This window comes from Sarcophilus harrisii, chromosome 2, assembly GCF_902635505.1.
Source record: "Sarcophilus harrisii chromosome 2, mSarHar1.11, whole genome shotgun sequence".
In the NCBI taxonomy this organism is placed as follows: domain Eukaryota; kingdom Metazoa; phylum Chordata; class Mammalia; order Dasyuromorphia; family Dasyuridae; genus Sarcophilus; species Sarcophilus harrisii.
This window is the reverse complement of record NC_045427.1, coordinates 233,609,638-233,718,785: the sequence shown is the minus strand read 5'-3', so window position 1 is coordinate 233,718,785 and position 109,148 is coordinate 233,609,638. Positions and strand designations below refer to the sequence as shown.

General features: G+C 34.7%; 2 protein-coding genes across 5 annotated transcripts; both read right to left on the bottom strand.

Annotated features, from left to right (window-relative positions):
• Positions 1-21,172: 21,172 nt before the first annotated feature.
• RAE1 (ribonucleic acid export 1) lies at positions 21,173-47,711 on the bottom strand. 3 transcript variants are annotated; one of them, XM_031951675.1, is made up of 12 exons: positions 47,566-47,711; positions 38,718-38,814; positions 38,128-38,232; positions 35,629-35,721; positions 32,721-32,807; positions 28,629-28,715; positions 28,446-28,517; positions 27,999-28,106; positions 25,585-25,691; positions 25,422-25,497; positions 22,766-22,960; positions 21,173-21,633 (listed from the first exon to the last, which is right to left on the bottom strand). In XM_031951675.1, the coding sequence occupies exons 2-12, from the start codon at positions 38,805-38,807 to the stop codon at positions 21,547-21,549; spliced, it is 1,107 nt and encodes a 368-aa protein (XP_031807535.1). In that variant the 5' UTR covers positions 38,808-38,814; positions 47,566-47,711; the 3' UTR covers positions 21,173-21,546. The 3 variants fall into 3 exon arrangements, with proteins under 3 accessions (XP_031807535.1, XP_031807536.1, XP_031807534.1); XM_031951676.1 differs by having other exon boundaries at positions 47,669-47,705; XM_031951674.1 differs by lacking the exon at positions 47,566-47,711 and adding an exon at positions 45,784-46,016.
• Positions 47,712-61,370: 13,659 nt separating this feature from the next.
• On the bottom strand, positions 61,371-76,788 carry SPO11 (SPO11 initiator of meiotic double stranded breaks). Of its 2 annotated transcripts, XM_003759189.2 has the most exons (13): positions 76,555-76,787; positions 74,719-74,832; positions 72,793-72,881; positions 72,232-72,298; positions 71,827-71,935; positions 71,149-71,235; positions 70,317-70,353; positions 69,986-70,095; positions 67,696-67,795; positions 67,320-67,357; positions 66,269-66,345; positions 62,196-62,307; positions 61,371-61,653 (listed from the first exon to the last, which is right to left on the bottom strand). In XM_003759189.2, exons 1-13 carry the CDS (start codon positions 76,674-76,676, stop codon positions 61,534-61,536), a joined length of 1,182 nt encoding a protein of 393 aa, XP_003759237.1. In that variant the 5' UTR covers positions 76,677-76,787; the 3' UTR covers positions 61,371-61,533. The 2 variants fall into 2 exon arrangements, with proteins under 2 accessions (XP_003759237.1, XP_031807532.1); XM_031951672.1 differs by lacking the exon at positions 62,196-62,307 and having other exon boundaries at positions 61,564-61,653; positions 76,555-76,788.
• Positions 76,789-109,148: the final 32,360 nt, after the last annotated feature.

The window sequence follows — 109,148 nt, the reverse complement described above, 5'->3', positions numbered from 1 at the left end:
CTCTGTCTCTCTCTCTCCTTCCCTCTCTTCCTCCCTCCTTTCCTCCTCCTTCTTTCCTTCCCTCCCCCCCTCTTTTTTTCCCTCCTTCCTTACCCCACTTTCTCTGTCTCTCTGTGTCTCTGTTTCTCTCTCAGATTATGATCACAACTTTTTGGTTTTAGTTGTGAGAAAAAAAAATTATCTCAAGAAAAGTAAATTGAATATCGAATTAGAGCTGGGTTTATCTCCTGATTCTGCTACATTCTACTTATGTGGTCTCAGGTAAATCACTCCCTTAATTTGGACCTAGTTTCTTCATCTATAAAGATAATGAGGGGATGATATTAGATAATCTCTTACGTTTCTTATCCTCTGAAATAATGATATATTGAATGAAATAATCAAAAAAGGCATTTATTAAGCCAGACACTGCTAAGCAAAAAGATACAAAAAAGGCAAAAGACAGTTCCTATTCTCTACTAGCTCAAAGACAGAAAGAAAAGTCCAAATTCAAGATAAAGTTAATATTTAAATGGCATTTTCAATTTAACACATATATGTATATACATACATACACACACATATATGTATATGTGTAGACACACATACATACACACATGTGTGTGTATAAATAATTTGATCCTGACAACAACCCTGTGAAGTAGGGGCTCTCAGTGAACATTTATTAAGTGCCTGCTATATGGCACCTGGATGCTAGGCACACATACATGCAAAAATAATGCCTGTCCTCAAAGAGCTTACATGTTATGGGGGAAATACAACATGTATCCAGAGAAGCCAATTCTATCTAATTTCAAGAGGAAGAGACCATTAAAATAGGGGACATTCAAAAAGAATTCTTGTAGGAAATGGCGCCTGTGTTGAGTCTTGAAGATACTTGATTTTATGAGCCAGGGTCAAGGAGGAAGTTTATTTCAGACATATGATATATTCTACACATGACATTGAGAAAATTCTATACAAAAGACAGTAAGAAAATGGGGAATGAAATGCTGAGTTTGGGAAATATCAATTAAGTCACTTTGGCTACATCATTCAATTGAAGAGAGTAATATGTGGAAAATCAGGAAATATGGGTCAAACCACAGGCTATCCAGCACTTTAAACACCATTCTGGGAAGCCTGACTTTCATCTCAGAGGCAGCCATTCTACAAGCATTCTCATGTTCGGTGGGTATCAATGAAGTTCAAGAACTCATCTTCCATCACAGATGGTTAAGTGTCCCAATCAGGATTCAGATCAGTGTCTCTTCTAACTACAAATCTAGCTCTTTGCTACCTGGTTGGGAGGATCTGGTTAATCCAGAGCCTTTTGGCTCTGGATTGATTAGAAACTTTGGACCAAGTTACCAAGTAGAAACATCGCAATATTTGTTTGTTTTTTAATATTTCATTGTGGCTTTGAGATTTTTTTGTGTGTTTTGTTATATTATTATCACTTATCAGTAGAGGCACCTTTCTTGAGAACTCTCTTTGTAAGGAAGGGGAGCAGATGAGCAAAACTGAAATGGTAACCATATCTGACAGTGTAACCAGCAAACCATAGCCATAGTTGACCATTGAGATGGGATGATGTTTCTCTGTTGAGATGAGAAAGATGTTTCATTATCAATAATTACATTCATCCAAATGCAGGCCCTCATTACATGGTGTTTTCTTTTATGCCATTATGGCCTTTGTAAATATTGTCTTCCTGATTATGCTTTTTCTTTCCTGTGTCAAGTCATGTCAGGTTTACCATATTTCTCACATTTCTCATAATTACCATTTTTTAAAGCACAATAATATTTCATTGTATTAGTATATATTAATTTGTTCAATCATTCCCTAGACAATGGATATCTGACATTTTGTTATGGCAAAAAAAAAAAAAAGGCAAGGTGAGTTTTTAAAATTCAGTGCATACAAAATTAAATGATTTTTGTGGGGAAGCGGGGTTGGAGTCAAGGGCAAGAAGATTAGCTTCCCTGAAAATATCCATGCATTCTTTTGCACACCATGTGGCTAAATATACACAGTTACTATAGAAACACTTCCTAAAGCCATGAAGAAAAAGCCCAAGAAAGGCAAATTTAACAATATTATTTGACAAGTTTTTTCTCATCCTGAAAGACTGGGCTTAGCTTGAATTTCAATCATTCATGCAGAGTGCAGAAGATCTGGGCTCAGGATGAGTCAAAACACTGTCATGTGAAATAACTCCCTGATCATGTCTCTTTGGGAATTGGTTGATTTATTTTCCTTTATAGAAAACAAGGTTATTCACACATTGTGACAGATCTCAGGGTTCAATAAAAGATGAAAATCAATCATTTATTTTTATCATAAGCAATCCTTTATGGGGATATGAGGCCTTGTATATAGTTGGCACTTAATAAATAAATATTGATTGATTGATTGGCTTTGGTTTTAATCATAGGACTTTAGACCTAGAATGGGAAGGCACTTTAGCTGTCACCTAGTCCAGAGGTACTAAATAAGTGGCCCACAATATTCCCAAATGCAGCCTGAACAAGATTAAAATATCACTCCTAACTGCTTATAATGTGTTGAAATATTAATAAAAAAGATATATAAACATGTGTAGTTTTCTATGTCAATATATGGCCTACAGGGATCCTTCTATGTGGCTTAGTTGCCTCCATTTCTATTTAAGCATGACACTTCTGATCTAATCCGATGTCATTATTTTAAAGATAAGAAAAATTAGATCCCACAGAAACTGACTTACTCAGAATCACATAAATAATAAAATGAAGAGTCAGGACTGGGAACTCAAGCCCACAACACCAAGTTCAGTTCTCTTTTTACTGTGACTTGCTGGTTCCCTTATGTCTAAAAGGCTATAAAATCATGCACATACTCTTTGACTTAGCAATATCACTACTAGATCTGTATTCCAAAAGAGATAAAAAAACAAAAAGGAAAAGCACCTATATGTGGAAAAAGTATTTTTCTTTTCTGGGGTCAAAGAACTGGAAATTGAGTGGATGCCCATCAATTGGGGAATGGCTGAATAAATTGCGGTATGTGATTATGACTGGAATACTATTATGCCACATAAGAAATGATGAGCAAGATAATGTCAGAAAAACCTGGAAAGATTTCCATGAACTGATGCAAAGTGAAATGTACTGTGTACAAAGTTAACAGCAATGTTGTAAGATGATCAGTTGTGAATGACATAATTATTCTCAGCAATACAATGATTCAAGACAACTCTGAAGGACTTATATTGAAAAATGCTAATGAGAGAAAGAGCTGATGGTAGCTGAATACAGATTGAAGTATACTTTTTAAACTTTATTTTTCTTGAGGGTTTCTTTTTTGGGGGGTGTCTATATTTTCTTTCACATCATTATTATTATAAAAATGTTTTACATGACTACACATGTATAATGTGTGCATTATGTTATATTGGGAAGGGAAGAAGAGAGAGAATCTGGAACTCAGAGTTTTAAAAAATGAATGTTGAAAATTGTTTTTACATATAACTGGAGAAAAATAAAAAATTACTAAATTTTTAAAAGTGCTATTTCCCTAAATCCTCCTGGTTTTATTTTTTTTCCAACACTTTTTCTTTCATTGAGTTGGAAGAATGGATTTCTCTTACATGAAGACATTAGAAATTAAACCCTTCATTAAGATCCTTTTCAGATGCCTCTCAATGGCTTGGAGGTTCTCAGAGGTTTACCTATGTTCTCAGAGACTTTGTCAAGCAAGTTTGAAGACCTTCCTATGAAGGCCTGGTGATGGACTGTGTGTCTGTCCACCAAGGACCAGCTCAGCCAGTCCTAGACAGGCTCATCACCAGGGAGCTGACAATAAGATGAATTTTTTCCTGTCAAAACTCATGAAAATCATCAGCTAAAGAATGAAGGGGTTATTATGGCTTATACTGGTTGAAAGAAGACACACAGAGTGATGAAATAATGGATTTTTAAGTAATGAAGAATAGACATGGAACAAGAGTCCACTAATAGAACTTTGCCTCAAGGCAAAACACCAGCAGTCCTCCAGTAGGCAGAAACAACAAAGTTTTGCCCCTAATTAGTAAGAATAATTAGTTAAAATGGAAGCTCCTCCTGCTCCTTGCAATGACATCATGCAAGCTGTCCAAAGTCTTTTGTCTGCCTCTTTGGGGCAATATTATGTCAACATTCCATCCCTTCCCTCCTCATCTGAAAATGTACTTCCTCCCTCCTTCTTTCTCCTTTCTTCCTTCCCTCTCTTCTCCTCCTCCTCCTCTTTTCCCTCCTCCTCTTCCTCCTCCTCCTCCTCCTCCTCCTCCTCCTCCTCCTCCTCCTCCTCCTCCTCCTCCTCCTCCTCCTCCTCCTCCTCCTCCTCCTCCTCCTCCTCCTCCTCTTCTTCTTCTTCTTCTTCTTCTTCTTCTTCTTCTTCTTCTTCTTCTTCTTCTCCTCTCTCTGTCTCTCTGTCTCTGTCTCTCTCACACACCCACACACACCCAGCAACTGCTATGTATAAAAACATATGTATTAGAAACTAAGGGAATGTAGGATATGAAATGGTATTCTGGATTTTTCAAGTTTTTAAAAAACAAACATATTAAAAAAGCAGGCAAAAAAAACAATTCCTTTGAAAAATTCTATTCTTTTGAAAACAAAGACACTATTCCACCAGGGTGTGTCAAATACCAACGACCTGGATAAGACTAGAGATGTCATTCTAATCACTTTAACCAGGAAGGCCTCACCACCTTATAAGTGAATGAACCAGAATTTTTTTTTTAATATACTCTATAATGAGGTATACAATTCTATTCCAAGATCAATATCAGGTGCATAGTTCAAACTGTAAACACAATCTGTTCCTTTAACCACTGACTGCAAGCCATAATTAATATAGTATAACTGCTCACATTACGAATCCTCAGTTAACCTTGTGAAATTTCATTAACACTAAATCTGCAAAGTAATCTAGAGTAATACTGACAGTGCATTTAAAAAGGATGCTGTGCTGCATTTTAAAAGTGACATTAATGTGTCAAAGGAGAAATCTGCCATTTAGATCAGTACTGAAAAATAGAAATATACAAAAAATGATGATGATGATGATGATGATGATGATGATGATGATGATATAGCCACACTGGTGCTGTTCCTTCTTTAGGTTTTTTTTTCCCTTTAGGTTTTATTTCTGCCTTTTATTTTTACATGGCATTTCACTTAATGCTCTCTAATCCCTAAAGTGAATTCTTTCTCCTAACAAAGAAAAAAAAATCATCTGCTGTTGACCCTACCTCTCTACCTAAGGTCTATCTAAGGATAGTTTTCTGAGTCCAAGACCATCACCATCAGCTTGCTTACTTTTAATGCATTGCTATCATTTACAGTATCATTACCAGTGTGTGTGTATATGGTTTTCTTGGTTCTGCTTTTTATAGTCTCCATCATTTGAGGCAACTCTTCCCATATTTATCTAAATTATTTAAATCACCATTTCTATTTGGGCAATAATATTTATTTACATTCATTCATTTGCCAGTTTGTTTAACTATTTCCCAATATATGGTCACCATTCCCAGAAAAAATGCTGTTATGAATATTCTATTCTAGACAATTCTTTTTATTATTATGCCCCAAAATATGATTGCTAGGTCAAGGAACATAAACAGATTAGTATTCTTTTTTATGTATTTCCAAATGTAAATACAAATTCTTCTTTGAATACTTGATAGAATGGCAGAGTGAATAAAGAATTGGACTTAGAGTTAGGAAAACCTGATATCTCGGATATTTGCTAGCTATGTCACCCTGGAAAAGATATTTAACCTTTCAATCTCAGTTTCTCATCTGGAAAATGGGGATTATAATAGCATCTAGCTCAAGGATTATTGGGAAGATCAAATGAAATCCTATATTTAAAGTGCTTTGCAAACCTTCAAGTGCTATGTTAAATCCTAGCTATGATGTTGGTGATGATATGTAAGCATTAGCTATGTTGTGTTTATAAGTACATCTGGATCAGTGTTCTCCTTTTCTCCCCTTTCAGAGTTTCCTTATCTCTTATTCTATTTCTTTTCCAGTGATTTGAGTTGTTAAATACTTCTGTTTCTTATTTTGTTTATTTGAATATTTTAAATATTTTTTGTAGGTAATCATCCCTTTATGTTTGCATAGTTTGAGTTTTTGCTTTGTTTTGTTTGTCATACAATTTGGTGAAATAATTTCTGATAATTCTTTTTATTGTATCTCTAAGTAAATTAATGTAGTTTGTGTCTTATTTTGGCCATTTGATTTTCTCTTTTGTCAAATCAAGATACTTAATTGATATGAATTGTGTTAATTAAAGAAAAACAGATATTGATATTTATCACTTTTAAAGTCTTTTCTTCTCACTTCTATTTTTCCTTTGATTTTCATGATTTCTACTTTTATGCTTGAGATGTGTCAATTTGTTGATTTTCTAGCTGTTTTTTTAAATTGCATATTTAGATCATTGATCTTCTTTTTTCTGATGTTTTCAGAGCAGCTACATAGCATACTGAATATGAGTACTGGTTTTAGAATCAAAAAGAATTGAATTCAAATTCTGCCTCAGATAATTGATCAGCTCTGTGACCCAGCAAATCACTTAAGCTCTCTCAGCTTCAGTTTTCTCATCTGTAAAAAGAAGATAATAACAGTACCTAGCTCACAGAATCATTGGGAGGATCAAATGAGATACTATAAAATGCTTTATAAATTTCAGTGCTGTATAAATGCTGGCTACTATAATTATATATATATTTTTTCCTCTGAGGATTGCTTTAGCAATATTCTAAAATCTTTAGTATCAGGTCAGCTTCTTGTCATTCCCTTTTATATAATTATTAATTATTTCTACTATTTATTTTATAATCTATTACTTTATCTTCATGTAGATTCATATCTTTTACTTCTTTTCCTAATAATAGTTATTATTTCTGTTGTCTTGTGATTTAAAATAGGTCTTTTTACACTTATTTATTATTTCTTTGTGCATGAGCAAAAGACTATATTCAATTCCCACCTGTGATACATATTGGCTATTTGTATCTTGAACAAATCATTCAGTCTTGTCTTCACTCAGCATATAATATAACTATCTCTTCTTTCTAATAGTCCATAATATTCTATGATTTCTCTTTTTATTAGATATTTAACTCTGAAAGAGGAACATTAAATGTTTCTGCAATTGATATGTTAACTATATATATATATTTTTTTTTTTTAAACTACTTTTCTTTTTTGAAGTTAGATGCTAAACCTTTTGGTGCATGTATACTGTTTCATAGTCTATGGTGACTTTAAACATAATGTATTTCCCCGTCTTACCCTATTGACCTTGTGAATTTTATTATTGCCTTGTCTGATTTGCAGCTCTTACTTTTTAGAACTTGTCTGCTGCATAATAAATTTTATTCCAATCCTCACTTTCATTATGAAGAACAATTTCAAAGTGTTTTTCTTGAATGCAGCAAATTGTTGGGGTTTTTTTTTTATGAATTCTCTCATTTCCTCATTTTATGAGAGTTTATTTAATCTATTCATATTTAAGGTTTGGGTTGTTACATTTTTATTCTCCATTTAATTATTCTGTAGTTATTGTCCCTTCTTTTTTAAGTTAGCATTTGATTTCTACAATTAACTTTTCTTATACTTATTTGATTCCATGGACTCTCTTACTTCCTTCTATTTCTCTAAGCTCTTTCAAGTTTCTTGAACTTACTTAAATTATTATTTTCTCTTCTCAGTGCAGATAAAAGAGAAAGAAGTTCAGGATCTTTCCCATTCCACCTTCCAAAACCTCAATCCATTTTTAAAATTTAACAACATTCATCTATGAAGCCATTTTTTTTTCAAGAATAGATAGCTTTTTCTGTCTCCTTAATTTTTTCTCCCTTTTTAGCCTTTTTTGAAATTTAGCGTCCCATCCATAAGCTATTCATTTAAAGTGTTCTTTCTTTACTCTCTCTGTAGGTCATTTAAGGTAGAACTTCTACAGAATAAAAGTTTTGATTAATTAATTCACTTTATTATTTATCTGTTAGAGCAATGAAAATTATGTCCACCCTCTCCTTTCTCATCTCTTTCATTTAACGGGGGACTGGCCAATGAATCTATCTTTACAAGCATGCAGGGAGTAGCTGCTGGTGCAATTCACTTTGTGGAAGAAGCTAGGAAGCTTGTTTCTGGGAACACTGTGATGATGGAAGTGCCTTGGAGAAACTTATGGGCATGTGGAGACATTCTATAACTGACTTCAGTCTGCTAACCACATGGTGAGGATGTTTTTTTTTTTTGTTTTTTTTTTTTGATTGACTGGAGATGTATTCAAAAGGTCTAGCCCAGCAGAGCTCCAGCCTCTTCTCCCTTGGATTGACCTTCTTTTAGTTGGACTTCCTGCCAGATGGTATCCAGGGAAAGACAAAGCTTTAAGGGGAGGGGCTTCAGGTTTCTTTCTCTGAACCTGACATGTGGCCCCATGAATATGGGTTTCAGTGCTTTTGCCCCAACATTTGCTCATTCATTTCAGCTGAAGAAAGTTTGAGTTACAGCCTTGAGTTTTGAAAGGTAGGAGAGGGAGCTGCTGGAAAAGAGGCTTGAGCAGATGGAATTAGGGAATGATAGCCCAACTTCTCAGGGGAACATCCTAGAACCCTGAAGGGGGAATCTCTCCTCTAGCCAGCATCTCTCAACAGCATGAGGTCAGAGCATACTCCCTACATTTATTTGTTTGTTTAGTTTTGTTTCTTGTCTGTGGAGCCTCATTCCTTGAGATCTTAGCTTATGAAAGAGCCAAAGTAGTATTATAGATTCTTGAATAACAGAGCCTTATTGTACTTTATTTTCAGGGACCAGACTTGACTAGAGGGACCAGAATTTATTTCTCTCCTCGTTTATGAAAACATCTGTAACTTTTTCCTATCATTTATACCTATTCTTCTTACTTGACTGATTAGCTTCTTAGTATCTACCTTCTCTACCATCCCCATTCCTGAAAAAAAAACACTATTAAAAAAATTATTTTCAATTCACAGAACAAAAACTCATTTCCATAACACAGTACAACAAAAAATACAATTGCATGTGAAACTGCAATCTGCCCCATACATACAATTTGCTATTCCTTCCAAATATACACCAGTTATCATGTAAATTTATTTTTTTGCCTTTTTTCTCTCCCCTAACCTAGAGAGGTAACAAGCCTTTTAAGTCACATATTCTTAATTTAGTAATTCCTGTTATATCTGCTTTATATCACTAGCCTCTTAGATCCTTTTATCTCTATTATTCTTTATTCTCAACATACAACTATGGTTACTGGTCTATTCCAAATTATATTATATAATTTTAACTGCTCCTGGACTTCCACCAGGCAATCTTTTACTCTTCCCTAATTGATTTCCTATCCCAGCCACCATATCAGTTTTTCCAAACTTTCTCTTCTCTCCAAAATATCCCTCATGAGCTCCTCTCCTGATCTCTCAACTAAGGACCTTCAATAATTATCATCTAAATCTAAATCATCTGAAAAAAGAGAGGCCATTTGTTTTGAGGTCCCTCTTTCCCCCTTCTCATCTCATAGCTCCTTAACATCATGTTTAATTAGATGAAGAAGTGACTCTTCTCTTTGTCAAGGGCAACCTCTCTATGTTTTTCCTTGATCCCATCCCTTCTCATTTTCTCTAACAGATTTTCTCCAATATCATCACCTCACTATCTCTAACATTCATTTACTTCCTATCTATTGGATCCTTCCCTCTTGCCCATGCTTGGAACCTTTACTAGATCCTATCATACCTACTAGCTGTCATGCTTGTTGATTGATGTATGTTGTCATAACACTAATTGCTCTAACTGTTGATATAACAAAGGATTATGTTTCTGAAACAGTGATAATATATATCATGGAAGTTCTGAAGAACTAGAGTTTAAACTCCTCCAGATGGCAATGAAGAGACTAGGAATTATGCTGGAAAAGTGGTATTACAGATCTCATTAGATAAATGGAAAACAAGAGAAAAGATATTGGACGAAGAGATAAAGGATGTTTCCATTCAATGTCAAGACAACAAGAGGAAAACCCTTACACAATGCAGGTACTTGCAGGAGATTTATAGGATGACATGCTCAGGGGCTCCACAAGATGAGCAGGTATAAGTAAGTTTCCTCTTTAATTAGAGAGAGTATCCACATCAAGATCTCAGAGATATTGGAATATTGGAAATGGGACAGTTGGGGGAACCTGTGTTTAAATTTGGACTCAGACATTTACTAGCTTTGTGGCTCTGGACAAGTCACTTCACTCTGCCTTAGTTTACTCAACTATAAAATAGGAATCATAATAGCATCTGCCTACCAGGGTGGTTGTGAGGATCAAATGAGATGTTTGACAAATACTTAACCTGGTGCTTTGCATATAATAGCTGCTTAATAAATGTTTTTTTTTCCTCCCTTTCTTCTTTCTTTTTTTTTTATCTCCCATCCTTCTTTCCCTTCCTCCCCCTTTCTTCTTCCCTTTCTTCCTCTATCCATTCTTTCCTACTTTCTTTTCTTTTTCCTCCCTCCCTGCCTCCCTCCCTTCCTTCTTTCCTTCCTTTTTCCTCCCTCTCTCCCTCTTTTCCTCCTTTTCTCCTTTCCTCCTTCCCTCTCTTCCTTCCTTTCAAAAATTAAATGAACTAAAGCTTTAATTATCTGGCTTCTTGGTTTTCTTTCTCTTTAGATTAGCTCTATAGACCCATGATATTGTATGTTAGGAAATGAATCCTAGCTCAAATTTGAAATATTGTTACCTGTAGGGAGCCGAGTTAGCCCTGGCATTTGATTCTCTCTCCAAAAATTCTGCAACAAAGATCTCAGAGGAGCCATGTTTTCCTTATATACTTTTATGCTACTATTATTCTAAAGAGTGAATACAAATGTATAGCTCTCCCAGCAATAACACTACCAAATTAGGATTAAAATGACTAAGAGATAACCCTAAAGTAATAGGAAAAGTTCACCTGGTTTTATTTACAGTTTGTGGTATGTTTTCCTCACAACCACTCTGTGAGCCTCGGAGTATAAATTTATGATCCCAATTTATAGATGAAAAAACTGAGGTTCAGCGAAGGGAAATGATTTGCCTCAAGTCTGACAAGTTTCAGAGCCTAAATTTGAACCCAGATCCCTCCTGACTTCAAGTTCAGTGTTCTGTCCTTATATTACACCGCTTTTCGTTATTATAGAATATTATCGTAACTAATTTTGTGGTTCTGTTGTTTCAATTGTGTCTGACTCTGCATGATCCCATTGGGAGCTTTTTTAGTAAAGATATTGGAGTGTTTTGCTATTTCCTTCTCCAGCTCATTTTACAGATGAGGAAACTGAGACAAGGTTAAGCAACTTTCCGGGTCACACAGCTGGCAACTTTCTGAGGCCTGATGTGAACTCAGGTTTTCCTGACTAGAAATCCAGCGCCACCTAGCTGCCCGGTGACTAATGTTATAAAGTACTTCATCACTTACAAGGGCCAGCTAGGAGCACTGGTCTGCAGTTGGGGGGACCTGTGTTCAAATTTGGACTCAGACATTTACTAGCTTTGTGGCTCTGGACAAGTCACTTCACTCTGCCTTAGTTTACTCAACTATAAAATAAGAATCATAACAGCATCTGCCTACCAGGGTGGTTGTGAGGATCAAATGAGATATTTGTAAAATACTTAACCTGGTGCTTTGCACATATAGCTGCTTAATAAATGTTTTTTTTCCTCCCTTTCTTCTTTCTTTTTTTTATCTCCCATCCTTCTTTCCCTTCCTCCCCCTTTCTTCTTCCCTTTCTTCCTCTATCCATTCTTTCCTACTTTCTTTTCTTTTTCCTCCCTCCCAGCCTCTCTTCCTTCCTTCCTTCTTTCCTTCCTCTTTCCTCCCTCTCTTCCTCCTTTTCTCCCTCCCTCCCTCTCTCCTTCTCTCTCTTCCTTTTTTCCTTCCTTCCTTCCTTCCTTCCTTTTTCCTCCCTCCCTCCCTCTCTCCTTCCCTCTCGTCCTTCCTTCTTTCCTTCCTTCCTCAGCTCTATCACCTTTTTTCAGGTCTCTGTCCAAGAATGGACCACCCATCTTCCCCCTCTCTCCTCACACTCTGGTTTGTCCCTATTGTCTGGCTCGGGAAGCCACCGAGGAAAGAGCTGCGATGGCCAGACCTCAGTGTGAGACACCTCCCTTTAGCACCCCCGTACCCCACAGACTCTGCGAGCGTGGGGATAGACAATCCAACCCACTTTAGCGACCTGAGCACACACACTTCCACAAAGTAAACCTGGAATGTAAGTTTTAAACAGAGAAAACAAAGGCCTGGTCCGTTACATGGCTGTCATATTCCCCACACAATTCTCTAATTTCACTAAAAGGAAAAGCATTTTTATTTCCATGGCGTGTTTTCCCACCAGACTAGAGGAAAGCTTAAATCCTGTGCCCGTTAATATTCCGTTAAGTGCTCAGTGGCCTGGGAAACTAAGAGCCTTCGGGCCAACCTATCACTAGTACCACCTAGTGGCACACTGTGAAATTGCTTGGAGGGGTCGATGGAAAACTGGTCCTTTGATTTAGGTCCGAGTTGTTCCTTTTAGTTCGGATGGCGTGTTTGCCCGGCCTCTTATTTGAAGGTGCAGAAGGAGGTGTACTCCAGTGGAAAAGCAAAGTGAGCCACATGCCCAATTACATTTTGCCCACCAAAGCTTTCAGAATTTCATTCTATCCCATGGTCGGAGCTAAAAGTGATCATCAGGATCATCCAATCCCTTTGATTGCAGAAAAAAATGATCCTGGTGGGCAGGTGACACCAGGATCCGCCCCCTCTCCCCCACCTTGCACGCAGAGGAGGAAATGGAATGTTAAGTGACTTTATGGTCCAGGGTGGAGATTTATAACTAAGATTTATAGAGCAATTTCTACATACAAAGCACTGTGCTAAGAGCTTTATAATTATTAATCTCATTTGATCCTCAAAACAATCCTGGGAAATAGGTGCTATTATCACCCTATTTTACAGATGAGTAAATTTGTCCAAGATCACAATCTACTAAGTGTCCGAAGCTGGATTTGAACTTAAAGGCTACCTGAGCCAGTGACTTTTCCCACTGTGCCATCCAGCTGCTGCCGAACAAGTAGCAGCGCTAGTGCTTGAATCCCAGTTCAGCCACTTACTGATTATGCGACCCCAGTTAAGACACCGGACCTCACTGGGCCTGTTTTCCCATGCAGAGAATGAGAGCATGGGGGAAATCCTCTGATCAGTTTGATGAGTTGCCTCATCGATGAAGGACCCTTCTCCAGCCCTGTACTGGTTGGGTTTGACACTTGTTCTGGCCCACAACCTCAGAGGGTGGGTGGTGAACCCTAATACTTGTGAACACCAGCTCTTCTGGAGGGGTTCCCGAGGCCACTACTCCTCCATATTTTTGCAGAGCATCCTACTTGGAGAGCAAAGCTAGTGAACTACTTGGACAGTACAAGTCCTGTGAGATAAGAAGTAGTTGAGCAGCCTTCAAGGTCATCTTACCTTGGTGGGAAGTCAGACCCAAGTATGGGATTTATCCTATGAATTTTAGATACCTTATATAGAACTCTGTGGGAAAGAGAGACTCATGGGAGAATAAAGGATTGCAGATGTCCTTCTATTGATCCTATATTCAATGCCCTCCCAGGTATAGATGATGGATTATCTGAGTGTTTTATACTTAATGTCTCTTCATATACTTATGTCCCTTCATAGGTTCTTGTGAATGCTGCAATGTGACTATCATGCAAGATTAAGTAGGTTAGATTTCACTCCATCATCGGAGTTCTAGTGTCCTCAAAGGGGGTTGGGGTATGTAGGCTTTCTGCACATGACTTCTACTCCCACCCATGGAGTTTCCTCAATTGTAGAGGGTGACTAACAATCAGAGTCACTTTTACTTTCTTCCAAAGGTTTAATCACAAATATACAAACTCTCTCCTCCCAGCACATAGAAGGTATAATCTTACTCCTCTGTACCACCTCAGTCTCTGGAGAGGGGAAAAGGATTAGCTTGATTGATTGCCATGGAGTACAGTCCCAGTTCCAAACCCCCAACTCCCATCATGTTCCAGTCCCAAGCACATTGACTTCTCCACAATTCTGTGCTGTGATGACTGACTGGCTGCACCATTCTAGCCTGTAATCCTGGCTTCAAGGTCACCATTGCTCAAACACGAGGAAGACAAAACACACAGAACAGAAACACATTTTTAAAAATTCAGGCCCATTTGCCAAAGCCAGGATAAAAAAGAGAGCAGGGGAAAGAAAATCCTTCCCTTCTCACTGGTTCAATCCATGGAGCTCAACTTTTGGGTGAGCTATAATCTTTACCCTTTGGACATGGCAGATGAGTAGCAGCAAGAAAGAGTCTTGGCTTGTCAGATTTAAAGATGAAGGCAACCAATCAAAGGAGGTTACACCCATTCCCATGATACAGAATGCAGAGGGTTTCTTCCATGTTAGGGCATGAAGCAATCTGGACATGCTCCAAAAATCCCTCAAGGCTTCTTCCTTGTGACCTGAACTGGGAGGGTTCAGACAAGCTTAGGTTCCATTTAGCATATTGTGCGTTTGAATGAAATAAATGCTATACCATAGCCAATATCCACATTGTGCATAGAGTGACAGTGTAAGAGTTGGAGGGGAGTTCTGTTGTCCATATTCAGGTATACCTAAATATAAATTATACTTTAGCTCTAATTTCAAAATTTTCTTAGATTAAATTCGGCAATGAACCAAATGGAGGAAAACAATGACTTTTGAGGGTTTGAACCTAATCCATGTGAATCCAAGGTTTGGATTGTTGGGATTTTAGGGATGGGGATCAGGAGAATAAGGAAGGAGTAGGAGATGAGTTCCATATAAAATGAGAGAGTTTGATTAGATGGTCACTAAAGTTCTTTCTAGATCTAATTGCTGATCCATTGAAAGGGACTTCCAAACCAAAAAGCCTCAGATTGCAAATCTAGTATTCATTCCTATATACCACTCTGCTGCTTCTTTTTGTAATGTTTCAAAAAATTGTCATTTTGAAATTTGTGAATCTATTTGGTCTATTTGTTAATAATTTGTAATTATTATATTCAAGACTCTTCTAGGTAATGGGAATACCAATATGAAAAATAATGTAGTTCTAGTGTGAAGTATACATTTGAATTTGGGAGATATGCCAAGTACTCAAATAATTGTGATACAATGAGAATGTGATAGGGCAAAGAAGTGAGCCGGATGAAGTGCTCTAGGAAATTGAGAAGGGTGAGATCACTTTCATATATGGCTCAACAGGAGGGTAAGAGAAGGATCCATGAAGAAAGTAACATTTAAGCTGAGTCTTGAAGATGAGAAGGGATTTCAGTAGATACAGATAAGAAGGAAATATATTCCAGACCTGGGAAAGGGAGATGGGAAATGGTCTAAGCAAATGCATAGAGGAAGAGAAAATCAGACAATATTTAAAAATAGTTAACAATATGGTTGCAAAGATTATTATGAAGGTAAGTGGGGTAATTTAAGGTTGAAAAGACCTAGATTGGGAGACCTTAAATGATAAATTAAAATTTATTTTTTTCTCATAGGCAATAGGAAGTCACTGAAGATTCTTAAACAAAGAAGCAATATTCTTTTCAATGCAAGCAAAACCTATTAAGTACTTTTTTGTGCACAAATTTGTTTTTTAAAATTCATTTTATTTGCAGAAACAGAATAAGCAAAAAGAAAAACATTATAGTGATACAAAATAAAAGAGAATATTGTCATGTGCTCAGCAGAACATCAGGGAGGATTCAAAATATAGGACAACAAATACCAACTTAAGAAAGTATCCCCTAACTTTTATTCTCTTCCACTCTTATTTCCCTATTGGGTAAGATAGATTTCTATAACTGATTGAGTATATACACATACATACACATATATATTTTTCTTCCTTTGAACCAATTCTAGTAAGAGTGAAGTTCAAGCATTGCTCACCATTCTCCACTTTCCTTTTCACTATAAAAGTTCTTTCTTGCAAGCCTCTTTTTGTTCCTCACTCTATCTCTCTTTTCTCTCATTCTCCCAATCCTTTCCCTTTCTCACTACTTTTTCTTTTTCTTTTTTGGAGGTCATCCCAACATAATAAATTCATACTCATGCCCTCTAAGACTCCTTCTAACTTGCTTTAATAACAATAAAGTATTGTGAGTTAAATGTATCATCTTTCCATGTAAGAATGCAAAGTTTAATTTTATTGAGTCTATTATAATTACTATTATTATTTCATGTTTACCTTTTTATGGTTCTGTTGTGTCTCATGTCTAAATATCAAATTTTCTATTTGGCCCTGGTCTTTTTATTAGGAATTTTTGAAAGTTCTCTATTTCATTAATTATCCATTCTTCCCCACCCCCAAAGGATTATATTGTTTTGTTGGATAGGTTATTCTTGATTGTAATCCTAGCTCCTTTGCTTTCCAGAATATATTCCAAGCTTTCCACTGCTTTAAAGTGAAAACTACTACATTTTGTGTGATCCTGACTGTTGCTCCATAATACTTGAATCATTTCTTTCTGAATGCTTACATTTTCTCCTTGACCTGGGAACTCTGGAATTTGGCTATAATATTTCTGAGAGTTTTCATTTGGGGATATCTGTCAGGAGATGATCAGTGAAGTCTTTCAATTTCTATTTTTCATTTGGATTTAAGATATCATAGCAGTTTTTCCTTAATAATTAGTATGTCTAGGCTCTTTTCAGGTAATCCAATAATTCTTAAATTATTCCCCCCTTGACTTGTTTTCAAGGTCATTGTTTTTCTAATAAGATATTTCACAATTTATTTTATTTTTTATTCTTTTGACTTTGTTTTATTGGTTTTTTATGTCTCATGTAAACTTTAGCACCTACTTGCCTGATTATGATTTTTAAGGAATTGTTTTATTCAGAGATCTTTTGTACCTCTTCCTCCATTTGGCCGATTCTGCTTTTTAATAAGTTCTTTTCTTCAGTGAATTTTTGTCCTGATTTTACCATTATACCAATTTTTTTAAAAGTGTCATTTTCTTCAGTATTTTTTGTTCTTTTACCAAGCTGTTCATTCTCTTTTCATAATTTTCTTACTCTCATTTCTTGCCCTATTTTTTTCTCTACCACTCATTTCTTTCTTTAAATCTTCAAGGACTGAGGTAGCCAAAGGGACTTGAGTCCAATTGGCATTTTTTTTGAGGCTTTGCTTATAACTGTTTTCACTTTGATGTCTTCTGAGTTTACTTCTTGGTCTTCATTTTGGGTTCCTGATTGTTAAAATTTTACCAACCCCTCCCTGGGTGAACTAAAGCTGGAGGAGAACCTTGTCATCTGGGCTTAAGGGGCAAGGCTGCAATAAACTTTCATCTTCTTTCACTTGAGGGTCCTAGATTTTTCCCCCTACAATTGTGTATCCCCAAAGGATGGAAGGAAACTGACACCAGGGGCCACCATTGAGGGATGACAGTCCTAAAAGCTCTGTTTTCTTTCTCTTGAATAATGTTCCACATCTTTTCTATTCATAACCAGGGTGATGCAAAATTGTGCAGACACAGATTACTTGGTCCAGTTTAGTCCTGTAAATTTATTCCCCTTAACCATTCCTGGCCACCCTTTAATTAGAAGAAAGGCCTTTATTTATGAGAAGGCCTTATACAGTGGAGGGGAGAGGCAGGTGATTCAGAAACATATTAGATCTCCCTCCCCTGCCCACCCACACCCACCTTATTGGGGCATTTAGACCAGTTTCTTATGGCCTAATACTTACAATGTAAAAATATTTAAAATGAGAAACTACCAGATGGTTCATAGGGGTAAAGCGATCCCACATTCCCAATACACTTTCATATCATTGTGTCTGTCTCCTGCCATTTATTCTTTCCATTCATGAAGTTTCATCTTGCTTCTTGGCCAAGGGGCAAAAATCATAATTATGGTTCTGTAATACATCATCTAGAGTTAAAATACACACACACACAGAGTTTTATTTTAAATTTCAGGCATCTCACAGGGAGTCTGGCAAATACAAACAACCAAAAATTACTTTTTGTTGGTGTTGTTTTCAGTTATTTCAGTCCTGTTCAACTCTTTGTGACCCCATTTGGGGTTTTCTTGGCACATACTGGGGTGGTTTGCCATTCCCATCTCCAGCTCATTTTACAGAGGAGGAAACTAATTACTTAGAAAGGTTTTTATAAATACTAACTGTATTCTGGGTAACTAGGACTGATCATATATTTAGCATGTTCTCAAAAAGAGGGGTCAAATAAGCTACTCTAGTGCTACCTGAACCAGATTAAAATGTAATTGAGGGGCAGACAGGTGATGCAGTGAATAAAGTGTTGGTTCTGGAGTCAGGAGCCTCAGACACTAAAATCTTACTAGCTGTGTGATCCTTAGCAAGTCATTTAACCCCGATTGCCTCACCAAAAAAAAAAAAAAAAGGAAATATTTAACTAAATAAAAATACAATATAACATCATGTTAACACACGACATGCTAAGGCAATATGAGACCAGCAGAGTTTCTTATGTACTATTTAGTGGGCCTGGGACTATTTGACACCATTGTTCTAAAGCAATTTTTAAAAGATATTTAACTAGTATCTGACTTTTATAAGCCTATTAACCAATGAAAAATTTTTGGACAGCAATCTACGTTACAATCCTTTTTTGGAAGCCACATGACTCACCGCTACAATTGTGGCCGTCTAATATCAGGTGTATCCCTGTGCTTGTTCAGTTCAGGGCTCAACTCCTCCATTTCCAGTGTCTGTCCAAGACATACAAAGTATTTAGATTTGAGATCCTGTGTGCCCATTACAATGGGCCCAACCGCATCCTTCCCTCGCTTGTTCTCTCCTGTGCGGGGAGTTAGACTTATTTATGAGGCATTAATGTTCAGGGCTTGAGGCAATCACCCTGTGCAAACAGGAGCATCCGTAGGCTCTCACGCGGGGCGGAAGGGAGCCGCTGGGCGCTGTTGTAAGGGGCCGACGTGCTCGCATTGAGAACTGGGAGGGGGGAGAACTAGTGGGGAGCCGGCGGCGGGGGGACAGGCGTTAGCTGCGATGCTACAGGCGGCGGCGGGGAGAAGCGGAGCACGGACAAGGCGGCCCCCGGGTCTCGTTTACTCTACACAGACTCGCACCAGATTGGACGTGGGAAGGGGCACACCTGGGATGGAGACCCGCGGCAGGAGCCCGACGGAGGGAAGGGATTAGCGGAGAGAGAACGAGTTGAGCTTGAGAAGTACCTACTTCCAGATGCTCGACAGGCATGTGATACTGGGGGTCAAGAGAGAGTAAGGGTAAACAGGTACAACTGAGAACTGCGGAGGGAGAATAATGTAGTCCACAGGAGCTTTTTATCCGGTGTAGAGATTTCTTCCAACTCCACGCGGACCCATTTGGGTTTTCTTGGCAAAGATACTCATCTGCCATCTCCTGTTCCGGCTCATTTTACAGATGAGGAAACGGAGGCAAACAGGGTTAAGTGACTTGTCCGGAGTCACACGGATGCCAGATTTGAACTGGAAAAGACGAATTTTGGCCTGGCACTAGTCACCTACCCGCACAAGCACTTTGTATAAATTTTGATCTAGTCTAAGGATCACAGGCTGACTGATTTTGGGAAACTGAAAAATTATCATAAGGCCTGATTTTGATACCTATTTTCTTCCTTTGGTGGCTTATGGCCCTATCTCTAGGGAACACTTCAGCCTCTGCAGAATTCACGCTGAAGATCACAAAATAAGGAAACCAGGTAGAGGAGAGTAAAAATGGCATCCCAGACACATCTAACCAGAAAAAAAGATGCTCAGCTGGTTGTTGGTGAGTGACGAATCCATGGACATTATCTTTGGTGTGCTTCACTTGCATCCTCTTCCTATTTGAGAGAATTTGAGGAAGGCCTCCAGCTTTTTGAGCTTACTCCCTGGACAAAATTAGAGGACATACAGAATGGGCTGCAATCTGCAACACTGGAGGGAATATCTGTCTTAGAGGGACCTTTTTAACTACCCACATACCAAATATCATGGCAATAAACTATCTTATACACTTATACAGACTGCTTTTATCACATTTACTTCTATGCTATCACAATAGCGTTGAAGTCTAATCTTAGCTACCAGAACCAGAAGAGCAATCTGGCTCACAATCATGAATTCTGCAGTTGTTATGGAGAAAAAAGACAACTTTTAAAGTAAAATAGTATGGCTGAACTAAAGCCAGTAACAATTTATTTACAAGAAATGACAATGAACATTGAGACTAGTACTAAGTATTTCCATAAAACAGCCCTTGTTATGGAATGTTTTATTAACAAATCATTCAGGTAGGTCAACAGGATCAATAGAATTCCCAGGAATAGGGATAATTCATAATGAAAGTTGTTTTTTTAAAACAGGTTTTTTTTTCCCTCATCTATCAGTTTAATTTTTGGAAAACAATTCTCAAACTAAATTGAGTTAGTGAATTACAAGAATTTTACTTAAAACTGTTTAGCTGTGCATCAGCAAATATATCTTACAATATAAAGCTAATAGGCTTTTACATTTAGCAGGTCTTTAAGTCATATACTAGCCCCATGATAAGGAAGTTCCAGGATTTGAAGCTCATTAGGTGCATAATACTTACATCTAAATTTTAAGTTTATTCCATTTCTAACACTTAGGGAATTTGTAATTACATGAAGTGAAAATACAATGAAAAACTGTATAGATATTAGCAGTAAACAGTTAAGAGCACTTCTTTGGCAAGGGACCTGGATTATAACTTGAAGACCATATGTTCCATTACCCACTATAGCTTTGGAAGTTTTATCCACTAAACTAAATATAATTTGGCACAGACATTGCCTGTTAAGGACTTATTAAAAAATTTGCACAGCAGAACTGATTAAGCACTGTGAACATGGAGAAAGGAAAAAAATAAGCAAAATAATTGAATTCAAATTGTCTGCTACCAGTCTATAGAATTTCCATCTCGTCTCCATTTTATGAACAATTACATCATAGGATTCTTTTCCACTATGAGTCAAGAGTTTTGCTTTTCCAAATAGGACATTTCCAAAATGATAAAATAAACAAAGATTAACAGTACATTATAGAAGTTAAATACTTGAGAGGTTTAAGGAAAAAAAAAACAACTTTTTAGGCAATTTTGAAAATAGTTTATTACAAAATATGATACAGTCTTTATAGATTGTGTTTCAATCTCCCATAACTCACACACCTTGACGATTGTAAAATATCTATGCAAATGCCCATATAAATCTAAGCTGTACAGCAGTACTTTTAATCCTCTTAAATTTATAGAGCAGTTTGTCAGGCAGTATTACAGTGGAGTAGAAACAGCAAGTCACTTTGTGGACATCTGGCATTCTTGCAGGTAGCATGATTCAAATGGTTTTCTCCAGTGGATCTGAACAATGCAACAGTTGAGAATCCATCACATTTTAGTGATCAAAACCATACTGGGGTGAGGAAGAACAATCCAGCTCAACTTATGAGTTTTATATTTGTTACTTCTTATTTCTGGGCTTTAACTCTTCTGCTGCATTACGTAGAAAAATGTAATTTTTCTTTTGGGGATTATAAAATTCATGTCCCTAAAAGAGAGGAAAAAAAATTACATTTTGAGAACTCAATTCTTAAACAAGTGAGCATCCACTTTAATTTAGTAAGAATTCAAAAACAGCCCCAGAATATTAAATGAACAGCTCCCTTGCTGCCTTCTTTTCTAGATGGAAGTGTAATAAATACAAAGGACTGATCCAAAATTTCCAGAGTTAGAAAATATTCAAAACACTTTCAATTCCATCTTAATTTTTTTTGATATTATGTAAATAAAGTCAAACAATTACTAGTTTTATTTATCCAAGTAATAATATTACATTCATACCAGAATTTATAAACTAAGTTTTAAAAAACGTACACTGCTTATACCCCAAAGAGATATTAAAGAAGGGGAAGGGACCTGTATATGCCAAGATGTTTGTGGCAGCCCTTTTTGTAGTGGCCAGAAGCTGGAAAATGAATGGATGCCCATCAATTGGAGAATGGTTGGGTAAATTGTGGTATATGAATGTTATGGAATACTATTGTTCTGTATGAAATGACCAGCAGGATGAATACAGAGAGGATTGGTGAGACGTACATGAACCGATACTAAGTGAAATGAGTAGAACCAGGAGATCATTATGTACCTCAACAACGATACTGTATGAGGATGTATTCTGATGGAAATGGACTTCTTCGACAAAGAGAAGCTCTAACTCAGTTTCAATTGATCAAGGATGGACAGAAGCAGCTACACCCAAAGAAAGAACACTGGGAATTGAATTCAAACTGCTTGCATTTTTATTTTTCTTCCTGGGTTATTTATACCTTCTGAATCCAATTCTCCCTGTGCAACAAGAGAACTGTTCGATTCTTGCACACATATATTGTATCTAAGAACCTATTTAACATGTATAAAACTGCTTGCCATCTGGGGGAGGGGGTGGAAGGGAAAAATCAGAACAGAAGTGAGTGCAAGTAATAATGTTGTAAAAAATTACCCTGGCATGGGTTCTGTCAATAAAAAGTTATTCCAAAAAAAAAAAAAAAAAAAAAAGTAACCAAAAAAAATAAAATAAAATAAAATTGCATTTTCTTCAAAAAAAAAAAAAAAAAAAAAAAAAAAAAAAAAATACACTGAAAACAATCTTTCTTAGACAAAACTAGAATATGAATTCTTACCTTTGACCAATCATAGCTAGAAGCATATGCAAATATGTTTCCATTGTGATTGAAACAACAAGCGGAAATTGGCTGATCTAATTGTTCTGAAGTTTTTAGTTTTGTCCTTGCATCTTTGTCCCAAAAACTGAATCTACCATCAGATCCTACAGTTGCAAGGGTTCCATGAACAGGATGAAATGCTATCCCATTTACCTGCAAAAAATTGTACATATCATAAGAAAGAGAAGGTAGAACAATAGTGAATAGAGGTGTTTTGAATATGTTTTTCACATATTCTTAAGCTTAACTTGGAAAGACAAGGGGAAATGTTAAAATAAATATTTTTAAGTGTCTATTAGAAGACCATTATCATTCTAGTATTAGCCATCCTGGGATTAAAGTCAAAAATGAAATCATACCTGCTATGATGGAACTGAAGTATCCACATAAGTAAATAAAGACATGTACAAAATAAACACAAGGTAATTTCACTCCGGAGCAGTTGAGAGGTTCAGGAAAGGCCTCCTAAAAGAGGAGGTACTTGCTCTGAGCTATGGAAGAAGACTGGGATGAAGTATAAGGATGAAGTTTTGCAGGCAAAGGAAATACCTGAGCAAAGCCAAAGAAGAAATGCTGTGCCTAAGGAACAGTTAAGTAGGTCAGTATGCATGGAAGAGTATATGAAGGGAAGGTGAAATGGTGCAATAAACCTAGAAAAGTTAGCTATAGTCAGATTCTGAAAGGTTTTTTAAAATGACTAATAGTGAAGCTAGTGTTGCATCCTGAAGGCAAAAAGGAAATGTTTCTTAAGTAGTGAGCAGCATGATTAAAATTTGTGCCTTAGAAAAATCCATGTGGCAAATCACCTAGAGAAGGGAGAAGCTGGAAGTCAGAAAACTAATGAACAAGCTATTCTATTAGACCAGCTAGATGGTGGCTTAGGATGATGTTCATGGGAGTGGGAAGGAAAATACAGAGGTAAGAAAGAGATATTGTGGAGTAGAAGCAATAAGATTTAGGAACAGACTGGGTGTGACAAGGAAGGAAGATGAAAGAACAGAAAATCAACCGAAATTACAAACTTGGGTGAATGAAAAACTGGTGGTACCTCAATTTAAAAAATGCTTATTAAGTACTTGGTCCTATGTGTAGCCACCATGGATACAATTTAAAAAACAACAAAAAATAGGGCAGTTAAAGTGAAAAGTGGAGTACAGATAATGAACTCTATTCTGAACATGTTGAGTTTCAGATATCTAAAAGACATCCAGTCCTAAATGTCTGAGTATCCAAGTAATAATATTACATTCATACCAGAATTTATAAACTAAGTTTTAAAAAATGTATACCGAAAAACTTAATCTTTCTTAGACAAAATTAGAACATGAATTCTTACCTTTGACCAATCATTGCTAGAAGCATATGTGTTTGTTTTTTTGATAATGAGAAAATGGAGCTAAGTTCTGGGAATCACATACATGGAAAGATTATCTAAGTGGGTTCTGTTTAGGCACTAACAAGAGAAGAGATTCCAAGGCAGAGAAGAGGGTGGATGACCCAACAAAGTAGACTGAGAGCAATCTACTTGATAGAATAGTATCATGAAAATCTAGAGAGGATAAATATTCAAGAAGAGACAATGATAAAGGCTGCAGGGATGTCAGGAAGGGCAGAAATTGGGAAAAAACCAACAGATTTGTCAATTAGGACATCATTAATATTTCTGGAGAGAGCAGTTTCAGGTGAATGCTGAGAAAATGGAGGCTACAGATAACTCTGTGAAAGAGAGCTTGAAGATGATACTATCAAATGAAACTTTTTTAAGAACTGAGGAGACCTAAGTATGTTTTGAGCAGCAAGGAAAGAGCAAGCACATAAAGAGTAGAAAGAGGGTTAGTCTGCCAAAAGAAACAGGACATGAGCTCAACCAAGTGGAGGAGTTGGCTTCAACAAGAAAGACTGACTATCTCTTCCTCAGAAGTAAAGGAAAAGAGAATGACGCTGGCAAGGGTTTTTCAGATGTGGAGTAGAGAAAAAGAAGACTGGGAAGAAGAGAGAGCTCAAGGCAAATAACCTTTCATTTTCTCTATAGGGTATGAAATGAAGTTATTTCCTAACAGGAAAATAGAACGGCATGGGAAGCTTAAGAAAAGAAGGCATGTAATGACTGTTGAGGAGTGGGATACAGAGAAGATTAAAAAGACTGTCTCTTGGTAGTGAAGGCTCAGTTGAAATTAAGACAGTTAATTTACACTTGACCCAGCCAACACGGAGTTGCAATAGATGAATGGCTAAGAGTTATAGAAGCAAATCTACATCTATATGTAAGTTAATTGTGGAAAATAACAATTTCTATTGTCTAAGCATAAATGTAAAGTGTAATCAATATCTATAAAGCAGGCAGGAATGACAAATTACTCAGAGTGGCTTTTACTGACTAAAAAAATTTAAACATACATAAATGGGGAGGAAATCATTCTGTATATAACTATACTCTTATTAATAAAAAGAAAAAATAAACAAAAAATTATTCATTTTAAATACTGAAGAATTCAAGCAGTTGTAGTGTCCTTCAATAACACAGTGATTTTTATCTTATCTTAGGTATATGTGTACAGAAGTTGTAGTTTTTAGTTGTACTTTGAAAAAAATTATAGCCACTTTAAATACTCACTGCATAGATATCTTGAGGAGCTGAAGTATTAGTTCCATTAGAACGATGACATTTAAAGGTGAAGTTATCTTTGGCACTGAAAGAGAGTATTATTTTAATTTAAAAAAAAAAACTTTTTAAGAAACCTCAAAAAATTAATTGAAATTGATGCAATCATACTTACGGATTTGGTGGATTAATATAATGAATAGCAACTCTTCCTTCAATACTTCCCAGAGCAAAACCAGTAGGCTTATTCTGTTTGTCTTTAAAAATGGCAACACAGCGATGCTAAAGATATAAAGAATTAAATAAGATCAATTATTTAACTCTCCCTTAAATAATAAGATAAAAGCTAGTGAAAATTATATTTACTTTTGAATATGCATTACTGACATGGTTTTTATATAATTTACATTTCTCAACATATACCTGTTTTCTCCCAGACAGCCATCTCTTATAATAAAAAAAATTTTTAAAACAAAAAAAAGTTCAGCAAAACCAAATAACAGGATTTCATACTCATAGACCTTCACTTAAAGGAGCAAGATGCCTTGGCATATCTCCTCCCTGGGATCAACCTTGGCTTTCAAGTTTTGATTGGTTTTTCTTTCCATTTACATCACTATAATTATTGTGTATATTGTTCTTACTTTGTTTCAGCTAATCTTAAGTCTCTTCCATCTCCTCTGTACTCAGTTATTCTGAGAACACAGCCTTACCACATTATATTTACATTGTACAACGTTTTTATCCATTCTATTGAAAAATAGAATGTCTGAGAACCTAGGATTACATCCATGAAACAGGAGAACCAGTAGAAAGACTTCTCCTTTATTTCTAATGTTATTATTATCACCACAAAAAAAGTGCTGTGTATTTTGGTGTATATGGGGCCTTTCTTTTTTACTGCTGGCTTCTTTGGGATATTTTTCAAAATGACCTGTTATTTATGTTAACCTATAATAGGTTTATTGTATTTTAATAAATTTATGTCTTTTGACCAATTTTATCTACTAGGTAATCTAATTGGTGCTATATATTTGCATCTATTTCCTAAAAATTATGGATATCAAAACTTTCCTAATTGATATTTGATGCAAATATTTCTTTCTAATTATTCATGTAAATTAAAAAAAAAAACAAACTTTTTTTTCTTTTCTCATCCCCTTTATCTTAACTAGAAGACTAGTTAGTCTTCTTCATGCCTTTACTGTAAAAGGCATCTGATCTCATTCTAACTTTTTATGGACACATATTTAGATCACTTAATCATTTTAAGTTTACGATGGCAAATAGTTCAAGTTCTTCATTTAAATCTAATTTTTGCTGAGCTATTTTCTAGTTTTCTCAGCAGTTCTTATCAAAAAGCCCAAGCAATTTAAATTCTCAGATTTATCAAATGGGATGTTTTTGATTGCTGTGTTTCTTATCTAATTTATTTCCATTACATCAAATAGTGTTGATGGCTTTGCATATAATATGGCTTGATAATGCTATGCACCCCCTTCATTTATACCTTTTCTCATTATTTCCCTTGAGAGTCTAGGTAAGTTTTTTTTTTTTTTTTTTTTTTTTTTTAACTCCAATGTGATAGGTGATACAAGTATCAGTTTCTTGACAGCTGAATTAAATGAGGTTCAGAAAAATGATGTGACTTATTAATGGTCACTCAAACAACAGGACTCAAACTGGAGTTTTTTTCCAAGGACACAAGTGCTTATTTATACTATTGGATATATACTAAAGGAGTAACTTACCCCCTTTTTAATAACAACTTTAGGACTTAAAAGCTAAAAAGGTTGTCAGAGATCAATACAATCCAATTCCCTCATCGTAGGGATGAGGAAATCAATTCCCAGAGAAGCATATTGACCCTATACTATTTCATAAATCCAACTATATAGGCTTATTTTTTCTTTCATTTCTATGGTAGTATCCTTTCATGCGACAAACCAGTTAAGAGGAAACTATGGTCCAAAAAAAGACTTAAAAACTCTGAGAAATAAATATTTCTTCAATACTTTAATGATTCATCACTTTACTATTCTGGGTACTCCTTCCAGAAACATGAATTTCAATCCTAAAGGAGACTTTTTACATGTGAGTATCTCTATATTTAAGCAAACTGGTCCTCATACAAAAGACATATATTACCACGTTCAGAATGGTGGAATCTGTCAGACTTTATGCATTTCTAGCAGAATATTTGAGAACCTAGGACTGCACCCAGGCCATAGGAGATTATTTTTCTTCAAATATCAATCATAAAAATTGGGGAAAAAAAAAAAAGGACAAATAACTATATAAGGATCTAAACCATTTTATTTAATCATTGCAACACTCAGTTATTATCCTCTAATTCAAACAATAAAATCTTGGTTACCTAAAAAAAAAAAATTTTTTTTTCTAATACAGATTTATGTAATCATAATATGCTCAGATTGCATTACAATATTACATTATGTTCCTATATAATTTAAAACACTTAGATAAAATTTCTGTGGCCTTCCTTAGACAGAGATGTTCTCTACTATATTAAGCATAGCATCTTTCATATAAGAGATTGTAAGTATTCAATGATGTTTTGTTGCTTACCTGATGTTTAAGAGGAGATTCTATTCTCCTGAATTCAGAAGGCTGATTCTCTAATTGATAAACTATCAATCCTCTCTCAGCAGTAGCTACAGCTGCCATGGGGTAGACCTAAAGCCAGACATAAGGAAAAGATGAAAATTCATGGTCTAGGATCTGAACACACTCTCTTAAAAGTAATTTCCTTTAAAATGAAAAAGTATGTTTGCTATTCAGTCATAAAATTACAAATTTGGACACCATTATTATTTTTAGTGAGAATTTAATCATTCCATACTGGTAACATATTCTAGTATAACCTGAAGGGTAACATTTGGGAGAAGTTCTTGTACTTAAAATTAATGATCATTTACAGTGGCTCTACTTTACCATGATACAGTCTTCAAATTTATTATTAAATATTATGATTTGGATATTATTTAAGAAATTAGAAAGCATGAAATGGCTTACCACATCAGCACAGTAACATCTTTCAGGAAGCTGCAATGTCATCATAGGACTTGGTGACCGTGTGTCCCAAAACTAGATAAAATGAACAATGAGCCTTTGGTTAATCAGAGCAGATGGACCAATCATATGAATCTTGTTATGTCTATTAAACTGCAGGAACATTATCTCGCCAGTATATTATACCTTTAAAGTTTTATCCCAGCTTCCAGTCATCACACAGCTATAATTTGGTGCTTTGATCCAATGCACAGTTTTCACAGGGGCATCATGCTTTTCATAAAAAACAAAAAAAAATTAGAAGAGATAAGATTGATGTTGAATATAAAATATCCTCAAGATTCAGTGAAAAACTTTTTTAAGTGAACATTCAGTTAATGCTAATATAAAAAACAATGTCACACATTCAGGTTTTAGCAACCTCTTTTCCTATGCCCCACTGCCGCGCCCCCTCTCCCCATGATAATTTTCATGAAAACAGATAAAAGATTTAGAGCTAAAAGGAGGACTAGCTAACCTAAAGCCCTCATTCTACTAAGGAGGAAGCTGAGGCCTAGAAAGATGGATAGTATATAGCAGAACTGAGATCCAAATCCAAGTTTCTTCCTCAAATTCAATGCACTTTAGACTACTCTATGCTGCCACAATGGTGATCTCAAGGTTGTCACTGACTCTCATCTCATCTTTATAGTCTCTCCTTTAGAGATCTCAGCCATGCTGATGGTTTTAATCGCAATATCCTACAACCAGGTATCTGTTATCTGACTTTTCCCCAGAGCTCTAATCCTATAGCATCTTCACTTGGATATTTCAACAAAACCCCTAACTTCATTATCAATCTTCCTTCCTACCAAACTACCTTCAAATTGCTTTTCTATTAATGGCACCAGTGCTTTCCCAGTCACTCTGGGTCCATAATCTCTGAGTAATTTTTGATTCTTGTCATTCCCTCCAGGCTAGTCATTCCCACCAACTAAGCAATCACCACTCATAAGGTAAGCATTGTAGTGTAGCTGAATGAAGGAGAGCCTCCAGTGGATACACACCACCACCATCTGCTTTCAGACCTTGATGGAGACAACTAAGAATTCTGAGCCCAACAGGTTTTTGGGATAGCAATGCCCCCTATTCAGAGTGTCTGTAACTATCTCCTTGGGAAGCAAACCTTATGAAAATACAACCTGGTAACAACTTCTGAAGGAAAAAAATTTTTTTCTATTGAAGACTTAGAAAAGAAAGTTTCTGTCACTAAAGTCCCTGGCACCATTAATATTAAAAAAAGAGTATCATTTCATTAGTGGGATGACATCAAAGAAAAGACCATTTGCTTTGCTGCTGTAACTCAAAGGACCATGGGACTTTTCCATCTGACTTGCAGCTGAAACCTTCCACATGTTATAGTGTGTCCACCATTAAAATGTGAGTGCCCTGACAATAAGGTATTACTTTGCTACTCAAAAACCTTCACTAGCTCCAGCTTACAAAATGAAATATAAATACAAGATCCTGAATCAAGGCCTTCCAAAATGAAGTCCCAATCTACTTTTCTGGCATTTTATCATACTCCTCTCCTCCTCATAAGCTCTGTGTTCTGGACAAATTAGAACTTCCACATTCCCATTCAGGCTTCTTCTGCCTCAGTGCCTTTATTCATGCCATTATTATCATGAGAAGAGAGGGACAGATGAGCTGCTGGAGCAAGAAGGTAGCACTTGTTGCCAATAAAATTTTAAAAAGCACAAATCTTCAATTTTGTTAAATTCAACAAACATTTATTGAGGGTCCATTATTTGGAAGGGATTATGTAGGTGTTGCACATACCATAACAAAAACTAAATAGTTCCTACTCCTACAAAGTTTATAGTCTCTTCTAAAATTTCCTACAGGTGGCATATAAAAGCAAGAAGAGTCCAAGTTTCTGTACTATCTTTAATACTGTAGTTATGAGCCTAATTGTGTCATCAAGCAGGGAAGCACTTTGGACTCTTTGGGCAAAAATTCATTTTCTTTCATAATGTACTGTGATAAAATGTGATGTGACAGAAAGTGGCGTTTTAAAAAATACTTTGAATATCCTCCATTGTTTTCCCTGCTTCAAATCTCTTCCAATCCATTTTCCATAGTTGCTAAAGTGATTTTGCTAAATTCTAAGTCTAACCATACTATCTCTCTTGGTCAAAAAATTAAAATAGCTCCTTATTACCTCTAGAATGAAATATTTGGTATTTATTTGGCATGTAAATGTAATGATACTTATAACCAGTTTAGTATTTAAAGCTCTTTACAATGAACTTTCTCTTTCTTGCATTCTATATGTTATTCTTCCTTACACACTCTATGGTCCAACAACACTAACCTATTTGTTCCTCGCCACACCATGCTCTATCTCTAATCTCTGTGCCTTCACAATGGCAGTTCTCTATTCCTGAAATGTTTTCTCTCCTTACCTCCACTTCACAATCCTTAACTCTCAAGATTCTATTCACCTTCATCCAAAGTCCTTTCCTAGTTCCCCAAGATGCTAGTACCTTCCTCTTATCTTTTTTTTAAATAGCTTTTTATTGACAGAACATATGCTGGGTAAATTTTTACAACATTATCCCTTGCATTCATTTCTATTGCGACTTTTCCCTTCCCTTCCTCCACTCCCTGCCCTAGACAGCAAGCAATCTTATACATATTAAATATGTTATAGTATATCCTAGATACAATATATGTGTGCAAACCAAACAGTTCTCTTGTTGCACAGGAAGAATTGGATTCAGAAGGTAAAAATAACCCGGGAAGAAAAACAAAAATGCAAATAGTTTACACTCATTTCCCAGTGTCCTTTCTCTGGGTGTAGCTGCTTCTGTTCATCATTGATCAATTACCTTCCTCTTATCTTATATTTACTCTCTATGTACCCTGTATAAAACCACGTTTATGTTATGTACATGTAAAGACTTTGAGGGTTACCGTAGTTTTTACTTTTTCTCTGTATATTTAGACCTAACTACTGTTTGACAATAAGCTTAATAAATGCATGTTCATTGACTATGAACATCAAATTTAGCATTTTCATAATGGTGTGCATGTGTGTGTATGTAATGATATGAATACAGCCATCTACATCTATCTAAACATACACAAAAAGAGGAACATACATGACTTGAATAGAAGGTGGACTGGTTAGTGAGAGTGAGAGTCAACAGCTAACCAACTGAGTCCTGCAATGGTTACCCATGAGAAGTGAAAGCACCATAGGAAGGCTTCTGTCATACTGGTTATATCTTCCACAGAGGACTTACAAAGAATGAGAAAGGCCATCTAATATAACCCTCTCATTTTACAAAGAAGGAAATTCAGATCCACAAAAGATAATAAGTAACCTGGCCAAAGTCACACAGTTCTGCTAAGCCGTGTCAAGAAGTGAAACTGTATGTTCCAAACCCACCATTCTCAGGATTACTCTACTTTCCAAAGTATGGATAGACTTACAGTCTGCATAAGCAGAAGCAGCACTGCCAAAAAAAAAAAATCACAGGTAGGTTCAAATGTTTCTAGAACTGAATCTGAATACTGAGAATTAGCAAATTTAGTAGGATTGTATTTTCAAGAATAAAAAAAGGAAGAAGGTCTATCAATAACTTCATATATTTACTAGTAAGGATGAGACAAAAAACTTGCTCTAGACTACAGAACTTATGTAGAGTTCTGCATATAGACAAGTTTAAAAGCAACACCTTGCTTACAATTAAAATTTTCTTACAAAGCCAAGCCACCTAGGATTCAATTCTATTATTATATATACATCATCACTTAAAAAGGATTTAAAGTTAGTAATCTATAGTAAATAAGGCAAGGAACATTCTGTAACAAGTACCTATTATATTCTTAAATAACAGCATAAGCCAAACAGCATTTCAATGAAAACGAATACTACAGAACATTACCAAGATGCTTCATTTGAAAGAGTTTTAAATTTTTATTTAATTCAATTTTATTTTATGCTCAGATGTGCTTTCCTCTCCCTCCTTTCTCCTCCAACTTTAATGGCCTCCTCTCAAAGCAAGAAAAACAAAACCAGTTTTACACACACACACACACACACACACACAAAATGAAGCAAACCAAATTCCTGCATTGGTCATGTCTTATATCTCATTCTCCACCATCCTCCAAAAAAGCCTCAATATGCATTCTAAATACTTCACCTTTAAAGAGCTTTTATTTGATAAAACTACTTAAGGCTTTTGATCTTCCTTTTATTCTATATAGAGACTACATTTATGTTACCTGTGCAATCTGTATAGCCTGGTTGCTGTTGAGGTCCCACATTTTGGCAGTTTTATCACAAGATGCCGTAAATACTTTACTCCCATCCTAAAAAGAAAAAGACAAGGAAGTGATTATTTGTTATAACAAAAATAGTCAACAAAGTTAACAATTAACTTTACTTCAAAAAAAAAAATTCCAAATAAATTATCTATTTCAGAATTAAAATGCTGAAAAGAACATGACTGAAATTAGAGCAACAAAAATTTAGAACTGGAAAGGAAATAAGAGATCTTTAATTAATCCTTAATTAAACCTCATTTTGAAGATGAGGAAACTGAGGCCTAATTAGAATTTAAGACACTTGTTCAAAGTCACACAGTCATAAGGTAACAGAGCTAGGATTTAAACATATCTTCTGAATCAAAAATTAGCACTTTAATTATGTCACGTTTCATTCAATTTAATTATGACTGTCTTTCATTTTGCTTTCTATAAAGCAAATGTAGAAAATATCAATAAAACAGAATAAAATGCCAACTGAATTATAAAATATGAGTAAGTACTAACTTTAATTTAACATACCATTTTTGGTACTATAAATAAATTTATTAAACTTTTCTAACTTTTTTAAAAAACTTTTTAAACTCCCATAAATTAGCTCAGTTAAGTAGAGTACTATATTAGAAATAATAGCTACTTAAGACACCAAAATTTCAACAGAAATTTATCATCTCCATCTCCCCTTTTTAGTCCTGTATCTACAATTCTCCGTGTGTAAAACTTAACAATATCTCTCTCCTCCATATTTCATAAATTTATAAGGTTAATTGTATATATGTCCTTAGAGATTATCACAGGTAAAACAATCTTTCAAAGTGTTCTCTGAACATTATTATTTCTGGTTGCTTAGATCTAACTGCAAATACCATTAATTTTGTTGTCATCATTGAGAATGAGATGGTCAGCTATTCCTTTAAGTCTATAACTTTCAAAGTGAAGAACAACCTTCCATTCCTTGGGCAATCAATTACGGGACTGAGCAAGAGAATGAGTGAGAACCATTTGGAAAGGTGGTGAGGAAGGTTTGTTCTCCTTTCTCCATTAGCTCCCACCATCCATATGACAAATGGAAGGTTGTATGTATAATTTAGAAGAGAAGGGCACTTATCAATCTCATTGGTAAAATGAGGGGGAAGGGGCACCTGATCAATGAGCCTCTGAGACCTTTTCTAACTCCACATTCATGAATTTATGATTTCAACTATATTCCAGAGGATATTATCCAAGGACTTAATGGGCAAATATAGGTGCTTGATAACTTGATCATTTATATAATGCTCATATATTATGTACTAGATCCAAGATATCATAGAAGTTAAATTAATGCTATCTAGAATAAGTAAAATATAGTGTATTGACTTCTATAATTTATAAGATTACATTACCCTATATGTTGCTTTAGTTTATATTTTTCCAGACTATATTTTAGACTATATTTATACCCTAACAATCAACAATTCTCACACCACCTCCATACTAACATATATTGGTATTACTATAGCCAAACTAAAGTACCTTCTGTCCTTTGCATAGATCTAGTATTCTTAGGTATGGTATCCTTTAGCTTTTAAAATTCCACTCATCTCTTGTTATTCAGCTCATATCACATCTAATTAAAAAACCTCTGGGGATTTCCAATCAGAAATTATCTTTCCTTACATTGACTTCTGACAGAATTTTGTACTTTATTTTCTTAGTTTATTGTTTGAGAGGCAGTAAAAGAACTGGTCTGGGATTTAAGAAGAACTGGATTAAATCCTACTTCTAATACATAATGATTTTGTAATCTGGTAAAGTCACAACCTCCAAGAGTCCCATAAAACTCTTAGTTATAACATTGCAGAATAGTTGCTGATGTATATTACTAAAGGGATTTTCCCCAACAGGATGTCCCGATATTAATGAAATTAGAGATCATGTCCCCTGAAAAAGTTATATTCAGCACAAGAATCATTGTATGATATTGGATATCCCTGCTAAATTATACAACTCCACAAGGGCAGAAATCATGTCTTAATTTTCTTTTTATCTTTCAACACTTAATAAAAAAAATTTTTTTTCACACAGAATGTGTAGAATAAAATGGAATAAAGTTAATTATTTACACATATGAAAAAGAAATTTTTAGAATAGGTTATTCTGCTAATTTCCCATTTTACATATGGAAACTGAGACAGGGAGCAACAGTGACTTAGAAAAGGCTATATTGTTTATTAATGCTCTATTTTGGACTGTCATCCAGATTTTCAAAATTTTAGTCCACATGAGTCATATCTATATGATTTTAAAGTATAAAAATAGCATTTTCAAACATGAAAGCATGTTGATTAAATTATGATTTTTTCTGAACAATTGGGCTCATCTTTAAAAATTCAACTGTCATTTTAATATGTATTATATTAAAATACACCTAGAAATTAAGAAGAGAATTTCATAAAATGAATACTTAAAAATGGTATTTAAAACAATTGCTACGTCAAGGAAAAAATGTATTCTGAGCAGTATAAATTTTAAAAGAAAAAAAATCTACCTAGATACTTTTAGACTGAAAAGCTTGTACACTAAGCACGTTTTTTTTTTTTTTTTGTTTGTTTTTTTTTAACAAAAAGTACATCTTTTACTTTAGGAGGTATGTATTATAAAGAAAAAGCTCTTTGCCTCTTAGATCAAAGAAGTATCAATAACATATTGTCAAATTTAAGAAAACTCCAAACTAAATCTATACCGAGAAATAGGGAATTCCTTGGATGTGTAATGAAGAAAGAAGGAAAGGAGCCTCTTGAAATTTATCCATTTTGAGTAATAGATTGTGGATAAAAGTCTACTTCTACTCTTATGAAAGTAGCAGAAATTAATAGAAACATACATCGCTCCAACAGACATCAAGTACGGGTCCTGTGTGCATTTGCTGGGCTTTTGGAATAGTTTGTCCATTATCTTGAACTTCCCAACATCGAACCTGTATTAAAAATAATTAATATCACCAGAACAATTCACATTACATTCAACTACATTTGATAATGAATAAGATAGTATTACTACTATTTCCCCCACCAAAAGCAAGGGACTTACAAAAATGATGAAAAGGACATCAATAATAATGGACCCATAGCCTACTTTTTCATCTCTAAAAATCATTATGGTAATGATCTATATTTTTAAGCTTTGTTCCAAAGAAGAGATTTTTAAAAAGGTACCTCCCTTACCTCTTTGCAAAGGTGAGACTATATTTATACCTGCATATGTTACTAGTTTAAGTTGATATATCACTTTGATTCAATTGGAGGTTGTTGGGGGGAGAGGAGAAGGCAATAGGAGTTAAGTGACTTGCCTAGGATCACAAAGCTAATGAGTGTCAGGTTGTCAGGGAGAAAGGAGAGAGAAGTTTGGAACCAATTGATGTAAAAATAAAAGATTTCAATCATTTTTTGAAAAATGACCTAAATATGCATTGATTGGAATCCTTGATAAAAAATATAAAACAGGCATGTTTTTCTAAATGATTTTCTAGAGTAAGCCACATCTTCATAGTCACACAATTGACTAGAAGGAGAGAATACAATATCCTGCTTTTTTTTTTATTGTCAATTATAAAAAAGCATTTGACTACATAAAGCAATATTCTCAAAGACTATCCATTAACAAAGTGTCCCTAGAACATACAGTATTCTTCGGGGCAACTAGAAAAATATATTTAATGATCTTTTGATTATTAATAGCTATCAAGGCAGAACACAGTCATATGCATTCTTGCTCACCAAAAAGTCAGAGAGGATGCTCTATACAGAATCCAAACAGAAGGGGGATTTTCCATAGATGGTAAGGTCTTCCAGATGCTGTATGTAGATAACAGTGATGACTGCATCAAATTCCAGAATACTATAGAATCTCCTCAATGAGATCCATTATCACTCAAAAGAGATAAGCCTAACAAGCCACACAGAAAAAGCCAAAATGATAAAGAATGCCTATTGTCCAGATTGACATTTAGTTAGATGGGCAATCCAATGAGTTAATCCATTAGTGCACATAACTGGGGTAGAAACTGCAAATGGACAATTAGGTCTAAAACTGGGTAAGAGAGCAAGCTGGACTACCTTTGGGAAATTGCATGCTACTTATATTTCCAAATTGATAGTTTTTCAGTGATGCTGATATAGCTGCAAGCCATTAAACATCAGAATCCCTGAAGAATCAAAATTAGTTTTAAGTAAGCAAAAGAGCAACGGCAATTCACATGGTTAAGGGTAAGTAGGCAGTGCAAATTGCCAATGATGACTGAGACCCACAGTGGTGTTCAAGATTTCATTCAGAAAATATTTACTGAAAAAAGGAGGCAGGTGATCATATAGCAAGGATGAAGACTGGTGCCCACGGAATGTTAAAAAGCCTAAGTTAAGATATTTTGACAATGGCTAGATTTTTGATGGAAGATTTATGGGAGGACAAGGAAAAGAATCATATAAAATCAGAAGGCATGGGTAGGTTGCAATTTGTACTCTTTAAGGCATCAAGAAAATCACTGATCCACTGAAGCATTTAAGAATTAATAATATATAATTTAACTATATCTGGACTGAAAAAACAAACTTAAAGACACAATTTTTAAAATATAGAAGGTTAAAAGGAAAAAGGTTTATATAAATAATAGATATAATGGCTTATAGAGAAGACTAATAAGCTATTTTTTTTTATCCTTAAATGCACAACTATACTCTGAGATACTTTATTGATTTCTGGAAAAATGCAGCAGTGCATCATTTATCCAAGGACATAAGAGGAATCCGGTCCACAGTGGAAAATTTTATTCTTCTCAGAATTCTTTGTACCCTGATTAAGTACAATAAATGTGCTCATCATGTTACTGGTGTATTTGTAATTGAAAACATCTTACAACAGATGGTTGGAAACTATCCATTTGGAGGAGTACAAAATAGGGAGTTTAGTTCTCTGTGTACTAAATCTGATAATTTCAAATTCAAACAATGGAATATACACAACACAGTTTAAGAATGAAAATCTCTCTCTTTATGCATATATGTATGTACTATGTATATATATACACATATATCTCAGTATCAAAATGGTTTGAAGGATATAGATATAAAGTTGCATATGATTGTAATTTTATCCTGCTAATAAGCAGATAACATCCTATTATGTGATTGGTTTACAGATTCAAAATAAGTCAAAGACTCTGCATAAAGATTTCTCTCTTTGCTTATTAAGTACTGTTTTATCAATTACAGCATAAATGCCATGCTAATATGCCAAGTACTGCCAAAACCAAAACTTAGTTAATTATAATGATTCACATAAAAAAGAAGTTAGTCATTTATCTAACTTTTGTTTAGATAACACTTACATCATTAGCCCAGGATCCTGCAATAAGAAAGTTCCCTGGCAAGGTAGGTGGGCTAAAAGAAAGACATCCAATACTGTCATCAGGAGAAGATGTAACTTCAATATCCTGTAAAGAGAATTTGTGAATATTATGTTAAAGCTAATCTTAAAGACCAAATGTCATATATAAGGCTCTCTCCCCTCCAAAATTCTCTTGTATTTGATCTATAAATCATTTTGAATAAAATTATGTATACATGTTGTCTAATTTGATAAGTCATAAGCTCCCTAAGATCAGGAGCTGTTAATTTTTGTCTCCATAATTCAAGTAAATGCCTTGCACACAGAAGGGGCTTCATTATTGTATATGGATTTTGTCAATTTAACCAAGCTTTTTCCCCATGTCCCTAACTTTCAGTGATCCCCTGGCTGAAATACTACACAAGTGTTAATTTAATTTCTTCTGTAAAAGATATGACTATCTTCACTTGCTTTAAGTATGATTTACAGTATTGCTTTACACGACAGTGAAATTGTAGTATATCCTCTCTCATAACCCAAATTCCTATTTTCTTCAATGTGGATGCCAATTACAGGAAGAGGCCATATTACCTTCATAGGATTGTGATTATCTGTTGTTGTGCTACCAAACATGCTTGTTCCAGTAGTTCCAAAACCTGAGGTTGTTCCAAATAAGCTCATTTTGGTCCTGAAAAAAAAAAAATAGAAATAATTCATGACAAGCTTTTTCTTAGTATTAAATACCTTTGAGAGGCAAATAAGGTGAAATTGCATATCTATTTAAAGTATTTCATCGTGATCTATTCTGTGTTATAGTCATTTGCATCTGTGCTGTACCCATCTAGTGGAGAAGAGGAGGAAGCCTTACCTTACCTTCCTATCTCTGAATACTATACTCTGGACAGGAATAGCATTTACACTGAATGAAGGAGGAAAGAGTAGGTTCCCCCCCCCCCAGATAACAGCAGTATTCTCTTTATGAAAGTTATCTTTATGATTCTCTTTATGAAAGTTATAAAGGATCGTTCAATTTAAGTAATCTATTTGTTTTAAAGTTTTTAAATTTATAATTTAAAGTAACAATTAAGTGTCAACAAAAAACAAACATATAAGATAAAGTGCAAAATCTTATTTAAATTCCCCAGCCTTTAACAAGGCAACACACAAAATAGTCAACACACAACAAACAAGTATTTTTGGCTTGTTTATATTCTCTTCTAGGAATGTCCAAAAATTCTACCACTTTTAATGATGTTTGTCATCTTTAGTGGAGACTGGGGGAAAAAAAAGAAAATAAAGATATACATATATAGTTGTAATTAGCAAATCATAGTTCTGATAGTGATGATTTCCCTCCAAATCACCTCATATACATTATTTCTATAGTTGCTTGTTTCATTAAAAAAAATACTTCGATACTCTATTATATTAAAATACCATAATTTATTCAGTCATTCTCAAAGTATTGGAAATACATGCTTTTTTCTGCTATTAAATAGCAACTATTCATATTTTTAAAAATAAGCCTCTTTTTCTTTTTAATGATGATTTTAAGATAGTATGCTTAAAGTACAATTATTGGATCAAGATGTATGAATATTAATAAATATTGCCATTTGGTTCTCCAAAATGTTAATATTAATTGTTCATTATTAATAGCTGGATAAGCCAAGTCAACAATAAAAATGATAATACTATTTCTAAAATTAATTTTACTTATTCAATGTCATACTTTATATTGCTAGGGGGGAAAATCATCTAAAGAAAGTCAAGAATCTCAAGGGAAATGATGAAAAAAAAAGTAGGAAGAGACCTTACAATACTAGATTTCAAAGTACAGTACAAAACTGTAATCATCTAGATAACACAGCTAAGAAATAAAAAGGCTGATCTGTGGAACAGATTAAGCACACAACATAATTTTACTGATTACAACATAAATCAACCAATTATAGCATTATCTGAGAAAATATAGAGAAAACTTGGAAAGCAGTTTTGCAGAAACTAGGTAGAGACCAATATCTATTTCAGTTTTTTTCAAAATAAACTTTAAGTGGATAACTTAGCCCTAAAAGATGACATCATAAATTAGAAGAACAAGAAAAGAAATTATCTTTCAGATCTAAGGATATGGGAAGAGTTTAAGACCAAACAAGGAAATTATAAGAAATAAAATGCACTTTTAAAATAAAAATTTGAATATTTTATAGAAAGATAATATAAGCTAAAATTAGAAATACAAAAGATAGCTGGAAAATTTTTCTTTAATATGGATCTCATTTCTAAGATATGGAAGTGATCCAAAAAGAGCCATACCCTAACCCTAAAAAAAAAAAAAAAAAAAAAAAAAAAAAAAAAAAAAAAAAAAAAAAAAAAAAAAGGTCAAAAGATATGTTCAGGCTTACTTTTCTAGAAGGAAATCCAATTTATGAATGCCACATGGAAAAATCTCCAAATCTTTAATAATCACAGAGATGCAACTAAAAGCAAATCTGAGGTTCCACCTCTCACATTCATAAGATTGGCAAAACTGACAAAAAAGAAATGACAATGTTGGAGAACAAGCAGGAAGCAGGCAATGCACTACTGATGGAGCTGTTAATTGTTCTAACCACTGTGTAAAGCAATTTGGAACCATGCTCAAAAAAATCAATAAACTACTCCATGGGAGTATGGCCCAAAGACATTTAAAAAAGGGAGAAAAGACCCATATGTACAAAAATTTTATAGTATGTCTTTTTGTGGCAGCAGCGAATTGGAAACTACAAAGGTACTGAAAATACAGTACATCCATATCGATATAAGAAATAATAAAGGGAAAAAAATAAGGGAGGATGGTTTTAGGGAAAACTAGAAAGACATTATAATCTAAAGTAGAATGAAGTGAGCAGAACCAGGAGAACAATTTATATAATATAGTGAAGACAAACAACTTCAAGAAATCTAATTAACACCCAACCATTTCAGAGAATCCATGATGAACCCAAGTGTCTCTACAGACCCTAGAATCAAATATCAACTATTCCTTTAGCTTTAGAATCCTTTCACAAGCTGATCCCAACCTATCCCTCCAGGCTCTTTATATATTACACTCCCTCCCGCTGCTGGATCCATCCAAATTGGCCTCCTCTGTTCCTCAGAGAATACTCTTGACTCTATGCCTTTTCCCTGGCCATCTCCTGGGCCTCCAACATATGTCCTTCCCATCTCTGCCTCCTGGAATCCCTCTCTTCCTTCAAGATGCAACTCAAGAACTACCTGACCTCACAAAATGCTAGTGTCCTCCTAATACCATGTATTTTAAATTTTTTTTATTTTTATTTTGTTGTTTTGTCCACAATATCTTTGTTAGTAGAATTGTTTTCATTATATTTGTATCTTTAGAGCCTAGAGGTGCCTGGAACAAGAAACTGATTAACCAATACTTCTAGCTTTTAAATAACTGATTGGTAGGAAGTGGATATGAGATTTCATTGGAATAGAAAACCCCCAGGTAAGCCCTCTTACAAGCCAGATTAGCAAAATTTTCTGAAATTAATAGTCTTAGAACCTAGAGGCCTTTGAGAGATTAAGTGACTTATTGATCAGAATCACAGTCTTTATGAATCATAAGAACAGACTTGAACTGAAGTCTTCTGACATCAGCTTTTTCTCTTAGAAGCCACACTGCTTGCAATAATAGTAAAAAACAAACAAAACACAAATTTACACTACAAATAACTATTTTCAACCATTAGAAAATAGTTGATATAGAGCAATGCAATAAAATAATATTGTATTGTAAAAAATGACAAATATAGATACAAAGAAATATTGAAATTAAGTAACTCAAAGTAAAAATACTAGACTTAGAGCAATATACATATTAATTATAACTTCATGAAAATAAATGTCACAAATGCAGAGATGAAAAAGTTAAAGGAGACAAAAAATATGAATTATTACTATCTGGCTAAGTTATTTTTTTTCTTTTCCCTCTTTAAAAAATAAAAATGTAAATAGTTTTGATTTTATGATTTAATTTTAAGTTCATTTCTATAGCCTTTTTGTATGTTGAATGTTGAGATGACAATAAATTATTTAAATTAACAAGAGTAGGTTTGATGGAATTTTCAGAAACAATAAAAATCTATTCTTTCTATATAATTAAGGCAAAAATGAATTTTTTCCAGAAATAACATATATAGTTAGATTGCATCACACAATTTAAAACAGTATTTTAAACTAAATAGTTGTTTCATACAGGCAAATTTTGAGGCCGAAAGTCCTTTCAGGGCAAAAAAAATCATCCATTACATCAACTTTTATCTTCCTCTCATAGCAACTAGGACAGAGTTGGGCCCACAAGGGAAACCAACTTTCCCAGAGGCAGTATTGAATAATGAAAAGTGCAATGGATTAAATCAGAAGATTAAGCATCCATTCCCAAATCTAACACTGGTCCTATAACTATGGTAAGTCACATTATCTCTTTCTTTCAGTCTTAGATTTCACTTCTGTATGATGGAAATAATTCCTGCCTTATTTCAGAGTTGTTATGAAAAAGTACTTTTACAAAGTACTGCAAAAATGTGATCTTTCCTTACAGGAGTGTCAAAGTTGTAGGGACCTTAAGATTATCAAATCCAAATTTTAAGGGGCAAGAAATCGATGCTTTGAAAAAGAAAAAGAATTGTTCAAATTCTTACAGTGAACAGAGTGAAGACCTAGGACTCCTGACTCATTTCAGTTCATTTTCCATTACACATAATGTTATTTTCTCTTACAGAAACCCTGTAATGGTTTAAGTTCTCTGTCAAGTAGTAGAGGTGGGCCAAGCCCAGGGTTTGGTTCTAAACTTCCAGTTCAACCTTCTCTCATACAACTTCCTTTTATATATCCAACACTTCTTGTTAGCTGGATTATTCTATTTTTTCTTACCATGCCCTCAGTCTTCATGTTTTGTTTACATCATCCCTAATAGATGGATCACTTTTACTCTTCCTCCACTCTCTGTCCTCCCCCAACTCTAGCTCTTAAAGTCTTCCTTTCAAAGCCCAACTCAAGTGCCACTTTATCTAAGAAACCATCCTTGAAGCCAACAAACCCCACATCAAGTGAAAATGATCATTCTACTCAAACTTCTCTCCTTGGTACTTACTTCCTCTTTAATACAAATAATAGTTATTTTAAGCACCTGTTTTGTCCAAGGTATTGTCCTAGATACAGGAGATAAAAAAAATGAAAAGAAATAGTCTCCGGCCCAGAGTCTGCTAGGGTGTAGGGAACAAGAACACTAACATGAATGCTATAAAAAACAATACCTTATAATAATAGGTAACATTTATATAGAACTTACTACCTTACTACCTATCAGACACTGTTTTAAGCACTTTACAATTATTATTTTATTTGATCCTCCCAACAATTCTGGAAGGTAGGCATTATTATTATCCCCATTTTACAGATGAGTAAACTGAGGCAAACAGCAGCTTAGTGACTTGCTCATACAGTGTTTGAAGAAGTAATGGAGCAAAGAAGAGGCACAGATAATTATCTAGCAAAATCTGGAGGAAAGACTGCTTTCAGCTGGAGTGGAAAGGAAGAGATCTGAGAAGGCTTCATGGAGAAGCTGTCTTAGCACATGAACTACTTTAAGAATTTCAACAGGCAAAGATGAGGACAGCCTGAAGAATAGTTTGCACAAATGGGGGAGAGGGTAAGAGAAGATCAGGAATATCTAGTAATGCAAATTGACTAAAGATAAAAAAAAAAAAAAAAAAAAAAATGACATGTGGAGCACTTTGCAAATCTTAAAGGGCTATACAAATGCTGGTGCAGCTAGCTGGCACAGCAGATAAGAATACCTGGTATCAAGGTGTGAAGAAGATACCTTCCCGAGTTCAAATTTGGCCCTAGACACTTATTAGTTGTGATATTCTGGCTAAGTCACTTCATTTCAACTATAAAATGGGCTGGAGAAGGAAATGGCAAACTACCCTTGTGTCACAAGGGACAAAAAACAATGACATAGGTAGGTAGGAGCCTGAAAGTGAGAGGCTTTAAATACTAGGGTGAGATTTTATTTTATCTGAGTGGCAAAAGGGGGCACTGAAAGTTTTTTAAAAAGGGTGGAGGAAGGTATGTAACATAGAACAGGTATGTAATGTGACAGGTAAAGTGCTAGACTCGAAGTCAAGAAGACAGAGGCTCCAATTCAGACCGTCATTGGATGGATGGGCAAGCCACCTATCTGAATATCTGAACGCCCTCTGTAAAAAAGGGATTAATCATATCGTAGCCTATATTTTTCAAAATTATTTCGAGGACTACATGAGAGATAAAGAACAACTTTGGAAGCCTTAAGAGACTAGGCAAATGTCAGCTATTCTGACGAGAAACAATCTGAAGTCAGGTCAGAGCGGAGTTCTGGAGCGTAGAGGATGTGGACAATGACAGTAGCTGCTCCTGTTCCAAGTGTTTCCCTCCTGTTTGAAGGGAGCCTCATTGGGAGGAGGGCCTGTGTAGCACAAAGAACACTCACATCTGGCTTCTGGCTTCTACCCTGAACATTAACTCTGTAACAGTGGAGGAGTCATTCGAGCCTCATTCATTTGCACAAAGAAGCTACCCGTCCTTTTCAGACCTCATAAAGCGCCTGAGAAATGTCAGTGATAGTTACTTTCTATTGGTACATATGGTCTACAGTACTAGCATAAGACTTTGTAAAGAATTGATTCTTCCTAAGAAATGGCAGCTCTGACAATGTATGGAACCAAAAATGTGGGGTCGGAAGAAATTTGTAACTGCTCCTTACTTTGGATTCTTAAAAAAAAAAAAAAAAAAAAAAAAAAAAAGGTTAAGTTTCAAGTGCGAGACTGGGGGCAAGGATGACGACTCCCCTGCAAACTACTTCTCCTGGGTTTGGTTGTATTACTTCCCCCATCATCTCTTACCCCCACCTGGAAGGCTCCTTGGGGAGGACAGCAAAGACCCTTCTCTTAAAGTCCGTTTAAGTGAGAAAGCACCAGGGGCGAAGATCCCAGACACTAGTCGGGTGGCCCAGGGAAAGTCCTGTTTGCCTCAGTTTCCTCATCTGTAAGGATAGCGCCCACTTCCCAGGATCACAGTGAGGAGCGGAGGGGAAAACCCCTTCCAAGGCTCTGGCACCGAGTGAGCACCATGGAAGCGTCAGTATCATTATTAATTCTCATAAGCCCAGGAAAAAGAACCCGGAAGGGGGGGAGGATCCGGTTCGAACCCGCCGCCGGTCTTTCTCAGCCATGACTGAGGGACCCTCTCTTCCCCTCTTTGGGCCCCGGTTTTCGTCTTTGCAAAACGGGGCCAGTCCCGCGGGCGGGGACGCGGTTAGTGAAGCCCTTAGGAAGTTCTCGGAGTGAGCCAGGAGCTTCAGGGAGGAGGGCCCGGGACAACAGGGGCCCGCCGGGGCAGAGTGTGGGGCGGGAAAGCCAAGGTGTGGCACAGCGAGGGCTGGGGGAGCTGAGGCGCGGCACCGCGAGGGGCGGGAGCGTGCGCTCCCGGCATAAGCAGGAGAACGGGGCGCGTAGGAGGAGGGGAGGAGGAGGGGGCTCCCAGGCCGCGAGACCCTCGGCCACGGGCCGTTTCCTCCACGCCGGGCTGAGGGAAGTCCCCTCCGAGGGCGCCGCGTGAGGCCTACCTGAGAGCTGGGGCCACGCCCAGGCAGCAGGAAGAACTAAGAGAATTTCGCCCCGCGCCTGACGCGAAGGAAGCGGGAGGAAAGAAGCCGAGACCAAGGCTAGGTGCTAGGATTCTCCACCGTCCGGGAGGCCTCCAAAACTACGGGGCTGCCCCAGAACCGTTGAGCACGCATGCGCGTCGGAAGCCGAGCGCCTCATTCCCGGAAAGAGGGAGAAGGCGGGAGAGAAAAGGGGATAGGCTGCCTTCGCACATGCGCAAAAGCCCCGCCGAAGGTAAACGGAAGCTTCGGTTCCTGGCATGCTTGGCCGTCAGAAGGGGTACCCAGATGTCAGGAGAAACATCTCAAGTAAAGACGATGCAACATTCCCTGACAAAAGGATGTTAGTTAGATGTCTTGCTGCAGGGCGGCGTGGGGGAAAAGCGTCTGGCCGCGGAATCAGAGGGAAAGCCCTGCCTCTTGTCCCCAATCTCCGCGGGGCGCCGGGAAAAAGTGACAGGCTTTTAGGGCTACATTAGCATTGCCAGCGTTTTCCCCATCACTTTTTCGTCTGGACCGCCGACTGAACAATAAATAACGCCCGAATTTGGAGCGTTTACTGATTTCTGAGGGGTGGATGCTCACGTTGAAAATTTAACAATCTAATCGGGATCCTTTTTGAGCTGACTTTAAAAATTTGTAGAATCTATCCCAAAATAATATTTTCTAATGTGTACACACACACACACACGATTAAGGAAAAAAAAGATTATATTTAAATATAGCTGTCACTATTTTAAAAAACAGCTATATTTAAGAGACCCCGTTTTAAGACCAAGCTGGTACCTGTTTGCATTGGTAGAGAGAGTTTCCCCAATATGAGTTCCCTGAGGTTAAAAACAAACAAACAATAAACAAAAAAACTTAAAAGAAAAATACTGTACATATATTGTATTTAACTTATACTCTAACATATTTAACATGTATTGGTCAACCTGCCATCTGGGGGAGGGGGAGGGAAGAAGGAAGGGGAGGAAGGAGGGGAAAAATTGGAACAAAAGGTTTTACAATTGTCAATGCTGAAAAATTACCCATGCATATATCTTATAAATAAAAAGCTATAATAAAAAAAGAAAGAAAAATACTGTTCCGATTTATCTTTAAGGCCCTCCACTGCTCAGGAAATTACATTCTGAAATCTGAACTTACTTTATCATCATCATCATCATCATCATTATTATTTTGCTTGTCAGCTGACCCTTGTAGCAGTTTTCCTTTCAGAAAAAAATTGTTTTTAAATAATTGAAATAAATGATAAATTTTGTTTATAGGTTAGTGAAAATAAACATCTAAATTCATTCTTTGCCTCCTTTGAACTCAAATTCATGGACTCCGAAGTCTGTCCAAGAGCCAGTTCCTTACCTTTAGGATAAAATACAAACCAACCTCTCTGTACTTGGAATTTAAAGACCTTCATAAATTTAGTTTCAAACTGCTTTTCCAGGCTTGTTCCACATTATTGTCTATTCGTGGTACATTCCTTCCAAATTTTCCAGAACTTCCATCTCCATATCTTTCTTTGCAAAATCAGGTTTCCCCTACCTGGCATGAGTAGTCTCTCCTCAAAGAACCCCTAACTTCTTTCAAATATCTGCTCAAGTGCTGCCTTTTAAAAGAAATTTATTCTCATTTGATAGTGCTCTCCAAGAAATTTTGTATTTAACTTTCTATGTACACATTTTTTTTTCCTTCAAATAATCTCCTTATAATAGATTGCTGTTTTTGTCTTTATACCCCCAGTACCTTGCATAGTTCCTGGCACTTAGCAGATGTTTTAAAAATGCTTGTTAAAATAAATGGAATTGAATTGACTTTTTAAAAAAAAATCAAAATTTTGCCTATAGACCTTTACTGATTCATCTCCTCCAGTAAGCTTTTCCTGATTACAGCCTACCACTTTGGTAATACTACTTTATGTTTCTGACACTGGTATGCCATCATAATTACTGTGTAAATGGAATCATAATGCATTACAGCTGGAATTGTTCAGGTGCTTCCTTGAAGCACTGACTGGATTGCTAACAGAAAAAGCTATTTTTACCCTTAACTATTTAATACCAAACTCCTAATATGTAATAACCTTTGTTTATACATTGATTACATTTTCCAAAGTGCTTTTTTTCCACAGCAGCCTTGTGATATAGAAAATGGAACTATTCATATCTTCTTTTTATGGTAAAGGAGCCTTAGAGTTAAATAGCTTCATAGTTACATATATTACATTATCTTGGACCCATGAGCTAAATTACTCAATGTAAATGTTTATTTAGTTTTAAATAATGAAACATAATTTGTATAACAAGGTCTATTTTATCCAGGGAAATTTGATTATTAAATATAAGAAACAAAGCTGTTTTTAAAATATGACTTCATCTGATATTGGTCCCAAAGCACAGTTTTGTTTGTTTGTTTGTTTATTTGTTTTGGCAAACTGACTTTTTTGCTGTCCAGAAGTTTTTTTTTATTTATATTTTGCACAGCACTTATATGGATAGTATAGCTCTTGCTCAAGAATAAAAAGGAAGATGGAAAGCTACCAACTTGTGGTAATTGCCTATATCTATTGATTTTCCTGCTGGCTTAATATAATGGGATTTAATAGGAAGAAATCAAGTTTATCTTTGTTTAAGAACTTTTATGTCTCTATGGGCCATTTTAATTTACATGGATATTTGACATTTAACCATTTTGTGGAAAGCAGTTTAGATTTTGTTTCTGTATTAATATATCTTGTAATTATCTTGGTGTTAATTTATTAATTTTTATATCTTAAAAAACCTTGGATGTAAGAATGCTCAAAAACTTTAAAAACAGGTTTCTTAATTTCTAGTCCATAAATTTATTTTATTAAAAAAAGTTTGATAACTGTATTTCCATATAATTGATTTTCTTTGTAATCCTTTCTATTTTATTTATTTTAAAACATTCTGAGAAAGAATTCATAGACTTTACCAGACTGTCACGACACACAATAATTTAAGAATTTCTTTTCTGAAGGTTCTGTAATCTCAGTGATTTGAGAGTTGCCTCCAATAATACAGGCAAGAATTCCCAAACTATGCAACTCCTTGCTTTCCCAAGAGTTTAGCACAAGGGGTCCATCCAATGTACTAGAAGCCTTCCTTGCTTTTCTTCCAGTATGTTAAGCATATTAGTGAAACAGTCTGTTTGTTTACCTGTCATTCTGCATTATTACCACATGACCAGTTCATCATCTTTTCCTGTCATACAATTTCTTAATGCCATCTTTACTTTCTTTGAAGTTTCTTTGTTATATGCTACAGCCTGCTCACAACTAACATATGACTTCCATGATACTAATCTTTAGTCTTTTGGAGGTAGTAGTTCCACAACCTGATGCCAATATTCTAGTTGGTTTCCCGAAAACAGCAAATGTTAAACTGAATGGGGAGAGTGTAAAAGGAGATTCAATAACCCCATCTCAATAATTACAGAGACCCAGATTTCTCAACTTAACCATGTAGAGAGCTATGAATTAGGTGTGAATATGGCTTACATATTTCTAGTGAATTAATTAGTCCAAGAAATAAGATAAGGTCTGAACAATCATTCAAAGGAAGAATGAAATACTTTTGAGCTACTAGATGAAAGCAAATGAATTTCATAGAAATGTATTGTGGTGGTAGAGGAATGTCAGTCACTTCCTGTATGGCTTGGAATTAAAACAGCAAGTCAGTTTGGAATCCGAGAATTCCAGAACCAAGCCAGACTAGAAGTAAAGCATTTCCATCTAGTTCCTTGAAAGGGAATTATTTGGGAGTAAGGGAATAGTTTCTGTTTCCTTTCCTTCTCTACCTTGATCAGAGGATGACTTCATAAACCTTGAAAAGTTAGACTTTTTATGGGTGTCACATTTTATGGAACAAAAAGAAATAAATAATTTTTTATTAAAGCTTTTTAGTTACAAAACATATGCATGAGTAATTTTTCCAACATTGATCCTTGCAAAACCTTTTGTTCCAAATTTTGCCTCCTTCCCCTTCCCCCCTCCCCTAGCTGGCAGGTAGTCCAATACATGTTGAATATGTTAAAATACATGTTAAATCAAATATATGTATACATATTTATACACTTACCTTGCTGCATAAGAAAAATCAGATCAAGAAGGAAGAAAAAGAAAAACTGAGAAAGAAAACATAATGCAAGCAAATAACAAGAGAGAGAGTGAGAATGCTCTGTTGTGTTCCACACTCTATTCCCACAGTTCTCTCTCTGGGTGTAGATGGCTCTCTTCATCACTGAACAAGTGGAACTGGTTTGAATCATCTCTTTGTTGAAGAGAGCCCCGTCCATCAGAACTGATCATTGTATAGTCTTCTTGTTGCCATGTACAATGATCTCCTGGTTCTGCTCATTTCATTTAGCATCAGTTCATGTAAGTCTCTCTAAGCCTCTCTGAAATCATCAAGGCTGGTCGTTTCTCACAGAACAATAGTATTCCATAACATTCATACACCATAATTTATTCAGTTATTCTCCAACTAATGGGCATCCACTCAGTTTCCAGTTTCTAGATATCACAAAAAGGGCTGCCACAAACATTTTTGCAATGTGGGTCCCTTTCCCTCCTTTAAGATCTCTTTGGGATACAAGCCCAGTAGAAACACTGCTGGGTCAAAGAGTATGCACATTTTGATAGCTCTTTGGGCATAGCTCCAAATTACTTTCCAGAATGGCTGGATCCATTCACAACTCCACCAGCAATGTATCAGTGTTCCAGGTTTCCCGCATCCCCTCCAACATTGGTCATTATCGTTTCCTGTCATCTTAGCCAATCTGACAGGTGTGTAGTGGTATCTAAAAGTTGTCTTAATTTGCATTTCTCTGATCAATAGTGATTTGGAGCACTTTTTCATGTGACTACAAATAGTTTCAATTTTTTCATCTGAAAATTGTCTGTTCATATCCTTTGACCATTTATCAATTAGAGAATGTCTTGAACTATTATAAATGTGAGCCAGTTCTCTATATAGTTTTAGAAATGAGGCCTTTATCAGATCCTTTGGATGTAAAAATGTAAAAAGAAATATGTTTAAAAGTCAAAAGACTGAAAAAATAGAGTAAAATTTATAGAGGAAAATGTAACATCTCACAAATCTGGAAAACAGATCAAGGAGAAATCATATAAAAATCATGATCTACCAGGATATACACAGGAACTATATGAATTCAATTATAAAATGTGAGATATATATATATATATATATATATATATATATATATATATATATATAAAGACAGACCTAAATAATGGGAGAAATACTAATTGTTCTGGGATAGGCCCACTCAATATCATAAAAATAACAATCTAGCAAGGTACCAATGAGTATGAACAATGAATTCTGTGAAATATCCACATTATTCAAATTCCTATTTAAAGTTATAATTACATATGTAAAATATATTAATTTGTTCCAGTTCCATGGAAATATGAATCAAAAAATGTATAAATAAGTTTTTAAGCTGTTATTATGATAGCAATGGATAAGAAAATTGTAGCACAATAGATAGAACACTGGGCTTGAAATCAGAAAGACTCATCTTCCAGAGATCATATTTAGTCTCAGACACTAACTATGTGACTCTCATCCCCCTTCCCCTCCAGGCCCCAGGAAAGTGTCTTAAACCTGTTTGCCTCAGTTCCTCATGTGTAAAATAAACTGGAGAAGTTAATGGCAAACCACCCCTGCATCTTTGCCAAGAGAACCCCAAAAAGAGGGGTTATGAAGAGTTAGACATGTCTGAAATGACTGAACAATTTCTGATTCAAGTTTATTAAAAAGTAATTGAGTAGTTAGAAAAAGCAAAATTTTTTCAATGAAAAATTTACTGAATGTTGTATCTAAAGATAAGTGTACACTGATAACATAATTGTTATTTAAAATATTTAATTAGCATAGATTGAATAGTCATTTTTTTAATCGTTTGACATATACTGGTAGGTACAGAGAGCTTTATCCATATCAATAAATTAGAATGCTCACAATCTAACACAATGAACCAAGTATATTTAGATGATCCAGGGCATTATCTAAAATCAGTGATGCTTTAAGCACAATATTGTTGTCCTAACAATATTTTTAAATAATTAGGCTAAAATAACCTGAATACCAGTCTTTGACATCAACTTTAATCATTTATACTTTCTTATGAGTTGAAAAGACTGGTAGTTATAGCCCCCTTAAACTATAAGGATTTCAAGGAAAATATATAACTATTGGTTCTATTATCTCTTAGTACAAGCATAGATGATTTTTAGTTGCTTTAAATCCAGGTTGAGATTTTTTTGAATAATAATAGCTTTTTATTTTTCAAAATACATGCAAAGATAGTTTTCAACATTCACTCTTGCAAAGCCTTGTTCCAAGTTTTTCTCTCTCCCTGGACAGCAAGTAAACCGATATAGATTAAACATGTGCAATTATTTTGAATATATTTTTACCTTTATCATGCTGTGCAAGAAAAATCTAATCAAAAGGAAAAGAAAAATGAGAAAGAAAAAAACAAGCAAAAACAAAAAAGTGGAAATACTATACTGTGATCCACATTCAGTCTCTATCGTCCTCCCTCTGGATACAGATGGCTCTTTCCATCATAAGAGATTTTTCTTTCTGAGAAATGTAAGATGTAGAAACCATCTATTAGAGAATTTCATCCACGTTAAAAATGTATTGGCTGGTACATCCACCTTCTTCAATTTTTTTCTAGAAAATATCAGGATATTTAGTTGCCGTCTTCTCATCTACACTGACCATTTCTCTGGCAATTTTAATAGTATGTAATTAACTCAAATTTTACAAAGATAATCAGTTCTTGGAGCAAAAGATTCTTCACTATACACTTTATTTACATTTTCTTTCATTGCCTTAAACATATTTACAGCTTTTGTCTAAATAGATGTTCTATCAAAAGGAATATGTTTTTGATGTAATCTTCATGCAGCTAAAAGATGCTCTGTTTTTTACATGATAATACGTATATTCTTTATAGTTACTTGCAAACCACAAAAAGTTGCTGCAGTTTTGCCTTTTTTGTTTATTTCATTTGTAGATTTTACAATATCTTTGTACTATAGTTAAATTATATCAACTTTTGTTCTATTGTAAAATAACAAGCCTCTTCTTTTTTGTGTTGGCAATGTTTCCCCTTGAAGTATTTTTCCTTTTGTCCATTTTGCTAAAGAATATTTTAAAAAGTGCTACTACCATTGTTGGTAATATGGTTTGCAGCAGCATATCACATTCACAGGAGATGATAGGAATGTTAGTCTGATGACTTAATGGCATGTTAAAAGTCTCGATTGCTTGACATATGTAACATTAATTGAATTTTGGCTCACATTGAATTTGACCTGGTATCACTTAGCAATTCACACTAATCAAGTTTCACATTATCCAAATTCACATTAATTGTAACATAGCCCTGTACTATGAAATTAATTTATTTATTCAGTGCCATACCAATCAAACTACCAAAGAATTGTATTATAGAACTCGGAAAAAAATAGCTTAATTTGGAGAGATAAAAATGTCAAGAATGTCAAGGGAACTTGGAAAAAATGGGAAAAAGGAGACTTAGGTGTGCCAGATTTCAAACTGTACTTCAAAGTAATAATCATCTGTTATGGGCCAGAACTCTAAACTTGAAACAAAGGATTCTTACAAGGTACTAAGTCAGTGAAATTGATAGATATAATAGTTATCTAATTTAGCATAGTTCAGTATGATTTATTTAATCCTACAAGGAGATGTTATGGGCCAGAACTTGAAACAAGGTACTAAGTAGAATTGAGGAGACAATGGTTAAATCTAGTTGATTTAATTTAATTTAATTAATTGATTTAATCCTACAACAAATAATGGTTTCCTAGTAATATAATGATTGGTTTGTACTCAGTGTGGAACATATATAAGCTAGAAGCTCTCAGGGCCAGAGTAGACAAGCGCACTAGAAGCTTTCCGAGGCTGAGACAGATTCATTCCATCATCCATCTTTGTAGTGGCTGGAGGCTGAAGCACAAACCTTTGGAGTTGGAGAGATTCAGAAGCCAGAGAAGGCAGGCGGGGAGCTCAGGTTCTCAGAACCAAGGTAACACCTGGCTGCATTTGTGGTGATTACAGAACGGAAACAAAAGCTGCTCCCAGAGACCCCAAAAAACCCCCAACAAGAGAACATTACATTTTGGAGAGAATATTACAATCATCAAAATAATTTGCTACTGGACAAGAGATAGATTCATCAGTGAAACCGATTAGGTATACAATACATGGAAGCAAAAGAGCATAGTACTCTTGTATATGATCTTGAACAATTGGGGCAAGAACTCACTTCTAAAAAAACTTTTTAAAGCTTTTTATTTTCAAAACATATGGATAATTTGACAACACTGACCCTTGCGTAACCTTGTGTTTCAGATTTTCTCCTCCTTCTCCCCCTCCCCCTCTCCTAGATGGCAAGCAATCCAATATATGTTAAAATATATCTTAAATCCAATATTCAAAAACATATTTATACAATTCTCTTGCTGCACTAGAGAAATCGGATAAAAAAAAAGAAAGTAAATGAGAAAGAAAACAAAATGCAAGCAAACAACAAAAAGAGTGAGAATGTTATGTTGTGATCCATATTCAGTTCCCACAGTCCTCTCTCTGAGTGTAGACAGCTCTCTTCATCACAAGATCATTGGAACTGGTCTCAGCCATCTCATTGTTGGAAAGAGTCACATTTATCAGAATTGATTATTATATAATATTGATGTTGTTGTGTACAATGATCTCCTGGTTCTGCTCATTTCACTTAGCATCAGTTCATGTAAATGTCTCCAGGCCTCTCTAAAATTATCCTTCTGATCATTTCTTTTAGAACAATAATATTCCATAACATTCATATACTATAACTTATTCAGCCATTCTCCAACTGATGGGCATCCACTCAGTTTTCAGTTTCTTGCCACTACAAAGAGGGCTGCCACAAACATCTTGCATATATAGGTTCCTTTCCACCCTTTAAGATCTTTTTGGGATATAAGCCCAGTAGTAACACTGCTGGATCAAAGGGTATGCACCATTTGATAACTTTTTTGAACATAGTTCCAAATTGCTCTCCAGAATGGCTGGATCTGTTCACAGTTTCACCAACAATGTGTGTCAGTGTCCCAGTTTTCCCACATCTCCTCCAACGTTTCATCATTATCTTTTCCTGTTATCTTAGCTATCTGAGAGAAGTGTAGTGGTATCCCTGGAGGTTTTGATTTGCATTTCTTTAATCAATAAGGATTTAGAGCACTTTTTCAAATGATTAGAAATAGTTTTAATTTCTTCATCTGAAAATTGTCTGTTCATATCCTTCAACTGTTTATCAATTGGAGAATGGCTTGAATTCTTATACACTTGAGTCAAATTTCTATGTATTTTAGAAATGAGGCCTTTATCAGAACCTTTAAATGTAGAACTGATTTCCCAATTCCTTGCTTCCCTTCTGATCTTGTCTGCATTAGTTTTATTTGTACAATAAGTTTTTAACTTAATATAATTAAAATTATCTATCTGGTGTTCAATTTTGAGTTCCTATTCTTTTTGGGTCACAAATTCCTCCCTTCTCCATATATCTGAGAGGTAAACTATCCTATATTCTTCTAATTTGCTTATAATGTCACTCTTTATGTCTAAATCATGAACCCATTTAGATCTTATCTTGGTATGTGGTGTTAAGTATGGGCCAAGCCTTAATTTTTTCCATACTAGAAGAACTCATTTTGCAACAAGAAATTTTGGGGAAAATGGAAAGCAGTCTGGAAGCATAAGTATAGATATGATCAATCTTAACTTATATTGAGATAAGCTCCAAATGAGTATAGGACTTAGATATAACAAATTAAAGGGGCAAGGAAGAAATTACCTGTCAGATCTAGGGATAGGACAAGAGTTCATGACCAAATAAGAGACAGAGGGTCACAGAAGATAAAATAGATAATTTTCATTCATGAAGTTTAAAAGGTTTCAAAGAAATAAAATGAATGCAACTAAAATTAGAGAGGAAGGTGGCAAATGGGGGAAGAATTTTTGTAACAAGTTTCTTTTTAAAATGTTTCATTTCCAGGATATATAAGATTCAAATTTAAAAGAATACAAGATTCTTTGAATGATAAATGGTTAAAGGATATGAACCCTTTTCAGAGGAAAAAATCTAAGCTATCAACAATCATATGAAAAATGTTCTAAATCACCAATTATATGTCCCACCATCTATTTTATATGGCCTGCAAATTAAGAACGGTTTTTGCATCTTTAAAGTAAAATATATGGGAGAATAGTTTGCTAATTGTTAATTTAGAATCCTTTGGAATTGTGGTTGGTCATTATGCTGCAAAGTTCATCAGCATTCATAAGTTTTTCAGAGTAGTTCTCTTTACAATATTGTTATTGTTGCATAAATTATATTCCTGATTCTTTTTATTTTAATCTGTGTCGATTCATACAAATCTTCTCAAGTTTCTTTGATACCAACTCCTTCATGATTTCTGCACAATAGCATTTCATTAAATTCATATAGCATAACTTGTTCAACCATTTCCTGATATGTTCTCCTCAACTTCCAATTCTTTGTATACAGGAATGAGTTTTTTTTTTCAATAATAGCTTTTTATTTTCAAAATACATGCAAAGATAATTTTCAACATTTACCTTTGCAGAACTTTGTATGTAGAGGGCTGGAACCCTGGAGAAGTATACTTGGAACAAGGATACTTACAAGGTGTTAACTCAGTGTGACTGATGAGATAATGGTTCTCTAGTTCATTTATATACTTAGTACTTAGTATGGTGATGCAATGGTTCTATATCTCACACATATTCAACATGCTGTAACGATCTAATTGTACTAAGGTATATAAAGGCTGAGAAAGACTAGAAATGACACATTCCATTTTTGACCATTCTCCTGGGGGCTCTCCTGCCTTCATCACTTCTCCACCTAAAGACCAAGGCCCATCTGAAGGACCTCCAGAAAGCTGGCCCAAACATTACACAAGGCAATTCCAATAGACTTAAGACAAAAAATGCCGTCCACTTCCAGAGAGAGAACTATGAAGATTGAAAATGGTTCAAAGTATAGTGCATAGTGTTTTCATCTTTTTGTGTTTGTTTTTTGTTACAATTTTTTTTTCTCTTTTGGTCTGACTTTGTCCCCAGTTTAAATATCCTATTACAATTACATCAACTGTAGAACTATAACATCACTGTGCTAGGTATTAAGTATATGTAAACTAGATAACCACTGTATCATCAATTCCACTGAGTTAACACCTTGTTTCAAATATACTTCTCCAAAGTTCCGTCCTCTACATTTTGTTCCAAATTTCTCTCTCTTCCTTTCCACCCAACGCCCCTAGACAACAAATAATCCAATGATGGTTAAATATATGCAGTTTATTCTAAATATATTTCCATTTATCATGCTGCACAAAAAAATCAGATCAAAAAGGAAAAAAATGAGAAAGAGGGGAAAAAAAAGCAAGCAAATAAGAACAAAAAGGTAAAAATACTAGGTTGTGATCCACATTCCATTCCCATAGTCTTCTTTCTGGATACAGATTGTCTATCACAAGTCTATTGGAATTGGCCTCAATCACCTCATTGTTGAAAAGAGTCTAGTACATCACAGTTGATCATCACATAATCTTCTTGTTGCCATATACAATCATCTCCTGGTTCTGTTCATTTCACTTAGTATCAGTTCATGCAAATTTCTCCAGGTCTTTCTGAAATCATCCTGCTGATTGTTTCTTATAGAATAATGATATTCCATTGCATTCAAATACCATAACTTATTCAGCAATTTCCTAACTGATGGGCATCTATTCAGTTTCCAGAGGAATGGGTTTTTTTAAAACAAATTTCAATCCATATAGATAAAAGATGTTCCATTACTGTCCCTGTATCACATCTATGACTTAGAATCATTTGCAAATCACAAAAAGCTGATGCAACTTTTCCTTTTCCTTTTCTTTTATCTGTGTTTTAAAAAATATATATCCTGTACCATAGACTCAGGCATCCAAGAATCTCATCCTATACTGAAATTATAAATGTCCATGTTCTAGACCTAATTTCTGTCAGACTGTTTTCCACTTCTCCCAATAGTTTTTGTTGAATAATGAGTTCTTGTCCTAATTTCTGGGATTTGGGACTTATTAAACACTAGACTTTTACATTTCACATTAAAAAAAATGTAAAAAGCTATTCTTATTTAATGGATTGGACAAAAAAATTGGAAGGCTGGATTTTACCTGCAAGCTGTAGTTTGCTGACCCATGCTCTAGTTGAAACAAGTTACCTACTTCCTGCTTTGAGAGGTAATGGACTCAGAGTACAATTTAAGGCATTTTAAAAATATAGCCCATATGGAAATTTGTTTTGACTGTCTATACATGTTTGTCATAGAGGTTTGTTTTTCTTGATTTCTCTAATATGTGTGTATGGGGGGGGAGAGAGAGAGAGAGAGAGAGAGAGAGAGAGAGAGAGAAGGAGGGGGAGGAGGAGAAGAAGAAGAAGAAGAAGAAGAAGAAGAAGAAGAAGAAGAAGAAGAAGAAGAAGAAGAGGAGGAAGAGGAGGAAGAGGAGGAAGAGGAGGAAGAGGAGGAAGAGGAGGAAGAAGAAGAAGAAGAAGAAGAGGAAGAGGAAGAGGAAGAGGAAGAGGAAGAGGAAGAGGAGGAAGAGGAAGAGGAAGAAGAAGAAGAAGAAGAAGAAAAAGAAGAAGAAAAGAAGAAGAAGAAAAGAAGAAAAGAAGAAGAAGAAGAAAAGAGAGAGAGAGATTGGGGGAAGAGAGAAATGGGGAGGGAAGGAGGAAGGGAGAGAAGGAGAAGAAGAGGGAGAGACAAAGACAGAGATAGAGATAGAATGCAAATCTGAAAATAAGATAAAAAATTTTAAATAAGAAATAAAAATCAATAGACTATCTGAAAGTTATTACCAATAAAAGAGCCTGGATATTATATTTTAAGAAATAATACAAGAAAACTGACTAGCACTCTTAAAAACCAGAAGACAAAATAAAAATAGGAAGAAGCCATTGGTCATCTGCTGAAAAAACTTTTGCCAAATCAGTCAATCAGTCAGTCAACTAGCATTTATTAACAATCTATTATGTGCCAGGCATTGTGCAAAGCACAGGGCAAAAGATGGAGTTACAGTTTAATGAATAAGAACACGCAAACAAATATGAACAAAATCAACATACAAAATAAATTGGAGATAACTAACAAGGGAAAGGTGCTAGTATTAAAAGGAATAAAGTATAATTCTTGTATGAAGTAGAACTTTAGCTGAGACTTGAAGTAAGCCAATCTAAGAGTTAAAGAGAGTTCTAAGCCTCCAGGAGAGTCAGTGAAAGATCTCTTTGACAGCTTAAGTGGAGTTTCAAGTGGAGTGGGAAGAGATTTGAGGCAGGGAGACCATCTTACAGACCAACAAACAGAACAATCATCTATTACACTACTCTTTTCTTTACAATCTTTATATGGTAAGGACTTAAAGTCCTTCAAAATTCTCATTGCCTTTATCTGGACACATTGCAGTTGATCAACGTTCTTCCAAAACTATAGCACTCAGAATTGAACAGAATGCTTTAGGTGTGGTCCTTGTTAATCTAATTTCATTTGAAGCTTTTAGTCTCCTGGTAGTATTCCTATAGGACTGTGACACTTTTTTGTGTTCATCCTCTGCTACTTATGCTTGCTTGTGTCTTTTCTTAATATAACCTGTGAAATGCTGATAGGAAAATTCTCTTAATCATCAGGTCAGCATCTATTCTGTAATTTATAGTCAGAGTGGCCTGGGATTTTGAGAGAGTCAAATAGCTATTAAACATCAGGGGCAGAACTTGAACCTATGTCTTCCTGCCTCTGAGACAATCTCTCTATCCATTTTATCATATTGCCTCTGTTGTATATATCTTTAAAAATCTAAATTGATCAATGAGTTGTCTTTTCATCAATATAAAATTCTTTAGATGATTTTTATTTTTTACTCCTCATTGGAATTGTTTCCCTTTCTATCTTAAGAATTTCATTATACACACACACAAGAATTTCATTCTTGAGAGTTTTCCATTCCTCTTGAGTTAACTTCCCCTATAGAATATTGGGATTCTGCCTATCTTTTCACTGAACCCTTTGAAACCTGTTTTCTCAAAATTGAGGATGTATATCAAAATATGCCTGATTTCCCTTTCCATTATCACAAACTCCAAAAGGTAGTGATCACTTCTCTACTATCATTCCTATATAGCAGGAATGGATACTCTTATAATTTGTACTGATTTCCTAGCTTATTCATTGTTTTAAATTAGGCTAAAGGGTAATTTAGATCACTCAAATGTTGGTGATTGTAATATTCTCTTTTGGGTTTTCTGGGGGTCTCTGGGGCAGCCTTTTTTTTAGTTCAGTAATCACCACACTAGTAGCCTGGGATTAAAGTCCAAATCCTATATAATCTCTTTCAAAGTCTTGTCTCCTTTCCTGGGGCCCAGTTAGTTTTCTTATAGTCCAGATCCTTTATTATCTCTTTCCTGGGGCTGGGCAGCTTTCTGGAGAGCCTTTCAGACCAGCCTTGGTCTCAGTGGAGAAATGCAGGAGGCCAGGCCAGCCACCAGGAAGATCGAAGATCGAACTGAATTTCTCCCCTTAGTTCTGAGAGCTTAAGCTCCTGTCGCCAGTCCTTTGTCTTCTTTGCCTCTGCCTCTCTCTGAATCAATCCTGGCTAAGGGTCCTAGCTTATATGCTCTACACTGAGTATAAACCAATCATTATATCACTAGGAAACCATTATTTGTTATAAGATTAAATCAATCATACTGAACCATGCTAAACTAGATAACCATTGTCTCTATCAATTCCACTGATTTAGCACCTTGTAAGAATCCTTTGTTTCAAGTTCAGAGTTCTGGCCTATAACAGGTGATAAGCTAATAAACTTGAATGTTTTTAAATAATATTTTTTCAATGAAATACATGTTATATGAGAAAACAAGTCTGTTCATGCCCTAATACTTAATCATAATATTCTTTCTGGATTTCACTGGTTTTTTGATGAAGCTATAACCCCTATATAAGAAGGTAAAGAAAGTTTTAAATCAGAAAATATCTTCTAGCTTTTACAATTAATTTGTAAAAACTTGATGTACACTTAGAAAAATTATTCTTTTGTATGAAATAATCAATAGAATTTTAAAAAATTTACATGAAGAACAAATAAAATCTTTTCTTCAGCTTTTGACTATGTATACAAAATGATTACTTGTCCAAATAATTTCAACAATGGTTAAAATAACAGAATTATAGATGAAATTCTCTTTATAACATATAATCTCCATATAACATTATCACAAAATGTAGATAAATATTTATGAAATTGAATAAGATAAAGAAGTCTAAAGAAAATGAAAAGTATCTTATTGAATAAGTGTAAGCTTGTTTCAGTTTGTCTTTTTTATCAAGGAAATATATTCTTCTCAAAATATATAAATTAGTTGTTTTATTAGATTTACTTAGTCTTATATCCATCCTCCAAATTATAATTTATTTGGTAAGTATACTGTGAATAAGTATAAGCTTGTTTCAATTTGTCTTTTTTATCAAGAAAATATATCCTTCTCAAATTATATAAATTAGTTGTTTTATTAGATTTACTTAGTCTTATATCCATCCTCCAAATTGTAATTTATTTGGTAAGTATACTCGGGAAAGATAATCTGATGAAATAAATGTCAAAGCTTGAATTTCTGCCTTCATTTTCAATTCTGCCATTATTTCCATCTGTAGATAAATATAAAATAGTCATATTAAACACCTTTACTGTATAGCAATGACATATCAATAATGTATTCCCTCCAAGTTTTCTCTGATCATTTACCAAACTTCATATACATATGCATTCCCTCTGGGGGAAATAGTTATCAATAACTTTTGGAGCTAAAGAATACTTAGGGAAAATTCAACTATGATTCCTTTTAAAATTAAGACAGATTGGGGTTCTTTAAAAGCACCTTAAAATTCCAAAATATTATTTTAAAGGATATATAACCAAGATAAAGAAAAAAATTCTCTTCATTACCACCAGCATTTTTAAAGGGATTAATATAAAAATGTCATCAATCAAGTTTTAGCAAATATCTTTGAAAGTTCCCTACAAGAAACCAATTATGATATCTAGTTGATGCTTACAAAAACTTCTCAGAAAACATTTTCTAAATATTGTATATTAGAATATAGCAACTTTTTCTTCCTTTTGAAGTGACTACAAATACATTTAAATATAACACAAAACATTTCAATTTATAATCAAATAGATTCTGTACTTCTTTCTTCCAAAATGGTTGGGATGTAATATAAGGTCTTTTCAGGATGCTATCAAGTTTCATTTGGTCCCGTTTAGTCAGTGGAATTAATGTACCTCTTGGTATATTTAATCTGAAAAAAAGCATAGGTTAAAAAAATAATAAAAGAAAAATATTTTTGTGATTTACATTTATAGTACAACTGGATTTCTTTTATAGTATCATGTATTGTTTCTATATTATTGCTTCTGTGATACTGTATCTCTATCAGATGACTAAGCTAATCAAATTCAGAAAAGTTTATTATCATCAAGTTGGCTCCAGGATAATAAATTTTGCATCTCTAGCAAAAGAGTTGAAATTTCCTTGAAGAAATAATGTATGATACCCAGAAATAATAAATGAGAAAATTAGGAAGGAAAATCCAGCAATATATGATTTCTAATTAAAATAAATGTAGTTTTAGCCAAATAAATTTTAAAAATTCAACATATAAATAGCCATTAATTTTGTTATGAAGGATAGAAATCAGAGTAGCATCTCCCTTAGAATTCCTGTCCATGACTTTTCCTTAAAATAGTCAAGAGCATCTATTTAAAATAGTCTGTAAGCATCATATGTAATGGGGATAAACTAGAACCATTCCCAATAAGATCAGGAGTGAAACAAGGTTGCCCACTATCACCATTACTATTCAATATTGTATTAGAAATGCTAGCTTCGGCAATAAGAGTTGAGAAGGAGATTCAAGGAATTGGAATGGGTAATGAAAAAAACAAATTATCACTCTTTGCATAGAATATGATGGCATACTTAGAGAACCCCAGAGATTTTACTAAAAAAGTATTAGAAATAATCCACAACTTTAGCAAAGTTGCAGGATACAAAATAAACCAAACTATCACTCTTTGAAGATAATATGAGGGTATACTTAGAGAACCCCAGAGATTTTACTAAAAAGCTATTAGAAATAATCCATAACTTTAGCAAAGTTGCAGGTTATAAAATAAATCCCCATAAATCCTCAGCATTTTTATACATCACCAACAAAATCCAACAGCAAGAGATACAAAGAGAAATTCCATTCAAAATAATTGTTTATAGCATAAAATTTTGGGAATGTATCTGCCAAAGGAAAGTCAGGAATTATATGAGCAAAACTACAAAACACTTTCCACACAAATAAAGTCAGATTCAAACAATTGGAAAAATATTAAGTGCTCTTGGATAGGCTAAGCGAATATAATAAAAATGACAATACTACCTTAACTAATCTATTTATTTAGTGCTATACCAATCAGTCTCCAAAGAAACTATTTTAGAAAAAATAACAACAAAATTCATATGGAAGAACAAAAGGTCAAGAGTTTCAAAGGAACTTATGAAAAAAAATTAAATGAAGGTACCCTAGCTGTATCTGATCTAAAACTATAACATAAAGCAGTGGTCACCAAAACCATTTGGTATTGACTAAGAAATAGACTCGTTGATCAGTGGTCTAGGTTAAGTTCACAGGACAAAATAATCAATAACTATAGCAATCTAGTGTTTAACAAACCCAAAGATCCCAACTTTTAGGATAAGAATTCACTATTTGACAAAAACTACTGGGAAAACTGGAAATTAATATGGCAGAAACTAGGCATGGACTCACACTTAACATTTATACTAAGATAAGATCAAAATGGGTTCATGATTTAGGCATAAAGAATGAGATTATAAATAAATTAGAGGAACATAGGATAGTTTACCTCTCAGACTTGTGGAGGAAGAAGGAATTTATGACCAAAGAAGAACTAGAGATCATTATTGACCACAAAATAGAAAATTTTGATTATATCAAATTAAAAAGCTTTTGTACAAACAAAACTAATGCAAACAAGATTAGAAGGGAAGCAATAAACTGGGAAAATATTTTTACAGTTAAAGGTTCTGATAAAGGCCTCATTTCCAAAATATATAGAGAATTGACTCTAATTTTTAAGAAATCAAGCCATTCTCCAATTGATAAGTGGTCAAAGTATATGAGCAGACAATTTTCAGATGATGAAATTGAAACTATTTCTACTCAAATGAAAGGGTGTTCCAAATCACTATTGATCAGAGAAATGCAAATTAAGACAACTCTGAGATACCACTACACACCTGTGAGATTGGCTAAGATGACAGGAAAAGATAGTGACGAATGTTGGAAGGGATGTGGGTAAATTGGGATACTGATGCGTTGTTGGTGGAGTTGTGAATGGATCCAGCCATTCTGGAGAGCAATTTGGAATTATGCTCAAAAAGTTATCAAACTGTGCGTACCCTTTGATCTAGCAGTGTTACTACTGGGCTTATATCCCAAAGAGATCTTAAAGAAGGGAAAGGGATCTGTATGTACAAAAATGTTTGTGGTAGCCCTTTTTGTAGTGGCTAGAAACTGGAAATTGAATGGATGCCCATCAATTGGAGAATGGTTGGGTAAATTGTGGTATATGAATGTTATGGAATATTATTGTTTTGTAAGAAATGACCAGCAGGTCAATACAGAGAGGCTTGGAGAACTGATGCTAAATGAAATGAGCAAAATCAGGAGATCATTATACACTTCAACAACAATACTGTATGAGAATGTATTCTGATGGAAGTGGATATCTTCGACAAACAAAAGATCCAATTCAATTTCAATTGATCAGTGATGCACAGAATCAGCTACCCCCAGAGAAGGAATACTGGGAAATAAATATGGACTACTTGGATTTTTGTTTTTCTTTCCAGGTTATTTTTACCTTCTGAATCCAATCTTTCTTATGCAACAAGAGAACTGTATGGATCTGCACACATATATTGTATCTAAGATATACTTTAACATCTAGGGGAGGGGGTGGAGGGAGGGAAGGGAAAAATTCCAAGGGACAATGTTGCAAAAATTACCCATGCATATGTTTTGTCAATAAAAAGCTATAATAATAATAAAGATAAAAAAGAATTCCTGTCCACGTTATACAAAGTAGAATATTGATTTTATTTAATAAAATAAGGGATAAGCAAGAGAAAAAGAAAGAAAGGGGGAAAAGGAAGAAAATTAAAATATGATATAATTGTTGTGCCTGAAAAATTTATAGGCTCAGAAATAAAGAGATGGAATTAAACTTGCTAAACTGCAGCATGCATTCCCCTGGGGAGAGCAATATTTTTAGAGGGAAATATGTGAAAGCATTCTTTGATTGCTGATGAACATACCAAATATATCCAATAGAGCAGTAGTGCCAAACTCAAACAGACATTGAAGACTTCTAAACAATGGATAAGAATTCTTGAGGACTGCATCTTGATTTAGGAAACTATATGTTTTGATAGATAGATAGATAGATAGATATCTATATTGTTATTGGTAATATACTAAAACATTAAAATCAAATAGAAACTATTTTAATCTGATTCCAGCAGCACTTAGGAGTACTGTGAGCAATATGTGGCCTGTTAGTCACATACATAACACTTTTTTAAAAGAGCACATATCAGGTACCCATTAACCCTGCCATATACAATAAAGTGAAACTTCATTTACCTAAATCCATTATTATAATCTATAATTTATCATTTATCTGTATTTTTCTGTATTCTGCTGCCATGAGAAAATGAAATCACAAGAAAATAAGTTCTTATCAGGGACTTAGTAGAAAAAAACAAAAGCAATTTCTACATTATGACAGAGCCAATACTCATTTAGACAATATCCTAGGAATTCTACATGTATAGAATTATGCAAATAATAATTGATTATATTGATGACCATTTAATTAAGTTTAGTTTATGTCATATAGTAAGTGTGTTAATACATTTTAGAAAGATTTTCAATTTATAGTGCTAAAACAAATGTTCTGATTAACTTTTAAATTAACTAAAGTAGTGAGTCAACCAGAGTACCCCATTACCTATTACATTTAAGTAAACCTGAAGTAATGAAGAGTTTAATTCAAAATTATATAAAATAATTCAAAGTAGCCCATGAAAAATGGAAAATTCTCAACAATTTTCTTGTGTTGGTTTATTCAGTTTACAATTACGTACATTGTTTTTAAAAGGTCATTTCTGCTAAAACTGCTAACCTTTCAATGTCTGAGGGAAGAAGACCAAGCCATCTAATAGTTGGAACTGTGAGATTATGAGCTTCAAAAGACATGGACTAAAATAAAAAAAAAAGCATATATTAAAATAAGACCAAGTTTCAAAGAATATTAGCATCATTGCCATTTTCTTTCTTTTTCTTTTCTTTTCTTTTTTGATACTATTAAGGTTAATGACTTGGCCAGCTAGTGTCTGAGTCTGAATTTGAACTCAAGTCCTTCTAACTCCACAGTTCATGCTCTATCCACTGGATCACCTAGCTGCCTATTATTTTCATTTTGAATGACCATATTATTAAGACATTTAGAAGGATCTGGTAATGTTATATGGCTCTTACCTTTTATATGCTCCCTCTCCTACCTTCAAGGTTGCAATAGCATCAGAAATAGCAGTAAAATTTTAAATTAAGAATCCGTTTAAGAAGAATAGTATTCAGTATTTCTGAGTCTATTAGTCTTTTCCTAGAAACCAATATGACAGTGTAACTAGCCTCTTTCACTTCATCTCCTATTACTGCCTTCTTTGATTCTTCTTAATCAATTTTTTTCATATCAATGTATAACTTTTTTTAAAAACTTGGTCATATAAAAATACTATAAATGTAAAACTATATATGATAATTTTCTTAATCTCAGTAGTTCTAATAATAAAACTGAACACAGACAGTTTGATGAAAGTAGCAATTTCTTCTTGGTTGTAGAGAAAAGATATGGGATTCTAAATAGCTCCATTGTGACCAGAAAATAGTACTCTTACCAACTTGCTACAACTCTGTCCCACAAGATCATACTGATAATGGAAAATATCTTTTGTCTAATAGTAATACTATAATAGTTTTTCTAGTTACTGTGGTGTCTAGTATCAGAATAAACATAGATTCAGTCATGGAATCTACAGTGAGGCTGACTCCTATATTTCCTAGCTTTTGCTTAATTCAATGATTCTATATTAATGAAAAAATTATCTAGTGTGAATAGTATATTATTTTAATAAAGAAATAGAACAGTAAGGGAAATATCTTGCTATACTTACCATAGATCCATATTTATAGATGCACATTATTTCTATGCCTGTTAAACAAAATTAACTTTGAAAATCAATGTTTTCCGGTTTCATTTAGTATATACATGTTTAAAATTTATTTTCATTGATATTATACATAAAACAATTTGGTAATCTGAGTCTCAGAATATAATAAGAAAAAAGCAATAAAGACTTGTCACAAATTATTGTTATCTCCTTAACTGCATTTAATAAATTATTTTACTGTTTAAGAATTAAAATCAATAAGTTTCTTTCCAAAGAACTAATTTAAAGAGAACAGACCTCTCAAAAACAGTAGAGAAAAAAATCTCTATTGTAAATATAGTGGAATTACTATTGTGTTTTCATATAGTCAGTCAATTACCATGTGGATCAGCATCCACAAGAGTAAAAATAGGAAGATGAAATGTATCCCACAGTTTCTTGACTAGAAGTCTTGTGTTCAAATCTGGTACTCCTTTTCCCTGAGAATAAATGTAGATATTCATTAGTAAAAGTATAAATAGGCTCAAAGAAATAAGTCCCAAACTTTATCAGCGGTTTAAAGAAAGTTATTTTTATTTTAATTATATTTTATGATTCATGGAATTCTTTTTACAGACAGCAGTTTGAATTGACTTGGCAAGCAAATGTGCTGCTGAATCAAAATGCTAAATGATAGTTAAGAGTCTTTACAGCTCTAAGAATCTAAGAATTCTACATATTATTGATGCATTTTTCAGCTATTAAAAACAGCATAATGTAGCTTATGAAAATGACACAATATTCTATAATAGGGGTTCTTAACCTTTTTTGTCAGTTTGGTTAATTTGATTGGTCTCCTCAGAATACTGTTTTTAATTGCATAAGATAAAATGCATAGAAAACAAAACCAACTATATTGAAATAGAGTTGCATCTTTGAAATTCATAGACCCCAAGTTAATAACCCTATGTATAGCAAATTATATTATCTGAGGCAACATAAGCCCCAAGAATAAACAATAATTATCTTTTCATTCTTTCTCTGGCCATGCTTTATCTAACTATTCTATGCTTATTTTTCTCAAGATGTAGTCTTTACAACTCTATCATCTTCTTACTGTACTTTCTTTGCTGGGAAAGCTTTAACCGATTTTAAAATTGGAATTCTTGTCTTTTCATCTAAATTCTAATTTATCTCTAGCCTTTTAATATTTGTACTTTTTTTTTACTTTCATCTCAAATTAAATATTCTCACCATTAAACTTATGTCTTCCACTTCCAAATAACATCCCTTCTTACTTTCTTGTCTTTCAGTGGCACCATTATTCTTTCTATCAGTGATGTAGGCTAAACACTTAGGCATAATTTTTGCTTTTCCTCTCAACTGGTTATTCATCCCTTCTTTTCCATACTCATATTAGTTCAAGACTTCATCTGGATTTACTGGATTTATATTTGGATTACTTCAACAGCCCCCTTATTGATCTCTCTGACACCAATTTCTCCCTCTTTCTATCCATCCTACTGCCATACCTGAGTGTTTGCCATTTCCTTTTCCAGTTCATTTCACAAATGAGGAACTGAAGCAAACAGTTTAGTACTTGCCAAGAATCATACAACTAGTTAAATGTCTGACACTAGATTTGAACTCATGAATTCTCCTAATTCCAAGCCCAGTTCTCTATCTACCTAGCCACTTGATTTATTTTGTATTCTCATAGTGCCTCACTTAATATTATGCCATAGCTATTTCCCAGTAAAATATATGTTAATTGACTAATATTAAAATATCATAGTACATAAAATGTGTGTGTGTATAAGTAAGTGAAGGGCAGTGATCTAGGATTTCAGTACTGAAATGAACACCAAAACAATCTCATAGTATTGCTCTTTCTAAAATATATGCTTATAGTAACCTTGTCATAATGGCCAAAGTTGAAAATGGTACAATACTGGCAATCTGAATGTTGTACCTAGAACACACATTTCTTTAATAAGGTAAAGTAACTATCCACTACGGGTACTCATTACAGTAAATTGTGGTAGTAAATCTTATGGCAATATGTTAGAAATGAGAAGCAGTATGGAGTAGTAAATAGAAGATCAGCTTCAAAGTTGGTGTAGCTTGAATTTAAATCTTGCTTCTGATATATCCTGGTTGTCTCATCTTGAGCATATGAATTAACACCTTAGTAGTCCAAATAGCTGCAAAGACTTGAAGTTACAGTTGGTGTCAACATGCCTTATTTGAGGGAGTTTACTCTCCAGTAGTTTCCTACTTCAATGATAGCATGGATATAGACCAAAAAAGGACAAAGAAAGTATTTTGACAGAAAATTTTGCTAAAATATAAATGCATTCCTTAAATGGACATGTCTGTTTACTATTACAACTATTTATTCAACATATTAAATTAACAAAAATTTATTAAGCACCTACCATATGCAAGACACTTTGAGCCTCTAGAGATAAGCTATAAATGCCACAGTGCCTATTCCCAAAGAGTTCCCAATCAACTTCAGTGATAAGTCATATATATAGAAAAGAATAACACAAGATAGAATGTGAGGAAACATTCTTTAAATAAGACAAAACTATGGAAACTATAGAAATCTCTTAAGAATATTAAGAACATTCTATCATGCTTTGCATAATAGAATCTTGAAACGAAAAAAAAAGCTATCAATATACCGTAATAATTATGCATGGTGACAGTTTGTTGCAAAAGTTGTCATCTAGAAGTCGCTGGAATGTTGCATCTTTTTCTACAATTAGTAGAAACTTAGCATCTGTAGCCAAATCTTCTATGTTAAGGCAGAATTACGTGTAAAATGAAAGCAAGAATATTCAACTTTAATAATCAACTGAAAAATTAATGTTATAATTAAACATTCAGAAGCAACCATAGTTTTCCTAATTTAATTTTACATTAAAAATGCTTGTGAAAATGAACTTTTAAAACATTGATTATTTTCTTAAGCATTTAAAAATAGTTCAACTTAACTCTCCACTGAAAGGATACTTCTAATTCCTTGGATATTAGATGGCACAGCAACTACCTAAATATATATACATATATATTTATTATATATATATATAATAATGTCATTTGAAATAAAAAAGTAATGATATCCATATTTAGTAATTAAAAACAAAATTATATGGTTATCATTCCCTCCACTCCCACTCTCCCACTTTCCACTCCTAGCCAAACATTAATCATAGGAGATTTATGGTTGATTAGGAAATGAAACCTTTGATTCAGATTATTTCCCATATGAGCTTATAATTTTTTTCCATCTTGACTAGTATGAATGGTAAAGCAGAAACTAATGGCACAAAGTGGAACAGATTCTTCATTTCTTATGAAGAAATCTACTTAATTTCATTATCTGTGCCTCCAATTTAGCAAATTGATCTTTCCTTGCTGTTATATGCTTTCTTCATTTTAAAAGTCTAGAATATAGTTACAGTGTTAAATATAAACTTTGTATTTCTGCATATTACCAAACATTATAAAGATGTTATGACATTTTATGCTAAAAATATAAACATTCTATCTTTAAACAACACATTTAAAGAAGCATAATATATGTACATTAAGGTAAAAAATATATTATCATTGCCACTGACATTTGGAATTTCACCAAAACAAATTATGAATATATATAAAACAATATACTAGCACCTAGTCAAATATTCCTCCTTTACTTTTATGTTTGAAATCTTAAATTCCAAAAGAACATACTGAAAATCCAAAACAGGACAAACCACTTAATGTTTTGAAAAAGCCAAAAAATATAAATGTTGTCAAAAGTGTGACAAAAACATGTTAAGGCATTACTGATAAATACCGTTGAACCACAGGTGCAATTTACTTTGGTACCATCTTCTTCAATATAGCTTAAATTGCCAGCAATTAGACCCTTGGAAGTAGACAGCTAGAAAAATAAAATTTAAACATATTTGATCAATGTTCCCTAAGTTCATCTATAATACCATGTACACTATGTATATTTAATGAAAGGTTCCAGTTTATTAAATTGTCTTTTTTATTGTGAAATTAGCAATTGTCAACAAATATTTAAGTATACAATGAATAAGAAAAGAGTATATAAGAAACTCAAAAGCCTGTTAAATGTACTAAATATATCTTGCAATTTTAAAAATATAGAAGGAAATATATGTATGTCTATTGCAATTCAAGAAGTAAAGGTAAAAATATTATGTATTTGGACATTACCAAGCATGTAAATTCTCATGGGATAGATAATTTATACTTCAATTGGAGAATAAAATATAACTAAAATATAACCAAGAGTATAAGTTAAAAGTGTTCCTTTAAACGAAAGCATATTTGAATAATGAACATAAATTACATTTTGAATCCCTTTATATGTAGGTATGAAAAAGAATCTATCAAAGGAAAATGAGATCTAAGAAAACTTTCATTCTAATTAAGATATTGCATATATAAGCAGGATGAAATATTTTGGTTAAGCAGGGAAAAAAATGTTTTAGAAGATACTTACAATATGCAGATTTCTCCTTGGTACTTTTAACATACAGGAAATATCATTGATTATGTTGTCCACAACACTCTGGTTACCAAAAAGTTGTATGTCAGTATAATATATGTCTCTATGAAAATAAAATATCTTTAATTAATTAACCTTATTTTCTTCAGAGGAGAAGATACTTTAAAGACATGAACAGATGGAAAAAATATTTTTTGTTTTATTACCAATAGTTCTATTTCCATGAATAAATTATATCACTATGCCATCAGAAAGTTAAATACTCTAAACAAAAGGACATAAAGTTGTATCTTTACCAAAGATTATTCACAAGGTGAAGAATATAGTGGTTCTATATTTAATTCAATCAAATCTTCATGTTATTTTTAAAGAGTAATTTTATAATTATAACATAGTTACCTTTTGGTTGCATAAGTGTTGCTCTGGACTAATTTGTAGATCATAGATAATATTTTAAGAATTAGAGCTGGAAAGGAAAATCACCCTACATATTATTCATTCTATCCACTACTAATTCATTAGATGTATTAATAGCATAAACTGTAATGCCTTTCTTTAGAAAATAAAGCCATACAAATAAGAAAAATTCAATAACCTAAGTTAATTTCAATTATATGACACCATAGTTATTTCCCACAGCATTTTAAAATACATTCCCAAAGAAGAATTGAATAAAGGATAAGAGTTGTCCCAAGAATCAGATTAAAAGCACTTGATTTTTAAACAAAAAAAAAATCTGTGAAACTTATTTTCTACAAGATTTTATATTGTGAAAGAATATTCATTCTAGGATTACTATCAAAATTATTGGCAACACAAAATTGTAATAAATTTACTTCCAAGAAAATATAATGTGTTAAAATAGTTAAAATTAAAGAATACAATACACATTAAAGAATACAATGTAATCTATTTTATGTATTCATTCACCTTAAAAATCTAAGAAAATTATTATTTTACCAAATCTTTGGGCTGATTGTGCTGAATCACTTTTGATTTTTTTGGTGGTACAATGATGTATCATCTGTAGCCCCACAGAATCTTCAAATCTAGTAATTTATTTTTTAAAAAAAAAAGAAAAACAAAATGGGGGAAATGAATTTTGAAATGTTAAATAATATACTGAATTGTGCTACTTTATAAAAATTTAGGTTACAAAATGAGCACTAAAAGTGTTCTAATGTTAAATTTATATTTCATAATTCAAAGTGCATCCTAGATATATTCTTTGTGGGAAAGACCTTTATTAGTTTATTTCCCCCCAAAAAATTACATAAAATTACTTTCATGGGAAAACATAGTATTATGAAATGTCTTATGTACCTTATATTTTAATTTTATGATCATATTTACATTGAAATTGTATGTTAATTTTTTTCCAAAGTTAACTGAAAAATACTGTTCTTTACACGATATATAACTTTTGCATTGCTACCTTACTGAAATACCAAATATGTCCTAAAGGTGGCAGAATACACCAAGCACAGTAAAAACATGCCCAAGTGTCAATACTGTTAAAAAAATTTTTTTTAAAAAAGATCCTGAATCAAAGCTGCTTCTAAAATGTGGTATCAATTTATATTATTTAATATAACAAATTAACGATTTAAAATTATAAGAACTACACTAAAAGAGCTACCTAACAATTATATATATTCTGCTGATATATCAATCAAATAAAAATAGAACAGATACTATTTTCAAAAAGATTACATTCCCTTTGAGGAGACAACATATACATATATGTCTATGCACATAAATACATCTGTATTTATGGATTTATAGATATGTATACAGAGAGAAAGATATGTATACAGAGTGAGCTAGTGTAGCAGAGTAGCTCGAGAGCTGGCCTTAAGAGCGAGAAAGAGTTTCATTCAGTTCCCTACTGTGACACTGGCTATATGACTTTGGACAAGTCACAACTTTTCAAAGCTCATAGCTAATTCTTGAAAACACTTAAGTAGTAGAGAAAGTGTTGTTCTGCATTGTAGAGGAAGTTTGTTTACTTAGACTTTCCCTATATCAATAAGATTATAGATCCATTTTCTGTTCTTTTCTACACAATGAATACAAGATCATCAGATAAGGGAAGAGTGACCCAGTAGTTTAGTGGCTCAGGAAAGTCTCCTTAGGGAAAGTATTACGTGAAGAATTTTGAAAGAAAGGATTCAAAGAGGTAGAAATAAAGGGGAATTATATTCCAGGAATAGGGAAAAGATAACCAGTATAGAGGGATGAAATTGGAGTTAGGTTGCAAAAGACTTTAAAAATCAAATTGAGGAATTTGTATTTGATCCTGGAGGCAACTTTATTGAGTAAGAGAACCTGCATAAGAAAATAACTTGGTAGATGTATGGAAGATGAACTGAAGAAACAGAAGAAATAAGTAGACCAATTAATATGCTTTTATAATGATCTTTATGAGAGAAGATGAAGATATGAACTAAGGGGATGGCCATGTGTGTGGAGAGAAAGGGAAAGATGCCAGAGATGTTTCAGAAGGAAAAATGGCAAAATCTGGCAACTGTTTGGACATATGGCATGAGGGAGAAAGTGGAGGTCAAGATAATGCTAAAATTGAAAACATGAGCAAAGAGGATTGGGTCCTCACTAGAAACTGGAAAGTTCAAAAGAAGGCTTTTGGAGGAGAGATAATGAGTTCTGTTTTGGACAAGGAAAGTTTGAAATCAATCAAGTGAATTATAAAATATAGAAGTCCTTTCATTCATACTCTAATGTGATTTAGTAGAATAAATCTCTATAAATTTGAGAGTTGCTGATTTTTATAACTTATAAAAATACAGAATCATCCTGATTACAAAGTTCAACAAAACAATATTAGCATTTACATTTATACTGATTTAAAATATGAATAATGCCCACTTGATATTTTCCCAATTTGATCTGTTGTCTAGTGTGAGAAATGGTGCTTCATTTCTTGCCAGGCTTGTGATGATTTCTTGGATGATATTTTCTATAGATGTAAGAACCTCAGAACTGAAATTATGAACAAATGATTTAATATAACAATTATAATAATTACTTTAACCTAAATACCATGTCAGATTCCCCTAAATTAACAGTATTTCAAAAATTACCTCTATATTTTGGATTTAAAAAAATTTTATTCTCTATGTACATACTGACATATGTGTATATATGTATGTATATGTATTTGCATTTCTTCCACTAAATTATGGAAAAACTATAGATAACCAAGATGTTAACTTGTACAAAGACAAGACCATTGCCAAGAAAGATGAATGTATTTATAATTTTTAGACAAGAAATTCGCTTGCTTCAACTTTCTGTTACCAATACAAATTTGTTTTGAAATTCAAGTGATATTTTCATTCAAATGATGTTACACTGACTTTGGCCAGAAATTAGAATTCAATTTCCAAAGTAAAAAATTATAAAATGGATAAAATATACTCCAGACTACACAAAATCTCATTACTGTCACTGGGAAAGTATGTTCTAGGAAATTAACTGTAGAAGTCTTTATAATAAAGGAAAAATGATCTGGTAAGAACAAGTTTTTAAAAACCTATTATGATTTTCCAGTAAGTTATGTTAACCTCTCTAAAATCAAGTAAACTGACAATTTAAACTAGGAGTTTCCTTTCCCCTCCCTCACTCTCCTTTAATTCTTTTCAAAATTGAATTATTCTGATAGACATTTTGTTTTGTTTTAGGAAATTTTCTCCTAGAAGAGTTATTTGTTTATACCACATAGTATTAATAAACCAAGAAAATACAATAGTGAATGGTAGTAACAAAGCTTTTAAAAAAATAATGGTTATAATGCAGGTAGATAACACTGAACCAACTTTAGGTACCCCATTATTTTCATTATAAAGATATCTATTTCATATGAACACTGTCTTAACTTTCAAGAATACTTAAAGCATTATTAATTACTAAAGTGGAATCCATTTATGGGGTTCTCAGCCATCATTTTCCCTTTGATCTAAACAAATAAATTCCTGAAATGTCACTTTTTTTTTCTTTCTTTTTAAATAAGTATACAGCTTAAGGTCTTTTAGGATGATCTAGAATTGGTCATTTATTCATTTATTTATTTATTTAATTGGGGTTAAGTGACTTGCTCAGGGTCACACAGCCAGGAAGTGTTAAGTGTCTGAGGTCAAATTTGAACTCAGATCCTCCTGATTTCAGGACTGGTGTTCAAGACACACCAACTAGCTGCCCCTTTATTTTGTTTTTAAACAAGATATACACCCCCAAAGAGACTGCATGGGCAATTTACTATTTCACCAGAAAAACAAAAAGGGAAAAAAAGGAAAAAGCAAACAAACAAAAAACCCACTGTTTAAAAAAGATGCAAAAGCATATTAACTGCGTTCTCAAATGATACCAAAGCCTAGTAAGGTTTCAATAGTCTATAACGGGGAACCTAGGCGGTGTCATATTTGCCGCCCGAAGGGAAAAGGAGGCCCATTTCAGAACTTGGGAGAGAGGCCACAGAGGAGCTTTTTCCGGACTAAAGTTGACAGACAATAGAGCCTCTGGGGTGAAAATAAAAATTAAGGCAAGTCTAAAGCTAAAGCTAATGGGGCTACTTTCCCCCTTTCCTTCGAAGTCAAACGGCACTGGTGGAGAGACTCCGGCATGGGAGGCCACAGGCCGAAGCTGGCGGATGCGGCCCTAAAGCTCCCGTCCGCACTTTTAAATCCAGGTCGGTTCGTTCGCTACCTCGAGGCCTCCTTACGGGGGCCCTCCCCTCGGCCTTCCTTCAGGGATTCGATCAGGGAAACCCTGTGCTGATCCAAAACCCTGAAGAAGGAGGCTTCTGGGCCCATGGGCGCAAAAGCCATCGAGCACGAGTGGGGAAAGGGAGAAGGGAACCAGAGAAGCCCGGATGCTAATGATTCGACTGCCTCACAGCCATTCGCTCTCCTACGCTTCCGCAAGATTGCCCCAGGCTGCTTTCCCCACACCAACCAATCCCAGGCGAGGGGAGGAAAACCTGCCAACCAATTCCAGGCGAAGAAAGGAAAACGTATTAGCCAATCCCAGGTGAGGAAAGGAAAACCTATCAGCCAATCCAAGGCGAGGAAAGGAAAACCTACCAGCCAATCCCAGGCAAGGAAAGGAAAACCTACTACCAGCCAATCCCAGGTGAGGAAAAGAAAATCTACTAGCCAATCCCAGGTGAGGAAAGGAAAACCTACTACCAGCCAATCCCAGGTGAGGAAAGGAAAACCTACCAGCCAATCCCAGGTGAGGAAAGGAAAACCTACTACCAGCCAATCCCAGGTGAGGAAAGGAAAACCTACCAGCCAATCCCAGGTGAGGAAAGAGGAACCGTGAGTCCGAGAACAACTGTGTGCGCATGCGTTCTCACATGCCAGTATTAGTCGACTTGTGCAAGTTCTTATTTTGTTAAGTCTGGGTGTTGCCGTGTTACAGCGCACAGCTGTGGTGGTAAAGGATCCCGCCTCAGAATCAGAAGTACTTTGGGTACAAGTACCTAGAGACCGCTAGGGGGTGCAGAGGGTAAGCCCAGCGTTCAAACCCAGCCTCTGGACTAATTACTCAGCCTCTGTTTGCCTCAGTTTCCACACCTGTAAAATGGAGACAATAATGATAATAGCGTCCATGTCCCAGGACTGTGAAAATCAAACGCGATAATAGAAAGGCAAATAATAGGTGCTTAATAAATGTTTGTTTCCTTTCCTGCAAATCCCACCTGTGGCAATTTTAATCTCTCAGTGGCACCTCTCAGTCTAAATTGCAAAGAAAGTGCTTATTTGCACTGATGTTGCAGGGATTCCTCCAGCGAAAGTTCTTTATAGCAGTGAGGTCTCAGATTTAGACCTTTTCCCAACGCGCATTCCCAGTTCAGAATTCTTTCATTAGAGTGGTAAGGTCCTTGACAGTAAATTTCTGTCTGCTTTGATTTGTACCCCCGGTGCTTAGCGGAGTGTCTGGCATTGTAGTATGAGCAAATGCTGCTGGACTTAGAGAGTGACTATGGGGAGGTTTGAGACCCAGAAAGCCTTTTGAGAGAGGCAATGTCTTGTCCTCTTACCAATAATCTAGGAAAATACACCATGACCATTGAGCAGGTTTCATCTGTTCTTTACAGTCTTTATGCCTACTTCCTCCCTTTAATTATATATTTCTCCTACAGCAAGGGAATAAAGAATTTATTCTTTGTTTCTTTCTTTGTTTCCTTCTTTCCTTCCTTCCTTCCTTCCTTCCTTCCTTCCTTCCTTCCTTCCTTCCTTCTCCTCCTTCCTTCCTTCCTTCCTTCCTTCCTTCCTTCTTTCCTTCTTTCCTTCCTTCTTTCTTTCTTTCCTTCCTTCCTTCCTTTCTTCTTTCCTTCCTTCTTTCTTTCTTTCTTTCCTTCCTTCCTTCCTTCTTTCCTTCCTTCCTTCCTTCCTTTCTTCTTTCTTAATTTCTTTCTTTCTTTCTTCTTTCTTTCCTTTTTCTTTCCTTCTTTCTTTCCTTCTTTCCTTTCTTTCCTTTCCTCTTTCCTTTCTTCCTCTTTCCTCTTCTTCTTTTCTTTCCTTCTCTTCTCTTTCTTTCTTTCTTCTTTCTTTCCTTTCTTTTCTTTCTTTCTTTCCTTCCTTCTTCTTTCTTTCTCTCCTTCTTCCTCTTCTTTCCTTCCTTCTTTCCTTTTTTTCCTTCTTTCCTCCTTTTCTTCTTTCTTTGTTTCTTCTTTCCTTCCTTTCTTTCTCCTTCCTTCCTTCCTTCCTTCCTTCCTTCCTTTTCCTTCTTTCCTTCTTCTTTCCTTCTTCTTCTTTCCTTCCTTCCTTCCTTTCTTCTTTCCTTCCTCCTTTCTTTCTTTCTTTCCTTCCTTCCTTCCTTCTTTCCTTCCTTCCTTCCTTCCTTTCTTCTTTCTTAATTTCTTTCTTTCCTTTTTTCTTTCTTTCCTTCTTTCTTTCCTTTTTCTTTCCTTCTTTCTTTCCTTTTTCTTTCCTTCTTTCTTTCCTTTTTCTTTCTTTCTTTCCTTTCTTTCTTCTTTCTTTCTTTCCTTTTTCTTCTTTCTTCTTCTTCTTTCTTTCTTTCCTTCTTCTTTCTTTCTTTCCTTTTTCTTTCTTTCTTTGTTTCTCTTTGTTTCCTTCTTTCTTTCCTTCCTTCCTTCCTTCCTTCCTTCCTTCCTTCCTTTTTTCCCTTCTTTCCTTCCTTTTTTTCCTTTCCTTCCTTCCTTCTTTTCTTTCTTTCCTTCCTTCTTTTCTTTCTTTCTTTCCTTCCTTCCTTCCTTCTTTCCTTCTTCCTTCCTTCTTTCTTTCTTTCTTCCTTCCTTCCTTTCTTCTTTCCTTCCTTCTTTCCTTCTTTCTTTCCTTCTTTCCTTTCCTTCCTTCCTTCCTTTCTTCTTTCTTTCTTCTTTCTTTCTTTCTTTCTTTCTTTCCTTCTTTCTTTCCTTCTTCTTTCTTTCTTTCTTTCTTTCTTTCTTCTTTCTTTCTTTCTTTCTTTCTTTTTTCTTTCTTTTCTTTCTTTCCTTCTTCCTTCCTTCCTTCCTTCCTTCCTTTCTTCCTTCTTCCTTCTTCCTTCCTTCCTTCCTTCCTTCCTTCCTTCTTTCTTTCTTTCCTTCCTTTTTCTTCTTTCCTCCCTCTTTCTTCCTTCCTTCTTTCTTTTTCTTTCTTTCTTTTCCTTCCTTCCTTCCTTCCTTCCTTCCTTCCTCTTCCTTCCTTCCTTCCTTCCTTCTTCCTTCTTTCCTTCTTTCTTTCTTTCCTTCCTTCCTTTCTTCTTTCCTTCCTTTCTTTCTTTCTTTCTTCTTTTCTTTCCTTTTTCTTTCTTTCTTTTCCTTCCTTCCTTCCTTCCTTCCTTCCTTCCTTCCTTCCTTCTTTCCTTCTTTCTTTCCTTCATTCCTTCCTTCCTTTCTTCTTTCCTTCCTTCCTTCTTTCTTCTTTCTTTCTTTCTTTCTTTTCTTTCTTTCTTTCTTTTCCTTCCTTCCTTCCTTCCTTCTTTCCTTCCTTCTTTCTTTCTTTCCTTCTTCCTTCCTTTCTTTTTTCCTTCCTTCCTTCTTTCTTTCTTTTCTTTCTTTCTTTTCTTTCTTTTTTTCTTCTTTCTTTTCTTTTCTTTCTTTCTTTCTTTCTCTTTCTTTCCTTCTTTCTTTCCTTTTTTCTTTTTCTTTCTTTCCTTTTTCTTTCTTTCTTTTTTTCTTTCTTTCTTTCTTTCTTTTTTCTTTCTTTCTTTCTTTCTTTCTTTCCTTCTTTCTTTCTTTCTTTCCTTCTTTCTTTCTTTTCTTTCCTTCCTTCTTTCTCTTCCTTCCTTCTCTTTCTTTCCTTCCTTCCTTCTTCCTTCCTTCCTTCTTTTCCTTCCTTCCTTCTTTCCTTCCTTTTTTCCTTCTTCTTTCTTTCCTTCCTTCCTTTCTTTCCTTCCTTCCTTTCTCTTCCTTCTTCTTTCCTTTCTTTCTTTCCTTTCTTTCCTTTTCTTTCTTTCTTTCCTTTCCTTTCTTTCTTTCCTTCTTCCTTCTTTCTTTTCCTTCCTTCTTCTTTCTTTTCTTTCTTTCTTTCTTTCTTTTTTCTTTCCTTTTCTTTCTTTCTTTTTCTTTCTTTCTTTCTTTCTTTCTTTCCTTCCTTTTCTTCTTTTCCTTCCTTCCTTCTTTCTTTTCTCTTTTCTTTCTTTCTTTCTTTCTTTTCTTTCTTCCTTTTTTCCTTTTCTTTCTTTCTTTCTTTCCTTTTCTTTCTTTTCTTTCTTTCTCTTTCTTTCCTTTTTCTTTCTTTCTTCCTTTCCTTCTTTCTTTCCTTTTTCTTTCTTTCTTTCTTTCTTTCTTTCTTTCTTTCTTTCTTTCTTTCTTTTTCCTTCCTTTTTTTTCTTTTCTTTCCTTTTCTTTCTTTCCTTCCTTCCTTTTTCTTCCTTTTTCTTTCTTTCTTTCCTTCCTTCCTTCTTCCTTCCTTTTCCTTCCTTCCTTTCTCTTTCCTTCCTTCTTTCCTTCCTTCCTTCTTTCCTTCCTTCCTTTCTTCCTTCCTTCTTTCTTTCTTCTTTCTTTCTTTCTTTCTTTCTTTTCTTTCTTTCTTTCTTTCTTTCCCCCCCTTCCTTCCTTCCTTCCTTCCTTCTTCCTTCTTCTTCCTTTTCCTTTCCCCCCTAACCCCTTTTCCCTTCTTCTTCTTCTTTCTTCCTTTTTCTTCTTCTTCCTTTCCCTTTCCCCTTTTCCCCCCTTCCTTCCCCTTCTTCCCCTTTTCCAAATTCCTTCAGTTTATTCAGTCTTTCTATTTTTATATTCCTTTTATTTACTATTCCTTAATTTTTCAGCTTGACAACTGCAGAACTTTTTGTTCCTTTTCCTCAACTTCACCCTTCCTTGGGTTCCAATATTTTTTTAAAGTTCTTTCTACCCTCCATCTTTAGTTAATCGGCTCTATAAAACTTCTGGAAAATTATCTGCTTGAATTGTCTTTTATATAAATTTCTTATCTCTGGGGTAGTCATTTTCTTAAACCCTAAGAAAAATGGTGAGGCTCTGACAGAGACAGGTAGAGAGAGAGACAGAGAGGGGGAGAGAGAGAGAGACAGAGACAGAGACAGAGACGGGGGGGGGGGAGACAGAGACAGAGAGAGAGAGAGACAGAGAGGGGAGAGAGACACAGAGAGAGAGACAGAGAGAGACGGAGAGGAGGAGAAGGGAAGAGGGGGGTGGAGAAAGAGAGAGAGAGAGAGAGAGAGAGAGAGAGAGAGAGAGAGAGACAAAGAGAGAGACAGAGAGAGAGACAGAGACAGACACGGGGAGAGAGAGAGACAGAAACAGAAAGAGAAGTATACACTTAGACACAGACACTACACCTTAGAGAAAACAATTTGATAGTCTTTGAATTATAATTTTAAATAATGAGTTGCCAACCTCCATTACTATTAGCTCATTTCTCAATCATTTAGCGCTTTGAGAAATGTTTTAAAAAGAGAGTTTTTTTATAAGCTGTCCATAGTTTTGAACTGATTGCTAGGAATATTCAATGGCTCGGTATTTGTCTTATGTAAAAGGACTTACTAAATTGAGAAATTCTGCTTCTACCTGGAAGCAGCTATTTTGTTTCTCCAGGCTCCAGGTTCTTCACTTGCAATTCAATTAGACAAGTACTTATTAAGCACTTACTATGTGCAAGACTTTGTATCAGAATGATAAAAGTTATAACTGATTTTTTTCCCCATAATGCTATGTTTACAACAAATGATAAGAAAAGAAGCATGAATACTCACAGTTAGAGTTAGTCTCTCTCTGTCTCTCCTTTTAAATTGGTAAAACTGAGACCTGATAAACCAAATGACTTGCCTAAGATCACACAGATAAGATGAAATAGAGCCAAGAACTTAATCCAAAGTCTGACTGGAAGGCCAGCATGCCTCCCACCCCACCATGCTGTGTCCTGGGGATTTACTGATTTGTACAGGGTTCTATGGATAGTGTCAGAACTAGGACTGAACCATGTCTTAGACTTGAAAGAAGTTTTTTGTTGTTTAGTCCTTTTTAGTCCTATTCAACTAATGTGTTTGAGGTTCATCACCAAATGATGATATTGATGTAGGCACAAAATGTTGGGGTTCAGTCATGTGCAGAATTCATAAAGATCATTCTATTGGCCAAAAGGGACATTTATTTAGAAGAAGTTACAGACAAAATGAAGAGATACAATAGACATAAGGAATGGTAAATAAGAAATAGATTTGGGAGAGTGTATAGTTAGCAAAGAAAGGGATCTTAGCCATTAACAATGGAAAAGACAAGTTCACTAGTGGAACTCACAATTAATCAGGAGAAAGGAAATACTCCAAGAGGTGGGAATATGCCATTGACTGACAGGCTAAATCCATATAGGGATTTAGTACTCTAAAAGAGTTAGCTATAACAAGGAGAAAAACACTGTAAAGCATGGGGGAGAAAGGAGGAACAAGATACCATGAGGCAGAATGCCATGGTGGACTAACCCAAAAGGATTCAGCCTCAGTGGCCAGAACTATGGACAGATTTATTGGGCACATTTAATCTCAGGGATTTGACATAACTCTGATGAGATGCAATGATGCACTATGGTAGTGAAGATTTGTGAGAACTGAGATGTGGAATCCCCTCTGGTCAGCATAGGTCCAATGCGAAAGAATTTGCAAACCCAAAATCTGTTTGTGGCAAAAGGGGATTTTTATTGAAACTGAGAAGTGAGCTTTGCTAGGAAGACAGACTTCTCAGTAGCAAAAGGTCCTATCAGAGAAATAACAAAGGTTAACACTAAGAAGAGAATATTTTCACCATGGGCAAGAGTCCCGGCAGGCAGCTTTGTCAGGAAGAGAGCTTCCTTGGCAAAGCATAATCTTGTTTCAGACTTTTGCAAAGATTTGGAGTCCAGAGTTGTCTTTTTTTATCAGTCTGAGGTTCGGGCTTCCGTTCAAAATTGAATGACATTCTTTCAATCTTGTTAATTCCCTGGGCTTAGATCTCCAGTTAAGAAGAGATCACTTATCTTGGAGTTTTGAGCCACTCAATAGGACTATCAAGCTGAGATCTCCAACTGAATAAAATCACTTAACTTGGGGAGGGTGTTGTCTGGGAAGGTATGCTTTTCTCAGGGGAGAGCTTGAGACCCCAATCATCCTTCTTTTACACATTAAAGAAGACACAGTTTCAGGGTTCACTCCCATCAATATAAACTGAGATCTTTTGAGGGGAAGGGTTGGAAAGGCCCTGATGTGAACTGCATACCCTTTAATCTGTGGGAGAAGGGTGGTTCAAGGTGTCAAACTCTACTGGCCTTTGGGAGGGGCCACATCCATTCAAGATAAACAATCTTATTCAATTTTGAATTTAATTGAATTGAAAATATGTCTCTCAGATTCATCCAGAGATTGTCCCCCCTGCTCAGGGCCAATGATCAAAGAAGCCCAGACCTCAGGAGGCTAATGAAAGGTGACTCTAAAACCCCAATCTTTGCTAAATGCCCTTCTGGATTTAGCCCACTGATGAAGATATTTTTTTCTCAGTGTAAACTCATCTTTACAATAGTCCTAACGGGACCTTGCCAGCTAAGAAAGTTGTCTTCTAGCAAGCTGTCTTCTTAGTGTAAATACATCCCCTTTTGCCACAAACTTTGGGTTTGTGAATTCTCTCTCATCTGCAACATTCACCAGAAGGGATCTCTTGCCCTCAATTCTCACACCTCATCAATTGGGGATGACAGAATTAAAAGATTTCTTGGGCTTCCTATAGCATGTTCCTCCTTGACATGTTCCCCCTCCCTCATCATACAACCCATGTTCAAAAAATGGCAGAAAACTCTTCCTTTGGGAAGAAATTAATATTAATTCATTAAGCACATGCACTCAATGTTTGCAGTTACCTTTAACCCATTTCTTGTTGGGGATGATTTTTATCAGTTTATCAATTCAGAAGCTCAATTTCTTATTTTGTACAACTAACTTGGTCAGGTGATGTGATCTTTCTCTAGGTCCTTGTACCTATATAGAAATATAATTCTATAGGTTGCTCAGAGCACTGTTAGTGAAAAAAAGAAGATAGTACATATGAGAGGAGTTATGGTCATAGACCTTACAACTGATTATCAGTATAGTATAATGGAAAAAGTTTTGGACTTGGTGTTAGCAGAGATCTACGTTTGGTTTCTGCCTCTGACATTCATTATCTATGAAAATCAATTTCTCTGAGCTCCTGTTTCTTCATATCTGTTCCTATATCACTTCATCAACTAAGTTGTTATGATGGTCAAATAAGATAATATTCATAAGATGTTTTATAGATATCATTTATTTTTATTATTATGAGGAAGAGAGAGAAGACAAATAAAAAACTTTGGGCCAAGATGAGTCTACATCATTGTCCCATTGATGATGTCTCATCGATTATTACAACAATTTTGTGGGAAATAGTGAAAGGGATGAAAGCTCTTTACCCAGAGGGAGAAAGAGGAAAAACAGAGTTAACTAGAGTGACTGAAGTATATCCTTGAATGCAGACCTTGATTTGAAAAAGAATTCCACTGACATGTGATTAGGCTCATATGACACACTCAGGTTTAGAATATTTAAAAATAGCTGGAACTTGGCCCCCTTAGAGTGGGGAATCCAACTCCTTTTGTTTGCTCCCCTAACATCCTTGAATCATACAGAACTCCTCTGCTGTCTGAGCAAATTTACCAGTGATTTCTTAATTGCCAAATCTAATGACATTTTTTCAATTGTCATCCTTTTTGATCTTTCTGAAACTTTTGACATTGTTGATAATTCTCTTCTCTTTGGTAGCCTCTTCTCTCTAGGTTTTCATGACACTACCTCCTCCTCATCTCTTGTCCTACCTGTCTGACTGCTCCTACTTAGTCTCCTTTGCTGGATATTCAAATATATGCTCACTGAAGGTGGATGTCCCCTAGGACTCTGTCCAATATCCTTTTTTTTTCTTCAGTTATTTCAGTTAATGATCTCATCAACGCCCATGGTTTCAATTATCATATCTATGCTGATGTTTCCCAGATCTACTTATTTAGCCATAACTTCTTTCCAAACTTCCAGATTAAAATTTCTAATTGCCCAGTAGACGTGTCAAAGTGGATGTCTCTTAAATATCTTTACACCAATATGTTCAAAACTGAATTCATTATCTTTCCCCCTTCTTTCTAACTTCCGAATTACTGTTGAGGATATTACCAAACTTCCAGTTATCCAGATTCACAATGTAGGGTCATCCTTACCTCCTTACTCTCTCATATCTCTTTCTAGCCAATCTATTGCTAAGACCTGTTGATTTTATCGTCAGATCTCTTGTATATGCCTCCTTCTGTTCTTTGATATTGTCACAGCCCTGGTATAGGTCACCATTGCTCCAGATCTGGACTATTGTAATAGCTTATTGGTTGATCTCCTTGCTCTAAATGTCTCCCCACTTCGTTATATCCTCCACTTGATTTGACTGCATTACACTCCCTACTCAATAAACTTCTAGTAGCTCCATTTCACTTCCAGATCAAATATAAAATCATCTGATGTTTAAAGCCCTTCATAACCTGTCCTGTCCTTTTCAGTCTCCTTACACCACTACCCTCCCATATAACTTTCAATCCAGTGGCACTGGTCTCTTTGATGTTCCTGAGCAAGAAATTCCATCTCCTAATTCCAGGCATTTTCACTGACTGTCCTAATGCTCGTCCTACTCATCTCTTCTCCCTAGGTTCTCTGCCTTCCTTCAAATCCCAGGTAAAATCAGGTCCACAGGAAGCCTTTGCTATTTTCCCTTAATTCTAGTGTCTTCCTTCAATTGAAGGATTATATCCAATTTATCCTATGTGAATGTGTTTTTAAATAATTTGTGAATTGTGAATTCTCTCCCCATTAGACTGCTAGCAAAAATTGGCTTTTACCCTCTTTATCCTCAATAAGTAATATAATGCCTGGCAACATAGTAAATGCTTGTTTACTAACTGACTCACTGATTGACAGAGAAAAAAATCCCCATTTTATACATAAAGAAATTGAGGGATTTAAGTGATTTGCTTTGGTCGTTTCAATACTCCAAGTTTTTGTGCTTTTATTATAAATACAGATCAAAGCCCTTTCTTAGTAGATGATCTTTGGATCTAACTGTTTGAAAAAGTTTATTATTTCATGCTGTATCCTTTAGTGATTGGCCTTTCCTAATTTAGCTAGGCTAGTACTCTGAGAACAGATCCATTAATGTCCTTTTTTTTTTTTTTTTTTTTTTTTTTTTTTTTTAAGGCCTGTAGTTGAAACCTTTTCTGTTAGATAGGATCTGTTAGAACTTGTGCTTCAATTGGCAGAGCATTAAAGAACTCAAGGTCACCTCCCTGACATGAGGCATCAGAACAGAATTTTCATGGTCATATATAGCTTGTATGGGGAAGCTGGTTGGTGCAAGTGGAAAGAGTGTTAGTCTTGAAGTCAAGAAGTTCTGAATTCAAATCTATCTTTAGAAACTGACTAGGTGTGTAATTCTGGGCAAATTACTCCATTTCTGCCTGCCTCAGTTTCCTCAACCATAAATGGGGATAATAGCCTTTTACCTTCCAAGGTGGTTATGAGAATCAAATGAGAGAATATTTGCAAAGTGTTTAGTAGTGTCTGGCATACTGTGAGGATCAAATCTTTTTAAATAGCATTTTGTAAACTTTAATCTTTTAAAAGCACTTTGTAAACTTTAAAGCCATATATAAATGATATTATTGTTGTTATTACATAGGTAACCAAAAATTCCAATTTAGGTCTTTTGAATTAAATTTCACAGTGCTCTATGAGGATATCAACAATTAATGTATTTAAAAAAAAAAAAACCCACAAAACCCCCCCCAAATACCAAATTTTTGTATATGACTGGTCAGTTAATGAGAAAGTAGTCCAAAAAGAAGATTGCTTAGATGTTAACTGATTCTTTAGTGGAGCTAAACTGGCTTTATGTTGTTTTACTCTGTCTCAGTTGACTTAAAAACTATATATATATATATATATATAGTTTTTAATATATATATATTTATAGTTTTATATATATATATATATATATATATATATATATATATATATATATGTGGATGTTTCTGAAAAAAATCTGCAAGGATAAGAGTCTCAATTGTGAGAGGGAAATCTAACCCCTTCTGTGCTGAATTATTGCTGGAAAATATAAGAACACAACCAGTTAACTGTAGCTGACATAATATTAAAGTCCTGAGGCTGTGAGAGAGAACAAGTATGTAATCAAAACAGTAAATTGAACAAACCCATAATAAACCTTGCATTCCAGCAGGGGAAACCTCAAGGTATGGACATAAAAGCAAGGTACAACAGTTCACACAGAGTCAGACAAAAGAAGGAGGAATTAGCAAATGCTTCCAATGCTCAGATCTTGAATCTTAATTCTGTGGCCTCCAGGTATCCTGAGATCACTCAGGTAACATTTATGCAAACCCCCTGCAGCTCTTTTCAAAAACTCCACATCAAAGCCAATAGTGCGGGAGTTTAATGTTTGATATAGAACCAGAAAAACAATATTATGCCCTTAGCAACCGATTGCAAATAAAAAATGGCAAATGTGAACTTGTAGGGAGTTCTTCTAATGAATTATTTCTTCCAAAGGGGTAGTTAAGGTCTCAACATTTGCAAAGGGTGTGATCCAAAAACTGAGCTCCTAGTTCTAGGGCCCAGGTTTAGGCAGCAATTTCTAAATTAAAAGCATTCCTCTCTCTACCCTCCCTCCCTTCCACCCCCCAAAATCATCTGTCTTTACTCAAAGCCAAACCTGAACATCCAGAGAATTGTCTGAGTTAGGATACTACCTTTATGTTCCATGCAGGGTGGAAAGAAGCATGGTTTAGATTATGAATAATTATTGCTTCCAGTGCTAACTAGCTGAAAAAAGGAAGGGAAACAAAGGGAGGGAGAAAACACAAACCAAAAACAACCATCAGTAACCATCAGATGGTGATTTCTTTTGGACTACAAAAATCACAAATAGCCAGGAGATGGTGCCATACCTGTTACAGGCAAGAGAAGCAATTCGTTTTAAATGTAAATCATAGGTTTGAAAATTTTACTAAAAAAAAAATAGATACAATCTCCTTGAGGAGAGATTTTTAAAGCAAATACTGCAATCCTTTCTATTTATAACAATAGAAACTTGATGGGAGGCCTACCTCTTGTGACCATAGACGATTTTTATGAGACAGTGGGAGAATATGATCATTAGAGTTGTTGAGGGACCTTTCATCCAACCTCTTAAGAGTCATCTAATCTAACTCCTTCATTTTATAGATGAACAAACTGAGACCCAGAGAGGGGAAGAAAGTTGCTCTCTCATAGGCTCCCGTAAGTGACAGCAATTGGGAAGTAGACTCTTCTGAATACATGAACATTGTTCTTTTCACTAAACCTTATAATGTACTTTCCTCATTCCTCCTTCCACTTTCACCTCACCTGTTCCTCTTCCTTCCTTATCCCCCCCAGTCTCTCCATCTTCCTTTTCTACTGTTCCCCTATCATTTCTTCCTACTCCTCTTCCTTTGTCCCAAGCTCCCTACAACAGTCTCTCTTATTCTTGGTCAGGTGAAGGCAGAAGAAACAAAGAGAGAATATACTGCACTGGACATCAAAGTACTTTCCCCCTTCTCTCTTCTGTTCTATCTCCCACTCCCTCTCCTCCCACACACATTATTCTGTACTGGGATTATGGTGCATTTTAATTTTTCAAGGATCCAGTAGTAAGTCACATATCGTGATAAGATGATCTGTCTGCTCTGCAAATTACTGCCCAAATTAAACACAAAAAGGCTTATGACTACTTAGAGAAAAATAATGAGTAAAAAAATACAGAGGGGAGGGAAAACAAAATAAACATTTAAGTGTTGAGCGTAGAATAGAATGAAATCATAGAGTAACAGAGAATGCATTGAATAGATGAATGAATGATTGAATGAAAAACATTTATTAAGTCCTTATAAGTGAAAATTACTGTTGTATATTCTGGGAATATAAATAGAAAAAATGGAGCTCACATTTTAATAGAACTTCCTGACCGGGGAGGTAAGTGATGGACTCAGGGTATAGAATGAAATAGTTTGGATATAGCCAATGAAGGAATTTGTTTTGCTTAACTATGCATATTTGTTATAAATATTTTGTTTTTTTTGTCTTTTTCTTTATACATTAAAAAATTAAATAAAAAAATAAAAATAGAGACAATATATAGAGGTGGTTTCTGTTTCCAGCCAGTTGAAAAGGGCCCACAGCCTTCAGTGTATAACAACAGTGCAGGTGCTTTTGAATCTCCTCTAGTATCTTTTTCTACTTATAAAGTAATATTTGATTTTGATTTTGAACCACTTAACTGTGCCAAAAACTTTGATGTCAAGAATTTTCTTTTCTGCTTCAATAATAGCTGTGGTTGCTGAAAAGGTGGGGCATTAGCACCTGCAGAAGCAGGTCAGGTTGCATCTCTATAGGGCTTGTTTCCCAGGAGGATGGCATTCTAGGTCTGGCTAATAGCCAGATAGGTGGCTTGGGGGATACCACTATTCTAGGAGTTCTTGAATTTCACATCCTAGTTATGCTGAATGTTATGGATAATAAATCGAATTTAGAATCAGAGAGCTTAAATCTGAAGTCCAGGTCTGCTACCTTACTTATTACTTCTATATTATTGGACAAGTCACTTCTTTCTGGTTCTCCATTTCATCATCTGAAAAATGAAGGGATTGGACAAGGTTATCTTCAAGGCCTTTTCTAGCTTTAAAATTCCATGACCATGATGAGTAATAATAAGCATTCCACAAATGTATAATTGTTAGCATTGAAAGGAACGTCATAGATCATCTGGCTTCATTTTTCAGAGGAACAATATAGAGCCCCCAAATTCAAGGACACATCTGTAGCATTTTAAAATCATTGTATATTGTTGTGGATGAACTAACTAGGATAGGGGTAGGGAAAGAAGAGAGAAATAACTCTTTTGTCTTGACTACAAGATAGATTTCTTTTACTCATTTCAATAACACTAAAAATCCATTGGAATGGATTTCTGACCTTTCTTTCCATTGGAACCATGCACCATGTTTTGCCACAAACAGAGCCAGACTCCCTCCCTCTGCTTTTTATTTGATTGCAGCTTTCTTTCTCATTGGGCTGATAATCTTTTTCTCTCCCTCCCCCCTTCCCTTATAGTTGAATAACTAGAACAGTGTCCTTGAGACACCCCATCACAGCTGTTTGTTAGCCATATACAAAAGTCTTGTCTCATTTGTCTGTGTATGAAGAATTGCTTAGAATTAAGTCAGAAGATCTAATTATTTGAACAAAGTTTTTTAGAATGATATTAAGCCTTATAGGTTAAGGAATTTTTGCTATCCATCTTGATCTTTCAGAAAAATGTCATTTAAAGTATAAAGTAGATATAGCAAATTAGTATGGTAGATAGAATTCTAGTCTTGGTAGAAAAGACTTTGGTTCAAATCCTGCCACAGACATTTACTATCTCTTAATCTTTCTGAGCTATAGTTTCCATACTTATAAAATGAAGATTATAATAGCAACTACCTCACAGAACTGTCATAAGAATGACAAAAAGCTTTGCAAACTTCAAAGCATTATATAAGTACAAAATATTATTATTTTTATTATTATTGTTGTTTTCTCTTTCATCTGTATTCTTGAATATTTAACTCCAACAGAAACCAAAGTGTTCTGTTACATTAGATAGAATTCTTTGGAATTAATAGTTCTGCATTTGGGTCTTGGCTTCACTTACATTTCTGTATAATTGTGGGCAAATTACTTGATTTCTCATTAGCCATTTACAAAACAGAACATAAAATATTTATACTATCTACTTTGCAGGGCTTTAGTAAAGAATGATTTTTGTAAACCTTAAAGTTTTATAAAATATTAAATATCAGTTATATTTAAATATCTCAGACTTAGATGTGTGAACACATAATAGAGTCTCTCTCTTAATAAGCTCTTATTCCATATTTATGGGATTTTAGCTCCATTCTAAAGATGAGGAAAATGAAGTATTTAGTATAGATCATCTCCAAGTGAGGTTTCAAAAACTTATAAGTTGATTGCCAGAAAGGTATAAATAATGCTAGATTCTCAGACTTCATTTTAGGAATGAATCCTTAATGTATGTGAACTACTTTTGACTTAGATCTAGCAACCAATAATTCTTTATAGCAAAAGCAAGTTTGTTGTCCACAAGTGTCACTACTTCCCACGCCACCTCCCTGTGCAATTTTCTTTCCTTATCCCTCTCCTTCATTGCCGTCTCTAATAGGGATGGGATAAGATCAAAATAAATTTTGTCTATTTCAAAGTTCTTTTAAGATCCACCGTAAGCCGAGAAAAAAAGGGAATTAACTTATTTTTTTTTAAATCTTGATCTAAACCTGCAGGAATGGCTCATCTAAACTGTCATATTCCTCCCAAAGTGTTCCATGCTCCCAAATAATTTCCTCCTGTCACACTAATCACACCTCCCTTTAATACAGCAATCTTACCTATTACTTACAAATAGATAGAAAGTAATGTAACTGAAATAATTAATTTTTATACCTTAATCCAGATAGACAGAAATAGAAAGTTGTATAGAGAGACTGAGGAAGAGAAAGGGAGAAAGAGATAGAAACAGAGACAGAGACAGAGGCAAAAAGGGACAGAGATAGACAGACAGAGACACAGAGACAGAGGATGAGATTTGGGTTGTGTGGGAAAAGGTATTTTGGTAGGTAAATCTGTGAAACTGCTCCCACCAGCAGCTCCTTTAAGATATTTCTGTATTGTTATTTTGAGAATCTCTTTCTCTTCCTTTGCTTTTAAACTCAAAGGTTTCAAAGTGTTCCAAGGTCTTTCATAATAGGTTCTGTGGTAGTATCGGGAGAGACGGGCAGGGTAGTATCAGAGGTTTGTATGTCATTTGTAAAATGGGTATTTGCATGTCAGCTACATAACTATCTGACTTTGTTTATCTCTTTGAGAGGAGGATACCTTTACATACATACTCTCCCTTTTGAGTATTGAGGGGAGATGACAGCTTTGGCATTTCCAAGGATCCTATCTTTAACTTGTGATAATACTTCACAATCCCATTGCTACAAGACAGCATTGTCCATCATATAGGATTGTAGAACTGAAAAGGGGGCCCAGAGACTCTCTACTCCAACCACTTCTCTTTTGTCCATGGGAAGAATCAGATCCATGGTAGTGGTGGCTCTTTGCCAACCTTCTGCTGAAAATAGGTGATATAGCTATTACTGGAATCCAAGCCTCCTAATTCCAAGTCAAATAACCTTTTGAATGTATTACTGCCTTTAGGTAATACTAGATTATTGCCTTGAGGACTTGGGGAAGGACTCTTAAAAAAAAAAAAGTGGCCGGAGGTCCCATAAACTGGGTAGTCCAGTGGAATAGAGGGGCCTAGAGTCAGAAAGACCTGAATTCATATTCTACTTCAAACACTTACTGAGTGACCCCAGGGAAGTCAGTTAATAGGTTTGCCTCCCTGTCCTCATTTGTAAAATGGGAATAGTAGTTAGTAGCACCTACCTTTCAAGAGTTGTGAGGATTAAATGAGAAATAGTTGTAAAGCATTTAGCATAGTTCCTGGCACATAGTAAGAGCTATTCAAATGCTAGCTATATAAATAGCTGGCATTTATATAGCACTTTAAGGATGGCAGACTGATTTACAAATATTATCTTATTTTATTCTTGCAATGACCTTGTGAGGTAGGTGCTGTTATTACCCTTATTTTACAGATGAAGAAACTGTGACAGAAAGCTTAAGTGACTTGTCCAGGATCACTTGGCTAGCATTTGAAGTTGGATTTTAACACAGGTCTTCCTGTGTCTAGGTCTAACACTCCACCTATTGTATCACTGACCTACCTATATATAAATATATAATTATATACACATAATTATATATAAAGGTTATTATATAACCTTTATATATAAAGGTTACATAATGCAGTGAAAAGGACCTCAAATTTTGAGTTATTGGTTCGGTTTCTGGCTCTGCCTCTTACTGTGTGTCTTTGGGCACTTACCTTCCTGGGTCTGTTCTCTCATCTATAAAAGAAGGGGATTGAATTAAGTGGTTCCTAAGTTTCCTTCTAGTTCTAAATCTATGCTATTATGATATTCCCCTTATCCCCCAACATGTCTCAGGACCCTAAAATTTTCACTATTAGTCACTTCTTTGCCATTAAAACCATAGCTTAGTTTATCTGTGGGGCTTAAGGCAACATCTTAGGAGTGTAGACTTAAGAGTTAAAAGGACCTCTGGTTATCTAGTTCAAATTTTTGTTCTCAGTAAAGCTATTAAAAATTATTGAAGATCTGTCCAAAGTTTTTGTTTATGTAGATTATATTTATAAATAAAAGCCATGTTACAAATAAAAAGTAATTTTCAATTTGTAGACCCTCTAAAAGAGTTTCAGAAACTCCCAGGATTCTCTGAATCATAATTTCAGAATCACTGGTCTAATTCAATTCCTTATTTTTTCAGATGAAATTGAAATCTAAGATGATTTAGGAACTTACTTGCCCAAGTCATCTATATTGTAAAAACACTAGGATTTGACCCAGATCCTCTAGCTTTAAATCTGTCACTTCCTCTACTACATCATACTGCCTATCAGTGAACAATAGTGTAAGGACATTAAACAAAATAAATATATAATTCATTTTTAAAAAATTTCTTTCATTTAAAAAAATTGAATTCTGTATTTTTTCCCTTTCTCTAATTCCTCTCTCACCCATGGAGAAGTCAAGTAATATATCATTTATACATGTGAAATTATACAAAACACATTTCCATTTTAGCTACATTGCAAAAAAAAAAAGCAAGAGAAATAAAATTTTAAAAAATTGTATTTCAATCTTTTCTCAGATTTCATTAATTCTTTTCTGGAGGTAGATAGCATTTTTCATCATGAGTCCTTCAGAATTGTCTTGGATCATAGGGGCTAAGTATTTTCCAGTTGATTTTCAGTATGATATTGCTGTGATTTCAGAAAGTCTTCTCGAGTTTTTCTGAAATCACCCCACTCATCATTTCTTATAGCATAATAGGATTTAATCACAATCGGATCTTATAACTTGTTCAACTACTTATTGATTGATGGACATCTCAATGTCTTAATTCTTTTCCAGTGTTAAAAGAACTACTGATATGGTGCAGTTATTATCAAGAATGATGTGAACTCTAACTGAACCCACCCTGTTCCCATTGTCATCCTTATTCCATGCAAGGGAAGGCCACATAATTGGGACTATTTTATCTTCTCAACCAGACCAAGGCTTGCCCAATGCACCAAATCAGTAAGGACCTGCAGATAAAAGATCTTCCTTCCCCTAAGCAGAAGCACCAGAAATACTCTTGTGCTATAAGTAATCTTTGTGAGCAAAGCACCCTCTTTATTCTGTATTAATGTATCCCTCTTCCTGTGTACCCATTATGCAATCGCTGGTATAGAACGGAATGTATATGTGAGTTTGTTCTTAACTAGAACCTTCCATAACTCTTCTCTAACTCTCTAGTCCTTGCCTTTACTTCTCCTTTTTGCCTCTGACTTCAATTGGTCCCTTTTACACACAGCAGGCTGTTAGATCATCTTGATCTGCCCCCTTTGTCCATTTTATGAAATAAAGGGACTCCTTGTGGTTATGAGAAGCTTTTGTGAGTTTTTCACATTCTGAATCACTCTCCCAAGGTCTAGTGCCTCATCACTTCTATATTTTTGAATATATAGTCTTTTTCTTTTTTTCTTTTCTTTTTTTTTTGGGGGGGGGGGGATATAGACTTACTAGTGCTATTGCTGGATCAAAGGTATGTACAGTTTTATAGATCTTTGGACCTACTTGCAAATTGTTTTCTAGAATGATTGAATCAGGGGCAGCTAGGTGGTGCAGTGGATAGAGTATCACCCCTAAAATCAGGAAGACCTGAATTCAAATGTGACTTCAGACAATACTTCCTACCTGTGTGACCCTGGGCAAGTCACTTAACCCCAATTGCCTCAGCAAAACAACAACAACAACAAAATAACAGAATGGTTGAATCAGTTCATAATTCTACCAAAAGTGCATTAGTGTCCCAGTTTTTCCACATCACCTCCAATATTTGTTATTTTCTTTTTCTGTTGTTAAGCCTATGTTATAGGTGTGACATAATATTTTAGGGTTGTTTTAATTTGCATTTCCAGTGATTTAGAACATTTTAAAAAGGATAATAGATAAGTTTGATTTCTTCTTCTGAAACCCAACCTATTGCTATCCTCTGGCTATTTATCAGTTGGAGAATGGCGCTTGTTTTTTTTTTTTTTGTTTTTTTTTTTTTTATTTGACTCACAAGAGAACTGTTCGGTTAGGAAAAAAGGAAAAAAGAAAAAAAAATTGCAGATCCAATCATGTTGCCACCATCCCTACTCAATAAGCTGCAATAGCTCCCTTTTGCTTCCATGATCAAATACAAAATGACGTTTGTCATTCAAAACTCTTGATTAACTGCCTCCTATCTTTCCAGGTTTCTCATGCCTTACTACCTGAAAAGTACTCTTTGAGTGACAGTGGCCTCCTGATTGTTCTACGAACAAGACAATCCTTCTCTCACCTGTAGACATTTTCTCTGGCTGTCCCTGATTCCTGAAATGCTCTCCTTTCTCACCTCCATCTGCTGGCTTCTCTGGCTTCTTGCGAATTTCCAACAAAATCTCATCTTTTATTGGAACCTTTTCCCAGTCCCTCTTAATTTCTTGTACTCTCCCTCTTTCAATTATTTCCTATTTTTCTCATATATAGCTTGTTAGTATGCATTTGTTTTTTGTCTCTCCCATTGCTTTGTGAATGCCTTGAGGGAAAAGATTTATTGTCTTTTCCCTCTACTTGTATCCCCCAGTGCTTAGTACAGTGCCTGGCACATAGTAGACACTTAAAATAAATATTTATTTACTGACTATAAAATATTAATATATGTCTTCCATTGAAGTTACCCCCTTGATGCTACATAGTAACCTGGAAACGGCTATGGCTCCTTAAACCATTTATCATTAGAGTACAACTTTTGGCAGGTCTTACCAACCAGAGTATACCATGGACCTGAAGACCAGCCTAACCAAGTGGGAAGAAGCTCACGGATGCAAGATTAGTCATCAAGGGAAGAATATTTTGGTCACAGAAATTCATGATTCCATTTTCTAAGATGCTAGAGGAATGTGGACTATTCTGGAAGAAAAGATAGCCATAAACTAGTAGATTCAAATTAGTACTTTCCAACTTCTGAGGCTATAATTATTGCAAGGAGTTCACAAGTCCAAATGCATACCAGTGTTATTTTTGTATTTCTTAATCTCCAACAAAATATGCAACATAATTCATATAAATTGGCAGAAATACTGTCTGTGGACTGAACAATATGTCTCAAATGTACTTATGTATATACAAATTACCTTCAACAGAATTTTCATGCTATTTTGTGATTGAAAGATCCAAATTCATTTGAAAGTATTATTGACTCATAGTAGCTTGAATTTAGATTCAATAACCCTGATTTTGGCCCGCCTACTCTCTGTGTCACTGAGTTCATATCATTTAATATCTTTCTATTTCAATTTCTCAGTACATGAAATGGAGAAAATAATATTTGCACTGCTTAAATAACAGTTGTATAAAACTCAGCACTATAGACATGGAACTATTACTATAAATATACATTTTCTCAATCAAAGGATACTGCATTATGTGAAGGTGCTCTTTATTTTTTTAAGGAAAAAGATTATTAAACCATTTATAAATCATTCCTTTCCCTCAAAAGCTTGTAGACCATTGTTTTGAAACATTAAGTGAATACATGTCCTAGTGCTGATTACTCATTACCAATATTATTCTTTTCCCCAGGATCTGCCTTTGTTTACCCATTTTCTCCCCATCTTTTCAAAACAGGGAGGAAAGTGGTTGTATATTTCTTTATATCTGCATTGTAACCTACAATATAGGATGTCCCAAAAGTTGTAATGTAGTTTTAAGCTTGGGTCTCCTTGGATCAAACACATTAGAAAGCAGCATAATTTAATAGAGAGAACATTGGATTTACAATCATAAGATCTGAGTCTGAGAACTACCTCTAAGATTATAGCCTTGTGACCCGGGATAAATTACTTCATGTCTCTGACCCTCAGTTTCCTTATCTAAAAACAGAGTTGGACTAGGTATTCTAGAAATTATAAGAGAGTAGAAAGACCATTGAACTTGTCAGCCATTCAACAAACATTTATTAAGTACTTATTAGGTACCAGGCACTGGGGATAGAAAGTTAAGCAAAAACACGGTCCCTATCCAGAAGAAGCTCAAATTCTAATGGGAGAGAGAACCATGCAAACATTATCCACAAACATGATGTGGACAGAGTAGATAGAAGGTAATCTCAGGTTACCTGAAAAGGCCTATCTTGCTCTGACTCTCTGTCTGTCTGTCTCTCTCTCTCTCTGTGTATTGGGTGGTACATGAGACTAAGAAAGGCTTTCTGTAGAAGCTAGGAATTGCATGGAGTCTTGAAGAAAGCCAGACAACTAAAGCCCCAAGTTTGAAATTTCATTGGAATGTTTATTAGATATGTTATTATGAACAAATCACTTAACTTTCTCAGTCTTAGTTTCTTCATCTGTAAAGTGGGAATTATAAAACTTGTGTGCCAGATAGGATTGTAGCATAGACCAAATGGCTTGTAAATTTTAAAGCCGTATAGAAATGTGATTTGTTATTATTTATAATAAATCCTATGATATACAAAGTAGAGATGACATTATTTTGCATTACACCTTAGTTATCCACCCTATGTTTTTGCTTTTGACATCAAATTAAATTATACAAATTTTACAATTTTGTCCCATTTTGTCACACACACAAAAAAGATAGTGAAGACATAGAAAAGAGTTGCAAAAAAAAAAAGGAGGGACTTTGTAAATAGTAAAATACTCTGGAAATGTAAAGTATCATTGTTGTTGCTTTCCTAGGAAGGACTTTACAGTCAATTATTCTAAATTGTTTATCAGTAAGGTTTTACCATCAATATTTGACCTCTGGTTATTGCTGTATCTTATTAGATCTTGGCATACTTTATGGGAGTTGTGAAAATACTACAAAAACCTGACTTTGTCCTGTTTTGTTTATTAAAAAACAAATAGCAAAAGAATCAATTGAGTACTCTGTAAACAAGGTCCACTGGAGTAACATTTGACATCAAGTAATAGTTTAATAAACAGATAGATGCTTGGAAAAAGCAGATTGGAAAATCTGTTGCTAACTTAAACAAGATGATGAACCAGTAACAAAAATATAGACAGCTGTGAGTTTCCTACACTGGTGTGTACTCATGAACCTTCTCCACTGATGAATTTTGTTTTAATGGCAGGTGTGTGTGGATGTGTGGGCGATGGGTTACTGGGGTAAGAAGGATAGGCAATAGATTGGTTACATGGTATCTGTCTAGTCTAAAGGAGGTACCACTCTCATTTCACCTTTATAATTATACTTTAAGTTTTGTTTACTTTCCCTTCAACACAGACAGAAACACTGAAAACAAAAAAAGAGTAATTGGAAAAAGAAGTTCGGAGAGGACAAGTACAAATATCTAGCTGGAGAGTATGTTAGATGATTGTATGTTCTGGAATTTATTCTGCTATTTTCGTTGCAGTCTGCATCCAGAATCCACTCTAGTTTAAACACAAAATTCCTAGAACAAGAAATCAGATGTCCCTTCCTTCCAATTGGGATTTCCCCCATGTTCTGAGAATTTCTGGAGGAAACTGGATCCTGACTCTTGTAAACTGTAAAATTTTAAATTTTTTAAAATTTAAAATCCCCAAAGTCATTCCATAGCAATTCAATTAGGTCAGCATTCCCAATACCTTCATTTTAAATAGGTTTGGTGAGATAGGGATATTTTAAAAGAAATAAACATCAGATCTTAATCATTATTACATTATATAGTTTTATTTCTGATACTTCAGAGAAGGGGAAATTTTAATTTTAATTTTCTTTTGATATAGTTTTGCCTAAATCTGTTGTTTAGCCAGATTCTTTGTTTCCATATGTTTCTCTTGTGTTTCCTTTCATGTTGTCACAATCCTGGTAGAAATTTTCATTTTCTTCTTAAGTACAGGCCCTTTAAAAAACCATTCCTTTCAGATTTTCCCAACTACAATGTGTGGAATAGTGAAAAGAATACTGGACTAAGTGTATAGAAGATAGCTTCTGGGTCCTACATTACCTATAATGTCCTATTCCCTAGCCATAATTACTATTTTCATATCAGGACTAAATTTTTTTTCAAACTGATTAATATATATTTCATACTACATGGATTCTGAAAACATATCCATTAGCAAATACTCCCAGATAATTCTATTTCTAAAGACAAAGTGTCAAAAAAAAAAAAAAAACAGTCCCTATCTTCACAGAGTTCACAACCTAACAAGGGAGATAAAAAATATATGGAAAATAAGTTATATATTGGATAAATAAGGAATTATTAGCAAATGAAAGACATTAAAAAAAAACCAAATGTTATCCAATTCATAAAAAGGAGCTATATGATTTAATATGGTTTAGTGGAAAGAACTAGTTGATTTGGAGTCACTTGACATGTAAACACTAGTTCTGCCATCTTGTATGACTTCAGGTAAAGCACTTCATGACTTTTGTTCTCAGTTTACTCATTTATAAAGTGGAGAAGATGAACTGGATCATTTTCAAGGACCTTTCTGACTTCAAATCTTATGATCCTTCCATGTAGGGCCATACCATAACAACCTCAAACAGGATATTACTTAACTCTTCTAATATTTTGAAGTAGTTTTATATCCTAAATGTGGTGGTACTAATCATAGTTAATTTGATGCTCTTCAGTTTTTTTCTACATAGTTCCTATTAATAAAATCAAGTAAGTTGAATTTCTTTGCCAATATCAATTCTATTTTGGGGGGAAAATTGGTTTAATTTAGAAGTAGTTATCAGCAACTCAGGTCTTTTCAGTTACCTCATTAGCATGTAGTCCCAATAGGGTAAATTGGGGATAGAAAGTAGAAAGAAGTTTCCATATTCTCTTTAAGAGAATAAGAATATGAATATATGGTAATTGAATTTCCAGAATAAATAAGTTCTGTACCTATCACTGAACAAGTCTGTTTTAGATGAAGTCAGTTGTATTCTTTCCTAGAGTGATTACTTATTTAAAATACCTTAGTTACTCCCAGGTCCATCACAGCTGCATTGAGCTAATAATTACTTATTATGATATATATACTACTCTTTGATTAAACCATACCAAGACAAATAAATCCACTAGGAAGATCACTTAAATCATGAAACAATATTAATAACAAAGTGACAAACTAATCCACATCCTTTTACAAAAGTGCCCAATCTCTCACTTCCATTAATAATCTAATTCTTCTCCAGTCCCTCAGACACTAACAAGGTCAAAGCACTTACTTCAAAATTCACATTTTCATGGGTAGATGCTAAGGGTATGATATGTTGCATGGATTATGTTTCTCAGGGCTTTCTTTAAGGTAGATCACAGAATGCCTGAAAAATTCTACCTTGGCTTTAGAGCTTTATGTTCCAGACATGAATTTGGAGTTTAGATGTACCATGACCATAATACATCATGTAACTATCTTCTCTCTCCTACTTCAACTCAGTTAAAAGTTTTGCTTGTGCCATCATCACTGCTCACCCCAGTGTAAGCTTTTCTCTGACTTTTCAAACCTCCTGCCTTATGGAGCATTCTTCTACTAGAGTCATCATCTGGCATTGTTACTGTGCTTTACACATTAGAAGAATTTAAGCAATTATTGAAGTTGTAAAATAAGCACCAGGGTTGGTTTTGGGAGAGCAATATATTTGAGAGAGCATAATTGTAAAAGAATATTATATAAAAGTTTGTAACATGAAGCAATCATAACAAGACATCTATCACAAATTACTAATGTTTTGCTATTTTATTATGTGGATAGCACACAGAAATTAGCAAGGAAAGGGGTTTTTAACAATAAGGGAGAAAGACAAATTTCATAATGGAACTCACAATTAATCAGGAGGAAGTAGACATTAATGGGAAGATACCAAGAAATGGGAGTATACCATTGACTGGCAGGATAAATCCATAGAGAAAGTTAGCAGGCTGACACTAAAATGGGTTAACAAGAGAAGGAGATTATACCACTGACTGATAGACCCAAGTTAATTCTAAAAGAGATTTAGCACCCTAAAAGAGTTAGCTATAACAAGGAGAAAGACACCATGAGGGAATAAGCCTTGGCAGGCTGAATCACAATTAAATCAGGAAAGAAGCCATTATACAGAAGTGCTATGAGAAATGAGTTAGGAGAGAGTACTTCAGAATGAGATTAGCCCTGAAAAAGAGTTAGAGAAGATCTACACTAAGAGCAGATATTTTTTATAAGGGAAATATAACTTTGATTTCATAACTTGGCTTTCTGTTAAGATAAGTGAAGGTAGGATTTCTAGAAAACCCCACCTGGGGTAGGACTATAATAGAAACTCTACTTGAACAAAAGGAAAGTCTAAGTAGGAACAAAAGGCTCTCAGGGCTGAAATGATTTCATCATAGCCCTTTTCTGCTTTCCTCAAGGAGTAGTATTATCCTATCAATGCTTCAGGCTTTCTCTGCTAAGGCCCACCTAGCTAGCCAATCTGCAGAGAATCTCCAGTTATGAGTAATATTCTCTTGGCTCCCAGAAATATGGGAAATTCTTATGAACATAATCTTAACTCATTGAAATAATGATTGATGTAAAAATAAGCATAGCTTAGAAATGCAATTAAATATTCTTGCTATTGGACTTATTTGATCTGGTGTGGTTCAATAATAGGAGAGAGAATATATCAGATAAAGGTTTGGTCCAAAAATTGAATAGTTATTGCCCCAATATAGCTGTGTAAAACCTGGGACTAGCTAAGGAATCTTAAATAAGTAATCCTCACTGAAAACTTAACGACTCCAAAAAAAATTCTTTTTAAAAAAAATCTTCCAATCAGGGTGAAAACAAAAAGTGAATTTACTAGTGATCATCCTCTCTTTAGATTCTTCAATTTTATCTACCAAATAGGCCTATTTGCTTTTTACTTCTAATAGGGGCCTGAGTTTAAATTCTAGGTTCCTAAGCAAAAACTTTAGGAAGGAGTCCCTTGTCCTTTATTCAGTTCTGTAGAGAAAAAGACCTTTTCCTACCCAATGACTGCAAACATTTAGACTGTTCTATATGTACCATTATTTCAACCAGTCCTATTATGGAATCAGTTCCTCTAGCTTCTTTCCCCTAAACCTCAAGTAAGCAATTTCAGTCTGTTCCCTTCCTTCCCTACCATTCCTCCGAAGTCTGAAATTTAAATTTTGCTTTTATTTTTTATATCTAAATTTTACTCTTCTTTTAAGCCCTTATTTAAGTCCCACTTTGTCCCAGAGGCCTTTCAAGACTACTTTATTCATATTCTTTATGTGAATGCCTGTAGTCTTTTAAAAAATAATAGCTTTTAGTGAGTGCAAGGATAATGTTGTAAAAAATTACTCTGGCATGGGTTCTGTCAATAAAAATTTATTATAATAAAAATATAGCTTTTTATTTTCAAAATATTTGCAAAGATAGCTTCCAATATTCACCCTTGCAAAACCTTGTGCTCCGAATTTTTCCCCTTCCCTTCCCTTGCTCCCCCAGACAGCAAGTAATCCAAAATATGTTAAACATGTTAAAACTATGTTAAATCCAATATATATATATATATATATGTATTTATACAATTATTTTGCTGCACACACACACACACACACACACAAAAAAAAAAAAAACAAGAAAAAGGAAAAAATGAGGGAAAAAACAAAATGCAAGCAAACAACAAAAAGAGTGAAACTGCTATGTTGTGATCCACACTCAGTTCCCAAAGTCTTCTCTCTGGATGTAGATAGCTCTCTTCATCACAAGATCATTGGAACTGACCTCAATCATCTCATTGTTGAAAAGAGCCACATCCATCAGAATTAACCATTGTATAATCTTGTTGCTGTGTGCAATGTTCTCTTGGTTCTGCTCATTTCACTCAGCATCAGTTCATGTAAATCTCTCCAAGCCTCTCTGAAATCCTCAAGGCCGGTCGTTTCTCACAGAACTATAGTATTCCATAATATTCATATACCATAATTTATAGCCATTCTCCAACAAATGGGCATCCACTCAGTTTCCAGTTTCCAGTTTCTAGACACCACAAAAAGGGCTGCCACAAACATTTTTGCAATGTGGGTCCCTTTCTCTCCTTTAAGATCTCTTTGGAATACAAGTCCAGTAGAAACACTGCTGGATCAAAGGGTATACACATTTTGATAGCTCTTTGGGCATAGCTCTAAATTGCTTTCCAGAATGACTGGATCACTTCACAACTCCATCAACAATCTATTAGTGTCCCAGTTTTCTCACATCCCCTCCAACAGTTATTTTTTTCTTGCCATTTTAGCCAATCTGAGAGGTGTATAGTAATACCTCAGAGTTGTCTTGATTTTCATTTCTCTAATCAATAGTGATTTAAAGCATTTTTTCATATGACTAGAAATATGCTTATAGTCTTTCATTAAAATTTTATGACCTCTCTATGTAGCCACTTGTTGTGTGCTAATTTATTGCTCTCCCTTAAGTTTATCTATCTAAGATGTAAGGTGGAAGAAATAGTTTAATTAGTAGGCTTCTAAGGCCCCTTTCAACTCTAATATTTTGATTCTGAACAGTGGACAAATATTTTGTTTCCTTTCCCTCCCCCCATCCCCAGATGTTTATTAACAATGATAAACTTTCAAAGGAGATATAGCTAAAAAAGAATCATTCCTTTAACTTATTTTACATGATATTATGGGCATACTATGAATACATGTAGAGGTGAGATATATATGTTATATAGGAGGAAAAAAAACTAGGTTCTAATCTAGATTCTGCTGTTTCCTAGATAAGAAATCCTAGGAAGTCACATTTTAATGTTTTTGGCCTTCATTTTTTCCACTTATAAAATGGGAATAGTTTATTTAGTTTACTCATCTCATAGAATCCACTTATTTTCAATCTCTTTTGGCTTCCACTCTTCTGTCTACAGACATGCTCAGGCAGCTTGCATCTGTAAAAGACCTTCACTTGACCTTTCCACCCCCTCAAGCTATCATTCCAAACCTTTGCTCCTTTTTACAGCCTAGATTTAGTAAAAAGCATCTGCTTTCATTGGCTCCACTTTCTCAACTCTCACTCACTTCTTAAGGTTCCTTGAAAAGACTTCCCCAGTCCATGAACAGGTCCCTTTCCAAGGTGACCACTGATCTAATTGCTAAATCTGAAGGCCTTTTCTCAGTTTTCATCATTTTCAACTTTGCAGATTTTGACACCTTGACCACTCCCTCCTCTTCATTCTCTTTCTTCCCTCAGCTTTCTTTCTTGGTTCTCCTCCAAGAATTATTTGTTCAACTGTATGTGCTTGCCCTGTTTGTATGAGATTCCTGGATACTAAGTTCCTAGTGCCTCTTGCCTTTCAATTTTATTTTCTGAACATAGATTTGAGAATAAAGTTCTTGAAGGTGTACTTTTCTTGCCCATGCACGTGGATTATTGGTAGAGTTCCCAAGGGAGCAGACAGCAGATTTACACATGTGCTTACATGAAGACTGGAAGAACTAATTTACAAAGTGAACTTTTCCAATCATGGGGGCTATCTCATGGATGTCCCCAAGTTTGATAGAGCTGTCAAGGCATGTCTCTAAAAAGAGAAAATAAAATGCAAGCAAATGACAACAAAATGAGTAAGAATGCTATGTTGTGATCCATACTAAGTCCCCAAAGTCCTCTCTCTGGAAGCAGATGGCTCTCTTCATCACAAGATCGTTGGAACTGGCCTCAATCATCTCATTTTGAGAAGTGCCATCAGAATCATCTTATAATTTTGTTGTTACCATGTACAATGATCTCCTGGTTCTGCTCATTTCACTTAGTTCATGTAAGTCTCTCCAGGTCTTTCTGAAATCATCCTGCTGGTCGTTTCTTACAGAATAATAATATTCCATAACATTAATATGCCATAATTTATTCAGCCATTCTCCATCTGATAGGCAAACACTCAGTTTCCAGTAAGAAAAAGGATTTTAGAACAATCTTTCAAAATGTATGACTGTAACTACATAATTTCTCACCAGGTTACAATCTGGACTCCTCCATTTTACCCAATAGAACTCTTCATCCTGGAAGATCCCTTTTGCTCTGAAATTCATGCACCTTAGAAATAGCCTCAGCCCTTACTGGACTTCCCTCTGATTGTATGGCTCTTCCCAGAACCTGTGTTTAAGGAAGGTTTGCAGGCCAGCTGGGGCAGGTAAGTGGTTCAGTGGATAGAGTACCTGGCCTGGAGTCAGGAACACTCATCTTCTGGATTTCAGATCTACCTCTGATACTTAAAATCTGGCCTCTGATACATCCTAGCTGTGTGACCCTGGGCTAGTCACTTAATCCTGTTTGTTTTTGTTTCTGCTTCTATAAAATGAGTGGGAGAAGGAAATGACAAACCATTTCAGTATCTTTGCCTGGAAAACCCCAAGGAGAATCATGAAGAGTCAGACATGACTGAACAATAAAATCTAGGCCAGCTTTTTAAAAAATTTCTCATCAAACGGCAATCCAGATTTCTTCAGCATGCCTCTGTGCCAGATACCTTTCCACACCCTTCTCTTTAACTTTCTGCCATTAGAATGTAAGCTTCTTGAGGATAGGAACTGTCCTCGGATGGTATGGTATTTCTGCTTGTATTTCTATAGTGCAGGGCCTGGTATATAGTAAGCACTTAGGAAATACTTGTTGACTGATGGATAGATTGAAGAAAATAAGAACTGGATCTTGCTAGGCCTCCAGGCTTTTGCCAGGAGTTGTTCAGGCAGTGCAGGTCTCAGGTAAAGGGGAGTGCTTGTTTAGGAGGCACCAAATTGAGTTTATCACCTAAGAAGAGTCTAATAGACTATTTGAGTGCTTAATGTATTGATGTCTTCATGACATCCTGTGAGTCTTTTGCATTGTATGTATTTTCTATGGGATTCCATAAATTAAAACCTATTATATACTGAATGACTTTTCAGGAATTCATCTCAGATTCAAGGAAACCTACATATGAACTCTATCTAGATTTTATTTTGGAGACTTTGTCAGAGTAATACTCTTGAGTATATGAATTAAAGAGAGAAATTCTTCTTGGGGCAAGCCTCCAGAATTTAACTTAAATCCAGAATTTAACTCTGGGCACTAGGCTATGTGCTATGCCAAGGTAAAATATAAACTCTTTGGTTTGGAATTTAGTATCTTTCACAGTCAGGCTCTAGCTGAACTTTATTGACTTATTGCATGTTCCTCCCCTTCATGTTGAAGGGGATATTATATGACTATTAATTATTCAAGGCTTGATATTTTAAATTGCCTGTTTCTTGCCTAGTTTAGTGAGAGAGATGCAGCAGTAAAGAAACAGTTCTTGGGACTATAAAATTAAAAATTTATTGTAATTCTATTTTGCTAATTAAACTAATTTCACATTCTCTTTCTGGGTTCTTTTGCCTTATAAATTTCACCTACCATCCATATCCCAAAAGAAACTTGCCTAATATAAAGTCTTATAATTATCTCTAACCCCACCCATCACCTACTTTCCAGAGATATTTGATTAACCTAAAAGGTCAAATCTCAACCATCTGAACTATTGTAGCAACTCCTATGGTTGAGGAACCTTTGTCTTATGACTGGAATCATGTTTTGGCTTTGCCAATTAAGGAGATTTCTGAAGGCAAGGTCCAAATGATATAATCTAAATTCCTACTATATCATTGCTCAACTTTATGCTCTTCCATCTTGCTAATTATTATTTTAAAAAAATACTATCAGCCCTCACTCAAGGCCTTTGTTCATTGAGAGAGGCCATTGATTCATTTTACTGGTTACTGCCAGCCTAATAAATTAATTGTCTCACAATTTCTATTGTGATAGAACCACTCCATATGAAGTTGACATGTGGCCCATGAATAGAAGGCTATGTTCTTCGCTTGTTTGCATTTGTTCTTTCCTATTTTTGTTGAAAGAGATTAAAGATGGAAATGACCTGTTGAAGGCAGCTAGGTGGCACGATGGATAGAGCGCTATATCTGGAATCAGAAAGATTCTTCTTCCTGAGTTCTGGAGTGACCCTGGGCAAGCCACTTCATTTTGTTTGCCTCAGTTTCCTCATCTGTAAAATGAGCTAGAGGAAGAAACAGCAAATTACTTCAGTATCTTTGCTAAGAAAATACCAAATGGAAACATGAGGAGTCAGACAATACTAACAAATGACTAAAACATGACCTTTTGAGTTTCAGAAATTCAGGTGAGCAAGCACAAAGAGTTCTGGAACTAGAATATACTCTGGGAATTTCTACTAATCAATGAGTGGAGAGCAAAGACTTGAATGGCTTTTCTGATAGAACAGGAAAACAGAGATGCTGATTTAGGCATTCATCAAATATACTTCATTTAAATTAAATCTGGTAGGGCAAAATGTGAAAAACTACATTAATTCTGAGCCCATTCTCTTCAGGGATTGAAGTTGTAAAAGCAAAGTATGTTCTCCAAATATCCTGGTTAAATGGAATTAATTAATGTACCTAACAGGGAGGTTCTAGAACTCTTAGGGAGAGATATTGTTGTTCTTTCTGTAGAAGAAGGAGTGTTGTTGCATTGTATTTATTATTTGTGCAAAATATTGTCTTTCTCCTATAAAATGTAAGTTCTTCAGCACAGGGTCTATTTTTTTTTGTCTTTGTATTCCCATAACTTTTAGCCCAGTGTCTTAAATGTAGTAGGCACTTAATAAATACTTATTAAACTAAAAATGTAAAACTCAAAGTGTTTTAGAATGGTAAACTATTGTTATTATTTGCTCACTTTTCAGTCATTTTCCTTTATTCCTCTTTGGTCTGGGATTTGGTTTAGGACTTTCTCCCCTCTTCTAAACATCACACACACACACACACACACACACACCCTCATATCCGTGTGTGTGTGTGTGTGTGTGTGTGTGTATAAATCTTGGCTTACATAGCTTATTGAATAGGATTGGAATGTTTAAGATTAGAATAATTTTTCTTTGAAATGAACAAGTCAGCTACTTAATCAACTGTTTCAAAGGAGGGAGACAGTAGAGCATCAGCATTGCATAGAAGATGACCCCTTGGATTTAGAGTTAGGAAATCTGTGTTTTAGCCTTGGTCTTATCATTTACTGTTTTTTTTTGGCATTGAATAAATAATTTTATCTTTCCACATATTTCAGTTTCTTCATATTCATAAGAAGATAATAATATGCCATCTATTTAATTTCCTTTCTAGAGTACCTTTTAATGATGACACTGTATTAACATGAGATATTATTTTTATTTTTCTATTAATTACAACTGATGTTTGAACTTTGCTTTTTGGGTTTTAGAAATTAATTGTCCCCTATAATTTAGCTTAGATCAAAACTTCCATGTAAGCAATTTATCTCAAAGGGCTGGATAAGATAATATCTAAAAGCAATAAGGTGCAGTAGTGGATTTAATGTGGGCTTTAAGTCAGAAAGAACTGAGTTCAAATTTAGCCTTGGACACCTACTGTCTGTGCAAGTCACTTACTTGCTTAGTCTTAGTTTCCTCAACTGTAAAATGTGAATAATAATAGCACCTACCTCTTAAGATTTTTGTGAAGATGAAATAAGATTATTTGTAAAGTGTTTAGCACAGTGCCTGATATAT

Coding starts and splice junctions, on each gene's coding strand:
- RAE1 (XM_031951675.1), bottom strand. CDS start 38,807: ATGAGCTTATTTGGAACAACCTCAGGTTTTGGAACTACTGGAACAAGC. Junction 35,722..38,127: donor CAGGATCCTGGGCTAATGAT/GTAAGTGTTATC, acceptor TTTTTAATACAG/GTTCGATGTTGGGAAGTTCA. Junction 25,692..27,998: donor AATCTCCTCTTAAACATCAG/GTAAGCAACAAA, acceptor TTATATCTTTAG/CATCGCTGTGTTGCCATTTT.
- SPO11 (XM_003759189.2), bottom strand. CDS start 76,676: ATGGCTTTTGCGCCCATGGGCCCAGAAGCCTCCTTCTTCAGGGTTTTG. Junction 71,936..72,231: donor AACACTTATGCAACCAAAAG/GTAACTATGTTA, acceptor TTATTTTCATAG/AGACATATATTATACTGACA. Junction 67,358..67,695: donor TGTGGATGCTGATCCACATG/GTAATTGACTGA, acceptor TTTGTTTAACAG/GCATAGAAATAATGTGCATC.